Source organism: Cervus canadensis, chromosome 7 (genome assembly GCF_019320065.1).
Source record: "Cervus canadensis isolate Bull #8, Minnesota chromosome 7, ASM1932006v1, whole genome shotgun sequence".
Classification (NCBI taxonomy): domain Eukaryota; kingdom Metazoa; phylum Chordata; class Mammalia; order Artiodactyla; family Cervidae; genus Cervus; species Cervus canadensis.
The window spans coordinates 71,878,565-72,022,743 of NC_057392.1; the positions used below are offsets into that span (position 1 = coordinate 71,878,565).

At 38.2% G+C, this 144,179-nt stretch overlaps 2 protein-coding genes, 1 long non-coding RNA gene and 2 other non-coding genes across 16 annotated transcripts; 3 read left to right on the top strand and 2 right to left on the bottom strand.

Moving 5' to 3' along the window:
• Nucleotides 1-415: 415 nt before the first annotated feature.
• LOC122444949 lies at nt 416-10,260 on the bottom strand. Its single transcript, XR_006270392.1, has 4 exons — nt 10,124-10,260; nt 6,613-6,663; nt 2,012-2,128; nt 416-490 (listed from the first exon to the last, which is right to left on the bottom strand). It is a non-coding gene; the product is annotated as an uncharacterized LOC122444949 (long non-coding RNA).
• PHC3 (polyhomeotic homolog 3) lies at nt 9,839-90,637 on the top strand. 12 transcript variants are annotated; one of them, XR_006270391.1, is made up of 18 exons: nt 9,914-9,931; nt 12,086-12,143; nt 12,405-12,570; nt 16,275-16,430; nt 17,500-17,577; nt 36,053-36,211; nt 38,408-38,506; nt 44,945-45,191; nt 52,632-53,503; nt 53,792-53,839; nt 57,787-57,940; nt 62,728-62,978; nt 66,271-66,430; nt 72,092-72,206; nt 75,916-76,048; nt 76,140-76,371; nt 76,546-76,673; nt 81,896-82,029. XR_006270391.1 is itself a non-coding variant. In XM_043473763.1 (17 exons), the coding sequence occupies exons 3-17, from the start codon at nt 12,427-12,429 to the stop codon at nt 82,048-82,050; spliced, it is 3,003 nt and encodes a 1,000-aa protein (XP_043329698.1). In that variant the 5' UTR covers nt 9,883-9,931; nt 12,082-12,143; nt 12,405-12,426; the 3' UTR covers nt 82,051-90,637. The 12 variants fall into 12 exon arrangements, 11 of the variants coding, with proteins under 11 accessions (XP_043329697.1, XP_043329702.1, XP_043329706.1 ...); XM_043473763.1 differs by lacking the exon at nt 76,546-76,673 and having other exon boundaries at nt 9,883-9,931; nt 12,082-12,143; nt 81,896-90,637; XM_043473760.1 differs by lacking the exon at nt 76,546-76,673 and having other exon boundaries at nt 81,896-90,637.
• Nucleotides 74,838-74,940, top strand: LOC122445650. The gene has a single exon (XR_006270611.1). It is a non-coding gene; the product is annotated as a U6 spliceosomal RNA (small nuclear RNA).
• Nucleotides 90,638-91,425: 788 nt separating the features above from the next.
• GPR160 (G protein-coupled receptor 160) lies at nt 91,426-115,833 on the bottom strand. Its single transcript, XM_043473772.1, has 4 exons — nt 115,616-115,833; nt 114,787-114,913; nt 96,188-96,303; nt 91,426-92,819 (listed from the first exon to the last, which is right to left on the bottom strand). Exon 4 carries the CDS (start codon nt 92,752-92,754, stop codon nt 91,738-91,740), a length of 1,017 nt encoding a protein of 338 aa, XP_043329707.1. The 5' UTR covers nt 92,755-92,819; nt 96,188-96,303; nt 114,787-114,913; nt 115,616-115,833; the 3' UTR covers nt 91,426-91,737.
• On the top strand, nt 98,795-98,917 carry LOC122445682. Its single transcript, XR_006270637.1, has one exon. It is a non-coding gene; the product is annotated as a small nucleolar RNA SNORA40 (small nucleolar RNA).
• Nucleotides 115,834-144,179: the final 28,346 nt, after the last annotated feature.

The following is a 144,179-nucleotide window of genomic DNA, read 5'->3' on the forward strand; positions in this document are numbered from 1 at the left end:
TCATACCCTTTCTTTTTCTCTTCTTCTTTTGGGACCCATATAATTTGAATGTTGGTGCATTTGATATTGTCCCAGAGGTCTCTGAGACTATCCTCAGTTCTTTTCATTCTTTTTACTTTATTCTGCTCTTCAAAAGTTATTTCCACCATTTTACCTTCCAGCTCACTGATTCATTCTTCTGCTTCGGATATTCTGCTATTGATTCCTTCTAGAGTTTTTTAATTTCAGTAATTTTGTTGTTTGTCTCTGTATGTTTATTCTTTAATTCTTCTAGATCTTTGTTAATTGATTCTTGCATTGTCTCCACTTTGTTTTCAAAATTTTTGATCATCTTTACTATCATTATTCTGAATTCTTTTTCAGGTAGTTTGACTATTTCCTCTTCATTTATTTGGATTTCTGTGTTACTAGTTTGTTCCTTCATTTGTGTAGTATTCCTCATCCTTTTCATTTCAAGCTGTCACAGTGCTAAGTAAATACAGCATAAAAGCTGGAAAAGAAGAATGGAAATGAAAGTCAATAGCTGCTTCAAATGCTTATCAAGTACCTACATGCTTCAAGTAAGGCTTTTTTGGCACAAGGTAGGCAACTCCAGGACTGGGTGGATAGGAGACCAGAGTTCAAATTCTGCTTTTACCATGGATTCTTCCTCCATGGGGCACGGGACAGCTAATGTCCCTTCAAGCTTTAAAGGTCCCTGTCTCTACAATTTATCATCTAGGGAAATATAGAGGACTAGGAACAGTGTCACCCATAGGTATACAAGATAAGATTGATAGCATTGATTAATACACCAATTTTTGTAAGAATAGATGAGAGGTGGCTGGACTAGACTATTTTTTTCAGTTCCAATACTATTTGCTTTAGTGAAAGTATTTGGTTTTAGGATGTTATTTTCAAGGAAAAGTGAGAACAAGTCCATACATTGTGCCATTCCAGTCTACTAGAATGTAGGATGTACTAGAATTTTAGGCTTTATTCATGCAAATATTGAAGCATTCAGTCCCACAACAAGCATTTAAAACCTATTGAGTATTTAGGCAAGTCCAGGTGAAGGAAGATCTTGATACAAATTTCAAAAAGTAAAAGAGGGACTTCTCTGGTGGTCCAATCGTTAAGAATTCAAGTGCCAACGCAAGGGACATGGGTTCGATTCCTGGTCCAGGAAGATTCCTCATGCCGCAGGGCAATACAGCCTGTGTGTTACAAATATTGAGCCCATGTGCTCTAGAGATCATGCTCTGCAACAAGAGAAACCACTGCAATAAGCCCACACTCCCACAGAAAGTAGGGTCTGCTCACCACAATTAGAGAAAGCCCGTACACAACAATGGAGACCCAGAGCAGGGAAAAAATAAATAAATAAATAAATAAATTTTTAAAAAGAGGACTTTTTTAGACTTTAAATTTGTTTTTTTAAGACTGTATGACAATCTTGTAAGGTGTTGTTCCTCTTTTTTCACATTATAAAACTAAAACCTTCAGTACTTTACATTCAGGTCTGTACCAGTATTTAAATCTGAGTCAGTCTATCTCTTCTGTCTCATATTAGGAAAGCAATCATAGTGTAGTTGGGGTGTTGGACAGTGTATATGCCATATTAACTACCGAGGAAGTGCCCAGCACAAGGTGATCAGTAATTTAGAACATACGTCAGCATCCTTTTTCTGCCAAGTGAACCATTATAGTGTCTATTGCAATTGCTCACCTCTGCCCTTGCAACACAAAAGTTGCTGTGGACAGTACATAAATGAATGAGCACTGCTGTGTTCCAATAAGACCTTATTTATGGATACTGAAACACAAATTTCACATAATTCTCACTTGTCACAAAATATTATTCATTTTTTTTTTCTATTGTTAGAAAACGTAAAAACCATTCTTAGCTTGACAGCTGCACAAAAACAAGCAGCAGGTTGGATTTGGCCCATGGGCTTGTGTTAGTCAGTCTGGGCTGCTATGATAAATACCATAGTCTGAGCGGTTTAAACAACAAACAATTCTTTCTCACAGTTCCAGAGAGTGGGAAGTCCAGGTTCAAGGTGCTGGCAGGTTCAATGTGGTGTCTGGTGAGAAACTTCTTCCTGGTTTGCAGACAATGGCCACCTTGTTGCTGTATCTTCACATGCTGGAAAGAGATCATTTCTCTCATCTTTCTTCTTCCAAGAGCACTAAATCCCATTTATAGAGGTTCAACCCTGATGACCTACTTACCTCCCAAAGTCTCCAAATGCTATCACACTGGGGGTTATGGCTTCAACATTTGAATGTTGGGGGGACACAAGTATTCAGTCTATAGCAATTTGTGAGGGGAGCTCCAGCATTCCTGAAGTGCTTGGTGATTGCTCTTCTCTGTAGGCCAGTGGGACCTGCAGCCACTGAACTGAGAAACCTAAATGAAACAGGAGTAATTGGATCCTAGCATAGCAGGGGCCAAGTGGCAGCACTCCACGGCCAAAGACAAAGATGGGCACAGTCACTGTGGCGGACAGCAGAATCAAAGCAGCAAGCAGAACGATCTGACTTGTGCGGACCTAAGTCATTGGCTAGTTGATCACGGTATTCCTAGAAGTGAAATAGACAGAAAACCCACTAAATTCCTACTGAAACAATATCAGTAGAAAAGTTCTAGGTCAAGTAAAGAGAAGTCTAACCCAAATCATAAAGAGAGTCCTATCCCTTCCATCATTTCCCAGACTTGAGACAGTTTACACACCTCAGAATCCCTCAAGTAAAGGGGAGGCTACATCCCCCAGAGAGATGACAATTGTACACCATCAAAATGTATACAGAAAATCTTTCTCCAGACTTCTCCAAAGGGACTTCAAATCTTTTTAGTACGGAAACCATGCACCGGGGAAAAATAAAATAATCAGACCATTTGGGAAATAATGGACACTGGCTCTGAACTGAATTCCAGGAGATCAAACATCACTGTGGTACACTATCTTGGAAGAGGCTTATGGAAGTCAGGTGATCGATTGAGTTTTATCTCAAGTCTGTCTCACAGTGGAGACAGTGGGTCCCCACGCCCATTCTGTGATTATCCTCCAGTCCTGGAATTAGTAACTAGAATAGATACACTGAGCACCTCACACAGTTCCCACGTTGGTTCCCTGACCTGTGGAGTGAGGGCTAGTATGGTGGGAAAGATCATGTGGAAGCCTCTAGAACTGCTTCTGCTTAGGAAAATAGCAAACCAAAAGCAATACTGAATTCCTGGAGGAACTGCAGAGATGAGTGCCATCACATTTCCATTCAACAGGCTTGTTTGACCTGTGCAGAAGGCAGACAGATTTTGGAGAATGACAGTGGATTATTGTAAGCTAAACCAGGTGGTAACTCCAATTGCAGCCGCTGTGCCAGATGTGGTTTTATTGGTTGAGCAAATTAATACATCCCCTGGTACCTGACATGCAGCTATCAATCTGACAAATGTTTTTTCTTGATACCTGTTAGCAAAGACCACCAGAAGCAGTTTGTTTTCAGCTGGAAAGGCCAGCAGTACATCTTCACAGTCCTACATCAGGACTAAACCAATTCTCCACCTTGTGTCATAATTAGTTTGCAAGAATCTTTTTTAAAAAATTTATTTATTTATTTATTTATTTGGCTGTGCCTGGTCTTGTTGCCAGGATCTTCCATCTTTTTGGATCTTCCCACATTGCAGCATGTGGGATCTAGTTCCCTGACTGGGATCAAACCTAGACCCCCTGGATTGGGACCACAGAATATTAACAACTGGACGACCAGGGAAGTCCTGAGCCCACAGTTCACAAGAATCTTGATCACCTTTTTCTTCCACATCATATCACACTGGTCTTTTACATTGATGACACCATGCTGGTTGGATGTAGTGAGCAAAAAGTAGCAACAACTCGAGACTTGTTGGTAAGACATTTGTGTGTCAGGGGGTGGAAAATAAATCTGACAAAAATTGAGTGACATTTCTTCTTGAATGTCACTGAAATTTCTAGGAGGCCCAGTGGTGTGGACCATGTTGAGATATCCCTTCTAAAGTGAAGGATAAAATGTTGCATCTGCTCCTCACCCTCACCCCTCTGTGGCTCAAAGGTAAAGAATCTGTCTGCAATGCAGGAGCCACAGGGGACATAGTACGATCCCTGGGAAGATCGCTTGGAGGAGAGCATGGTAACCCACTCCAGTCTTCTTGCCTGGAGAATCCCATGGACAGAGGAGCCTTGAAGGCTACAGTCCATGGGATTGTTAACAGTTAGACATAACTGAAGCAAGCCTTCAGCAGGCCCCTATGGGTAAATCATAGCACAGGCTGAGATTAGGATTTTGGAACAAAGCTCTATCACCCTCTGCAGATAGCTGCCCTTTTGAGAAACCGCTCTTGGCCTGCTTCTTGACCTTTGTTGTTGATTCAGTGGCTGAGTCGTGTCTGATTCTTTGTGATCCCATGAACTGCAGCACACCAGGCTTCTCTGTCCTTCACTGTCTCCCAGAGTTGGCTCAAACTCATGTCCATTGTGTCAGCGATGCCATCCAACCATTTCATCCTCTGTCTCCCCCTTCTCCTCCTGCCTTCAATCTTTCCTAACATCAGGATCTTTTCTAATGAGTCAGCTCTTCACATCAGGTGGCCAAAATACTGGAGCTTCAGCTTTAGCATCAGTCCTTCCAATGAATATTTCAGGGTTGCTTTTCTGTAGGATTGACTGGCTTGATCTCTTTGCTGTCCAAGGGACTCTCAAGAGTCTTCTCCAGCACCACAGTTTGAGAGTTTAAATTCTTCAGCGCTCAGACTTGTTACGGTCCAACTCTCACATCCATACATGACTACTGGAAAAACCGTAGCTTTGACTATATAAACCTTTATCGGCAAAGTGATGTCTCTGCTTTTTAACATGCTGTCTATGTTTGTCATAGGTATTCTTCTAAGGAGCAAGTGTCTTTTAATTTCGTGGCTGCAGTTACCATCCACAGTGATTTTGGAGCCCATGAAAATTAAATCTGACACTGTTTCCACATTTTCCCCATCTATTTGCCATGAAGTGATAAGACCGGAGGCCATGATCTTAGATTTTTGAACGTTGAGTTTTAAGCCAGCTTTTTCAGTCTCCTTTTTCATCTCCATCAAGAAGCTCTTTAGTTCCTCTTCATTTTATGCCATTAAAGTGGAATCATCTGCACGTCTGAGGTTTTTGATATTTCCCCCAGCAATCTAGATTCCAGCTTGTGATTCATCCAGCCTGGCATTTCGCATGGTGTTCTCTGCATATAAGTTAAATAAGCAGGGTGACAATATACAGCCTTGATATACTCCTTTCCCAGTTTTGAACCAGTCTGTTGTTCCATGTCTGGTTCTAACTGTTGCTTCTTGTCCTGCACTCAGGTTTCTCAGGAGGTAGGAAGATGGTCTGGTATTCCCATCTCTTTAAGAATATTCCACAGTTTGTTGTGATCCACATAGTCAAAGACTTTAGCATAATCAATGAAGCAGAAGGAGATGTTTTTCTGGAATTTCCTTGCTTTTTCTATGATCCAGCATACGTTGGCAATTTGATCTCTGGCTCCTCTGTCTTTTCTATATCTAGCTTGTACATCTGGAAGTTCTCAGTTCACATACTGCTGAAGCCTAGGTTGAAGAATTTATTTGACCTTAGTAGAGACTGATCAGGGCTTCCCTTGTGGTTCAGCTGGTAAAGAATCTGCCTGCAATGTGGGAGACCTGGGTTCGATCCCTGGGTTGGGAAGATCCCCTGGAGAAGGGAAAGGCTACCCACTCCCATATTCTGTTCTAGAGAACTCCATGGACTTGTATAGCCCATGCGGTCGCAAAGAGTCGGACATGACTGAGCGACTTTCACTTCACTTCACAGAGACTGATCACTTAATTATGGGTCACCAAATTACCATAGAATTTGAGCTGCCCATTAAGAACAGAGTATCATCTGGTCTATCAGGCTGTAAAGCTGAATGTGCAGAGCAATATCCTACCATCAAATGGAGTGGATTATACATGATAGTGAGACAAGCTGGGACTTGGGACCCTTTGCTGCAGTGCTGCAATGCTCGCACTTGGACATACATCTCTTCAAGCCACAAAATACAAAGAAACCGTAGGGGACTAAAAATAACTGTGTGCACATTAGGATAAATTCTGGACCAAAAGATACAAAGAGACCAAAAAACCTGATTGCCACACTTTTGGAGAGCCTGGAGCAAAAACATGGTGTTGGAAGAAAAATCACACCCCTGCATACAACACCACCTAAAGGGTAGGCAAACCACCTAAGCCCTTGACTCCTGAACACACCCCTACTCTTATTCTACATAAGGAACAAGCTTGCCCCCCTTACAGGGAGCAAGGGAATCTGTTTTTTGTTCTCACTTCCCTCTGCTGCAGCAGGAGCCCCGGTAAAGCCTTGCCTGACTTTCTTGTCTGGCCTCTAGTCAATTTCTATTGATTGACGAAGGCCAAGAACCCTGGTCAGTAACAACAGGGCTGAACAGGCATTGAAGCCACAAGTGAGTTACATGAAGTGGGTTGACTGCCCATAGTCCCCAGTCCTCCTTCTCCCTCCATCATGTGAGGATACAGTGAGAAGGTGGCTGCCTGTAAACCAGGAAGATGGCCCTCACCAGATACTGAATCTGCTTGCACCTTGATCCTGGACTTCTCAGCCTCTGGGACTGTGGGGAAAAAAAAGTTCATTTAAGTCATCCATGCATAGTCTCTGTCATGACAGCCCAAACTAAGACAGGAATAGCAGTTTGCCAACGCTTGATCTAGTGTTCAGACCAGCACTATCCAATAGAACTTTCTTTAATGATAGAAATGTTTTATATTTGCATGATACCATACAGTTGCCACTAGCCACATGTAGCTATTGAGCACTTGATGTGTGACTAGTACAACTAAGGAACCAAAATTTTAATCTATCCCTCCTTTTCATTCCTGGAGTCGTTTATCATTTCTCTAGGGATTAATAGAGTTTTCCAATTAGTTTCTGGGTCTCCAGTTTCACTTTCCTCCAAAGCATCCTTGCTAGAGGGATTTTTCTAAAATGATATAGGATGCTAGCACTTCCCCAAAGCAACACTTCCTGGAAACTTTAGAAAGTTTCAAGTTCTATTAGCATGACACATAAATCTTTTCCATAGGAAACCACAAAGAGGTAAAACACCTTCCTCTGTTTCATCAGATAAGTGATGGTAAGTTTCTTGAGAGTAGTCTTGCATCTTACTTTGTCTCCTCTTACATTTCACACAGTGGTTTTCTGAATGAGGCAGTGAAAAAAATTTGACTTTGGCCATAGAAAGCTTAAGTTAGTACCCCAATTCTGGAACCCCATTCTAGCAGTCACCATAGTCATTTAATCACCTTGACCTCACTATATTTCTGCGCTAAATGAAAATGATAACTAGTATTGTTGTGAAGATCAAATGAGTTTGTGGAAATCCTCTGCCTTCAGTAAAAGGCTAGACAAACACTGTTGCTGCTGCTAAGTCGCTTCAGTCGTGTCCGACTCTGTGCGACCCCAGAGATGGCAGCCCACCAGGCTCCCCTGTCCCTGGGATTCTCCAGGCAAGAACACTGGAGTGGGTTGCCATTTCCTTCTCCAATGCGCGAAAGTGAAAAGTGAAAGTGAAGTCGCTCAGTCCTGTCCGACTCTTTGAGACCTCATGGACTGCAGCCCACCAGGCTCCTCTGTCCATGGGCTTTTCCAGGCAAGAGTACTGGAGTGGGGTGCCACTGCCTTCTCCCAGTTGTTGTTATAATAAATGTTGGGTTTGAAATATTTCTAAAAAGTAGTACTGGGCATTCTCTGGTGGTCCAGCGGTTAAGACTTGGTCCTTTCACTTCTGGGGCCCAGATTTGATCCCTGGTTGGAGAACTAAGATCCTGCAAGCCACTGGGTGTGGCCAAAAAAAAACGAAAAAACAAAAACAAAACACCAAAACACAGTACTGGCCTGACTTTATCCAATATGTATTATGACTTTTAAGGCCAATCTGCATGAGATGACAATAATAGATACAGGCCTTGGATGTTAAAGAAAGAGGGATGAAAAGGAACAATTTTGGCACATTTACTCCAAATATTCCTTAGGATTATGCATTTTTCATGTTTAGGTTTAAATCTAAACCTTTAAAAAAATTTTTTTTTTAATTTTATGTATTTATTTGGCTGCACTAGGTCTTAGTTGTGGCATGGGGGATCTTTACTTGTGGCATGCGAACTTAGTTGCTGTATGTGGGATCTAGTTCCCAGACCAGGGATCAAACCTGGTCTGCCTGCATTATGAGTGCAGACTCTTAGTCATTGGACCACCAGGGAAGTCCTTGAGACTACTTTCTTCAGTTTTGTTTTGATGAATGAAAATTTCAGCAATACCAATAGACACTCAACTTGGTTTTTGACCACACAGCATGCAGTATCTTAATTCTGCTATGATGAGGGATTGAATTCGCATCCCTTGTACTGGAAGTGCTCAGTCTTAACCACTGTACTGCCAGGGAAGTCCCAACAGTTGATTCTTGGGAATTATATGGCAATGGCATCATCTGAGCAAATCAGAAAAGAAAGACGAAGTAGTAATGTCTTATTTTTAAGCATCTACAGGGAATTTTCAAAGGGGATTTTGTCAGTGAGTTCTCCTAGGAGTAGGAAGAAGGGTTTTGCTTTCAGATAAGAAAATAAGGTAAAGAAACAATGTTATCATACAGGGAGATGTGGCAAAGGGACAATTTAGCAGACATCCGAAGTGGTCTCTTCCCTCCCCTAGGGACATCCTGATTACAGGATTTGTAAGATTAAGCATATTTTCACTTTGTGTTGAATTTATATCAGTAAATCATTTCTCAGGTGGTTTTTTTTTTTTTTTTTTGCCATTGCAGTGCAGCATGTAGAACCCTAGTTCCACCACCACGGATGAAACCTTGGCCCCTTGCATTGGAAGGACCAAGTCTTAACCTTTGGACCACCAGCAAGGTTCCTCATTTCTCAGTTTTGAAATGTGACTCCATCATCTTAAAAAGTGCAAAAAGAAGGCATTATTTGTGTTCAAAGTGCTTCATTTGGTGAAGGGCAGTGAAGATTTATTATTCCTTGAATTTAAATTTCCAAAGCACTTAATGGATCTATGTCAGAACACTTAGATTGTGTGACTCTCTCTGTAAAGTCCAGATTAAGACTTGTTGGAAGACAGGAACTTGGTTCAGTCATCTTCACACGTTTGTCTCATCCTGCTTCAGATTAGTTGCCACGTGTGTAGAACACAGTAAATTACATTAGCAAACTGGTGGCTATTCCCACTTGTTCTCTCTGCGGTATGCAAACTTTTAATCTCCACTAAGCGGTCAGTAAATTCATGTCAAAGAAATGGATGATATTCATAGGGTAATATGAGAATACCTTAACTGTCCACCGCACGGGCATCCAGAACTCTATCTTTGAGCCCAAGAGAGGGCCTGCTGGTTCTATCCCCAAAGTGCCATGCGCCCCAGGTAACAAGCCCTGCAGCTACCATGGCATTGCCTTTCACTCTGAGACCTCAGCATCCAATCCTCGCGTCATTCTCTTCCATCTCTCTCTTTGCAGTTTGCACAAGCTTTGGTATATTTTAGATATTCATAAAATTTGTCATTTAACAGTCTAATCAGAATTTTTCATATCTCGGTTGGCGACCCCTCCCCAGTAGGAAGAAGACCATTGAGAAAGCGAGGGGGTGCACGTGAGACACTGATACCTAAATTGGCAAAACCCGGTCACTTCCCCGAGCCAGCAAGCCTTCTAGTGGGAGGAGGAATTGGAAGAAGAAGGCCCCACGTGACCTCGGGGGCCCGAGACTGAGCCGACCCCGCCCCTCCTCCCTTTTCTGCCGCGGCCGCCGCCGCCGCCGGGGGGCGCATGCGCAGCCCATGTTAGTGATGGAGGAGAGAAGATGGCGGAAGCGGAGTGAGTGACTTGCTGGTGACTGATGTCGTAACCGGGGGGCGAGAGGGGGCAGCGACAAGTCCCCCCAAGGGGAAAGCTCAGGGCTCTTTCGCGGGCAGTGCGGGGAAAGGGGGACGCGAGAGCTTCCTTGTCGTGGAGGAGCCTGCTTGGCCCTTGTGGGGGGACGGAGCCGAACTGTAAGGGTCCAGTTACCTCCAGGCGGGAGCGCCCCTTCCGCCGTCTGGTCCCGGATCCGTGGGGCCCTGTGCGCAGGGTCCGTTCTCGGCCCCCTACCGCCGGGGTCTTCCGGAAGATGAGCCCGGGTGGGCCCCTCAGAGGCTGTCGTCCCTGCAAGTGGGCCCCGGGGGCGGCGTTGGGACGGCCGCCCGCACCGGGGGCCCGCGGAGGCTGGGTAAGGCTGGGCGGGCACTACCAGGCCTCCTTCACGCTCGCCTCCTTCCCGCCCCGGCGCCACCCCACTGCGCCTCAGTGGGAGAGCCCGAGACGTGGGGCTGCTCACTCCCTCCCCCGCAGGCTCGGAGGAGGGGTCTCAGCGGCGGGGGCGATGGCGCGTTTGGCGAGGCTGAGAACACCCTGGTAGGAAAGATCTTTCTTTCCCTCGGGTCCCTGGCAGCAGTGTCGTTGCCGCCCTAGAGGGCCACATTCTTGTGTGGCGGTGTGATGGTATGCTTAGTTAGCGACTCAAACTTAAGTGTTTCCTGGGTAGGCCGCTTGTGCAGCGGAACTGCCGTTTGTGTTTTGCAGGCAATATACAAGGCTAGTCGGTGGAGTTAGCAAAATTGTTCTTTTGTGCCCGGTCTCCAGATGCAGTTTAATGATTTGGCCAGTTCTACCCACCGATGTTTAGACTTGTGTCTAGATTTTGGATTCTCTGTGACCATATTTAGTTACTGAACCGCTTACTGCAGGGTTTGAGGAGATGGTGGAGCAGAACAGCACTGTACAAGGACCAGAATTAAAGCTGGCTTTTTGCATATCATTGATGCGTGGTTCGGAAGTATTATGACAGGTAGCAGTTTGGTGAAAAGTTTATCTACCACCATATCTGTATGATGTTGAATTGTTAACATATGCTGCTGTGATTTGATGACTGGAAAGGAGTTTGCAAAACTAACAAACCGCTCCCCAACCCCCCCGCCAATAAAAACCCCAGAGAAGTCTAAAGGTGTGTGAGTCATTTATTAATCAAAAAGATTAGTAAGAGTTGGCTCCCCACTTTTTTTCCCTGAATCACGTTTCCTCTTATAAATCGGGCTTTTAAAAACATTTGATTCCTCACAGGGCAATCATACTCTTATGATTATACATATAATTACTGTTTACATATGTGATATAAAAAACAAAATTTGTAGGTAAAAGGACACTGTTTGGGAATAGTGCACGCATACACAGTTAGTGCCAAATTCCTTTGTCTTTTCCTGAAGTAGAAAGTGTTCCTTCTTGTCAGTACTGCTCATGTGAGGTGGGTCGTATTATGTTTCTCAGAAGAAAAGAAAGGCAGAGAAAACCAATATATTCTTAAGCTTACTTTTTGTGGTGCATTTCTATCCCTACAATAAATGTTATAGTTCTAGTTTCTAACGACATTAAGGCACTCAGAATTGAGTTAATATGTTGTTTGAATTTATTAAAATAAAAATACTGTATTTGTACAATAACAGTGAAATGAGTTTGTAATGTTTGAGGGAAGATAATCAGAATGGTATAAAACTGCACTTCATGCATAAGGAAAGTGACATAGTTCTGCTATTTTCAAAATTTGGAGTTGTATTTTGTGAAAAAGATTTTTGTTAGCAAGTGGGGAAATTGTTTTTCAGCTGCTTCTCTTATTTACCCAGAGTAATCTGCTTATGAGTATTACTCAGAGCTATTAGATGTGGTAAGGACAGAATTGTAGTGTAATTAGAGGGAAAGCAGTGTGAGTTAATAAATTATTTTTTAACTTTCCTAGAGAACGTATTTTTAAATAAAGTACATATGGTAACCAAAAATTGAGTTAATTGACTAAGCTAAACTCAGCTAGCACAAGTCCACAGGCATCCTTTTTTAATGTCTACATAAGAATGATTTTAATTTGTAATTAGTATGGTCAAAAGAATATAAAGAAGTATTTTAATACTCTGATATTGCTTAAGTTTTAATTTTCCTAGGTAGTGTTCTGTCATCACCTGTTTTGGTTTCAAGACATTCATCTTCCTTCAACAATAAAAAGGTAAACTTTAGGCCAGGCTTTATCTGAGTTCTGTATCCTGAGTCCTCTGGATTCAAATTTAGTAGATATGAATTGTTAATTATGCTTTATCTTTGTAGAGTATTTTTCCCTTTCACGTGTTTATGGTGACTGTATGCTATCTGTATTTTATGAGGTTCTTCTTAGAAAATTTAGACTGTTCTATTATTTCTTGGAATAATTAAATAGTCTTTAAACAGTGTAACGCTTTTGCCAATACAAATCCTTTGTGCCGTCTGCCAGATTTAAGGACCACGGTACAGCTATGGATAGTGAACCAAACCCTGGGACGTCCTCGGTGTCGACGACAACCAGTAGCACCACCACCACCACCATCACTACTTCCTCCTCTCGAATGCAACAGCCACAGATTTCTGTCTACAGTGGCTCAGACCGACATGCTGTACAGGTATTTCAGTTACCGTGATGGGTAGGCTAAGACTTAGGAGCCATTGCTTTTTGCTTAGGCCAGGTAAATGTATTGTTTGGTATCCTCAAATGAGTTACATGCTAACCCTCTAAATGAGTACAGTTAGAATTGTTAACGTTTGGAACTACCAGCAGAGTTATTTAATAATCATTCAATATAGGCCTATTGGGAGGGCCTACATTTGTCAGCATGTAGCTTTGAAAACAATGTCAGGAAAATTATAATTGGAAGGTCCCCGGGTGCTGCTGCAAGTGGGGAAACTCAACCAAGAGCCCCAAAGTGAAGAATGGCTTTAGGTTTTTCTGGATTATTGTGTATTTGATCCCAAAATTTGGACTTAGGATCTGTTCAGCTCTGTAGATAAGAGGTTTGTTTTAAACCCAAGAACCCTAAGCAAGAGGATCCATTAGGAGCTATCGGGGCAGAGGAGAAAGGGAATATTTGATTAGGAAAAGTCTTAGGCTGTTCACTTAGTTGAGAAAGTAAAGTTTAGCTGGTTAACCTTTGTAGGGAAGGAGCAAATTAGCAAAGATGGTGGTGGTCAGGCTCTCTCGCCCCATAGTCTCTTGCTCTCGCCCCACGTTTTGTAAATAGTTATGTAACAGCTGAGATCACTTACAGCACTGCGCGTGTGTGTCACGACGTACCCCCTTGACCACGGGCCACTTTTGTTCTGTAAACCTAAATAAGCTCCACCTGAAAAGCCCTTGTTGGCAGCATTATGGCCATGTCCTCTGGGTCAACCACAAGAGAATACAGCGTGTCTACCATACGGCTGCTGTGCCAGTCAGGAGAGAAGAAATGTGTCTGCAGTTCTTTTGGCTCCTTGCATCTTCTTCCAGCTTCCCCGCTCACTCCTTGCCCACCTTGGCTTCAGCAAACAGTGAGATATAGCAAGGCAGCCTTTATAGTAATGGAGGTTGAGGCAGTATGGTATTGCGTAAGAAAGCATGGGCATTGCAGGCTGATGCAGTTTTTGTTGGAATTCCATTTTCTTTACTGTTAGTAGCTCTGTAGCCTTGAGTGAGAGGCATAATCTCCTTGAGCCTCAGGAAACTATAAAATGAGAATGAGACCACCTGCTTAATTAGTTATGAGGATTAGACAAAGGATCTAGAATTTTGTGGGGCACATTATATACTCAGTAAATGATAATAGCTAATACATACTGAATAATTATGTGCCAAGTATTTGATAAATGCTTTACATGGATTATCTCCATTCAACAGATGGAAAAATTGATGTTTTAAATTGGCTAAGTAACTTTGCTAAATTCACATACCTAGTTGGGACTCTTTGACTTTAGAATTGTGCCCTTAAATACTGAGTTTTTTTCCCGTTACACCTTTTTTTCTTTCTCAAATCTGCATAATTGCACTCCACCCTGAAAAAAACAGACCTGGTTTAGTCATCTCTCTGATCCATTTTTCTAGAGTGCAGATCCCAGTATACTGACTGTCTAGCTGTTATATGGCTTAGTATTCTGAAATTACTGTGGAATAGAATCAGGATTGTTGGAATCGTCCGTCAGTTCAGTAGAAATTCAGACTGGAACATAGAGTGTTTTTAATATTTTTCACCTTTCCCTGAGGCAAGGGAAACAGGGAAGAATATTTAGATCCTTGAACATAAAGATAATATGATATTTTAAATACCATTTTGTTGTCCACCTATTTTCTAAGCTGGATGTGTTAATAAAAAAAGTTACTTGAGATTTGAAGTTGAAGATAATATCTCATGAATAGTACTAACTGTAATTCTTACAAGATCATACAATTGCTTCCCTTAAAATGTAGTCAAATCAATATTTATTGAACTACCTAAGTAGTTTAATACCTTCCAGCTTTTCTTTTTTTTTCCACCCTTGTGAATCCTTTTCACCTTCCTTGCTCCGGAGGAACAAAATAAGAGCAATGTGCTGTATCTTTAACTTGTATTTAAAGAGTCTCTCATCCATGAGTATGGCACTGAATGGTAATGAAAAATTGTGCTGACAATAGGAAAAATAAGTATATTCAAATAGGTTATTCATTTTTAATTTCAGTTTGATTTTAGAGTTTTGTTATGGAATTAGAGCAACATATACAGATTACCTAACCAAAAAGATATATTGTTGTGATTCTAAAGCACTTAATGCTGGTCTGTACTCCCCTGCAACTAGGGGTCAAAAGCCTGTATTTTGTGACAGGAATCTGCAGCAGGTGTAGCAGTCTGTTGTTGGCGAATTGCGACTTGAATGCAGGAAGGTAAAAAGTGCAAGGAAACATGCTTTCTTGGAATTTGAATAAAGACATTCATAGCTTTGTGATAAAGGTATCCTGACTCAGAAGCTCAAACTATAGGATTATGTCTCTTTTTCTCCATTAGCTCTTTGAAAACTCTGGTTTGATCCTGGGATTTAGGGTGCTGTTTGAGAGTACCCATGGGCATGACATGACTTTGGGATGTGATTGCAGAGGACTGGTGTAGTCCAGTGTACCATTTGCACAGATAAAGGATTTTTCTCTTTTATTAGAACTCTTGACTGTTTTACATTTATCAATTTATAAAGTTTGGGTTCAGAGTTTTCATTTTACTAATAAATAGTCACGGTAATGAACACTTACAAGAATTTTTTTTTAGTAAGAATAATTTTATTTTGAACACTTATAAGAATTTTTTTTTAGTAAGAATAATTTTATTTTGTGTTGAAACAATTGCACCTGACATTTAAAAAACATGAGTGGTTACTTAGTAATTTTCTAAAAAAAAAAATGGCTTTATAATTTTATGTAGTTATTACTATAATGAAGCTAAGTTTTTTCAGACATTTAGAAAAAATGCAAATGAGAATCAGGTAAAAATCACTTCTAATCTAGCTACCTATCAGTAGTCTTTTAATGTTTTCCTGAATATTCTTTAAAATATTTTAATATAAATGGTATCTTACTCTGTACACTATTAAGTGAGCTTTTTCCACCTAATGATATATTTGGAAACTATTTTGTTGATAGTTATTATTTTGTTGATAGTTGTTATCTGCTCTGTTCAATATAGTAGCTATGAGCTGCATGTGGCTATTTTATATTTAAATTAAAATTCAGTAAAATTAAAAACTTAGTTCCTTGGTTGCACTAGTCTGCTTGTAAGTGCTTAGTAGATACTTAGGGTTAGTGGCTACTGTATTGGACAGCACTGATCTGTTATACATTACTGTTTGTAATACATGCAGGGTATACATATTCTTTTTGTACCCAAATTGGGAATTCTAACAAGTTGTATCCAAAATGGGTATTCCAGTTTATATTGTTACTAACAGTGTATGAGCGTATCTGTTTCTCCAGTAGTAGTAGTAGTCTTTTAAATGTTTATCCATCGGAAGGTTGAAAAAGTGCCGTGTTTTAATTTGTAAGTTTTGACTACTAATGAGATTGAAGATCTTTCCAAATGCTTACTTAGCCCTTTTTCCTTCTGTGAATTGCTCTACTGGGTAACTTTAATCTATATAGATCAGTGAATCCTAGTGGTGTATAACTAGGAGAGAACTGTTAATAAATGTGAGGACATTGAATATTAAAGGAGTGAAATTTTAAATTTCTACTACTTTATGGTTCCTTTTACTTTTTAAATTTCTAATACAGCTTTTCTAATACTCTCTAGTTAAGATTCTGGTTTGACACGTTGGTTCCGTTGACTCATCGCAGGTAATTCAGCAGGCGCTGCATCGCCCTCCCAGCTCCGCGGCGCAGTATCTGCAGCAGATGTACGCCGCGCAGCAGCAGCACCTGATGCTGCACACGGCGGCCCTCCAGCAGCAGCACCTCAGTAGCTCCCAGCTCCAGAGCCTGGCTGCCGTTCAGGTGAGGCTGAGACGGAGTAAGACCTTGCAAGGCCGGCGTTGACATTGCCTGCAGGCAGTTAGCGAAAATAAATACACTGGGTATTATTGCAGAGTTTGCAGATGTCCTGTGTTTTTTTCCCTAAAGAAAATATAATAGGCTGCAAAATAAACGTTAGTTTAAAAGAAAAGAATGTTGAATGTGTTACTCTGTTGCTGAGTTTTGTCCCTCTGCTTTTTATCTACCTTGCAGAAATGCTGTACCAGCCTTGTGTGTATAAAATTCTAGGGATGACAGTGAATAGTTAAGGTTACATAAATCTTATTTACATTTTAACCAAAAAAGGTTTTTTTAAAATTACATAAGTAATTACACTCATTAAAAACAATCAGTATAAAATCATTCATAAGAGGTAAAGTATAGAGGTGTTCCTTTTCCACACCCACTGGTATTTTCCACTCTTCAAAGGTGGCCACTATTTAATATGCATCCCTCCAGAAATGTTCTGTATAAAAATATGTATGTGCACTTTTCTAAAATCTAGTCATGTGATTCTTATTGCTATCAGGATGATTTTATGATTAAATGTTTATGTTTTTAAACAGATCTTCATTATTATTGCATTGTTTATTTAAATAAAACTCTAATGCAAGACTTAAATCTCGTCACCAGAGTAGGATCTCAAGTTGACTAAACCTGAAAAAGGTTTATTTCTGTTAAACACATCCCAGCTGTTAGTTCTTCTCATTAGTGTAATTTTAAATAACATCTTGTTCATGATAGTTAGGAAACTGAAACCCAGTGGCATTTGATATAGCTCCAATTTATTTTTCATAACATTGGATTGGTAATTTCACTTCAAAGAAGAGATCTATACAGGAAAACTGAAAATGGGTACAGCTCTTAAATAAGATGAGCCTTTGGGTCTTCTGTTTTCACCATGCAGTTATTTTTTTTTTTTTCTTAATTTGTTTGACATGTGGACTATAAAATAGATGTTTTGAATTTTATTGTGATTTTTGTGGTATCCTGGTATAAGAAAGTTTTAAACTTCAGACTTCTTATAGTCATAAAGATCTTATTATTTTAGGCAAGCTTGTCCAGTGGAAGACCACCTACATCCCCCACAGGGAGTGTCACACAACAGTCAAGTATGTCTCAGACATCTGTAAGTGCTCTAATTTTTTTCCTGGTTTTAAAATTTTAGATTATTGCTTTCCACAAGTGAACTGTTAAAATCTACAAAACTTACTGTTCATCTGTTGAGTACTGTTTATAAGTAACAAGTGGCTAGAAACAGGAATGGTAAATTTCGAGAATTCGGAACTAATGTCAAACTTCTGAAAATCTGAGTCATAAAAATATTTTTGTATTATTTCCTATACATGTTTTCCCCTTGATTATGTTCAGATCTTCTATGATTGGGAATGGTTGCAGTTTTCAGTGTGCATTGAAAGCGTGGAATATATAATGCAGGGAAGTTCAGTCATGCGTTTACTGTGACAAGTACTAGAGAATGTCATGTCCTTGGTAGATATCTAAGTGTTTCTAGCTTTTTCTGTGCACTTCACATTTTAGAAATTTTACTTCCCAGCTTATGCTTACTTGAGTTACCTGGGTCAAATTTACAAGTATCCATTCAAGCTAGTGTCATTTATTTTGAGATGAGAATAAATGGTGATTTACTATATTGCACATACTTACTGGGAAATTGTGCAAAGTAATCCAGTTAAAAAGAAATTTACAGGTGTGGTAATACTTGTTTACCCTTTTATTTTGATGTAATTTTAAATTGCAAGAATAATAAAAATTTCTGTATACTCTTTACTCAGATTCACCAATTGTTAGCATTTTGGCTCACTGCTTTATCATTCATTCTTTCTGTCTACATATATACAGTTACCTTTTTCTGAGCCATTTGTGGATAAGTTGAGACATGTTCCTTTACTCCTAAATACTTTGATATGTACTTCCTAGGAACAAAGTCATTCTTTTATGAAGCCACATGAAACAGGTCAAATTCAGGAAGTTTAACATTGATACCCTGTTGTTCATATTCATATTTCATCAGTTCTCCCAGATTTCTCAGCCTCATCCCTAGAGACCTTATGGACCAGATGATTCTTTCTTACGAGGGGCTGTCCTGTGCTGTGTAGGCTGTTTAGCAGCATCCCTAGCTTAGATAGCAGTAGCTATGCCCTTCTCCTTTCCCCAGTGTGACAGCCAGAAATGTCTGCAGGCACTGCCAGATGTTTTCTGAGGGGCCAAATTGCCCCTTGTTGAGAACCATGGAGTTAAACTAATAATGTCCTTCGTAGCTTTTTTTTTTCTGATCCGGGATGGTAATACTTTGATAAAATAGACTCCAATGGAATATAGTTTATAGATTGCTGAGAAATTAAAGTTGAACTTGTGCTGTATTTCTTCAGCTAAGGGTGTGGTCTTTACTAAGTACATGTATGATGAGCACATAGTTATTTGTGGGCTTTTGATCTTTTTAATTAAAAAATTGTTTTAGCATGGAACTATCTTATGCATAAGAATTACTTATGAATACAGTTACTTACAAAAGAAATTACTTGTGACTTGAAAATGTTAGACTGAAGAAAATGAAAAATCTTAAGTAATGTATTTAGCCCTAAGCAGTAATGTGATATGGTTATTGATGTCAGATAATATCTTTAATTAATATATTGGTAGTTATGGAACATACTGGTAAACTAGTTAAAATAATTATAAATTCTTTATGACGTACTGGAATAGCACTAGGGTATATACATACATATATATATACGCACACACAAACACACAGATATGTGTTCTGAGGGCTTCCCTGGTAGCGCAGCTTGTACAGAATTCACCTGCAATTCAGGAGACTCCGGTTTGATTCCTGGGTCAGGAAGATTTCCTGGAGAAGGGGTAGGCTACCCACTCCAGCACTCCAGTATTCTTGGGCTTCCCTGGTGGCTCAGTTGGTAAAGAATCCACCTGCAATGTGGGAGACCTGGGTTCAGTTCCTTAGTTGGGAGGATCCTCTGGAGGAGGGCATGGCAACCCACTCCATTATTCTTGCCTGGAGAAACCCCATGGACAGAGGAACCTGGCAAGCTACAGTCCATGGGGTCACAAAAAGTCGGACACAACTGAGCGACTAAGCATAGCACAGCATGTGTTCTGGATTTTTTTCCCTTCACATGATAAAAAGGTGTCCTTTAAAACTATTTTTGTCCCATTATGATTTTGTGTATGTGACTTTTAGAATCATAGTTCCAGTGATTGTGCTTATTTTTTATGAAATTGTTACTACTACTTGTCATAAATCATTGCCAGAATCTCTGGATAACTGGTGAGAGGAAAAGAAGTAGAGAGAATAGATGCCTAGAAAAAACAAGAGAATAATACATTGCATTTGTTTTGTGTTCAGTCCCAGCTGAGCAGTAGCTCAAGTGAGTTGACTGGCAGTCCAAATTATACCTAGGGTAGCTTAGTAATTTTTAAGAGGAGCAGAGCATAATAGCAAAAATCCCTAGATAGTGATAAAATGAATTGTCTATTGGCAGTCTGCTAGTTTTCAGAATTTTGGTTGTTTTGAGATAGGTGCCTGATAACAGTGAACACCAAGGGGGAAGGGTCAATCCTTTCGTAGATAAAAGGGCTACAAGGTAGGTTGTCAAGTCACCTGCCAAATTGGTTGGGATTTAGAGTACGAGTGAAATGCCAGAGGGGAAATGGAATATTATATTTTAAAAAATGAGGTTAAAAAGTCCAGTCTACCACATGGGGAAACTATGTATGTGAAGACCATTGTTAATTGATTGTATAGTGGGTGCCAGCATCCTTTTCTTTCCTGTAATTAGAACAGAAAGGCTAATTCTATACTCTTAATCAGTAGTGAGAGTGGTTTGTATGTGTGTGTTTGATTGGCTCTAAAATTAGTTGGGACTGAGTCTTTAGGTTGGATGTCTTTGTACTTCTATTAAATGTAGTGTAATTAAGAACTAATGTGAAAAAAGCATCAACGATGTTAAACAATAGAGTGGTTGAAAATATATTTGCACCATGTATGTCACACAGCTTATATTTGTGAAATACCAAGGGCTGTATTATATTAGTAAGGTAAATAATGTGAATTCACAAAAGACCTGAATTGGTAATTTTCAAAAGATAGACTACTTTTGGCTTTTAAGCACATGAAAATATGTTTACTTTACTGGTAATAAAGAAGTGAATGTAAAAACATCAATGTTTTATTTTCACTTGTCAGATTAGAAAACGGGGGAAAAATTGAGACAAAAACTGTTGACAAGTATGGTACACTCGTACACTATTGGTGGGAATGTAATTGGTAAAACTGTTCTAGAAGGTTATTTGGCAGTGTGTATGAAAATTTGAACCGCATGCCCTTTCATATAGCAGTCTAATTTTTAGTGAAATGATGTCACTGACTAAATATGAGAGAGAATTATGACAGATAATTACACAAATATGCATGGTTTGTAATGGTAGAAAGTTATAAACAATACAAATGTTCTTTAATTGAAGATTAGTTAAATGATAGTTAATTCAAACACTGCGGCTGCTTTAGAATGTTATATGTATGTATATAGAGACAGATTTTCATTAGTTATTAAGTGAAAACAAGAACATATAGTATTAGCTCATTTAGCTTATTTATTAGGTTATTCTGTATTCTAGTTCTAAAACTTTGTTCTTTTTCTTTTGCTGAGAGTTTATTTTTCATTTGTTTCAAGTTGGGTCATACTTGCTTGTTCAAAGCATTTTTATGACTGCTGCTTTAAAATCTTCGTCAGATAATTAAAATATTTTCCATCTTGGTGTTGGCATCTATTACCTTTTTCACTCAGCTTGAGGTCTTTCTGGTTTTTGGTACAATGAGTGATTTTTGATTGAAACCTGGACATATTGAGTATTATGAGATTGTGAATCTTAATTCAGTTTTCTGTTTTGGCTGGCTTCTGAAGGGGAGCATGTGCCACCTCCGCCCTGCCATTTGAGGGTGGAAGTAAATCCAGGTTCCCTGTTTGGTTTTGACTGGTATCTGAGGGACGCTCCCTGTAATTGCTGAGTCAGTGTGCGTTCTGGCTCCTCACTAGGCCTCTACTGATGCTTCTCTGGCTAGGAGGGAAAGGAGTGCCCAGTCATTGCGCCCTGTGTGGTCCCACTGCTGCTTCAGGGTTGGGATGGGTTGTTATTTGTGGTCTGTTATTGCTTGGCAGATATGAAGGTCTTGGCTCTCTACGTGGCCTTCTCTGACACTCACCCATTGGATGGTGTTTAGGGTGCCTCATTACAGCCTGGTGAGGGGAGAGGCCTAGGTCTTTGCTAGTGTGGATGTGGCCACAGTGTTTCTGTGTTGTTTGGCTGGAGTAGAGCAATTATTGTCTAAAAGTTTTCTGTGTTGCTAGGCTGTCCCTTTTCTGATCCTCAGCTAGAAAGAGCAGCTCATTGGAGCTTTTTCTTTTCTTTTTTTGTCTATACCCATTGCTGTTTCTGGGTTACTAATTTGTTCAGCTTTATGTTTGGATTATGTGAGATTAAAAAAAAAAAATCCAGGGAGCTCTCAACCGCGTGATTCACTGAGTCCTGGAGTGTACTTTTCTCCACCTTTTAGGACTTTCTTATGTTTATTTTCTATGCAGCGATGGGGTTTTTAGTTATACTTAGGGATAAAGTATGTGTCTATTCCACTTTCCTGGAAGCAGAATTCCTACCACTTATTTTTTAAAACTTAGATCTGTCTGGTTTTGTAGGAATAAAATCTGTAATACACAACAAACTGTTAATCAGTGGTTATCTTTGAGAAACTAGGTTGAAAAGTTTCATTTTGTCTTAAAAAAAAAAATGCTGTCTTGTTGTCTTAGATACAGACAATACAAATGTATACGTGAAAGTGACAGCTCATTTCAGTAGTCCCTTTTGCCCTGACAAAGTTTTGTGTGAAGCTTATTACCTTATTACTGTGCATTTCTATACATGAATGTAAGTAGATAGTCCTATGGTTAATTTTGTTTGTTTTAGTGTAAGTGAAGTGCCATCATTCTGTCTCTTTCTCTTCTAAGTCTTGGCATTTTCAGCTGGAAAAGATTATGTGGCTGGAAATTGCAATCATAAGTCTCTAAATGATTCAAGGGCTCTTTGTATCTCTTTGCTTTTGTTGTTTTTTGGCCTTAGAATCTACATTAATCCCAGATGTTTTGACTTTAATTCACTGTACTGTTCTATTAAAAAGGAAAAACCTTATTTTTTATAGCTTTCTAGCTTTGATGCCAGACAAGATGAGCCTTTTTTTTTTTTTTGGCTGTACCATGTAGAATCATAATTCTGTGACCAGGGAGCATACCCGTGCCCCCTGACTTGGGAGCTCAAAGTCTTAACTGCTGGACCACCAGGGAGTCCCAAGATGAGATTTTGAAGCCCAGTTAGTTTTATGACTCTTCATTCATAATTCACTCATTTATTCAACAAATGTTTATTGAGCATTTAAATACTCCTCTAGTACTGGGACACAGCTGACAAAATGTCTATATGGAGCTAGGGATATATCGATAGTAAGTAAACTAGTATATAATATGTCAGTTGGGGGTAAGCTCTGTAGAGAAAAATAAAACAATGAAGAGGAGTGGGATGAGGGAATCTCCTATTTTAATTAGGGTGGTCAGGGAAAAGCATTGCTAATAAAAATGACATGTGAAGGAGGGTGAGGGAGGCAAACATGCTTAAGAAACAGAAAGGAATACAGATGGCTAACAAACACATGAAAAGATGCTCAACATCACTCATTATTAGAGAAATGCAAATCAAAACCACAATGAGGTACCATTACACACCAGTCAGGATGGCTGCTATCCAAAAGTCTACAAGCAATAAATGCTGGAGAGGGTGTGGAGAAAAGGGAACCCTCTTACACTGTTGGTGGGAATGCAAACTAGTACAGCCGCTATGGAAAACAGTGTGGAGATTTCTTAAAAAACTGGAAATAGACCTGCCATATGACCCAGCAATCCCACTTCTGGGCATACACACTGAGGAAACCAGAATTGAAAGAGACACGTGCACCCCAATGTTCATCGCAGCACTGTTTATAATAGCCAGGACATGGAAGCAACCTAGATGCCCATCAGCAGATGAATGGATAAGGAAGCTGTGGTACATATACACCATGGAATATTACTCAGCCGTCAAAAAGAATTCATTTGAACCAGTCCTAATGAGATGGATGAAACTGGAGCCCCTTATACAGAGTGAAGTAAGCCAGAAAGATAAAGAACATTACAGCATACTAACATATATATGGAATTTAGAAAGATGGTAACGATAACCCTATATGCAAAACAGAAAAAAGAGACACAGAAATACAGAACAGACTTTTGAACTCTGTGGGAGAATGTGAGGGTGGGATATTTCAAAAGAACAGCATGTATACTATCCATGGTGAAACAGATCCCCAGCCCAGGTGGGATGCATGAGACAAGTGCTCGGGCCTGGTGCACTGGGAAGACCCAGAGGAATCGGGTGGAGAGGGAGGTAGGAGGGGGGGATCGGGATGGGGAATACGTGTAAATCTATGGCTGACTCATATCAATGTATGACAAAACCCACTGAAATGTTGTGAAGTAATTAGCCTCCAACTAATAAAAAAAAAAAAAAGAAACAGAAAGGAGGGTGGTGTGGCTGGTGTGGAGGGAAAGTGGGAGTATGTTTAGAGATAACTTTAGAGAGGAAATTAATCATGAGAAGATTATTAAACCCTTGGGTTTTACTCAGCGTGAGTTGGGAAGCTGCTGGAAAGTTGTTTTATTTGGGATGTGACATGATCTCATATAGGTTTTAACAGCTACACTGTTGAGTAGGTTCTAGGGAGGCAGTGATAGAAGTAGGGAGACTGGTTAAATGGTTCCTACAATAATCTGAGAGATACTGGAGGCTTGGACCATGATGGTGACAGTAGATGTGGTAAAAAGTGGTTAGCAAAGATTCTGAATATTTGTTCCACCAATATTTTATTACAGAAATTTGGATGTTTGGGAAATAGCTAATAGTATGTGCTGAGGGATTGACTAAAAGATGTGAGGAAAGGTAAACAGTCATGGATAAATGGTAGCATTTTGGCCTGAGCATCTGGAACAATCTGCCAAAGAAGGTGTTGGAAAAGAAAATCAAGAGTTCGGTTTTAGATATGATGTGTGTTAGACACCCACCCATACATGTTGAGTAGACATTGGCTATATGAGTTTGGAGTTCATATAGCCAAATGGCTATTGGCAGGACTGGTGACTTAGTGATGTCTTGTACATCTCATTGACATTTCCAGTCACCAGGGTACCTGATGCCTTTACTACCCATTGTGGAGTATTATGAGAGAGTTTAGAATGGAAGACATGAGGGACCTAGCTTCTAGTCTTAATTTTGTGACTAACTGGTGGCATGACTTAGGGCAAGTCATTAACCTCCTTACACCCCACTTTTCTTTCATGTAAAATTAAGTTGTCTTGTCTAATTAGATGGTTTTTAGACTTTTCATCCATATGTTCCTGGGTTTAGATCAAGGAGAAGTTTCAGGAGATGAAATTGAATGTGCACTGAATTCTGTTCCTCCCAAATCGATATGTTGAAGTTTTAAACCCACATGTGACTATATTAGAAACAGGGCTTTTAAGGAGGCGTTTTAGTTGCTCAATCGTGTCTGACTCTTTTGCAACCCCATGGACTATAGTCCGCCAGGCTCCTCTGTCCATGGAATTGTCCAGGCAAGAATAGTGGAGTGGATTGCCATTCCCTTCTCCATTTAAGGAGGTGATTAAGGTTAAATGAGGTCATAAGTGTGGAGCTCTGATCCAGTGAACCTGGTGTCTTTATCAGAGGAAGACACGAGAAATGGACACATAGTGTGTCCCTCTCTCTGCTGAGAGGACACAGTGAGAAGGTGGCCATCTGCAAGCCAGCAGAGAGGTCTCACCAGAAATTGAATTGGCTGGCACGTTGATCTTGGACTTCCTTAGCCTCTAGAACTGTGGGAAATTTCTGTTTGAGCTACCTGGTCTGGCATCTGTTCAGGTAGCCCCAGCAGACTAAGAGAGATGGGGCTCTGAGCCTTCCCTCCAGCTTCTGTTCCACAAAACAGTTCTGTGGTCTGTTTGAATCTGGGGATTCTGAGTAAGTGTTGTGTGAAGAAAGGGAACTGTTTAAAAAGAGAGAACCAGTGGTTTAAATGTTAAGTAAGGTTTAGTCAGGGATTTTTTTTTAAAGTAGTTTTATGTGTGTTATGAAAAATACATATCACATAGTAGGTATGTAATAAATATTTGTTGAAAGATGAAGTTTAATTTTAATCATCAACTAGAGTATGTAATACATTGTTATTAATTTTAATTCTTGATTATTGCAAGTGGTTTATCTTCAGAGAATCATTTTAGGATATATTCTGACTGCCTGAAATTGCATTGTAGAAGACAGCCTAAGTCCTGACCTCAGTGATGAGATTCTTTCATTCCTTGTTTTAAGCAGCCAGCCAGTTATCAGGTTTATTGTGTTGTGCCGTGCTAGTTGCCCTGGGGGTGCACATGAGTCAAAGTCGCTTCCCTCAGACACAGTGTGCCTAGACTGTACCAAACAGTAAACAACGTAGCAGTATATAATCAAGTGATAAATTCTGTGGGAGTTAACAGAAAAGAGACCTTTGGGGATTGGGTAGTTGAAGAAGGCTTTTTGTATGGGACTTAAGCTGAGCTTTAAAAAATACATGGAATTTGAGAGAAGAGGACTCAGTCCTGAGCTCATGATCCTGAAATAGCAGAGCTTAGTTTTGGAGATTCATTCCTGAATGGGATTCTGTGTTAGTCTCCCAGACTCCGGAGGATAATCTGTGCCAGTGTTTCCTTCCTGAATGCCTACCTGGTGCCTGGCATTGTGTTAGGTGCCAAGGATCTGAAGTGAACGAAGGTCTTAGAGTACAGTGGATATAGTCTTGTTGTTCAGTTGCTAAATTGTGTCCCACTCTTTGCGACCCTATGGACTGCAGCACGCCAGGCCTGCCTGTCCTTTACCATCTCCTAGAGCCTGCTCAAACTCAGTGTCCATCGAGCTGGTGATGCCATCCAACCATCTCATCCTCTGCTGCCCTCTTCTCCTTTTGCCTTCAATTGGATATAGTCTGCAGACATATAGTCAAAGAACACTGATAGGAGTTTTGTTTTACTGGAGTATATTCTAAAAACTTGCTTGTAAATCTGGAATATTTGCAGGCCTAAAAATTCCCTCCCCTATACCTTTTTAATAATTATTTGTATATAAATTCTATATTGAAAATGATTTTTTTAGGAAACTTGAAAGCAGGGACCATTGTTTTCAAATTTTTAGTATGACCAAAGAAAAGACTGATTGAAGTCTTATCACTAACTGGTACTACTTCCCTTCAGGCTTTTAGGTATGCCGATTTAGTTTTTCTGGAGTTTTATGAAGGCTGTCTAGATGTCATTGTGTTCAGGACACTTTTTGGACCCTCTTACTGTGAAACTTTGTGTTCATGTGTATGAAACTAAAAAAGTCTTAACAAAAATTTCTTTCCTTCTGTTTTTCTCTGTCCTCTGTTTCTAGAATTCCTTAGTTGGATATTGGTCTTTCTGGATTGAACCTTAACTTTGTTTAGCTTTTTACTTATTTTCTGTCTTGATCTTTTTATTCTGTTGTGACATATTTCCTTGCCCCCCCCCTTTTTAACCCTTTCTTTTTACATTTAAAAGAAAATTTTAGTTTAGCCTTCGTATTTCCAATTTCTAAGAGCATTTTCTTATTTTTCCTAGAATCCTGTTTTTCTGTTACGGATGAAATATTTAGATCTCTTATCAGATTTCAAAATTCTTTTTCTTGAATCATTTATATTGCTTAGAAACTATCTTGGTCTTTTCCTTTCATGCTGTTGGTGTTTCTCTTAGAAAGTAGGGTTCTCTTAAAATGCCTGGTTTTCTGTTTATATTTAAGAGTAGATAATTATATAAATTAATCAGCATGGATTTCTTCCACTGCTCTGAAGATAGGTCTGCCCCAACAGACCTCTTTTCCTTTCCTTAGTGGAAAGGCCGATTAAGATTTCTGTCTTTGCAGGTGGAAATGGCATTGGTGGTAACAGTAGGAAGGATATGTCTTTGGCAGATTTAGAATTGAAGGTGTACAGATTGGAAGCTGGCTGTTAGGCTGGTGAGCTAGTAGTTTCAGAATAAGGAGAGTTTTACTTCCAGGCATGAGTGCCCGCTCCAGAAGCCTCGCCTTCCCTTGGCAGCTCCTGACTTTAGAGAAGCCGCCTTCCTTTCTAAGGTCTCGGTGCCTGTTCTGACGGGAGAGGGGTGTGGTGTGTACAGCAAGTCTGTTTTCTAGACAGGCCTGTAGATAAAATCCTTGTCTTTGGCTCCATTTCTTACCTCTGCTTTCATGTGTAAGTTCTGAGTCTAAATCCACTCTAATCTGTTTCCTCCTGTATTCTGGATTATAGCTTCCTTCTCTGTTTTAACCATTAGTATGATCCCATCTTCTTTAGGTCTTACAGAAATGCAGATGGTACCCTCCAGCTGTGTGTGTGTATTTTCTCTGACACTGTTTTTTTTAAATCCCCCAAGTTCTTTTTGGAAAAAACATTTAAACCCACAGAAAAATGGTAAGATTAAGCATTGACCCTTGCGTACTCTTTTTTTTTTTTTCATTTATTTTTATTAGTTGGAGGCTAATTACTTTACAATATTGTAGTGGTTTTTGCCATACATTGACATGAATCAGCCATGGATTTACATGTACTCCCCATCCCGATCCCCCCTCCCACCTCCCTCCCCATCCCATCCCTCTGGGTCTTCCCAGTGCACCAGCCCTGAGCACTTGTCTCATGCATCCAACCTGGGCAGGTGATCTGTTTCACCCTTGATAATATATATGTTTTGATGCTGTTCTCTCAGAATATCCCACCCTTGCCTTCTCCCACAGAGTCCCAAAGTCTGTTCTATACATCTGTGTCTCTTTTTCTGTTTTGCATATTGGGTTATCATTACCATCTTTCTAAATTCCATATATATGCGTTAGTATACTGTATTGGTCTTTATCTTTCTGGCTTACTTCACTCTGTATAATGGGCTCCAGTTTCATCCCATCTCATTAGAACTGATTCAAATGAATTCTTTTTAATGGCTGAGTAATATTCCATGGTGTATATGTACCATAGCTTCCTTATCCATTCGTCTGCTGATGGGCATCTAGGTTGCTTCCATGTCCTGGCTATTATAAACAGTGCTGCGATGAACACTGGGGTGCACGTGTCTCTTTCAGATCTGGTTTCCTCAGTGTGTATGCCCAAGAGTGGGATTGCTGGGTCATATGGCAGTTCTATTTCCAGTTTTTTAAGAAATCTCCACACTGTTCTCCATAGTGGCTGTACTAGTTTGCATTCCCACCAACAGTGTAAGAGGGTTCCCTTTTCTCTACACCCTCTCCAGCATTTATTGCTTGTAGACTTTTGGATAGCAGCCATCCTGACTGGCGTGTAATGGTACCTTGTTGTGGTTTTGATTTGCATTTCTCTGATAATGAGTGATGTTGAGCATCTTTTCATGTGATTGTTAGCCATCTGTATGTCTTCTTTGGAGAAATGTCTGTTTAGTTCTTTGGCCCATTTTTTGATTGGGTCATTTATTTTTCTGGAATTGAGCTGCAGGAGCTGCTTGTATATTTTTGAGATTAATCCTTTGTTGCTTCGTTTGCTATTATTTTCTCCCAATCTGAGGGCTGTCTTTTCACCTTGCTTATAATTTCCTTTGTTGTGCAAAGCTTTTAAGTTTCATTAGGTCCCATTTGTTTATTTTTGCTTTTATTTCCAATATTCTGGGAGGTGGGTCATAGAGGATCCTGCTGTGATTTATGTTGGAGGGTGTTTTGCCTATGTTCTCCTCCTCGTGTACTCTTAATGTAGCTGTCTACACCAGTTGTTAAGTTCCTCTCTATTTATACACTGCTTTCCTGACCATTTTTAAAACAAGTTGAAGACGTCATGACACTTCAGTCCCAAGTACTTAGCATGTATTATCTAGGAGGGAGATTGTCTTACATAACCACAGCCCCATATCACACCTAAGAAATTTAATATCGAGACACTATCTAGTATATGCCCCATATTTGGATTCCCTCAGTAGTCTCCAAAATACATTTTCCCAAGATTTAGTTAAGGCTTACATCTTGCATGTGAGTGTCCTGTTTTCCTTTAATATAAAAAGTCTCTCCTGTTCCCCCCTCCTTTTTTTTAAACAACTCAGGTCACTTGTCCCACAGTCTAAATTTGTATTTTTGTTTCACCCGATCATTTTTGTTATTGTATTAACTGCTATTTCAGTGGGTTTTAGTAGGAGGGAGACGCAAATGGGTGTGCTCAGACCATTCTCTTCAGTGAAGTGAAAGTCACTCAGTCATGTCTGACTCCTTGCGATCCCATGGGCTGTATAGTCTATGGAATTCTCCAGACAAGATATTGGAGTGGGTAGCTTTTCCCTTCTCAAGGGGATCTCCCCAATCCAGGGATTGAACCCAGGTCTACTGCATTGCAGGCGAATTCTTTACCAACTGAACTATCAGGGAAGCCCATTATCTTCAGTATTTATTGTTTTATAAACATGACTTTCAGTGGCTACATAATATTCTACTTAAAAAAAAAATGGAACTATTTTCCGCTTCCTGGCAATTTTAACTTTCTATTATCTTTTTTTGTTGTTACAAGTAAACTTGCATTGAATGTTATGTGTCTTTCTATCTAGTAATGCTCTTTTAAAAAATTTCCTAAGAGTGTACTTATTGGTGAGATTGTTTTTAGAATGTACCTTGTAAAGAACCTTATAAATGATCAGTTTTCTCAAAAATGTCTAAATCAGATCAATTACATATCAAATGAATTCATTATGAATTTATCTGAGGGAAAATTACTTGCTTAAAACCATAGATTACTTCTATTAATTTTAGAAGGTATTTTAAGTTTTAAAACTCATTGTTTTCAAGGATTCTGAAAATATTTAATTTTAACTAATAGTTAGAAGTCTACTCCACAACTTGACAGCAGTCTAAAATAAAACTGTAGCCTGCATATTTTTGTATGGTTGTGAGCAGTTATACTGGATTCTTATAAAATATTCCACTAGTGCAGATAAAGTAAAAAAGTCTTAAGTCCTCTTCAGCCTTCTTTCTTTCCCCTTCAGTCCTTCTGTCTCCTCAGTTTGCTGGATATCTTTTCAGGTCTTTATTTATACATTAAGAACAAAAATAGTATAAGAAGTGCGTGCGTATGTGTCTAGTACACAATTTTTTAAACATACCATAAACACAGGTGGGTATTCTGCGTTCTGTTTTTATACTTAACAGTGTGCCTTCTGAGCTTTCTAACTCAGCTGCGTGAGCTACTGTGTAGTGTTGCACACAGTGTGGCTGCACTTTATATAACCATTTCTGTTGCTGGACCATTGTTTCCAGTGTTTTAATTGTTTCAGCGTTGCAACTTTTTTAGGGTGTCAAAGTCTGAGGGCAGTTAGGAGGTCATGAAGTTTTTTGTTTGATTGTTTTGCTGCTGTTTTACAGCTTGTATTGCAGAAAGTAGAAATAATGATTTTCTATAATAAATAGGAAGGCATTTTACTTCATTATTAAAAATATGTGGTCTCAAAGGAAATCCTTCATGGATAGGTATTATTACTTGAAATTTCTATGTAATATTTTATACTTACAGGTATCTGAATTACTCACATACAAATTCCCACTGAATGAGGCAAGAAAATTTATATCCTGCTTTAATGTGATAAAAACAAAATAATATACCAAATATAAAAGAAAGGAAAACATTTCCTCTCTGATTCTCAAGTTAATACCTATAGAGAAAAGACAAAAACTTTGAAAAAGAAAATATAAATAATTCCCGAATTTTACCCCTAGGAGGCATGATTCACCTCAAGCATTTTGGTGATTATTCTTCCAAATGTGTGTGTGTGTGTATATATTGATATCAAATCTAATCAGATACAGTTTTATGAGTATGCATTATTGTATGTATATATAGTGTAGACATTTCTCTCAACATGTTTTCTACTTGTATGGTATGTATATATCTATACATGTAGATACTGGTATATAATTATGTAAGTGGATTATATTCTACATGTTCTACAGTTTTTTTCACTTAGCAGTAGGTCGTAAAAATATTTTCATGCTATTGAATATAGACATACATCAGCCTTCTAATATCAGTGTACTATGTCTCTCTGTAGATACACCTTATGGATTCTGATCAGTCAAATTGCTGTAGTGGGGTCTCAAATAGGCTTTGGTTTCAGGGAGTACTCTATGTAACCCCCTATTGGGGGCACCAAGGAGTGGCTGGAAGTTACATGACTTTTCTTGGCAGATTTGGTTTCCTTTGGTGACTTGTAGTGTCATTAGAGGGAGAGCTTCCAGTACTAAGGCTAAAGAAGTAAGATCTTTTATGGAGTGTGGGGATGGGTTGTGAGGTGACAGGATTGGCCAAGGCTTTAAAATGAAAGGGAATTAACGGATGTTGAGATAGAAGTGACAGAGAAGATGATGCAAAGAGTTTAGGGCATCTGGTTTAGATGAGCAGAGTAGAGCAGAAAATAGAGGAGAGCATGTCAGTTCTGGAAAGGAAAGGATTTCTTGCAGGATTGGATGCTGATCCTGCCCTTATGGATTACGCCTTCATTAGTAGATGCTGTGAAATGGTGCTTGCCATCTGGAACTTTAAAATAAACATTTATTCTTTGACCTCACAACTTCGACAAAGTGAAATGCAGGTGGCTCGGAGGTTACTGTTGAGTTTCTTAGTTCCTTTTTTTTTTTTCTTTTTTAAGAAAAAGAAAGCTTTCTATTTGTAAATACTTTTTGTTCTACTTCCTTACAGAGTATTCTCAGGCACTTTAGCTATCAACCAGTCAGTTTTTAAGAAGACTCTTATGTTTTTCTTTAAGAGTGTGTGGTCTGTCCTTTATTAGAGTATCTTCCTTCCTGCCTACGTACCTACCTACCTTTTTTATTTTATTTTTTAAGAATCACTGACTGAAAAAAAGTGGCAAGGCATTATTACTGTAGAGTGACCCAAATTAACAAGCTCTCAGGGTATAGGAAAGCACCCTGTATGCCAAAATGAGTCGGAAAACATGGACCAGTTTTACTCTGCTAAGTGATTTAATCTTTGGGGCAAGGGTTTATCCAAAAACATTTGTGGAGTGGTGTAGAAAAAGAATATGTTTTCTGTGGGAGATTATTAATAATTTATTATATAGCACATCGAAAGTAGAGGTGAAACTAGTATCAGCTCACTATCTGCATTTATACTGTGTTTTGTTAGGGGCTGTACCAGAATTGCTTTTTCTTCTTAAACACACGCATGCTCACTCTGTGTGATATTACATTTAAAGTATGAAGTATGCCTTAAAATAACATGGCATTCATTAAGTTAATTAACATTGATTGAAGGCTCTCTTAGAGATATTGAATATATGAAGATAAATAACACATGGGCCCCACTCTTAAAAAAATCATTGTTTAGACGAGTGAGAGAAGTATGTGCCAGAAGTATATGGAAGTTATAGAAGATAACAGGCATAAAGGGAGAGGGAATAGTCAGTTCTACTGTGGGATATAGGGATGCTTTAAAAAGCTTAGCAGGTGATTTTTGAGAGGGATTATTTACTACACGGGGTGGGGAAGAGGTGTGGCGTATAGTCATAGGTGATGCTCAATTAAGTCCGGAGTGTTGTTGCCAGGCCACAAAGGCCTGAGACGTTATGACATTGTCAGTAGCTTCATATGACTAATGTGAAGGGTCCATGTGGAGGAGTAGGAAGAGATGATACTAGAGCGGTAGTCAGGGGAGTTTGAATGTTATCAGGGATTTTTAAATGGTTAATTAATATTTTTTAATTAAAATCAGGGAAGGATTATCTCGCAAGTCAGAGGAGATAATATTCCAAGCAGGGAGATCAGTTTGCAGCTGGTAAAGTAGCTGGAATTCCTGTGGGTTCAGAGACTCAAAGTGATTCAAAAATTCAAAGTCAGAATGAAATTGAGGAAGAGAGAGGTGTAGGAACAGTAAGATATGTGACTGATTCTGTGTGTAAGTTATAGGAGAGGGAGGAATTACGACGACTTCCAGATAGTCTGTCTTGGGCGATTGTTAGAAGATGTCAGTGGCCGTTTGAGGAGAAGCTGGTTTAAGGAGGAATGATAATGAGTTTGGTGATTGAACATGTTGGGTTTGAGTCAGTTTAAGAGACATCCAGAAAGATGTATTGTTACTTATTTGGACCTGGAGAGGAAGGATTTGTCATCAAGGATTGAGCATCTTTAGGATTGAATTATTCCGAACTATGGGAGTAGATAGGATAATCTAGGAATTGAAGAGGAAGAGTGTTGGGAACAAAGGTGAAGAGTTTGGAGGTGGGCTAGAAAGAGCTGGTAAAGAAGATTGAAAGAGAAGAAGATTTCTAAGAAGAATCCACTGAATTTGTCGTAAGGTAGTGGTGATTTTTGCTAATGGGATTTTATTGGTGTGCTAGGAATAAAAGCCAGATTATAGAATAATTTTTTATATTTTATTACTTGTATTTATGCACTGAATTACAGATTTAAGTTGGGCTCTCCAGGTGTTGTGAGTGGTAAAGAATCACCTGCCAAGCAGGAGACACAAGAGTTGCCAGTTATATCCCTGGGTCGAGAGGATTCCCTATAGTAGGAAATGGCAATTTGTTCCAGTATTCTTGCCTGGAAAATTCCATGGACAATATTTTATTAAAACTAAGAAATACTTAAAAGATACAAATAAATTTCAAGAATTAGTTAACCAACTCACGTGCCCACTATGCAGTTTTCTTAACTTTTTACTTTTAAAAATTAGATTCAAGAAGTTGTAGAATCGGTGCAGAGAGATCCCCTGTATAACCTTCACTCCTTCACTCAGCTCCCTCCAGTCACTTGTTGAGGTTAACAGATGTCCTGCTTTAGTACAAATGCTGATGTTTTGGGATAGATTATGGAACTGTGCAGGTCGTGTACCCCTATATGGCACAAGCCTGGAGTTTTGATTCTCATAAGAACCTCTCTCCTTCCACTGGGAACAGGGCACATAACAAGCTTTCTTGCTGCTTTTCAGGACACATGGGGAGAGCTTTCCCAGCTTCTTTTCACATATTGAGGAGCCCTTTTGAGGATATTGGCTCAGAAGGAGACTGACTTCTGGCTCAAAATCAGGTCTTTCTAGCTCTGTGGGCCAGTATCCCTAGGTTGCCTTGCTGTTACTTGGATCTTGTATCTGAGTTTCTTCCTTTCTGGCTCCTGGGAATTTCCCTTTCCCCTCCCCTTTTTTGGGTTCAGCTGCATATTATTATAATTTTTAATGTTGATCTTCCTTTTCAGTGAGTACATTTGGGCACATGGATGTATTAGTTCAATCTGCCTTGTTCCTTGAATCAGAAGTCTGATAAACTATTTTTTATTTTTTAATTTCTTAATTTTATTCTCTGCATTGTCCATAAAAAGAATTTGAGGTTGGGTTTTTTTTTTTTTTTTCCTTTAGCCATGGACTTTATTGTTTGAATATTTGCAGTTATTATTCTGTACACAAATGTTAATTTCTTACAAAACTCTGTATTCCATATTGCTCAGTCACTTCAGTCTTCATTTTATGTCACATCTCCATCAAGAACTATTTCCCCAAATCACAATCTGCCTGATTGTGTGTGGTTGTTGTTCAGTTGCTAAGTTGTGTCCGACTCCGCAGTGCCATAGACTGTAGCGCACCAGGCTCATTTTGTCCATGAATTTTCCAGGCAAGAATACTGGAGTGGGTTGCCATTGCCTTCTCCAGAGGCTGGATTTTTAATTATCATTAAAAATACTTTTTAAATGGACAACATATGATGTAGTGGTTTACATGTGTCCCTTTGCCCTGCTCCCTGTCTGTCCTGCCCCGTTTGCCTTCATGGATGAAACTAGTTACTAGTCTGTCTCATAGCCTAGCGTTAGACCATGCACTAATTTATTCTTAACAACAGTTTTAGTTTTTATAGTTTAATCTTGTAACCAGTATTAAGGAGTTTTTCATCTGTATGACAAGTAACAATTCTGTTCTTAGAACTTTTGAAAGAGATTATACTAGTTCTGTGTATGTTTTTATACATGTGAATGGATTATCTGTGTTTTAACTTTTATTCGTTTCAGAAATCCCTCAAAATGTGACAGAAAGTGACAAAATAATATAAACTGTCGATTCAGATGTTTTAAATTATTACGTGGAATATTGAAATAATGGAACAATAGCCCTAATTTTTGGGAAGTAGAAATGATATTTTAAGATGTTGGAGTCTTATGAAACACAATGAGAATATCCTTAAAAATTGTCCTGCTTACTAACCCATACGTGCTGTTGTTTGCATATGTGCAAATAGTCACCTGAGAACTGACAGGTCTGTCAAAGATGAAGCCCTCTCTTAGGTTCCTTAGCCACAATATATACCATTGATTGCCTAACTGCAACTTGGTGAAAGTCAATGACATGGAAGCAAGAAATGGAAGCCTATGACCTGATATGTTTTCTTCCTTAGATCAACCTCTCTACTTCTCCTACACCTGCACAGTTAATAAGCCGTTCCCAGGCTTCCAGTTCTACCAGTGGCAGTATTACCCAACAGACTATGTTACTAGGGAGTACCTCCCCTACCCTAACGGCAAGCCAAGCTCAAATGTATCTCCGAGCTCAAATGGTAAGATACGAGCTACCAGATTTTTTCAGTGTTTAAAAACTTGAGAGAGATCAAAATGTTTCTTGATTTGATGCAGTAGGAGGCATTTTTTTTAATACTTAAGGAATGTTTTAACAATTTTTTTGTGTGTATGTGATTAACTCTACACGTTTATGCCATGAAAAATTCTACTTTAAATTAGTAGGCCTTCTTGATGTAGCTAACATTCTGTAACATGAATGATTATTTTTTAATATCAAATTTCTTTGATTTCAAACCTTTTTTCGTATTTTAACATCTCAAAACTGAGATGCATTTTATGATTGGCATCTTGTAGTTGGTTCTTAGAGTGATATATAAAAAATCACTGTGTATCTTTGACATTTTAGATTTGATGAAATTGTTAGAAACATTAAAAACATGGTTTTAACTATTAATTACAGTTTATATTGTGGAAATCTTCTGAACGCTGGATTGAAGTTCTTGATAATTTACCAGATGAGTCTTAACTTTGGTTATTCCCATCTTAAAATCTGCAAGCTGATTTATATTCTTATGATCACTTTGATCTTTGGTTAATATAAGAATGTTAATTTGGCTACTGATTTCCTAATTTGTTGAGCTTTAAGGAATGTAAAATTGGTTGACATTTACTTTATTTGATGTCGTTACAGATTGCTAGAGAAGATCTTTATCCCTGATAGGAATTTATTTATATTTTTATATCCGGTGAACTAAACATATAGATGGATTCCCAATTCTTTACTAAAATTGCAGAGAAAGTCTCCATCATATTTCTAATGGGAAGCAGTGATAATGACTCTCTTTCTATTTATAGACTATTCAGTAGACATGACCATATTTCTGGTTGTTTCCCCCCCCCCCCAACATGAGATCTTATGTAATCAACAATAAGCTTCAGAATTGGGCTTCCCAGGTAGCTCTAGTGGTAAAGAACCCACCTGCTAATGCAGGAGATGTCAGAGACAGGGTTAGATCCCTGGGTCGGGAAGATCCTCTGGAGAAGGGCGTGGCAACTCACTCCAGTATTATTGCCTGGAGAATCCCATGGACAGAGGAGCCTGGTGGGCTGCAGTCCATAGGGTCGCAGAGTCAAACACGACTGAAGCGACTTAGCACACACACACACTTCACAATTAGGGAAACTATTTGAAATGATTGCTATTCGGCTGTTTTTAACCTTAAAGCTGGCAGTTTCATGTGGTTCATGCTGGATAGAACATCTTTTAGCTGTTTGTATTGAATCCTTCTTGTGAAAGTTAAACTTTGTTGTTTAATTCACTTAAATTTAGTATTTAAAGAACTGAAGTTTAAAAGATCCCTTAATTGATAATTTAAACAGAAATGGTTTTTGAGGAACTGTATAACTTTTGATGCAATTTTGAGATATTCACAGGTTCTTTGAAACAATTGTCATAATTTACTAAGTTGGATTGGGTAATCTCTAAGTGGATTGTATTGCCTTTTTAAATTAATGGCCTTGTTTCAGTATTAAAAAATTAAACAGATGGTGATAATTAAATAGAGTATATCTTTTTTTTTGATGTAAAGTTTTTTTTGCAAGCTGTTTTATTGTTGAATTTTGACATGTTGTGGCATTTACACTTAGAATGAATATTTCTTTACAAATACTTTTAAAATCAAGAGCAACCTAGGTTTGTACTACACACAGATCCTGTGTAGGTGAGTGAAATATTATAGTATAGTATGTAGCATAGTTATCCTTTGGGGGTAAAGAGGACTGAAAAGACTTCTTGGTGTTTCTTTTCATGTTTCTTACTGAAATTTAATTTGCATTCAAGAGCAGTGACAATGGTTATCTATTACAACTTCCATTTTAGGAATCCTGCCACAATAGTTTTGAGCTAGGAAAAGTTTTAATAGTTTACTTGGGGAAAAATTTGGTATGTGGATTTTATATTGCCAAAATACATTTTCTTTTTTGAGCACTGATTTATTTTCTACTCATCAGAATCATGAACTGTTTGAGAAATGTTTATGATTTTTCTTTTTTTTCCTTTTGAGTTCTCTATTATCAAAAACTTCTCCTTGTCATGTAAAACCTTTTGCGTAGGGGACAGTCCTAACCTGCATTGTCTTTCTGTCTCAAATTTCAGTCTCTCTTGCCTGCTATACATTGTGTGTGGGACATGTTCTTTTGTCTTAGGGTATTTTTTGGTTTTTCTGTCTGTACAGCTGATTTTCACACCCGCTACCACTGTGGCTGCTGTACAGTCTGACATTCCTGTTGTCTCGTCGTCATCGTCATCTTCCTGTCAGTCTGCAGCTACTCAGGTGAGCTTGTCCAGCTTCGTGACTTGGTACTCCAAGGTCTGGGTCTTCAGGTTAAAGATAAGCGTACGTTTGTGTTTAAGTTACTGATGGGTTCAGTGCTTTTTGTCATACATTTCAGATTAACATTTAATATAGTGAGAACTTCAAGAACGTTTTTTGGTTCTGTAGAAATTATAATGCCATGAAACATGGATATTTAGGTTATTTGACATTAGTAAAGTTAATGTGTTTTTGCAGTGACATTTTATGTTCAGTTCTATTGTAAAGCAGAACTGCTTTTATGTGAGATGCATTCTTCAGTTTCCTTTGCAAACAGTTAAGTAATAACTAAGTCAGGATGGCTCTTGAATTTAAAAATGATAAATTTTTAATTTAAAAAACAGAGTTGGATAAATTTTAAATTTAAAAAATGGAGTAGGATATCACTCAGTTTTTTGTTTATTTTTGTTTGGTTCTATGGAACGCTAATTTTCACCTTACACCATTCACAAAAATAAAATAGAACTAGAATGTAGACCTGAAGACAAAAGACGAAACTATTAAACCTCTGGAAGAAGACAAAGGAGATAGTTTTATAGCTCTAGGGTGGGCAAAGCTCTTTTAGATAGGACACAAAAAGAATTAGCCATTAAAAAAAAAAAGAATTAGCCATTAAAAAAATAATGATAAATTGGATTTTATCAAAATTTAAAAACTGTTCTTCAAAAGACATTGCTACAAAAAGGAAGAGGCAAGCCACAGACTGAGGGAAAATGTTCACAGAATATATGACAAAGGACTTATATTGAGAATATATAAAATAGGTGTAAAACTCAATGAAATCTTGAACAGTTTAGTTAAAAATGGGCAAAAGATTCAACACTTGACAAAAGAGGATAAGCAGAAGGCCAATGAGCACATGAAAAAAATGCTCAACATTATTAGTCTTTCTAGAAATGTAAACCAAAACCACAGTGAGTATCACTATAGACTCACTAGAAAGGCTGGAATGAAGGAGATTGAAAATACCATGTTTGGCAAGAATGTGGAGCAGCCGTACTGTCACATGTGAAGTTAAACGTATGCTTAACATGTGACCCAGCAATTCCACTTCTAGATGTTTACCCTGAGAGATTTGAAAACATATATCCACATAAAGATATTTAAATGAGTGTTCATAGCAGCTCTATTGAGAATAGCCCCAAATTGGAAGTTACCAGTCTGCTTTAACTGGTGAATGGATAAGCATATTGTGGAATATTGCTCAGAAATAAAAAGGAACAGACTACTGATACATCTCAGAAACATAGTTAGTCAAAGAAGCCAGATATCAGAGAATACATGCTTTGTGACTTCATTTATATGAATTCCAGAACAGGCAGAACTAATCGATAGTGAAAAAGAAACGGATTTGTGATAACCTCGAGCAGAATGTGGAGGAGATGGACTGGGAAGGGGCATGAGTGAAGGGAATGTTCTATATTTTAATTGGGGTGGTGGTAACATGTATACATATGTCAAAACTTAATGCATTGGTTCATTCATTTTATTGTATGTACATTACACCTCAGGTTAATAAAAATGAATGAAATCGAGTACATTTTTAATTAAAGCTGTTGAATAGACTTTTATATTGTATGATATCATTTTGCATTTTTCTACTGTTAGTATTTTGGATTGCATATGGCAGAAGTTAATATATCCTAATAAGGTCATCCTTGGCTTTGTAATTTTAATAATCTCAATCATCTGGTAAAAGGTACAAAATGAGTTAGCAGTAATATTCTTTGGTATTTTTCATGGAATCTGTTTCTTTTCATCAGAAAGGTCTGTTTTCATATATCAGCATATAAAGGTGGTGATCAGTTAAACTCTGGTTTCTCCTAATTGTTATGTGACCCTCTATAGTTCCTTATTTGTATACATCACTTTCCATGTTTACAAAATGAGACCTTTGTTAACATTAAGATGTTTTGGGCTCTAAACTTTAAATGTCTCTTTGTGGAGTGAATTTATTGAAGTAATTATCTTCCTATTTTTGTCTTTTAATAAAACCTAATAGAGCTAGACCATTATCAGCTTCCAGAATTATAAAGTGGCATGGAGCTTAGAGTTAGGTTGCCATTGAACTTAAGTGCATGAAGTCCTGCATGGGCTTAAGTTCAACTTCCACTGCAGTCATTTATTAGTTGTGTGACTTTAGACAAGTTACCAAACATCTCTAGTGGTTATACATACTTGTAGGGTTAAGCTGAAGAGTAATATATGTTTAGTGCCTAGAATCTTATAGGTACTCATTAGTACTTTCTCTGCAGAGGAAAGAATCGGAAGACATGGGCTTATAAGCTGACTTTGGCAAGTCGCTTTGTCACTTACCAGTTGATTCATTTTGGACAGGTCATAGCATGGTGTTTATAAGTTTGGACTCTGGAGCCAGATTCTCTGGGTTCAAATGCATGTTCTACCACCTTCTCATTTTCTATCTTTAAACTCTCACTTCAGTTTCAACAGTATAAAGTAAAATAACTATAAAATAATTATAATGCCTCATAGGGTTGTAATGAGAATTAAATAGGTTAATAAAATGAAAAACAAGTTTCTGTTAACCTAGTTAGCATTCACTAAATGTTAGCTGCTGTTATTACTTACGCTGAGCTTCAATTTCTTCCCTTTAAACTGGAAGTGATAGCTCAGAGTTGTTACAAGGAATAGACACTCAGCATAGTGCCTGGCACATAAAATATCACATGCTACTAATTACTGTTTTTGTTATACAGTGTCTAAAGATGAGTCACAAGTTCGGTTCTTAGCTTTTACGTAGCTAATAGTGAAGAAAGAATACAACCATTTAAAGAATTTGCAGTCTCCAAGGTAAAATAAACCAGTTATTAGGAAAATACAATTAACAAACTCTCTATAGAGCACAGTCTGTTTTGTGGGTTCTCATGGAGAAAACATCTTGCATTGTCTTTAGTAGCATCTTTAATGTGAACATAGTTAAAGTAATTTATAGAATTAGCTCTTTGGGTCCAGATATGATATTTATAGGTATGTGGCTCTCTAGTAATCTGACTTTGAGTATTCCAGTGGTAACTTTCCTCAAGTTCAGGACTGTTCGTTTGAAGAATTTCTGTTCCACTTTGTTAATTTTTAAACATATATTTGCAGTTTTTTTTTAATATTTTGATTCAAATTAAGAAATGCCAAATTTGAAGTTTTAATATTCTTAACTGACAAACGTCAGTATAAGTTAATTTTTCCTTAGTAATAAAATTTATAGCACACTGTAAAAACTAAGAAATTGGGACTATCTTACCCTTATTTACTGTTTTAAATGCTCCATCTCGTATCCTTACCTTGAAAAAAAAATCTTTCAGAAAGTTATCATAATACTAAAAGTATGCTATGGAATAGTAAGAAATCTTAGTAAGGCTATCAGGGAAATATTGTAAGAATTGAGGAGAAAACAGTCTTTTAGATTTAGATGCTAGAAATAGTTCTAATTTCCTTATCTGCAAAGAAGAGATGCTGCGATAATTCACACATAGTTAGGTCCAAATTAAAAAACAAGTGAGTATTTGGGTAATCGACTATAAAAATGTGAGGTGTGAAATTAGCAAGAATATTTTGTGGGAAAGGTAGACTCTTTTAAGTCAGAAAGTTTCTACAAAGTGATCATAGGAAAAGTTCAGATGAAATTAAAGTTGGACATTAGATGCCATAATATTCTTTATCTTAGAAAGGGTGGGTTCTTTTTAAAAGTGAAGTTCTGTCAAGGATATCTGAACATGTGATTTTTCTATTAACAGCTCGTTTAGCTCTGTATATACTTCAGGAGTATAGTTTACATGTTTGAAATTTATTGTAAATATTTAAGCTTAGATGACCATAGATAGTAAAGCCATATTCTGAAGTTTATTCATTTATATAAATAAAATACAATATATATACACACACTTTCTTTCAGAACTCCAGAAAACAAAGGGAAAACTAGAAGAAAAAAGTATATTAAATGGACTGTTGCAGGTTAAGGGTTCATTTGCAGGTTAAGGGTCAAATATTCATTTGCTTTGAATATTCTTTTAATTTGAAGAAAAGTTTTGTTTTTCAGGCTATAATTCAGCCTTTGAATATCATCATGAGGTGGTCCACTTTATGTATTATTTATGGCACATGTTAAATTTTATGTTGTTTCTCCCTTATTTCCTGAGAGATTTTAATATTCCTCTGCTAGACATTCGTTGAGATTTTTTTTAGTTAAACATGAACAGATTTTAGTGTTAGCTTAAGAAAACTATAAATAGAACAAGATACTTAACAAAATTCATGTCATACATATTTCGGAATCACATATTGGAGAATGCTTCAGACTTGTGTAGTTTCTGTTAAGTCTGCAGCCAGAACTGTGGGGATTAAAAAACTGAATGTCAGAGATGAGAGCCTGCCAGTCAGAGCCTCACTATGTCACAGACACAGACATTACTAATTCTAAAATAAGCTAGACCCTTGTCAGTGGTATAGGCCAGTATGATCCAAATTCTATGGGAAAAGTATAGACAGGAAGATAAATTATTTCTAACCAGAGACATGGAGAGGTTTCTTTGGGAGAATGAGTAGAAATTTAACTGGTTTTGAGCAGTGTGTTGGACTTCAGGAGACTACGTTGAGGCAAGGGGAATTTGAACGAGGGCTCTAAATGAAGAAAGTGCAAGGTGTTTTTGGAGAAGGATGAGCAGAGGAGTTTGGCTAGAAAATGAGGACTGTGAACTGAAATAGTGGAAAAGGGCTCGACGCGGTTTGGGCCCAGACACTGGGGGACTTTGAGTGGCGAGCTGGGAAATCTGGATTTCAGCATGTTTTATTCTTGTGTTAAATTTCAGTAATACAGCAGTGATTCAGTGTGTTTACATTGCTGTGAAATATTTGAGAAAAATCAGAGAAAATGCTCCATATGGTCTCACTTAGAAAATTCTTTCAAGTAACTTAGAACTGACTAAAACTTCAACTGCGCTGAAGTAAACATTTATTTAGCATCTGCTGTTGGCTGAACACTGCATTGGCACTTGGAAAGAGAAGGTATCGCGCATCAGTTAATGGTACTGGTGTAGAGACCAAACATTCATAAAGCAGCAATATATTTGTCACCCTAGAATCTCTTTTACTTCAGTTTCCCTTCCTAGCATTAATATATTTGGTGCATTCATTCCAGAGAGGCAAAAAGTTAGGCATCCAGAAGAGGCATTTTCTCTTACTGTTTCAAAATGTTATAAACCTCAGATGAGAGTAGTTGGGATAATCTTTGCCACCATCCTGACTGGCAGTGTTTAGAAGCCCTGGTGTATACAGGAGTCGGGCTTCCGTGGTGGCTCGGCCTGCAGTGTGGGAGACCTGGGATCGATCCCTGGTTTGGAAAGATCCCCTGGAGGAGGGAGGGCATGGCAACCCACTCCAGTATTCTTGCCTGAAGAATCCCATGGACAGGAGCCTGGCGGGCTACAGTCAAGGGGGTTGCCAAAAGTGGGACACAACTATCTATCTGTGCACACAGATGGGCGTCCTCACAACAGAGCATTTCAGTGCCATGCGCAGTCTCTCCAGCTCATGAGATCCGGTTCTCGAGGGCAAATGAGTGTTTCATAACCATCTCAACAAAATCTCACTCTTTAAAGTTAGTTAATGGAAATGCTTTTAGTAATTATCACAGTGGGTTTGGTTATTTCATGAATATCTTAGAAGATTAGTGTTCCCTTATAATCTCTTATCTATTATTATTTTATATATATATATATATTATAAAAAAGTTTTTAGGTCTATAGAGATAGTAGATAATCTCTGTAGACCTAGTAACTTTTTTGTTATATCTTTTCTGATCTTTATTAAGGTAGCAATATTGTATTCACACTCCCCTAATTGTGTGTAGTAATTTCTCACAAGTTTATGAGGGGCTTGTAGGCTTGAAATGTTTCTCAGTGCTGACGTGGAGAACTCAAGAGTGAAGTTGAGGGAATTGCTCACTCTTCCCTCTGCGTCCTGGGCTCTCCCACCTCTGCCACTTGGCTCAAGTTTACCCCTTTGCCTGGAATGCTCTTCCCTGTTTCTCCGTCCCTTTCACTGTCTCTGACCTGGTAACTTTAAAATGCAGGGTAAAATGCAGGTAAAATTACAGGGTAATTTCCTCCTATTGATAGTTCTTTTGCCATATGTATATATAGTCTATTTAGTTCTTAATGATTCTTTTCCTTCATGTCTTTTAAAAAAAAATTGCCATTTAATGTTTAAGGTACGATTAATTAGAATAACAACTCCCCTTTCCTTCAGGGTTAATTAGTTGTTTTACATGTTTGGAACTTTATGTATAAAAAAGCACTATAAATATGTTGTCACTGTTACAATGGTAGCAATTACCACATCAATTAATACCATCTGTTTCATCCTTGTTTTTTGTTGTGTGGTTCTTAGGTTCAGAATTTAACATTACGCAGCCAGAAGTTGGGTGTATTATCTAGCTCACAAAATGGTCCGCCAAAAAGTACTAGTCAAACTCAGTCATTGACAGTTTGTCATAACAAAACAACAGTGACCAGTTCTAAAATCAGCCAACGAGATCCTTCTCCAGAAAGTAACAAGAAGGGAGAGAGCCCAGGTCTGGAGTCGAGAAGCACAGCTGTCACCCGGACATCAAGTATTCACCAGTTAATAGCACCAGGTGGGAAAAACCTTTCTTGAAAATAGTTGCATTATTCATTTTCTTTGCAGGCAGAGCAAAACAAAAGATATTACTTGAACGAGAATACTTTTAAAACATTATAAACTGTGAATTTTATAAGTTAACAAAAGAATGTTTCAGTAGTATAGCTTGAAAAAAGAAGAGCCCAACAGTTAAAGCATTACAATAGATTTTTTTGGTCAGTTGACATTTGATTAACATCTTCATTGTGTGCTAGTCTCCTGTTGTATGGATAAAACCTGTTAGCTTTACAAAAATTTTGCCTGTGGTTTATTTAATATGCTTTACTTGTCCAAAATTAAAAGCTTTTTTTAAAAAGCAAGTATATATTTTTCTTTAAAATTGTGACAAGTGGGAGGAATTTATCACTTTCCAAAAATAAGGATTATGCATAATTATTTTCCTCACCATGTTGCTCTTTTTCCATCTTTGATTTCATCTCTGAGAGGAAGATGTCAGAGAACCAAGTTGTTTTTATTCTCGTCAGCCTTTGAAACCCATGTCTGTTCCCTTTGCCACCTATAGATAATCTTCCTTCATGGTTCTTATGCTGAAAGTGTTAGGGCTGTGCAGAGTGAGTTTCCTTATCATGTCTTCTGTTCATCTCAGAGTTTCTCAGTTTTGAGCTTTCTTCAATTCTGGTAGGATAAGGAATTTACCTGCTTTCTGCTTTAAAGTTAGCACTATTTCCTTGTGTCATTGAATGCATTTTTTAAAAACTGGTTCCTGACCTTCTCTCCTAGTTAAAGCAGCTTTTGTCTCCCTCATGCTGGATCCTTTCTTATGCTTTTTAAGCCTACTTAGATCTCTCCTATTCTTAATATACCTACATATGTTTTTACTAGTTTAATTTGTTTATTGAAAGTGTGTGTGTGTGTGTCATGCACTGAGCTAGGCACCTCATATATGTTACCTAAAAAAAAAAATCTTCCTTTGATCCAGCCTCATCAGGTAAGTATCTTCTTTCTATCCTTTTATAATTATGCAATACTTTTTATAACATCTATATTTTATTGAAGTATAGTTGACTTAAAATGTTTAGGTGCACAGCAAGGTGATTCAGTTATACAAATACACATATTATTTTTGAAATTATTTTCCATCATAGGTTATTACAAGATATTAACTATAGTTCCCTTGACTATACAGTAAACCTTTGTTGCTTGTTGCATATCTATTTTTAAATTAGAAATCTAGCATTCTATTCATACTAAGTCAAACAAGTGGAATCAAATGTCATAATTTTTTACTTAGACAAAAATTCATAAGTTTTCTAAAATATATATTATACATATTTATACAAAAGCTTTTCTATTACACTTGATAAAGGCTTGAGAGACAACATAAAAAAAGAGATGGCGAAATTGGAGAATATAAACTGAATGGGAGCATTGAATATGAAATAGAAAAAGTGAAACTGACTAGATAAAAATAAAAGATCATCATATAGTCCAATTGTTTTTAAACATGATTGCTCATTAGAAACATATCTGGAACTCTGGAGAACAAAAGCAATACCTGAGCATTTGTATTTTTCAAAAAATTTCAAGATAATTCTGGTAATGCATCTGCATTTTAAAAAGTGATTACAGGTTTTTCTATTAGATCCTAGTTTTGGTGATATAGAGTTCTATTTTTCTGTTGACCAATCATGATACAATGATATTAAGTGAATAATCATTACATAATCACAATAGGAAAAGATGTTTATCAGTTTTCATAATCAATAGCCAGACAAAAAATAAAAGATAATTACAGTTGCAAGCTATAATGGGAACATGATTAGCTTAACAATATAAAATAATTACATAAAATTTGGGGGGTCAAGTAGAGTGATGTGGTAAGTGGAAGTGCATACATGTACATGTTTTCATCCACTCAACCAATCTGTGTCTTTTGGTACGTTTAATCCATTTACATTTAGGGTAATTATCAATATGTATGATCCTATTACCATTTTCTTAATTGTCTTGGGTTTATTTTCTGTCTTGGGTTTCTTTTCCTTGTTTTTTGTTTCCTGCCTAGAGAAGTTAGTTCCTTTCACATTTGTTATAAAGCTGGTTTTGGTGGTGCTGAATTGTCTTAACTTTTGTCTGTCTGGAAAGCTTTTGATTTCTCCATAAAATCTGAAAGCGAGTCTTGCTGGGTAGAGTTTTCTTGGTTGTAGGTTCTTACCATTCATCACTTTAAATAATCATGCCATTCCCTTTTGGCTTGTAGAGTTTCTGTTGAGAAATCAGCTGATAGCCTGATGGGAGTTCCCTTGTATGTTATTTGTTGTTTTCCCTTGTTGCTTTTAATATTTTATCTCTGTTTAATTCTTGTCAGTTTGACAGTAATGTGTCCTGGGGTGTTTCTCCTTGGGTTTACCCTTCCTGGGGCTCTGTGCTTCCTGGACTTGATTGACTATTTCCTTTCCCATGTTAGGGAAGTTTTCAGCTATTATCCCTTCAAATATTTTCTCTCTCTTCTTCTGGGACCTCTAAAATGTGAGTGTTGGTGCATTTAATGTTGTCGAAGAGGTCTTTTAGGCTGTCTTCATTTCTTTTCATTCTTTTTTCTATATTTTGTTCTGTGGCAGTGATTTTCACCATTCTGTTCTCCAGATCATTTATCCCTTTTTCTGCCTCAGTTATTCTGCTGTTGGTTCCTTCTAGTGTGTTATTCATCTCTGTTCTTTAGTTCTTCTAGGTCTTTGGTAAACATTTCTTACATCTTCTCATTCTTTGCCTTCATTCTTTTCCTGAGATCCTGAATCATTTTCATTACCATTATTCTGAATTTTTTTTCTGAAAGATTGCCTGTCTCCACTTCATTGAGTTGTTTCTCTGGGGTTTTATCTTGTCTTGTCATCTGAGACATAACTTTCTGCTTTTTCATGCTGATTAACTTTCTGTCATATGGTTTTTTTGTTAGCTGCTATGAGACTGCTGCTTCCTGCTTCTTCTGTCTGCCCTCTGATGGAAGAGGCTAAGAGGCTTGTGTAAGCTTCTTGATGGGAGGGACTGGCATGGGAAAAATTGGGTCTTACTCTGGTGGGCAGGGCCTTGCTCAGTAAAGCTTTAATCCAATTATCTGCTGATGGGTGGGGTTGCACTCCCTCCCTGGTAGTTGTTTGGCCTGAGGTGACCCAGCAGTGGAGTCTGTGAGCTCTATGGTAGGGTTAATGGTGAATTCCAAGAGGGTTTATGCCAGTGAGTACCTTCCAGTGCCCCTGTGCCTGTGATGTGCCCCTGCTGACCCACGGCTCCACAGGAGACCCTCCAACACTAGCAGGTAGTTTTGATTTTGGTCTTCTGTGGGGTCACTGCTCCTCTCCTCTGGGTCTTGGTGCGTGCAAAATTTTGTTTGTGCCCTCCAAGACTGGAGTCTGTTTCCCTCAGTACTCTGGAAGTCCTCTAATCAAATCCCACTGGCCCTCAAGGCCAGATTCCCTGGGGATTCCCAGTCCCTTTGTCGGATCCCCAGGCTGGGAAACCTGACATGGGGTTCAGAATCTTCACAATAGTGTGAGAATGTCTTTGGTATTTCTGTTCTCCAGTCTGTGGGTCACCCACCGGCAGTTATGCGATTTGATTTGATTGCAATTGTGCCCCTCCTACCATCTTACTGAGGCTTCTTTTTCTTTGGACATGAGGTATATTTTTTTGACGTGTCCTCCTGTTGATGTTTGTTCAACAGCTAGTTGCTGTTTGATTTTGGTGCTCTCGCAGGAGATGAGCACACGTCCTTCTGTTTCACCATCTTGAACTGCCCTCTATGCATTACTTCTTAAAGTTTCATTTTATTAATACACTGCTGAAGCTTGCCTTCCCTCCATCTAAACCTGTTTCTTTTTTCATATTTCCTCTGTGCTAATATTGCCAACTTTCTCTATATCATATAATCTCAAGATCTTGTTAGAATGTAAAAATAATAAATCCATTGATAGTGTGGTTACATGTGAATTCTTCTTAATAAGCATCTCGGTGCCAGGTCCTGCTGTTTGTATGGCCTGGTAACAGGTTTTTTGTACTGTATTGTGTAGAGCGTTCTTAGCCTCATACCTGCCCCTGGCCAGTGTTTTGTTTTTTGGTTATTTTTAGCCACGCCGCATGGCTTGTGGAATTTCAGTTCCCTGACCAAGGGTTGAACCTTGGACAGTGCCTTCAGCAGTGAAAGCGCAGAGTCCTATCCATGGACTGCCCGGTAATTCCTTGGCCAGTGTTGATAGAAGGAGTTAGTGTGGGGAGGCAGTGACTCACTGTACTTGGAATGACTGCTCAGGGGAAAATTTCTAGTGATTTCTATAGTTTAAATGAACGGGAGGTTAATTTCCTTCCAAAGAGAAAGGTACAAAGTCTGTCAGCGTTAGTTCAAGCAAAGAGATTCATTTTTCGATTTTCAATCCCTTCGAACCCCCTAATACCTGGTTCTAAGTTGGCAAGGCAACAGTTATAATTTTTCTGCCCTTTTAGATTTTCTCCTCTTGCTGGTGGGGTATTAGTTTGAAGCTAAAATGTTTTTTTTAGATTCTTGATTTGGTAATTTGTCCTTTTCTTCAAAGGGAAAAATGTTTGCTCTTGCAGGTCACTTTCAAATATTAAAAAATCTACTTGTGTTCCAACATAATGTACAGTCTAATATTTATTATAATAGACATGTTTATTATTTCCTTACATACATTTCTAGGGTGCTAAAATCATTTACTTTTCTTCAGCATTTCTTCTTGAGAATGAAATTCCCGCTTGATATTTATTAATCCTTTTCTTAATATATAAAATAAAGGCAAACTTTAATCAAATATCTGGAAATTATCATGAGCTGTATTAGAACTCATTTTTTAATAGCAGTTTTTAGAGCTTTTATGAAATTAATCTAATTAAAAAATATGCTTGTTTGCAGATATTAATCCAGTATGTAGAAGGACTTAATGAAAGCCTAATTAGTCTGCTTAGATTGCCATTAAAAAATACCATAGACTAGGTATCTTAAACAACAGAAATTGATCTTCTCACAGTTCTGGAGGATGGAAAGCTCAGGATCAAAAGCTGGCAGTGTTTTGGTTTTTGGTGAGCGCTTTCTTCCAGGCTTGCAGATGGCTGCCACCTTATATGTCCTCACGTGGTCTTCCCTCTGAGTGTGGGAAGAGGATAGCAAGTTTTCCTGTTGGGTCAGGGTTTTGCCCGTTGACCTTATTTAACCGTATATTACTTCCTCAGAGGCCCCATTACCAAAAACAGTCACAGTAAGAACTGAACATGTGAATTTTGGGGGACACAAACATGTGGACCGTAGTCAGAACCCAGACTCAGCCGGGACTGTGGCTTCTTTTATGCCCAGTGCTGCCCCTTAATAGCCAGGTGATGGCAGGCAAGTCACCTGATTATTGAAAGTTTCTTCATCTGAAATATATTGGATTAGTAGAGTACCTGTCTTACCTCATGGGGTTGTAGTAACTATGGAATGAAATGATATATTTAATGATTTATAATTATTTGCAATAATGAAAGGTTCTACTTTGTAGACTACCTGACAATACTAAAGTGTTTGTTAAAATAAGAAAAATTAACAAATGTCATATTCTTCAGAGCACTAAGACTTTTCTTATACAGAAGTATTGTTTAAGATATGTTCACAGTTATTCTATAGTATATGTGCTTGTCAGTTGGACTTAGGACTAATATAAAATATATAGACACATTCTGATGTCTGATCAAAGAAAAGTTTAATTTAGGTGAAAGGATAACTATTTCTCTAGTGAATTACCAGCTCTAGAAAACAAAGTTTGCTTACTTGCTAGAGCACAGAGAGACTTTTTATTCCTGTGACCATAGCCTCCATTGTATTTCAAGAATTTGGTAAATCTTAATTATAACTTAAAAAATTGAAGTAAAGTGGGCCTTTGCTATTATGCTCACAAAATCTCTATTTCCTTATCTGTAAAAGGGCAATAATAATACCTACTCCACAGACATTTTATAAGTACAAAGGAAAGTTATGTGAAAGCATCTTAAGCCCCTCAGTGGAAAGGTACTCTACACAAAGCCAAGATTTCATTGACTGTAATATAGAGTGTTTACCAACACATTTATAAGGTGGTGATGTAAAATTTTCAGTCTTAGTTTGAAATGCTAGTCTAGTTATATGAAGTTATATGAAGATTATTATCTAATTTCCATTTTGATTTCAACAATGCTTGGGCATTTGTTAAACCTTCTAAATGCTTCTTTCTTGAGATGTTAATCAGATGTTAATTTCTTTAAAGAATCTCCAGAATTTTAAATAATAACCAAATGCAAAAAGATTGAAAGAAGTTGTTAGAATTTTTTTATAACGTTTTTGTCACAAATGGGGTTCAGTGTTAAAAATAAAAGACGTTACAGTCTGAGATTGAGAAAAAAATTTTGTCTGTCTTTCGGTATGTTTTAAATGTGACAGTTGATACATGATATTAATATTAAGCAGTCTTTTCAGTTTATCTTCTAGTGAACCCAGTTTCCATTATTTAGATAGGATTTTAGCAGCATCTCCCTCTATGTAAACATACGCACCAGTATACAGAAGGGGCATAATGATGTGGAAACCACTTAGTACTTGATTTTGCTAATTCTTACATATATATGTGTGTATGTATATATATACTTTTTTTCCTATTATGAGTGACTCCTTTGTGGAAAAAACTGATGTTATTACTTACTGTAGGGTTTTGTGAGTGTGGGGAAGAAGAGAAGTAAACCAAGATCCTTTATCTAGACAGCATGACTGATGGTATTATTTTTTCTGCAACAGAACTAGTGCTGTCCTAGATTTGGAATGGCCTCTGAAATTTCATTTCACGATCGTTAAATTTCATTTAATCATTCTGTAGGAGTTACACACATGTTTTGCTTAACTGAATTAACTTTTTATACAAAAATTTTCCTGGGTCGGATAGTACCAACTGTTTATCTTGGTTTAAATTTGGGAACTTATTTTGGAAGCTTTTTAAGTAATTGACTGTTAGTTGGAAGAATGTTTAGACATGGATTAAAAAGGATGCAATCTTTATTTTATGATTTTAGAGTTATTGTAGTATCATATAAAGATACTTGTTCAGTTATGTTCTTCTTGCCAAAGAATGATTCAAGTGGATACACTTTGTTAAAAGTTATTGGAAATATTTGATGACCTTTAAAATTTAATAAGAATAAATCATGTGTAAATTCAGATTTATATCAGTTGTTTTAGGCAGTTTTCTTTTGGAACTTATCACAGTGTCGTTTATGAAATCATGTAGTTTTTCAAGGAAAAGTTGTTTGTCATTACATTTTTGAATCATTCTTATTAGGAAGACTCGTTATAGATTTCTGATGTGAAAACTTTCCTCCTTTAGATTTATTTTAAAATGTATGTGATGTTTTTGAAATAAAGACTAATTGTCATTTTTTTCTCTCGTAGCGTCATATCCTCCAATTCAGCCTCATCCTCTAATAAAACATCAACAGATTCCTCTTCATTCACCACCTCCCAAAGTTTCCCATCATCAGCTGATACTACAGCAGCAGCAGCAACAAATTCAGCCAATCACACTTCAAAGTCCAACTCAAGACCCACCGCCCTCCCAGCACTGTCTGCCACTCCCAAACCACGGCCTGCCTCCAGCCCCCAGCAGTTCCCAGTCACAGCATTGCTCACCAATTCAGAGTCATCCCCCTCCTCTGGCAATGTCTCCTAGCCAGTCACAGTCAGCACAGCAGTCTGTAGTGGTGTCTCCTCCTCCACCTCATTCACCAAGTCAGTCTCCTACTATAATTATTCATCCACAAGCACTTATTCAGCCACACCCTCTTGTGTCATCAGCTCTCCAGCCAGGGTCAAACTTGCAGCAGTCCACCGCTAATCAGGTGCAACCTACAGCACAGCTGAATCTTCCATCCCACCTTCCACTTCCAGCTTCCCCTGTTGTACACATTGGTCCAGTTCAGCAGTCTGCCTTGGTGTCCCCAGGTCAGCAGATTGTGTCTCCAACATCACACCAGCAATATTCAACCCTGCAGTCCTCTCCAATCCCAATTGCAACCCCTCCACAGATGTCGACATCACCTCCAGCTCAGATTCCACCACTGCCCCTGCAATCTATGCAATCTTTACAAGTGCAGCCTGAAATTCTATCCCAGGGTCAGGTTTTGGTGCAGAATGCTTTGGTGTCTGAAGAGGAGCTTCCAGCTGCAGAAGCTTTGGTCCAGTTGCCATTTCAGACTCTTCCTCCTCCACAGACTGTTGCGGTAAACCTACAAGTACAACCACCAGCACCTGTTGATCCACCAGTGGTAAGCCCTTGGAAGCTCTTTGACTTTCTTGCTGAACTGAAAGTAAACAGTTTTCTCCCACGTTGTGTTTTATCATTAGATCTAAATGCCTATGAATTTAAAAAGCTTGAAATTTCCATCTGTCAGTGTCTGACATACGTGCTATATGGGCCAAAAAAAAAAGCCATTTGTTGTAGTATGGTTGCATGCTTGATAATTTGTGATGGTTATTAAAGTCCCTCGTTAATTTTATTACTATTTAAACAAATCCATCTGCTATCTTTACAGAGTTGATTTTTTTTCCCCAAGGGAATGCATTTGAACCAGTGTCATCTGCACAAAGTTTTTTCTCTTAAGGTGATTATCCTTCATAGATCCCTTTGTTGGCTTGTATGTTCTTAAACGTATGGTTTTATCTAGCTAACCTTTTTGGTTGTATGCATTCTGCAGTTATAGGCCGTTATGGGGCTTTTGCGTCAAGGTGGAGGTATGCTTGTATGATGTAATTTTTTGGTAAACTTACATTTTATAATTAAAATTTTGTAAAAGAAAAAGTTACTCTAGGAAAGAATCCAACTTTGCAAACAAACATTAACTGTAGTCCATCTTTTAGAATTGTAACTTCTGATTTTTAAATTTCTACTAAGGGAAAACATGTACTTGAAATATTTCTCATTTAAAAGCTAAGAATGATGAGTTGAATACTGAGAATAAAAAAATTCATTGAGAGGAGTAAAAGTTTTGAATAACTGAGACTGGTGAAATTTATCAAAATAAACCTCTAAAAATGGCACATATTGCCCAGAAAGCAAAATTATTCTGTAAAAACATTTGTCTTTTAAACATTCTATAAAGGACTTTAAAAATTTATAAAATAATTTATAATAAAATTGAAATAAGGTCTCTAAATGTTAGAATGATCAAATTTATAATTTATAACTGAGGAAAACAGCATTCCCAAAGGAGATTTATATCAAACCTCACTGAAGAGATCTTATCACTTAAATAAAAATAACCATTAGCTCAGAAAGGAAAGGAGTTTTAAAGTCTGTTCCTTAATGGAAAACATTTTGATTCTCAGGATACAAATTTATAGATTCTTCATTCTTGCTATTCTGACTGATAAGCGTGAAGTGGTTGAATTCCACTTTTATTCAGAACAGAACTTTGGAAAGGTAACAGTGGCCATCTAGAAATAAGTTTGCATTTCAATATTTTCTTTCAATGGATTTTTGAAGAGTTTACAATGGATAATGTTACATAAAAACATAGTCTTTAAGGTGTACAGTACCTTCAGAGAAATCAAATTTAATTTGAATTTAAGTTCTCAATTTTTAGAATTGGCTTTTAAAGTTAAAAAGTTCCTCTCTATGCCTTTGATTTTTCTAATTATTTTTGTTAGGGCAAATCTTGAGGACTGTTGGGGATAGAAATATCAGAAACAGAACACTTGCATTAAATTAAAGCTAAAAATATCTAAGATCTTGTTATTTTCTGCCCTCTATTAATTTTGTGCTTTTTTCTTAAAATTTATGTTACCTAATTTTTGGAATTTTTTCATGAGTTTTCTTTGCTATCACTCGTATGGTTATATTTGTTACATATGTTTCCATGTTAACTTTTCTTTTACTTTTGAGTACCATAGCCTGTTTATTACATTGCTGTATTTTTCTTTTATTACCTTTATTGAATCTGTTTTTTTACCATCAGATTTCTTCATGAATTACTCATTCCTTCAGTTTCCAGGTTGTTTCAAATGTTTAAAGGTAGAGAGATGTTTACTTCTAAAGAGAAATAATAGGTATTTACTTCTAAATAATAGATGTGAAATTTTCAAACATAAGTGAATTTTCATAGTAAAATCAGTATTTTTTTTAAAGATTTTTCATTGATATTTGGGTATGATAAATAGGATATGATGAGTGTAGATAATTTAGAACTAATAAATGTTTTCCACAGTTTATTTAGGGAAGGGAGACAGATGAGGCTGATGTACTTTGAGGTAAGTTTGGCAGCCATTGTTAGTTATAGAATAGTTATGAACTAAGGAGAAATTGTAATGTACAGTTTCCAAATGATCTTGTGAGCAAAATCTTCACTTCTTTGCTTTATTCAGTCTTTTAGTTGTTGTACTTGTGTTTTTTATGTTGATGGTGCCGGTGTCTGTGACAGGTCTGTTTTTGACTACTTCTTTTTTTCTTTATTTTGCCTTCACGTGGGAGATTTAGAATAAAATATGTATAGTTAGGTTTACTTGTAAAGAATGAAAAGTATTTTACAGGATTGTTTGATGGATTATTTCAGAATATGCTATTTGTATTTGCCTCTTTTAATCCTTTAAAACTCTTTTCCTATTTTTTTAAAAATCAGAATTATATGCATGATCTCCATGATCTTTGATTCCTTAAAAGCTATTGTAGTAGCTGTTTGAAAACCTTGTGACAGCTTTAATATTGTAAAGTTTTCGGCACTTAAGGAAAAGATGTTCTTTGTAAGAAGAGTAATTATCTAATAAAGGAATGCTACACAGATAGAACTGAACTAGTGTAGTTGATAAAACTGTTAACTTGTGTAATTACCTATGCATCAACGTCCCCACCATTGCCAAATTAAGGTAATGACCACTGCAGCAGATGCCCTTCACTAGAAGTTTTTTTGTTTTTACTTTAACCCCCAGGATTTTTTTTTGGATGACTTTCCTTATATTGGACATTATCATCATTTTAGGAAAGTTTATCATGAACAGATAATAGCAGCTATCATTCTTGCACTGTACAATAAACAACGACTGCTTTCACTCCTGAGGATCCAAACACGAGGCAAGGACTCTCTCTTGGTGAAACAGGTTTTCAGATGCAGGGTTGAGAGCAAATAACTTTTTTAAAATGTTGCCTACTTAGTAGCTGATTCAGACCACAACTCTGAATATCATTTTTTAATAAAATTAGCAGTAACAATAGGAATTTAAAATTTTTAAAACAAAAGGGAACATTTTTTTTTCTTCTTAGTAGAGTTGAAAAATTAGTTTTTTTGTTTGCTTTGGTTTTTAAATTCTGTTGCTGTTGTTAGATATGCCTTTGTAGGTAAAACTTCATAGTCCTTTTTCTCACACATGGTTTATGCTGGTTTCAGAAATCTTGATCATTTTAAATTTCAGATCATCAAACTTTTTCAATGGTTTGATTAAAAATATATTAGATACCAATATCATTAAATTTTTTTTTGTGAATGTTACTGAAACTTTCTTATTTTGATATTAGAAATATTAATCACTTCGGGTAAGTTATCTTAAAAACTCACTTTTATAAACGTAAGTAATAAGCTTTGTACATAAAAGAAGGGGGTAAATTGCTTTGTGGCTTTGTTTTTAATAACCTGTCTTTCAAAAACAATGGTTCAATAAAAATGAGGACAAATTAAAATACCTGTGTCAGTCTGTACAAGCGGACTTTGAAAATTCAGCCTTAATTTTAATAAAAATCAATAGTAGGTTACATATTTTTTAGTTATAAAGTTCCTTCTCAGAGTGCTTTTGAGTCTGTTTTCCTCAAGTGTTATCTTTACCATTGGATAACAAGGCAGTTAGAAATGTAAAAACTTGCTTCTGTATGTATGGAACAGTGTTAAAGAACTATAAGTGATATGTCAAATGGTTTAGGATGGGTGTGGGGGGGTGGTGCTCTGTGTGTGTGTGTGTGTGTGTGATTCCAGGGACAGATATTTTCTGTTTACTTGATAATTAGCTTATAAAAATTCATTAGATTCTTGATTAGAAGATTAAAAATGTAATCACATACTTTTTTTTGTAGGTTCTCAGGCATTACTTTTCAAAATTCACTCTTTAATTTACATAAATACGGTAAAGAAGAGCTTGGGATGTAGTCATTTAGGCAGTACATTTCTTTATATAGTATGTGTCATTTTGGAAATTCACGTAACATGCTTTGAAAAATATTAGTACCTGTTTTGATTTATGACAATTGAAAGTTAATAGAAACTTTAGTAAACTCCCCAAATAGTTATTTGAGTGTATAAAATCAAAACATTTAAAAAAATTAACAAAATTAAAAGTAATTCTGATTCAACTATCACCTTTTGGGAAAACCTTAGTGATTTATAACTTAGGAACTGATCACAACTTGCTTCCAGTGAAATATCATCAGTTATTATGAATCGTCAAGTATTATGAAAAACTTCATTTGAATGATTTTAAAGCTTCTCTTTCAATCGATCAAATAGTCATTTTGTCTTTTACGTTTTAAAATCTTACAAACATTTTTAGGCAGTGTGGTTTGTCGTCGTAGGTTTATCAAGTAGAGGATGTCTGTGAAGAAGAAATGCCAGAAGAGTCAGAAGACTGTGTCCGGATGGATAGAACGCCACCACCACCCACGCTGTCTCCAGCAGCTATAACTGTGGGGAGAGGAGAAGATTTGACTTCTGAGCATCCCTTGTTAGGTGAGGAGGTGCCTAAATTTGGGGGAACTTTCTATTAGGCAAATGTTAGTAATGGAAAAAGTTCATTTTTTTCCCCACCGGAGATGATCTTAAACTAATTTGTTATATAATAAATTGCAGCAAAACATAGATTAGAATTCAAGAGTTTTTTTTGATGATAAACAGTTAGAGCAATTGATGAGGAACTGCCCAAATCAAAAACACATTTCAGTCTTCGAAGTTTTAGTAGTTTATACAGATGTGTTTCTTATGCTTATTCAGATTTATTTGTCAAGCTATTTCTAGCATAAAAATTAGAATAAGGCAAAGTTCTGTTAGAAAATTTCAATTACACTGTCCAAAAATCACAAAGCATTTGAAGTCATGTCTGACATTCCTCATAATTGCTTGTGATCCAGTTTGAGTAAACGCTTTTAAAGGTATTGCTTCCTGGACAGTACTTAAATTAAGCCACACTGATTCTTACTAGAGACATGGATTAAAAAATTGCTAACACCTTCAAATTCTTATTCACTACTTTAGAACTACTTATGAGTTCAAGTTAATCCTCTCTATTCTCCTCTGCACATTATCAAAGTGACTGTGAATCCTAGGTACTTCACTGGAACATTATGATCTATAGCCCAGTATCTTAAGTCCTAAAAAAGATATGTTCTGGATTAGGTGTTGGTTTTTTTTTTTAATTTTGAGTATTTTATTTAGATCAGGGAGTGGCAAATAATAGCTCATGCTTCAGATCTTTCTGCTACATGTTTTGGTATGGCCAATGAGCCAAGGATAGGTCTAAAATTTTTAGATGTTTGGGGAAAAAAAAATTAAAGGAAGAGTAATTCATGCCATGTGAAGATTATATGAAATTCAAATTTCATTGTCCATAAATAAAGTTCTGTGCAACATGGCCACGTTCGTTTGTTCAGATATTATCTATGGCTGCCTTTACACTACTACAGCAAAGAGGGGTCATTGCAGAGACCATATGTCTTTTATAAAAATGTTTACTGACCCCTCTCCCAGATAATGCTAATCTTGATTCAGGCTTTGTTGTAAGTATTCTGTCCTATTGAATATCTCATTGCCTTCAGGATCATGTTTAGTTGAGAGGAACCAATATTATCAGGCATGGAAACAAACTATAATGGGGCACTGACTTAGCCTCTCCTTCTTCAGCGTGCCACTTCTCTGACCCTTCTCTTCTTTCTAGGTTTTATTTTTTACTGCCAGTGTGAATCTCCATTGCAAGGAGCTAGAAAACCAATTTTACTCCAACCTTTTCTCTTTCCTGAAAAAGAGAAAACATCTAGTCATTAAAATTATGAAAAATATTTAAGACAAATTCAGTATCATTGCCTTTGCTTATTCAAAATAATACCTCAAAAGATCTAAAAACTTACCTATAGTATTAAATCTTTGTAGTTTTTGTACACTGAAATGGGATTCATGTTGCTGCAGGTATCTTGGGAGTTTTGATTTAAAGGCAGAAATATATATTTAATTGGATACTAACCCTGCATTGTGGCTGTGATTTAATTACCTAATAAGCATTACTAATGGTACTCAAGAAAATTTAAATACTTTTGAAATATTGAACCTCGACAATATCTTCACATTATTTCCTTAGAAATATAATCTGAGACCCTGGCAGGCATATTCCTCTGGCTAAATTGTCTGAGTAAACTATAAATTTTTGAATCTTCCTTTAATTTTCTTCATGCTTAACTACTTTTCTGTAGTGTATGAGAGGGAAAAGCAAATACAGGTTGCTTATCAAATCATATGATAAACTAACCTATAAAAATAGAGTGACTTGTTTCCACCAGGATTCAGTCTTCATAAGTTCTGTAAGAATTCTTAAAGCATCCATAAAGGACTTCCCTGGTGGCACAGTGGATAGGAATCCACCTGCCAATGTAAGAGACACGGTTTCCATCCCTGACCCAGGAAGATTCCATGTACTGTGGAGCAACTGAGCCTGGGCACCACAGCTGCTGAGGCTGGGCTCCAGAGATTGTGAGCCACAGCTAATGAAGTCCTCACACCTAGAGCATGTGCTTTGCAACAAGAGACGCCATCGCAATGAAAACTTGCACAGCTAGAGAAGGCCATGCAAAGCAGCAAAGACCCAGCGCAGCCAAAAATAAGTAAATAAAAATAAAATGAAAAGCTTCTATAAAAAAGTAGAACAAACTCATTGGTTTCTCTCAGGAAATGAAACTACAAATAGGCAGAGTAACTTGTGGCAAAGTCTTTATCGGTTAACTTGGGGTTTCTCGATTCACAGTTGTCTTAAATCTAGAGAGGATAATAATTGTGTTTATTCCACTGTGTTGTGTTTTTAACAGCTGATTATGAACCGGCATGTAAAAGCTATTACATTCTTCATAAAGTCAGTAACTCATAAGTTTTCAACAAAACATAGGTCTATTTGTATATATGATCCAAAAATCAGTTAGAACATATCTACCAAGCAGTGTTTTCTGAATAAACAACATTATACTTAATGCGGTATCTATAAATCTGTAAGGGGACATTACATTTTTCTTATTTTTTCAGCTCTCCATAGATTTGTATTTCCCTTCCAATAGAAAAACTGCTTTTCAGTTCCTGTTCAGAATTATCTTTTACCCCTTTTTCTCTAGGAGTATATGTGAAAATTAGGCATGTGGGATAGGATTTTTATGGGGTTTCTCAGTCTTGTAATACATGTGTACAATTGGAAAACAATTTGTATCTGTATTTGTTCCTGGAAATAAGCAAATCAGTATTTCCTGCTGACTATTAGTTTTTAATGAGGGATTGTGTCACTTTAAATAGGTTTTCTAGTACAGTTTATCCTGGTGGATTATTTGGTGGAACAAGGTTAATTTATGGATATAATATTGCTGTGATAAATAAGCTATATAGTAATATTAATTACATCAAAGTTACTAGATGTGAACCATTAGCTTTTCCTTTTCTGACCCTGTACCAGTTATCACTGCACTGTCTTACTAGTGGAAATTTTTATCTGTTTATCTTTGGCTGTGCTGGTTCTTGGTTGCTGCCTGTGGGCTTCCTCTAGTTGTGGCGAGTGGGGGCTACTCTCTGTTGCGTTACAAGGCCTTCTCATCGCGGTGGCTTCTCATTGCAGAGCATTGACTAAGATGCGCAGGCTCAGTAGTTGTGGTGTATAGGCTTAGTTGCCCTGCAGCGTGTGGGGCCAGGGATCAGACCTGTGTCCCTAGCAGTGGCAGGTGGATTCTTAACCAATGGATCACCAAAGAGGTCTCTGAAATTTTTATTTGATAGGGATTTTTCTTTCTTCTCTACCTGACTGGGCTATGTTTGAGCATCTTTGATAGTGATATCAATTCTTTTCATACTGATGGTGGAGAGGAGTTACCGTAGGAGTTAAAAGCATTGTCTCTGTTAGTAACCCAGCTCCACTACTCACTAGTGTATGTCTTTAGGCAAGTTAATCTTTGTCTCTTTTTTTTTTCCTCCACATCTATAAAATGGAGATGATAACAGTACTTACCCATAGGCTTGGAGAAGGAAATGGCAACCCACTCCAGTATTCTTGCCTGGAGAATCCCAGGGACAGAAGAGCCTGGTGGGCTGCCATCTGTGCGGTTGCACAGAAACAGACATGACTGAAGCGACTTAGCAGCAGCAGCAGCACCCATAGGCTAGTTAGGATTAAATGTGTTACAACGTGTAAGACATTTATACATATAAGTGCTGGCACATAAGTGCTCAGTAAGTAGTCGTATTATCTTTACCGTATGCCCCGTTTTTGGTTGTTGTTACCTCTCTCAGCCATCTTATACTCACTGGTATTCCTGGCTATCATTTGGTTCCATCTCTCCACTTTGGTACAGCTTAGTAAAGGTTCAGTGCTAACAAATGGGTAGGTAAAGTCTCTGTCATAGGCTGTGGATCTGTCTTATTGTGGTCCCCAGAGCTTGCCTGGGAAAAATCACAATGAACTAGCCCAACATTTTGCAATTGCCTGGTACTACAGTGTTCCTACAAACTGACATGTACACTGTCATTGAAGATTTGTTAAAAATAGGAACAGCAAAGAACATTTGTGCATGGTTGTGGATTACTTGAAATAAAGGTAATGCCCTGTATAATTCATTATAACTTCTATTTATTCTGTTGGTTTCATGATCCTTTTTTTCTTAAGCATATTCTGCCCTCCCTAGTACCATTTGGAATATATGAATAGAAACATAGGAAATTTAATAACTGTAGCTTAAAATTAAAAAAAAATTAAAAATAATTGTTCTTAAGTTGACATTCTAAAACATGTTCATGTCTTATGGGACAGTTCTTTTTAACCAAAGTTGGAATGCTAACTTTGAGCAAGTAGCTGCCTTCCACTGTATATGGGGACATTGGTACATATCTCATATCTCATCTTATCATGGAGATTCCCAGGTAGTGCTGCTGGTAAGGAACCCACGTGCCAGTGCAGGAGATGCAAGAGGTGCAGGTTCGGTCCCTGGCTTGGGAAGACCCCCGGAGGAGGAAACGGCAACCCACTCTGGTATTCTTAGCTGGAGAATCCCATGGACAGAGAAGCCTGGTGGGCTACAGTCCATGGGGTCTCAAAGAGTTGGATACTATTGAAGTGACTTAGCATGAATTGTGGAGAGATGAGATAATAAATATAAGGGTCTCAGAATTTTTTTTAAAACATAAGACATTAACTGTTACTGTTATTAATGTTCTCCAGTTTTCTTTCATATTTGCCTGGGCAGAATGGTACAGATTTAAAAAGTGACTTTTTTTTTTTTTTCCAGAACAAGTGGAATTACCTGCAGTGGCATCAGTCAGCGCTTCAGTAATTAAATCTCCTTCAGATCCTTCACATGTTTCTGTTCCTCCACCTCCGCTCTTACTTCCAGCTGCTACCACAAGAAGTAATAGTACATCTATGCCCAGTAGCGTACCTAGTGTTGAAAACAAACCTCCACAGGCTATTGTTAAGCCACAGATCTTGACCCACGTTATTGAAGGTTTTGTGATTCAGGAGGGATTGGAGCCATTTCCTGTAAGTAGCAGGCAAATTTGCATTTTCAAAATTATTCACGTAGCATAATTTTAAAATGTATGATCTACTGGTCTCTTAATATATTTTCTCTAATAAAAAACTTACTTCAAAAGTTACTGATTTCCCTGGAGAGGGAAATGGCAGTCCACTCCAGTATTCTTGCCTGGGAAATCCCATGGACATAGGAGCCTGGAGGACCACAGTCCATGGGTCAAAAAAAAAAACTAGAGAATTTCTTTCTGTCTTTCCTTTATATATTTCCATTTTTATCAATAGTTCTAGAATTTTATGCTAGCTATTTAGATATGTAAGATGGAAGCAAACAGTTTCAGGGTATAAGGATATTAGTTTTATAATTTTTAGAGAAGGCAATTAGATGTTCCCTCTGAAGGGAACTTTCTATTTTTCCCCTTTAAGGGGATCAAAATGACATCAGAAGTGTATTATTTTCTTTTAAAAGGTGTTTCTTGTATAATGTGATACTTGTGAACTTTAACTTGGATACAGAAAATAGTAACTTCCCAATGATCTTTATATCTGAAATTATCCAGTTCATGGTTTTTAAAAATAGATTTTCTCATTATTTTTTAAATCTCAGGTTTCAATCAGATTTTAAAAATGCTTCAAAATGTACACATCAGAATTGAGATGCTGTATCCTATCACTAAAAGTAATTTGATTTGAGACTAGCTATACATTACAGCTACGTTAGCTACATTACATGTTATGTCTCGAAATGAACATTTTTCCTAGGGAAATATACAAGTGGCCAAAATCAAAGCCCCAAACAAAGACACGAGAATATAAAATTATGTATTTTGAAGGCCTTTGAAGCATTTGATTTTTCAGATTCATAGGTAGGGCATTATGATTGCACAGTGATAGCTGACTGTAGCCAGTTGCCTATGTTTTCAGTTTACTGTGTGTATATTAAACTTGGATCTAAGAACCTCTGATTTAGTGAGTGGAGAAACAGTCTTTTCTCCCTAATCTCAGAGATTGGGTCCTGGCTCTGCCATATACCGAATGTGTAACCTTTGTCAGGTCTCTCAACCTTTTTGAAATTCATATGCTCATCCAGCAAATGGAGACGATATTTTGCTCTTAGGGTTATTGTGAAGACTAAATGTGTGTAACAGTTCTGTGTAGTAATGTGTATTATTTTTTCACTGAAAATTTGGAAAATGTACAGAGCAAATAGTAATACCACAAAATGTATTTTAATATATATATTTTCATATGATCAGGACTATAATTGTATATACAGTTCAGATTCCCTTTTTTTATTAAAAAAAAATTTTTTTTGACCACACCTTTCTTCTTACCTCTTGTGAGATCTTAGTTCCCCAACCAGAGATTGAACTTGAGTCCTTGGCGTTGAAAGTGCAGGATCCGAACCACTGTACCGCCAGGGAATTCTTTACAGATCAGCTTCTTTTGCTTAGTATATCTTGAACATTTATTTTCTCATTTGATTAGTAGTACTTTGGAAACATTTTGAAAGGTTACCTAGTATTTCACTTTCTGGACTGTCGTAATTTATATAATCCTTCAATTACAGTTTGCCCCCCCCCCGCCCCAATATCCACAGGTTTCACACTGGGGAGTTAACCCAACTGTAGATCAAAAATCTAAAAAAAAAAAGAAATCTAGAAAATTCCAAATAGTAAAATTTGAATTGATCATGCACAGGCAGCTATTTACTTCATATTTACATCGTTTTTGGTATTATCAGTAATCTAGAGGTGATTTAAAGGGCTTCCCTGGTGACTCATACGGTAAAGAATTTGCCTGCAATGCAGGGGACTTGGGTTCAATCCCTGGGTTGGGAAGACCCCTTGGAGAAGGAAATAGCAACCCATTCCAGTATTCAAATCAGTATGCTGATTTAAACCATATGGCAGAATGTGCATAGGTTATATGCAAATAATGCTCCATTTTTACATAAGGGACTTGAGCATCTGTGTTTTTTTGTACCCTGTGGAGTCCTGGAATCAGTCCCCTGCAGATACTGAGGGACATCTATACTGTTGGACATTTAGGTTTCCATTTTTTTTTTTTTTGCTGTTCAAAGGAATATTCTTGTATGTAAATTATCCACATTTGAAATCCACATTTTAAATATTATTTCTTTAGCATAAATTCCCAGGAGTATAGGTGTTAGCTCACATTACATATGTATTCATAAGACTCTTGATATACATTGGCAAATCATTTTCTGGAAGACTATTTAAATTTATTCGTATACCCTAAGTGTATATCATAAGCACTCAATACTGGTTTTTTCAGCAATAATTTCCACTAATTTTATTTGAGACATTATTACATATATAAACTGAAATAAACACAATTTAAAAGGTTATGGGTTGAGAATTCCCTGGTGATCCACTGGCTAGGACTTGGTGCTTTCACTGCAGGGGCTGGGTTCTATCCCTGCAAGCGAGGCCAATAAAACAGTTTATGGGTGATTATTCTCCAGGGTTACATGTAAAAAGTTCCAATAAGTGGTTGTTCACTATGTATGGAAAATGTTGGAGACTTGACCAGCATTCTCAAATAGAATCAAAGGTTCTGTTTTTTAAGATTAGCTGAGGGTTCACTTACAGTAAATGAGTAAATACTTTTTGTGTAGATTGTTTTTGCTGAAAGCATTTCTAAAGTAAGTAGTTTTCATGACTTAAATTGGTGTACTGAACATAAGTGACTATATTTTTGTTGATTTTGACGTTAATGTTTGAGGAATTTTCCATTTTTATTTGTGATTAAAATAGGTTACTTAACTAGGAATCAGGAGACTTGAGTTCTAGTCCTGTTTCTGCTGTTACAAAGAAATCACCTGCACACTTTGAATATTAGTTCCCTTATCTTTAAAATACAGTAATGATCTGTCCTGAGGAAAGAATCCTATAAATAAAAAGTTTGTGCATGAAAAATCAGTCTTAAAGGTTATTGCAGAAAAAGAAAAAGGTAAAGGTTCTTATGATCACAATTTATTACTGATTTTTTAAAAGATTTTTTAGCCTACCCACCTAAACAAAGACCCTTGGTTCCATTTGACTGAGACTTTGGTCATATTGCTCATGAGCTGTAATGTAAAGTGTTCAGGCAACCTGAACATAACCTTTTCTCAAGAAATAAATGAATGGGTCTGATCAGTTGTACAGGTAAATGATCACAGATCCTATTGATTTCAAGAGACTTTTAAACTAAGTTATTTCTGAAGGTCTTTAAAAAGATTTCATTTTGCTCTGTCTTTTATTTATTTGTTTATTTTTTGTTCTGTCTTTTAAAGGTGAGTCGTTCATCTTTGCTGATTGAACAGCCTGTGAAAAGAAGGCCCGTTTTGGATAATCAGGTGATAAATTCTGTGTGTGTTCAGCCAGAGCTGCAGAATAATGCAAAGCATGCAGATAATTCATCTGACACAGAGATGGAAGACATGATTGCTGAAGGTTTGTGGATTTTTCTTTAAGATACTCTTTAACTTTGGCATTTACTGCTTGAATCAGAACATGGATTTTTATTATACACAGATTTTTCCCTTGGAAGTATTTACTTTTATTCTCATATAATGCATTATTTGACTAAAATAATGGAAACTCCAACCAGACTCTTAGTGGCCATGTAATTGAAATAACAAGATTGGTGTTAATTTTTGTAATACCAGTTTGACCTTTGAAGGAATGTGAGTGGGAAAATTTCCATTATATATGAAAGCAGTTCAAAATTTTAGGATCAAAACAACAAATTTTCTTCTTTAAACAGACTTTAGTAAATGACTATTTTACTGAGCTCGTTTAAAAATTTAGAGCTTCCTGGTTGTTTGGTTTTCGATTTTATGTATTCTTATGTTTGCTATCAGGTGGGTATTAACAGTTGTGTTAAGTCTTCAATCAGAAGATGATTAAATTTGCTCAAGGAGGAAAATATCACTAAATCTTCTCAGTGTCAAACAATCTTTTTTTTTAATAGGCCTTGTTCTACCAGTGAATATTTCATTAAAGTTAAAGTGGTATGCAAAGTGACCTCAGGAAAACAAACACAAATGGAAAAACGATGTTTTTTATTGATTCTCATCATGGCTCTGCAGTAGATGCTGTTCAATATAGCGTGTAGTATGGTTGGGGCTGTACAATTGTGAATTAATTAACATCTGTGTCTAAGTAATTATCCTCAATATATTAGTGTATTTCATCTAAATTTATTCACTTTGTAAATGTTTACTGAATATATACTGTGAGCCTGTACTTTGCTAAGTTAAGTAAAGTAGCATGCTGGTAAGCAAAATAGATATTGAAAAAAAAAATGAAAAAAAAATAAATAAATAAAAAAAATAGATAATTGACTTGGCTCACAGTTTTCCTAATTAAGAGGAAGGCATCTCTGTCATTATTGGTAACATATGGACTGTTGCAGTGTATTTATCACTGTTTTACTTGTTATCTGAATAGCAAAGAACTGATAGTAGTATAACATTTTTTACTGCTAACTTATGTTGAGCTCAGTTTGATTTTTTTTTTATTTAAAAGAGTTAAACATGAAAAATTTCGAACATAACTTAAAATTAGAACTGTATAATGAAGAAGTCTGCTCACACAGACTCAGTATTATTACCCAGTTTTAAACATTATTTTGCGAAGTTAGCTTCATGCATCCCTTTGTTTTTTTCCTCCTACATTCCTCCTTCTCTTTTTCTCTATTGCTTTTTCTCTTTCCCTTTTCTTCCCTTCTTCCTCTGTTTAAAAACAAATCATAGTTCTTGTTGTATTTTACTAGTACATACTTCAGTGTGCATCTGTAAAATGTACATTTTAATGCTGTGTCACCCAAAACAATATTAATAATAATTCTTTGTCATCTAGTACCTGGTTTATATTCAGGTTTCCTCAATTGTATAATTACTTAAATTGTATAAATGTCCTTTTATAGTTATTTTGTTCAAATCAGGATTCAAAAAGTGCCTGGTGGTGGTTTAGGAGTAAGTAAAGAGTTAATCACTCAGTTGTGTCTGACTCTGTGACCCCACAGACTGTCTGTCCAGACTCCTCTGCCCATGGGATTCTCCAGGCAAGAATATTGGAGTGGGTTACCATTCCATTCTGCAGGGGATCTTCTATACCTAGGGATTGAAACTGGGTCTCCTGCGTTGCAGGCAGGGTACTTTACCAACTGAGCCACTGGGGAAGCCTTTTGTTGTTAGGAATTTAATTACATTTAATTCCTAAGTACTTGCTTTTATTATAGTTATGCATACTATTTATCTGAGAATTTTTCATTTGAGATGAGTAGTAAAGACAAATGTACAGGGATTTTTTTTTCTTGCCTATATAAGTGTATAAACAAAAGTTTTGTAGGCTAATAAGCTACATAATGTGCCCTCTTGTGTGTGCATATTGGAGAAAAATGGAAAACTGTCTAGGAAACTTCACAGCACACTTTGTGATGCTCATGGTTTACAATATAATATATATAAAACATATGGTGGACTGTGCTAGAATGTCAGGGAGCTTTTGATCTAATAAGTAGCAATCTCTATAACAGAAAGATAACTAAGAAGCAGCATATGCTAGGTATTAAGTGAATTATATAGACAGTAAGAACATGGCAGTTTAAAGCTGGGTGATATTATTGCCAGACTGGTGAGTTTTCAGTGAAGAGGGGGTTTGACTTGGGTCTTGGATGATAAAGCATAGATAACAGAAAGAACCTCTCAGGTTAGCATACCATGAATAAATGCACAGATGTGCAGGTGCTCAGTAACTTCAGGAGGGGGCAGTGAAGAGTAGGCAGTTGGGTTAGAGAAGATGGTGGGCAATAAGGCAGAGTCAGATTCTAGCAGACCTTGAGATCCGATCATGGAAGGAGGAGTTATTTTGCTGTCAAGAGGATGGTTACTGAAAATTTTTAGCCAGATGACATGAAAAAATGTTTTTGAAACTGCTGGTCGTGTTGGATGAATAATAGAGGTTTGGCATGTGATTGATACTTGTAGTCACGGTGGGAAGAGGAAGGAAAGAATTGATGGAAGACAAGGCAAAGAGTAGTTTTTAACGAACAGGATACCACAGTAAGGAAAAGGAACGTTTAAAGATTAATCTTTGCAATGAATAATAAATAAGCCATAGAAATCTAATGCGCAGTATAATGAATATTGACAATATTATACTATAATCATCAGCCTAACTTAAGCTAACAATTATCCCAATGACTAAAATGAAAAGATAAAAATGTAATGTGATAGAAATGTTCAGAATTTCTACTGAGGCAGTCACTTGTATAAATGTATCAAATTAACATCTTGTACACCTTAAGTTTACACAATGTTATATGTTAACTGTGGCTAAAAAAGATGAATATTTCATAGTGGAGATATGTTTACTGAAAATATATCAATTTTTAAAATACTTTGTAATTTCCCATGGTAATTTTATCAAGTATTTCTGTTACTGTATACTTATTTCGGTGTTTATGGGAAATACTATAGAGTGAAATGATGAGGTCATTTATTTAGTGGCTTTGGCTTTACAAGTATATGCAGTTTCAGTATGAAAAACTTAATGTAATGATTATTCTTTTTTTAAAGGATTAACTGTATCTCTGTTTGGACCAGAATCTCCATCTAAAATGTGATTTATCAAAGTGTCTTACGTCTTCCCTGGTAAATCATCATGCATATGATGGTTTCTATCTCGTTGCCGTCTTACTGCTGATCATCACGTGATCTCAAGTCTTCAGGAAAATTGAAAAGTAATTCCTCTTTGCACACAAAAAATTAGGGATCTCTGTTAGTTAGGATATATGTTTGGCCACTCAATTAGACACACAGACTAATATCTGGTTAAGTAAGAAAGAAGTTTCATTTTCTCTGACATAGTCTAAAGGTAAGCAGCTCAGGGCTCCATTATGTTGGGCACATAGCTGACATGATAGCTTTCCAAGATAGCTAATCTTCATGGTCACGTTCCAATCAGTAAGAAGGGCATCACCCGGAATTTGGTCAGAAATTGGCCACACATAGGGCAGCAGTTGTGCTTTTTATTCTCAGTGGCTATATTCCTAGCTAAAAGTTAGGCTTTTGTTACTGGGGGAGAAAAGTGGAGAACTGATAGTAGGGAACTGCCAGCTGTCTCTGTATAGAACCCCATCTTTATTATCTCAAGCAGTAGTTTTTTAAAAACTTATTTGGCTCTGTAATTTTTTATTTACAAGTGTGAAAAAGTAGCCTTGGTAACATTACCAAATTTGTTGAAATTCTGACCAAAATTAGAACTGGACTTCTTTGAATCTGTTAATGTTCCTCTCTTCTTCATGAGAAATAAAACTGATGTGAATTTTTGTCAGATTGTTAACCCTTAGACCATACCTGTTTGGGATCTCGCCTCTCTCGTCAGCAGAAACATTTCCTTCTCCTTCATAAGGTTGTCTAACCTATTATCAAGTGTTGCATATTTTTATGTTAATTAATTCAAAGTTTTGAAATAAAGCTTTCAGTAGAGTCAAAATGAAACAGCCCAAAGAATGGGCTCTTTGGGGCTGGATTGGTGGTCAAATGAGAGGTTCTATATCCAGTACAGGCTTTTCAAGGTCATATCTGGTTATAAGCATGACAAACTAGAAACAATTCTCCTGGAAGTTAGGACACTAGGTGCCAGGAATGTGTTGTGGGCAGAGCTGTGTGAGAGCCATCTCTGGGTCATTGGAAGAAATAGTTTTTACCTTACTTGGTTTGAGACTCTTTCTTCCTCATTGCCACTAAATGGATGAGTTTGCTTATGAAGATAGTCCTGAGAATTTCTTTGAGATGATCATTTGCTAGTTTATGACTTGACCGGTCATGACAATGTCTTTGGATGTCCTTTGACACTTCAAATATCTCACAGTGTGTTTTTGCCGCCTTCACTTAATTTAGCACTTTGCCATTTGCTTCTCCAGTAACACTGGGATAAAATGATCCTTGAATGTATGAGTGCGTGTTGTTCATGTCTACATTTCAGAGTCCCTTTCTTCATCTTAATAAGTCTCGGTTAAGTGAATAACATAGAAAAGCACATAAAGAACTCATAGCTAAAAGCTTTAGTTAGAGTTCCGTTTTTTGGTATATTTTATATGACTCAGCATAGGAATTATGATGATGCCTGTAAATGGTAAAATATGGTGATTTAAGAATTAAACAGTTTTCATTGAAGTGTTTAAGTTACTTGTTTATAGGTCTTGGTACTCCTAATTCTTACGTGGAAGATAGGAAATGGAACTGTCACTCTTCTATGTCTGCTTCCTGTTAGGCATCCATGTAATCTTCACTGCATTTCTTTGGGAAGGTATCATAAGCCCCCTTTTACAGATGAGAAAACTGTTGGGTTCTAAAGATTAAGTTGCTTGCTTATAGGTGACTGCTGCTGGATACTTGAGGATGTAGGTGGGAAGTTTCTTTAGGTCCTGTGGTATGACTCGAAGAAAGTTATGGATACAGAGGTAGAGTAAGGACATTCTAATTAACAGAGAGGACCCTGACAAAAAAGAGCAGAGGTTAGAAATTACAAAACTATTGATGATTTTGAAAATAAATGTAAATTATTTTAATATAACGAAAAGGGACTTTTATAATTAGATAAATACATCTTTATATATTCTGTTGTACACTGCAGATCTTAGAGAGTGTTAACTATTTTAAATGCTCCTCTGAAATCAAAGTCTTCTCTTTGGAGTCCTCATTTTCTCCAGTTAGAATTGTGTTCTTTGCTATGTATATTATACATAGAACAATGTATCAAAATTCATATACTACATAATACTTTTGGGAAGGTAGTAACTTTATTTGCACATTTTAGGTAGGTTGGATTCTTTGCAAATGAACCTTTAAAAATGTATTATTTATTTATATAGAGAAAACTCCATAAGATTTTTATGCAGGAGCCAGAGGGAATTGGTGGAAGTGGTGGTTTTGGGGGGCTTTGCCTTGCCAAAGTGGCTATGGATTGAAAAGTTAAAAGACCATTCCTTTTAAGTCTCCTGTAGAGTCTGAACACTGGCAGTATCCCACCAAGGTAGAAGCTAAAAGAAAATTTGCCATAATTAAGTTTTTGGAATTTTTTTTCTGCTTTTTTCTTTTTTAGAGACATTAGAAGAAATGGACAGTGAGTTGCTCAAGTGTGAATTTTGTGGAAAGATGGGATATGCTAATGAGTTTCTTCGGTCAAAACGATTCTGCACTATGTCATGTGCCAAAAGGTATTTCTGTTCTCAAGTTTCCTAAAGCACAAGCCAGAAACTGCTATAACAAAACTAAAAAACTTGTAGAGTTTACCATTGGTCAAAACTAGGTACTGTAGAAGAATACTATCAAATAGACATTATCTGGAGCTACTTTGCTATTTAGTTGTTAAATTTTACTTGGCGAAAACTGTATTCATAACACATATAGCATAATCAAATATTGAAGTAGCAATCAATCTCCAGGTGTTAAGAATATGGAGGAGACTCCCTCCTGTGAATACACTGCTAGTCCTTTGTTTTAACAATATTGAAATACCTGGATTTACTTTGTTATATTTTAAAATGTTTCATTTCTTTTAACCATATCCTGTTTATTTTAGGGTTTTAAGTGGGACATCTGTAGCATAAATTCTCCACATTGTTATATTACTTGATAACAAAAATGCCTGTCTTTTCTAAATGTTTTTTTCAGTAATATCATGGGTAAATAGTACTACTGTCAAAAACCTTTTTGGTATCTTCCTTGATCTAGTCACAAATTTAGTTTACATTAAAGAAAGCCTCTCTAATTCTGTTAATAAATCATAATACAGGTATTTCCCACTGAAGCTAAAGTGTGTGCACAGTTTATTTTGAACTTTGTTCTGTATTCCAAAAGTTATTTTCTCAAAGAATTTAAGATCTTAAAGATACATCTAGGGAATTTCTTGCTCCCTAAATGAATACATTATTTAGTATGGTGTACCTAAAATATGTTTAGTAAAACTTAAGTCAAATAAGCAGAAGTATTTGGGTTAATGGTTTTTTATTTGTCAATCTGTTATTCAGATATTTTTTCATGTTATTTTGATAGTCCTAATCAAATTATGTAACTCCTATTTTGTTTGCATATACCACAAGAAAGAGTAGTGGCTTTCTGATTCAAAGGGATTAAAAACTGAGGGAGGAGGATTGCCTTTCAGAATCTTTTAAACTTCTAAACTGTTCAGAAATATTTCAGGACAGTTAGCACACTATCATCACTCTTCTCCCAGAGATGATTGCTGAGGTGTCAGGTTAGTATACCTTTAGGTGAAGCTCTTTAGAGGCTTAGAGGTCCTAAGGTGGGAAAATATAGAGGAGAGAAGAGTAAGGAGGAGAGGATAAGTTAGGTCAGGTAAGAAATGCTGTTTACATGTGTGCCTAGCTGTCTTTCTTCGATATCTCAGTATTTAGGGAGTAAAGAGCAAATTAGTCCCTCTTCTCCCTTCTTCAGTCAGTTGGGGAAGAAGTTTGTTAGTTGATGTAAATGGAAATCAGAAACCTTTAGAGCTGAGCCCACAGATGAGCATGTTGAACACAGGAGGAGGTTGTTTAATTGTTTTAGGGTAAAATGAAGTGACCATCAGGACACTGTTCTGTTTTATATTTTTAGGGGAAAAATAGCCAATTTTCTCTATAGTACTCCTTACTTCCACCTCATTGATATTTCCATAAACATAAGTGAGGGAATTTTCTTTTGGTAAAACAGTTTTCAATAGCAAAGTTAACTGGGATTTATTCTTGTCATTTCCCTGAAAAATCATCCTAGAGCAAAAGAGTTGCAAAAAGAATTTTGAAAATAAGAAATTACAACAGCAATTTTTTGTGTAAAAAAAGAGGCACTATGTGCATTTTTTTAGATGATCTCTTTTCACTCTTCTTTCTAGGGAAGGAGTCAGCGGACTATACCCAGGCTGAGTCCTTTGTGTAGCCTATTTTTGTATGGCCCCTGAACTAAGGATACTATTTAAATTTTTAGGTGGTTGTTGAAAAAGAATCAGAAGAATATTTTGTGATACGAAAATTATCTAAAATTAAATTGTCACTGTGTATAATGTATTGCTCAGTCATGTGCGACTGTGACTGCCAGGCTCCTCTACCGTGGGACTTCCCAGGCAAGGATATTGGAGTGGGTAGCCAGCCGTTCCTTTCTCCAGGCGATCTTCCCCACCCAGGGATTAAACCTGGTTCTCCTGCGTTGCCGGCAGAGTCTTTACCATCTGAGCCACCAGGAAGGCCCCACGTGTCACTAAGTAAAGTTTTATTGGAACCCATCTGTTCTCATTCATTACTGTCTAGCTGCTTTTATGTTACAGAGTTGAATAATTGTGGCAGAACCTTTGTGTGGCCTACAAAATCTAAAACATTTAATATCTGGCCCTTTATAGAAAAAATTGCCCAGCCTCTGTTTAGGGCGTTGGAACCCAATAAATGTCAAAAGATTGTCTTTTTTTTTTGGCTACACTGCATAACGTGCAGGATCTTAGTTCCCCAACCAGAGATTGAACCTGCACCCTTTGCAGTGAAACGTGGATTTTTAACCATTGGACCTCCAGGAAAGTCCCATTCACAGAACTCTTTTAAACTGTCATCATGCCTTAGAAAGTGAAAGTGTTAGTTGCTCGGCTGTGTCTGACTCATTGGAACCCTATGGGCTGTAGCCTGCCAGGATCCTCTGTCCATGGAATTCTCCTGGCAAGAATACTGGAGTGAGTTGCCATTCCCTTCTCCAAGGGAATCTTCCCATCCCAGGGATCGAGCCCATGTCTCCTGGATTGCAGGCAGACTCTACCATCTGAGCCACCAGGGCCTTATAAAGATCGATGTTAAAAAAAATCGTTAAGAGTGCTCACTTTGACAATACATATGCTAAAATTAGAACGCTGTAGAGATTAGCATGGTCCCTGCATAAGATGATATGCAAATTAATAAAGTATTCCACATTAAAAAATATGTGTATATTAAAATATACACTTAAAAATATTAGTTGGTTTTGATAAAATCTTCCAGCCAGTTTTTAAAAAAAAATAATAAATGTATTGGCTGTGCTGGGTCCTCATGGCTGCCCGAGGACTTTCTCTGGTTTGGAGAGCAGGGGCTACTCTAGTTGCGGTGTGTGAGGGTCTCTTTGTGGTGGCTTCTCTTGTTGTGGAGCACAGGCTTATATGTATGTGGACTTTGGTAGTTGTGCACACTTAGCTGCTCTGCAGCACGTGGAGTCTTCCTGGGCATGTGGACTCTTCCCAGACTGGGGATCAACCTGTGTCCCCTGTATTGACAGGCAGATTCCCAACTACTAGTCCATCAGGGAGGTCCTCTTCCAGCAAGTTTTAAAGAATTAAATATATTTGAATTTCCTGAATTCCTAAGAACCATGAATTCCTTGTATAACTTTGATAACTCAACTTTACCTTTCTGTCTTTGATTTTAGTTATATTTGAAAAATATTTTACTAGCCATTTGAGATTTCCTCTTCTCTACTATTTTAATCTCTTTTTTGAAAATCTCTTCAGAAATGGTTACCCAAGAAAATAACCATTTGAATGATCATCTAAATAGTTAACTAATAATTTCTTCTTCTCCTGGAACCTTGAATTATTTTGTAACTGCAAAAATGAGTTATTGTTTGTATTTTGCAGAAAGTTTCCCACTATCATGCTGTTATTAGGAGATACCAGTAACCTTGTTATAGGTGTCCAGTATTACATTGAGAGCTATATTATATATAACGAGGGATTTTTTTTTTTACTATTAGCATAAGTAAATTTATTGAACACTGTGGTTTACTTTCTGAGATATTATAATCCATAATGAAATAAATGGCATTTACTGATTCACAACTGCACTTTAATTAAGGTCATAATTACTAAGTGGAGCATCCCATACATCATTTAATATTTTTTTTTTTACTTGAATTTCTTAGGTACAATGTTAGCTGTTCTAAAAAATTTGCACTTAGTCGTTGGAATCGTAAGCCTGATAATCAAAGTCTTGGGCATCGTGGCCGTCGTCCAAGTGGCCCTGACGGGGCAGCAAGAGAACATATCCTTAGGCAGGTCTGTAGAAACCTTGATTCAAAGTACAATACCCTTTTCAGAAATACAAGGAAAGTGCAATGCTGTATTTTACTTGTACTACATTTTCCAGCTTCCAATTACTTATCCATCTGCAGAAGAAGACTTGGCTTCTCACGAAGATTCTGTGCCATCTGCTATGACAACACGCCTGCGTAGGCAGAGTGAACGGGAAAGAGAGCGTGAGCTTCGGGATGTGAGGATGAGGAAGATGCCTGAAAATAGTGACCTGCTACCAGTTTCACAGACAGAGCCGTCTATATGGACAGTTGATGATGTCTGGGCCTTCATCCATTCTTTGCCTGGTATGCGATTGACCACTTTGACCTTGATTTTTGCCTTGTGCACACACCCAGGAATGACATTAGATCCATCCACACCTGTTGCAAAAAAGGGCTAGAGAAGTTCTGTGTATATATACTCATTAAATGGCATTTGCTATTGAAATGTGATCTGTTTCCTCTTGCTTATTCCCTCAGCACAACTGGGTATTTTCTCATACCCCCCAAGTCGATAAAAACTGACTAGTCCTGCTTCTGCTGTGACACCTCAGCCGGTGAAGATATTAAAGGTGCTCTCTTCTCTTCAGTCTGATTTCTCTCGAGAGGTCAGTAGAGAGATTGAGTCAGACACTTCTTCCCTTCTGCTCTTCCAGTTTTCTAGTCTATCAATATTTCCTCCTTATTTCCTAATTTAACCTTTTTTAAATGAAATAACACAGACCAAAATTTTTTTTACATTTTTGAAAGCTAATCAAGACCTTTTAGAGTGTGGTAAAATTTTTTTGTTTCTTTAAAAAGACAAAACAAAAATGCTGTTTCTTTTAAAGGAGGCTGCATTCTTTGATTCTTTGCATAAAGTTTAAGACATCAAGAACACTTCTGAAATTAAGTAGACAATGAAATTCAGTTATGATATTCCATTCCAATATTGAGGGTTACTTTCTTATTTATATTTCCTGCTCTCTCATTTGGTATTCTTTCCATCAGCTTAAGTCATTATGTTCTTTTATCTTTACTAAACAGTAATCTTTTATATCCACTTTCTTTACTGGGCTGGGTACTAAAGACCGCCTTTGCCAATGATGAGACCCACACTGCCTCTATATGTTGAGACAGTATGTATTTTTTTAATCAGCAAATCTTTTATCATTCACTTTAACCTTATAAATAATGGAAAATAAGACTTTGAAAAGCATTTGTTCCATTTTGGGTTTTTGGTGAATCATACCATTTCTCTTGAAATAAGCTTTCCAGAAAAATACATCCCCTTTGAACTTGTCCACAGACTTACTAAAACTAATCCACCTATATTTCGTAATCAGTCTTTCTATGAAGGTGACCACTGTCTCAGAAGCATACTTATAGCTAAAATGTTATGAGTGAAGAAAATATATTCAGAAGTATTCTTTAAAAAAAAAAAAAATCTGTTAGCCATTTTACCTTCACAGATGGTTCCTGGCTTGTGATGGATAGACTTAATGAACTTTAGATTTTATGATGGTACAAAAGTGATATACATTAAGTAGAAAGTGTGCTTCAGATTCTGATTTTGATCTTTTGCTGGTGATACGAAGCATGATGCTTGCCGCAAATTGGGCAGGACAGCTCCATCAGCCATGCTGTCATGAGGGTGAATAGCTGACACAACCATGCTTGACTCATGTGGTCATTCTGTTTTTTACTTTCAGTACAGTATTCATTCAATAACTGACATGAAATATTCAACACTTTATTATAAAATAGGCTTTATATGTTAGGTAACTTTGCCCTACTTACAGTAGGCTATTCTTAATGTTCTGAGAATGTTTAAAGTAGGCTAAGCTAGGCTATGATGTTTGGAAGTTTAGGTGTATTAAATGCATTTTTGACTTGATGTTTTCAACTTTTGATGGTTTTATCAGGATGTCAAGTTTGAGGGAGATAAATATACAGAACTCTGGAGTTTTATTAAATTATTTTTTAATGGCTTATTTTAGAAATGTTAAATAAGCTTTTTTTTCTATCAAACAAGATATGGTCACTTTTAAAGAAAGATGAAATTGTTTAAAGAAGGGATACATTTTTCATGGGAAGATTTTTAAGCATGCACCTAGGAAAACTTAGGTGTGATTCAAGTGCTGACCAGGTGGGTTTAGAATCTGCTTTAAAAAGCTGATGTATTAGAGAATGGTGAGTCTTCACAGGGTGTGGCTTTAATATTTAATGAAATAAATTTTAAGTTTTATACCAGTCTAGGTATCTTGAGAATTAACATTGGAACTGACGCTAATCCCTGGGGCTGAACTTTGATTCTGTCACCTTTAGACAGTCTCAGTCTTCCAAATGGGATATATGAACTGTTTGTTAGCCTGATTTCTCATTTGGAGGGGGAAATATTTCTTTTCCTTTGGGGAGGAGGAAAATAGTTGGCCAAACAGATAACAAATAACAGATGCTGCTGATGGTTCTATCACTTCATATGCCTTTTTTAGGGCTAGTTTTCTAATTTTCCCCAGCATCCATTTGCCACAAGGCTACTCTTGGTTGCTTTATTAGGACAAAGGCTAATTTTTTTGTTTTGTTCTTCCTTCATTGAGTTGAAAAAAAAAATTATTTCTTATAACTTGAGATGCTTGCCTTATTGAGTTTAAGACAATTTTGTTGCCAGCCTTCTAGAGAAAATTACATATAAGGCAGACCCAGACTGTTTCTTAATACGAAGAAATTCTAAATTGTAAGTGTGCTGAATATAACTCTACTTTTTTACTGATTAAATGGGAGTATTTCTAAACTGCTTTGACAGGCTGAGTAACAAGCTTATTTGTGTGATGTGTTAGATCTTCTTTCTCTGTTTTTCTCTGAATAATGCCTGTGGCTTAAGGTAAATCTCAACCAGAAAAGGCTGTTACCATCATTTCTCTGTGTTCATCTGGCCTTTGTAAATCCTTTTGAGCCTCTTTCAGCTCATACAGGGCTGTATTTTTTTTTTTCCCCTGAGCTCTTCTCATGGAATGAATAAACTTGTAAATTTTATAATCTCTTGCATTTTTCTTTCTAGTTGAGGCTGGGTTTCCCTCTTTCATCAGGGCACCTGTATTTATTCCTAGAGTTTTCTCTTCTTGTTGTATGTCATCTTGAGAACCATCTTGGCGGGACCATATTAGTGCTGGTATGCAGACAAGTCTCAGAGCTGTTACCAGAGTAAAATATTCTCTTCTTCTAAATGTTCGTACATTAAAAAGTTCTCTATAGGAAAGGTTCTTTGTACTCTCCGTTTACTGCAGTTATCTTCTTTAACTCTTCCTTGATACAGTGAACTGCGTTTTGCAAAGATCACCTTAGTCTGTATTTATTTGAATCTGCAGTAGGTTTAGTTTCTATGTAGGTGTAAAAAGTAGGTATTGGTTAAAAACATGACTATTTACTATCGTTTCATAATATTGTTATAGGGACTCGTTTGTTCTGTAGTGTTGAGTGCAGGTGATAGCCTTTCTTCATCCTTACCGAGGTTAATTTTTGTGTGGGGTGTTTTTGTTATAGGGTTAGCTGGAAATGTGACTGGGCACTTGTGAGGTTCCTTTGGGACCCATGTCTGTGTGCAGAGGTCCATCCCATCCTGATCTGCTTCTGGTGATGTGAAGCCAGCTAAGCTGACGACTTGCTGCAGTTGGGATATGTTCTGTAATGTCCCTGGAGCACTAGCTGTTGCATAGGTGTAGATTCTAAATATGTCAGAAATTCATAGAAGTTTAGCTCAGTATACCGTGGGCATCTACATTTTTTAAAAAAATCATCTTTCTCTAGTTTTAGGAAGCATATTTGCTTCTGCCTCCCCTTTTAAAAATCACCTTATTTTTTCATTTCTATACTAACATATAAACACCCCTTTTTGTGATTGGCTTAAGAAAGTTGTGATCTAAAATTCTGAAGATAATTCATTCCTGTTTGATCATGCGGTTTCCTCACATTTTGTTCTTTATTATTTTGCTAACACATATTTTGTCTACCTATAAGAAGACATTTAAAGAGGGATCTGGTAATACTGAGGAACAAGAACATACTATGAATTTCCTCATGGAGAACTCCTTGTTTCTATTCCCAAATGTAGCTCTTACGATCCTCATTACTTCTCACTCCTTCTCTTTTCTGAATCTAAGTAAGTCCTACCCTGTCTTTCTCTTCTTTTCTTTCCTGTGTTCTTGTAAGTAAGACTGAAGAGAGAAGAACATTAGTTCTTTCATAAAAAGAAGGATGAAGTCACAACTAGATGCAAGATTAGTCAGTTTTGTCTGCTCAGTTTTGAGAGCTACCTCTGGGAAAAGAAAAGGGGCTTTTCTATGGTGAGTAATCTCATTTTAACTATTTAGTCTCTTTTATATGGTAAATACCCAAAACCATACAAATTCTGTGGAGGGTACTTTTGAAATAGCAATTTTTAAAAATCTGAGAAATTATTAAAATAGAGGAGTTGAAAAGCTGACTGCCACATAAGGAGACAGGCAGGTTACAATCAGCAGAGAAGTTGGGAAAGAAATAAGCAAGAGAAAAGCTGGCCACACAGCTGAATACAGAAAAAAAAATTTTTTTGCATTACTCTTTCAGATGGCTCCTTTTTAGCAGATTCTGTTTTTGTTCATTATTCATTCAGTCCTTCACTTACCCAAAAATACATGTGTTTAGCACCTGCAGTGTTTTGTGTTTGGTACTGGGGTTGTAGGAATTACATTATTATCTTACATAAACAAGAGGATGATACATTTGCAGTAGAAAGAATAATGACTCCAACAAAGTCATATCCAAAGGTATAATGTAACCATTGTCATTGTGCATTATCTTTTTGTGTTTTCCCTTAGAATGCTGATTTGAAGAAAAGAGACTTTAGGCTCTTAGTTTTTTTATTCTTAAATTCACTTTCATAATTATTTTCTTTTATAAGGAAGCTTCCACATTTTTGTATTCTCTCCTCTCATGGTTCCTTAATTCATTACTTTCCCTGCTGGTTTCTTTACCGTTAGTGGGGAAGTTCATTAGCTGTGCAAAATGTGGTGGATAATAAAAACGTTCGAGGGTCAAGTAGAGTGTTCTCACTGTTACTTGTTAAAGCACCCAGTTTACACTGAAAGGTAAAATATTGGTTATTTGTCAAGAGATTAGCCCAGCAAGCTCAAAATTTCATTAATTTGTTTTATCAGAAGTGGAGATGAGTCCAATGATGTTAAGATTTGAAGTTGAAATTACAAGTTGAGTATTGTAATACATTTAACAGTAGATTGATACTATAATTTTGATGGATTGGTTCTATGCTGAGTGAATAATAAAAATGTTTCAGATGTGCCTGGCAGTCGAAGGCTGTAAATCAGAATAAAACTACCAATGAAAATGAAAGTGGTACTTGAGAAAATATTTCTAAATTAAGTGGCAGAACAGTATGCTCTATTCTTTTGTACCTGTATGTGAAGGATATTGATACAAAGAAGAGTTCCTGAGGTAGTGTAAGCAGTTAATCCAGGCTCGTGGGTGTGGCGTGCTTTCAGGTGACAGCATTGTCCTTTTATGAAGGTGTGTTACGTCTGGACTGAATGAGCTGTACATTTAATCTGACTCTTACTAATTATTTCTGCAGTACTATTTTTAAGGCAAGAATTCCAAGTAAATTGCTTTACCTAGATTTCAAATTGTTAATTTTCTTTTTAGAATGCCAAGAAATAACTGCCTTCTTCCAGAGTGAGCCCACGACTGCCATCAGTAAATTTCATTTGTTTCTCAGCCTGACTTAACTGTGACTGTTAGGAGTGATGTCTGATTGTTGTGTATGTATTCTAACATCCTTCCTCTGATGAAATTCTAGGCTGCCAGGATATCGCAGATGAGTTCAGAGCACAGGAGATTGATGGACAGGCCCTTCTCCTGCTCAAAGAAGACCATCTCATGAGTGCGATGAATATCAAGCTAGGCCCGGCCCTAAAGATCTGTGCGCGCATCAACTCTCTGAAGGAATCTTAACAGGATCATGAGGCCTTGAGATAACAGCAATTGTATTCTTAAACTTGTAAGGGTAAAGGCTCAAGTTGGCCTAAAATATTATCACTTACTGTGGCGGATAGCCAAGCACATTGAGATCTCTGCATCAAAGGCTGACATTTCTTGTACAGATACAATAATTCATTATACATTTTCATAATTAGCTAACATGGGTGAATTAATTTTACAGGTTACACACAACATTGAAAGACTTGTTACAGAGGGTCATGATATTTTTCAAAGTGTTTTACTAGATAATTTTTTAAAGGTGATGTTTATCATTAATATAAAAATCCTTTTGAAAGTAATTTAATAATTTACATTTCTTCTCTTTTGATTTGGTTTTCTTATACATTTTTCTACCCTATAAGTTTTCTATAGGTTGTCATGAGAGATATAATTTAGGAATAATTTAGGAATAATTTTGGAGTCCAGTGACTGGAATTGTATGCAATGAGATATCAGTGTATGTTTTTTAAAAAAAAGTCTGTTAAACAGTTGCTTTATCTATAAAAAGAATTGCATTCTAGCATGAATAATACTGATCTGGAAGTTAGAAGATTTGGTTTCTGTTCCAAACTTGACCAAGAATTTGGTGTGACGGAGGAAGTTCGTTTTCCTCTTAGTTTTTGTTCATTTAGAGCAGTGGTTCTAAATGGAGGTCAGTTTTGTTCCCCAGGGGACATCTGACAATGTCAAGGGACACTTTGGTTGTCATAGCCTCGGGGTCGGGGTGGGGAGGGTTGCTGTTGGTATCTGGCATGTGGAGGACAGGGATGTCACTAAATATCCTACAAATGCACAGGACGGTCCTCTACAGCAAAGAGTTAGTTGGTCCAGAATGTCAGTAGTGCCAAGGTTGAGAAACCATAATGTAGAGTGATTAATGTTGGTCTTTTTCACCCAGAGGGATATTTTTGGGGAAAAAAAATAGATGGGACGTAGTAAGGAATACATCATGTAATGGAAATATTTCAGATAGCATTAATGTTCTGCTGGAATATTAGTCCCAGCTTTATGCATTCTAGACAAAGGGGGGAAATCCATTAAGTTGGCATATAAAATGAGGACAAACATACCAATAATTTGACTCTCAGTATTGACTCATAATAATAATCTTTCATCTCTCTCTGCACTGATGAAGGCATAATATGATTATGCCTTAAGAACCAGGGCTCGGCCTTTGCTGGCAGGGTGCTAGTTTGTAATGGCTATGTGGTTGGTCTTTGGATTTTTCTAGTGTTGAACAAGGTGGATCTAGCTAGAATGCACATTCCTTTTTCCTTGACTAAATCCTTGTATGCTTCCTGCAAAGCACTCTTGGATAAATTGAGTCTAATTTTGTATGTACATGTTTTAGGGAAAAAATCTTTAAAGTGAAACTTTTCATTGAACAGTTAGTGTTGCGTTAGAATTACGGCGCTAAAAGTTGTTGTGGGAGCCCTGTAAGCTATATATAGTCCTGGACATCAAAGACATTTGACTCTTATCATCTTCTCTCTACCATACAATGGAAATGTTTTAGTAATTGAAGGAACATACACAGATATTTGGCAGAAGTTCAGTAAGTGAGGAAGAGTCCATGGGTTTCAGTCATTGTCACTGATCTTTTCAGAAAGATTGTGTTACGCTATTAGAAGACTAAAGATGTCATTAAAGACATCACAGATATTTATCTTTTGGCTTTGTGTACATTAGAGAATGTTGATTATTTTTATACAAAAATACAGCGGGTAATTTTTTTAACCTTTAGATGCCTCTTGTTTGAATGTATGCTTTGTGGGATTCTTTTGTGTAGTAATGTTTTTTTTAAAAAAAAAGATGTTTACTGATAGTTATGTGTAGGATTAGAATATGTAATATAGTATAAGGCTCATGTTCCAGACCTACAATAGCTTGTAGTGTATGTCACATATTTCTTTTATATCACATTTTTAATTACTGGATTAAAGTTTCAAGGAAAGGTAGGTACTCTACAGTCAGTTTTCATTTATTAGCAGTTAATCTTTATGACAAGAGTTGTCATATGCTTTGACTTTTCCCCTCAGCTTGCAACTTCGGGACACAAGTAAAGGCTAAGCGTTAGTAGGAGCTGGTCCACTGTATGAGGGCTGAAGGGCACAAAGGAAAATCTCTCCTGGAATTAAAACTGTCATAGACGATCCATAGGCACAGTTCACACAAAATTGATTCTCTGGGGATAGACCCCTCTAGCAGTAATGATCACCTCCCATAACTATATTATCGATACATAGCCTTTAAGGTGTTGACTTGGAACTGCATCACAGGTTCTCCTGTTCACTTGCTCTTCTGATACCAGTCATCATCTACCTACCCAGAGCCCCTGTGTCTCACACCGTGCTGGGTATCCAAGAACACTTACAAGGGGGAGTTTCCATTGGAGAGCACCTTATAATCCTAAATCTTATAATAAGGTTAAAAACAGTCCAGATCTTCTGTTGTCCCCACTCAAAACATACTTAAAAAACACACTTGCTTTTTTTTCCAGTTTATTTTAGAAATGGCTCATTGACTTTTAAGTAGTAGCTTTACCATCGACACAACTGTTTCCGGATGATTTAATCATGTGAATTCTAAAATTTCAGTTATATATTTAATGGATATAGATGATAACACTGGATGCCCACCTCCCTCCTAAGCTCTAAGCACAGTTTTAATATGAAATAGGTGGGGAGAGTGCTGTTACTCTTATTTTCCTTCATATTACTACCTGTTTCAGGATTTTGATTGAGAGGGAGTGATAAGCAGAAAGGGGACATGGGAAGTTCTTCTTTTGCTACCTAAGTTTGCATTTTCTGACTTCTTCATGCTGAGGCACTCTTCTCCCACTGAGGAAGGAAATCCCTACAAGTCTGAAATTTTACTTGCGTTAAGCCATGTGTGCTTAAAAAAGTAAACAGCTGGTTTGTAAAAATTGTTCCTTACGTGATGCATGTTTTCCTCAAGCCTTACGTGGGCATGTGTCTTACACAGAGGTGCAGCTTTGAGAAGATCACTGAGAGAGTGCTGTCCCACAGCCTGTCGCTTTCTATGGGGCTGGTTATTTTCCCATGATGGTACTTTTAATTTGCTGGGGCATTCTCTAAACAGACCCTTTCTAAAGTCCTAGTTTAAGGGCTGTCCCCTCTGAACAGAGAATGTGGAATAGAAGGAAAGCAAGGTTAGTGATGGAGCTTGAGGATCGGAGAGAAGCAGATAAGAGACCTGCCACTTTTAGTTTATCCCACCTTAACACTGAACACATCTCTGTACTTTTGAAGTTAATACTCATTTTACCTAGTTTTAAATAGATTTAAATAGAAAAAAAATTTTTTAGGTAGCCCACTTAAATTTTCAACATAGCTAATTTTCCCATATCCAGTGTGATATTATAGTCAGTGTATTCAAATACCAGTCTTGGATTGAAATCTGTTCTAGTGCCTCATGTCACTTGACTTGTTCAGCTAAATGTTATGAAGACCCGTTGTTTGCATTTGCAAGGTTTTGGCACCACCATGGCATAAAGTATGGTAGTGAGGCAATGCATAGATTGTGTGTAGTTTTAGGCTGTGTTTACATGTGTGTAGAATTTTGGAAAGAAGAAACTAGTACAGATGCATGGGAAAGATGCTGTCTTCATAGCCATATCAAGTGGAAGAAATCCCTGGCTGGACACACTGTTAGAACATTTCAAAAATGTATTTTCAAGTAGAACAGCTTGGTTATATTTTGTGGTTTGAAGATCCTCCCCCTCATTGAATGGCAAGAACTCATGCTGCCTCTGAGCAAGGGGCATTGAGGAGCAATGTTGCCTAATAGGATGAAAGGGCCTCATTCCCCCTTACCTCCTCAAGCCTGGAGGAGACTGCTGACTTTCTTCTTTGCCTGAGAAGCCCTACAGATGACTCTGTAGGAGGGTTAATTTCGGGCAGAATTTCTAACACCTGACACTCGACTCGTGTCTTTGAGCAGCCTCTGGGCAGGGGAAACCGGCCACTCTGCGCGATATATCCTCAGCTGTTTTCTGCACACTGCCAGTGGGCCTTGGGGACAGCCTTCTAGGGGAAATGACAGGGAAGTGGAGGAAGAGACAGCAAGAAAAGCATTCCAGACCCAAGAGGTTAATTCAGATAACTGAGTGAGGTTGTGTTGTATAGATATGGCCGTTCGTAGTTCAAATGAATTGTAATGGCTGGGTTCCGTTTACTGCAATAAAAGGATATAGGGTTGGGTTTTTTTTTTCCTTAATGTCAAGATTTACCTGCAATCAGAGTCATTCTTTTACTCTCCTGATCAAATGATCCTGCCCTTAGGAGCACATTAATAGTTCCAGTGATACATACATCGGTGATTTTTGACTTCTGAGAAAGGTTAACAGCTGGTATAGTTGGGAAGAGTATTTGTCAAGAACTCAAAGGTTTTATGAGTTATCAGAATTATATAGAGGAGAGAGTATCTGTTTTCAGATACTCCAGATCAATCAACCTAGTGGATTTAATACAAAGAGAGGCATTCTTAGGATAGTATTTTGTTAGGTTGTGTCTTGGTCTAAGAATCGGATGACTGGAGTTGTAGGGTTCTGTTTTCTTACTGTGGATTTCAGTAACTACAAGCCTACCTCTTTCTTTGATGCACAGTAGTGTGGTTCTTGAAAAAACCGTTTAATCTACTTTCATCAAAATTGGTATTTCTGAATCTGTTTAGAGCATTTGATTTTTATCTTAACAGTTGTGATTCAATTAAATAAGCACAAATGCAGTATTAGGGAAAGTAAATATGCAATCTTATTAAAATTTAATTTCAACCTATAAGCTGTACACTTTAAAAAGATTCTTTGGGAAGATACTCCTTTTTTGTTAGAAGTTCAAAAAATGTATCATATAGTTTTACTCATAGCACTAATACAAGCCATTTCTTCAGTAAAAAATGTTGAAAATTATATTATCTTCTTTGGAAAACTCCTAAATTTTTAAGAATTTTTAAAAGTTTTTACATATTATTTTTCAGAGCTTATTTAATCTATTTTAAAATAATACTATGATAGTTGTTTTTGAAAGTTGTAAAGCATTAGTTCAAATAATAATCATCATCATATTCCAGAGCAGAACATCTGGCTTTTTCTGAACTTGCATTTTAGTATACTTGCATGAGAAGGGAGACCTGCCCTCCTCCTGAAGCCCAGCTTCTCTAATAAAAGCTTTCCTGTTCTACTCTGACACACACCTCTTGAAGTGCCATGTTCATGGAAGCTTTGGGAAATGCTTTCCACAGTTTTATTTTTTTCCCCCTTTGAACAGCTTGTGAACATTTAACTAGTTATTAAAGGTGACTTATTTCAGCCTCAGACATTAGGGAAGAAGTACATTGAAACATTTTTCTCTACTGCCTTTGAAAAGTGCAGTTGCTGTCAATGATATTGGTGGCATCAGTAGGAATCCATAGAAAGAAAACCTGTGCCAGGGTTTTAAAATATTTTAAAAAGTAGTGAATGAAATTTAATTTGGACAGAAGAAATCAATATAAACTTTAAACACTTATGCTAACATGGTACAGTTTTAAATGTAAGAGTAATAAAAGTAAGTCCTTTTAGACCACCTATTTAAATCGACGCCAGTAATCTTAAGGATTGATAGTAGTTGTCACTTACTGACTTAAAAGTTATACTTCAGGGACTATTAATCAGTGTTAAATCCTTGATTTTGTGGCGCTTTAATGGATGGAGGTGAAAAAGTTGGTGATTATAAGAGAGTGGTGAGGAATGGTAGTGAAATGAACATCAACCTATTTTAGAAAAGGAACTTTAGTCTTGCCTCAAGCAAACCAGATGTATTCATTGCTAAAATCTTTTATAATACTTATGTTAAAACCAAAATTTTATTTTAGGTAGTACTAAATAATTACTTCAGTAGCAAATAATAAGTGGACATAATCACTGAATGAACATGGTAAGTGAAGATAAAATACTGGCTGGGAGACTGGAGTTTTACTTCTAGTTCATAAATTAGCTGTGTGACATCTTAGGCCATTACTAAGCTTATAACCTGTTCCCTCTTCTGAATATTCAGTATGGAGCCTGTACTACTCAAAATGTTGATTTTGTTTAAATCATTGTTAAGCTGTATAAACTATGATTCCAGACCACATAGTGGGGTATTTTTTAAAGTTGCTCCTACTTATTTCTCTCTCTCTTTCTTTAATGGTTTGTTTCAGCCTTAAGAGCTTTGGCTAAAAGATAATTATTTATTATGATCCATTTCCTGGGACACCCACAGTCTTTGTTCTCCTTAGGATTAAGGTAGAAAATTCACACAGATGAGCTAATTGAGATTTTTCTAAATGCTTGCTAAATCACTAAACACTGTCATTCATTTATCCATTCATTTAGCAAACCATTTGAACATTTACTATGTAGTGTGTGGTGTGTGGTTGGTATACCTGACTTAAGGAACTGGTAATAACAAAATCCTCTCTTGTCCTCAGTTTGATTGTGGCATAAACAAACATGTAACTATTATTACTTAATGCAGTGAATATAAAGTTGGAGCCGCTTTATGCATTGGGTAAAGGATTAAGCTAGGTGATATCCGAGGGGTCTGACTGAATCATATCACAATTCCTATAACACATTTTGCATATTAATCCACATACCTGATTAGGTTATAAAATTAAAGGTACTTAATATTAGGATTTACATTTTGAAACTATTTTAACAGCCCACATTTCTCAATTATTTTGACACTTGAGTCTATTCCAGGGGTGTTGATATGCAGGGTGTGTGACGACAATTACAAGGAAGCTGGTGCTGGCTTACTATATACATTTTGTACTAGGAAAGCTTTACACTCAGTATTGACAGTGCAGTAACTTCTGAAAACTGAAAAATCTCAAAGGAGCTTGCTAAACAGGTTTAGTTTTTGTGTTCTTCTTAAAGCAAGAAATACTACATAAAGTTCTACAATTATCACAAATACCTACTTTTTAGAAAGCACACATCTTTTACATAGTAAAAGGGTTTCCTTTAACATGCAGAACCTGTAAACAAGAAAACGGTTCTGTGCTTGGAGCTTGAATTTACAAATATTTGGGGAGCAAACAGAATGGGAGGATCGATTTAATTGGGTAGAGGTTTCCTTGCCACCAGAGGATTCTGAGTTACGGTGTAATTTCCCGTTTGACACAACTTTATACATTTCTCCATAAAGATGCAAAATGAAAAAACTTTTCTGTATCATAGTTAACAGCTTTTTAAAGCAGGTAAATGTCCAAATAAGTGTTAAGAATAGAATCTGTAGTAAAGTGTTTGTAAATAGGAACACTAACATCCAAGTAACCAGATAGTCTGGGTTTAAAAAATTTTTTCCATGGTACTGGTTAAAACTTTTAAAGTATTTTAGTTTACCTAGTTTTTCAAATATTTTTGCTGTTAAAATATTACATAAATATTTTTCGTATGTGTATTCTAAACTTTAAAAAACCAGTTTGAGTGTTCAAAGATAGTAATAATTTTAGACATCTAATTTCCAAGACATTTAACTAGATTCTCAATCACCTCATTCAAAAGCATGTTTTTTTCCATAGGAAAAAAAAGTCAAAGTAAGCTCTAAAAATTATCCTCAGAGTAAGGGGTGAGCTTGTGCTGAAGGTTGGAGTTGTAGACAGCAGTGTGCAAAATGGAGGCTGACACGGGTGTCGGGCATTTCAAGCCTCTTTGTTGAATTAGTCCTTTTTGTCGTCTTGCTTGTTGAAAGCATGCTTTTTGCTGTTGATTTAACAAAGGCAGATTGTGATAAATTTTTTTAAAAAAACTTTATTTTTGATGCTTCAAGCACATGTTAACTGATTTTTTAAATTCCTCCTTTTGGTTCCTCCCAGGTTCCTCCCATTGTCCTAAAATAGGATTTTCATATTTTAAAACCTCAAAACACTGATCCACACAGGATGAACAAAAAGCATCACCAAGGGGAAAGAAAACATTTTTTATCTTTACAAAAAGCAAATGTTAAGATTATATATAGATGTATTCTTTATGTTGGATATTGTACTGGAGTCCTCCTTACAGGAAATGAAATAGTTCTAGAACTCTTAGCATTAGCGTTCCTAGATTGGTGTCTGTAGCTACCAGTTTTAAAATGTATAACCTGAAAATGAAGTTAATTTTGCATTATAAGAGCACACCATGATCTATGTAAAAAGATTGTCCATTTGGTGTATTTTTTTAAAAGAGAAAGCACTTTCATATTAACAGTAGCATGTGTATGAATTTTAGATTTTCATATTTGTTGTGTCTGTATTCAGTGAAGTAAAATTGAACATTCAGATATTTGTTGATGGCAACATTAACTGTTAAATTAAAGCACCTTATACTCTGCTGCTTAAACTTGCTTGTAATTGCACCTTTGTTAACCTGCACATTTTCACATAGAATATTGTTGTAACATTGCTTCATGTGGGTCTGGATGGAAGGTTAGTGGGCCTACAGGATCATTTATTTATATTGTTTATATTACAATAATATATTGTAGACCAGTTGTAAGTTCATTTCTTTACAAATAAAAGCTTCTTCCATTTGGCTGGTCTATTGAAAAATTTCTTGTTTTTTTTTAAGCTTATGAAGAATGGGGCATCTTGTAAACCAACAGCTTAACAAGGGGCTAGAAACTATACATTTTCCAGATTTGAAATTTGCAGAGAGTTTTAAGTCTTTACTAATTAATTAGTAAAATAGTTTTAAATATCTCAGTCCCATGTATGGTCAGTTAGAAAGTCATACATTAAGAAGGAAAGGAACACAGAGCATATTTAGACATTGACAAATTAGATGGTGTCTTTGTAGTTTAACTCACAGAGTGATTTCAGATTACTCTGCCATTCAGATTGCTTCACTTCAGTAGTTCTCACGCAAGGACTTGCCCGAGCCAAGTTTGGCAGTTTCTGGAGACACTGAGTGTGATGACTGGGGAAAAGAGGTTCTACTGGCATCTGGTGGATGGAAGGCAGAGGTGCTCCGGAACGTCCTGTATAGTCATGGAGCAGCTCCCACAACAAAGGATTATCCAACCTACAACCTCAACAGTGCTGAGGATAAGAAATTCTACTTTCACACTACGGTATATTGCCAATGTGATTACGGGTTGCCATGCAGATTCTATGACAGATAAGTTACAACTGAAAACAAATCTCGTGTGTCATGGAAGAGACCCAGTCACCACTCCCAGTTCTTTATGGTGAGCAACAAAAACTCTGCTCTTAGGAATATTTGTATTAAGAACGATGTATTTTTAAAAATTAGCTAAGTTGAGCTAATCCTTTTCCTTATGTTAGAGAACATTTAAACTAAAGAAAACAATTTTCTTGTTCTGAGTTTAATAAAAATGTTTATTTAAATCTGAAAAGTTGGCAGAAGAATCTCAGATTTACATAACAGTTTGTATCCAGTAGTTTTCTGGGTAACACAAACATGAGTATGGCCAACAGGTATAAATATGTTTTTGGAAGTATTTTGTTGAAAACTAATAAATATAGCCCCCAAAAGACACATTCTGAAAAGGTACGAAAGTTTGGGGTCAGCGGAGAGCTTCAGTTAACTGTATGTCCCAAGGCCTCATTCCTTCCTGTTTGTAAAATTACCAGTCTTATAGCTGTAAGTTTTAGTTTTAACATGGTAACATATCAACAAATTATTACTGTTATAGGCTTTTCAATTTGCTCAAAATTACGAAGTATAAGTGGAATGAAGCAGCATTTCCAGTTGACAAATGGATCCACAGGTAATGCCATGTCTCTCAAATTAAGTTTGTGACAATTAAACCAAAAAATTGTAGCAATGAGAAAACTATTGACAAAGTACAACCATGGAATGTTCATTTCAATGTAAGCTGGAATCTGTACTTTAAGTAAAAGGATAATTACTTGAAGCAGGACAAATGGTAACCAGGTACCAAGAAAACAAATAATCAACTTGGGCAAGAGTGTTTTTTTAGAGTTCATGGTATAAGAAGAGTGGGATGAAAAGGGAAAATACAGGATAGTCTCGTTCATGTAGGAAGTTATCCTAACAGCCTGTACCAAGGTAATGACTTCTGACCAAGAGGTTATAAAACCCATAAATAAAATTGTCACCATGGAAAATGACAGCCAGTAACTCTGAGCACCAATATAGAAAGGGCATTGATGAGAATACACATTCTGTGCCTTCAGGCTTTGGTAGACAGCTGGATCTCCCAAAACATAAGTAAGGACAGAAATCCAAATTAAAATAACTGTAAAGAAATAACATACTTTTTGACACTTAAATGGAAGCTTGGTGGCTTTAGAGAAATTCAGGTAATAATCTATACAAGCTATCAGGAAAACTGGATAATGCAAAAAACCGTAAGTAAAAGAAACAATTTGAATAAATAGGCAGATGTGGTATTTAGTAAACCTAATGCCTAAAAGCACAAAATCCCTGAAATAAGATATAATGGAAATATTCACCAAAAGTAGAAGATCAGCAAATGCTAGTGAAATGCAAAAATATTCCAAAAAATTTTGATGGGTGTTTTTCCTTTTCATTCCTAATGTAAGGATATTTAACAGTATTTTCCCAAGTATAATCAAGAATAACAGACAGTTACCATCTAGAAGCTGATGTGTTTGATGCAGCTGGTACTGAAAAGAGCAGTTCTCTGAATTAAGAGCACTCATTTTTCGAGTTAAATTTCAAAGGCCTGCTGCTACAATAAAACAGTGCTTCACTTGATTTTTCATCCCTGCAAAGAAAAGTGAAAAGAAAACCTTGATGCCATCTTGATGTTCTCACTATTATAAAACTTTACAAAGTAAGCACCTCAAAAATCTACTTTAATCCAGTCACTTCCCCAAATAATTAACCTTATATTTCTCACACTTACAGAACACTTATACAGAGTATGATCAAGAAGAATTCATGCATATACTCTGGTCATTCTTTGAGAAGCAGATGGTCAGAACTCACATCTATAACCAAACTGCTTTATTTAAATTAGTTAGCTTACTTTTTTAGGATAAATTTCTTGAATGCCCTTCTCTTCCTGATTTCAATTTAAATTGTTTAAATTCAAGGTATTTTTTAAAAGGTAGATAAACACTTTATTTACCAGAGCCAAAATATAGGCTTCAAACAGCAGCCTGATCAGAATACTCAGAACAATCCATTGATAGCTGTTGACTCAGTCCCACTCTGACTCTAGACATCACCCGGTTTTGTTTTTCTGCCCATGAAATTTAGATAATACTCAGGATGCCCCTTTAGTATAGCTGCTTTCAAAGCTTTTTAGCTGCAGGGTCATCATTTAAATAAATTTCCAAAGCTCAAAGATATAAAACAGATGGTTCAGGTGAAAATCACGAGAATACTGGTAAAAGAAAGATTTAACTTCTGGATGTGACCTGTCAAGTGTGGCACCTAGAGAGATGAAAGAAGATGGGGAAGGAGCAGGGACTGAACAGGGCTACCTGAAAACATCAAGAATTGCTAGGTAAGTGCAAAGCAATAGGAATGCAGCTGCATAATCTTTTATCCTGCATTTCACTTAAGTAAAAGTCCTGTTGAAATTTATCATGGCATTTTTTTTAACATATAACATTCACAAGGCATAACAACATTTAATGTGTAGAAAATATAGAGTGAAAACTATCTTCCTATCTGAAGAAATATTTTTAATGGCTGCATAATAGCCCATCATAAGGAGGTATCACTTTTAGCCTGTCCCTAATTGCTGACATTCATGAGGAAGTTTTTTGTTACTGTTGGGGCTGGGTTTTTTTTCCTTGCTGTTATACAAAGTGGTGGAACAGTCTTGCAGAAACAACTTTGGGTCAACTGTGCGTTTTGTCTTGAGGGTGTTTCTTAAATTTCCTTCTTTGTCTTCCACCCTTTCCTGATTTCTTCCTCTTTGAACTTCCTCCTTCATCATTGCTTTTCCCTGCTTGTAAGGCTGTTCAAGCTCCATTCCTGTTGCTTTGCACTTACCTAGCAATTCTTGGTGTTTTTTATAAAGATATTATACATGTACAGAAAAAGGTACACGTCAAGTTATTAATATGGTATTCCACTTACAGGTTTTGCTGAATTTCTCAAACTTTAAGGAAAAAAAAAGGGGGAGTATCAAGTCTAAGAAGTAAAAGAAACCTGAAATTGCCTAGAAACAGGTAACACAATTTCAAGGAAGCTATGAGGATCCTGTCTGAGGCTAAAGAAAAGAAATCGGTATGGGAGAGGGTTGGTCACCAGTTCTGTTGACAAAATCAACTATAATTTGACGGAGTCCTTCCTAGTTGAGAAGAGAATTCAACTCTTCTCAACTAAGCTGACTTCTAAGCTTTTATATTTGCCATTACATTACCCAGTTTTAGCAAGAATATTGCTAAGTTGGTTTAGCCAGAATCCCCCCCTCTATGTCTGATCAGGTTCCTCATCCTCACCAACCTTCAGGTGATGTCTAACCACCTTGACCTGCCTTCACAAGAATTCTGATAAGTCAGTTTAACCAGAATCCCCTCTCACCACTGATGTTTTCCTTGGTAATAGTCCATTCACAGACCCCTACCTTCTTCCCTGGCTGTAAATTCCCACTTTGATTGCATCTGAGCTTGAGTCCAGTCTCCACACCCGACTGCAAAATCCCAGTATTGTGGTACCCGTGCCTATTGCAATGGTCTTAAGATCTAACTCACTGTTCTTTAAAAAGGATCATGAATAATTTTGTCTTTAACATACTCTCATGGATATAAATCGACCTTGTCATTAAGGCACACAAATAATGTACCTATTTACACACACATGTATATATGTAAAGATAACTATAAAAATCATCCAATACCTATTTCCATAACTATACGTTATAAAAGAACAAATCAAACAAGTTCTGGGTATATGCTCAATTTTTTTTAACTATATTCAAAATACACTATAAACTTTACCCTCTCAAAAAAGTTCCATTTCAGATTTGATACACCAGGGCACAGAATCATGGCTACCACCCTGACTGCTACTGGCTTTGGGTAAGGAAACCTGGGTGGAATGACAAGAACATATGAAATCCTCCTTGTAAAAAAAAAAAAAAATTAAAACTTAAAAAAAAAAAATTAAAAAATTAAAAAAAAGAAATCCTCCTTGTGCCAAGGAAAGAACTGGCTTAGTTTTAAATGGCAGATGTTGGGAATGGGGGGGTGGGGTGGGGGCGGGGAGGGGAGGAAGGGAAATGGTATGGGTTCATAAAGACCTACTTTTTACAAGTATGTTTAGGATTAAAAGGAAGAAAGAATCATCAGTATAAAATGACTGTGTCCTTTATAACTCCTATCCAAAATTCAAAAAGTAAAGCTAAGGAATCGTGTTTAAGTAGGAAACATCCAAGGAATGTTTGCCAAGTTTCCCCTTCACCACTGACTCTCTGAGGGGAGCTGCTTGAGAAAGACAGGGTCCCTAGAGGAGGGAAGTAACCCTGAGTGTCTCCCAGGGGCTAAGGGGGGTCAGAGAAGAGGAAGGGGGTGGGGGCGGCCCCCGCCAAGGAGTCACAAACCAGGAGGCTCTTCAAAAGAAGATCGGAAGAGAGAGACAAGCTTGAAATGGCGTATGTAGGAGATCACAGAGCTGGGGCAAACTTCAGTGGCAAGAAAAACAAGACCCAGGGAAGACAGGCCACTGAGGTAATAAAAAGCAGTCAAAGGGAAGTATGTTGGAAAATGACATGGAAACCAAAACTTTCTTAGGTGAAAATGTTACACCCCACGTCCCCCAGAAACTACTAAAAGTATTTAAAATTGCAATATTTTGTTGGACAAAAGTCCTTTGATAGGCTACCTGTCCCCAGTCTTCCCTTGACTACTAGGTCAGAGACTTATTAAGATATGATCCTTTCCTGCATGATGTTTTAGACTACTTATGAATCAAGTCATGCTCTTATACAACTTAAGAAGTTAACGTGCACATCCTTTTCAAGGCATCTTTGGACTTGCTGTGTGATCTGGCCAGTTTAGAAGTATTAGCAGGCTAGGCCTGAGAGAAACAAAACATTATTTCTTTTCACTGACCCAGTCTCTGCTTTTCCATGTATTAATACAACCCAACGAATTCTCAATGGCACACTCTACTTACTCTGCTTCCTCCAACAGGCCCTTCTTGGCTGATGATCTTCCTAGTTTACTTCAGTTTCACTGCCTTTAATTATTTTGTTTTTGGTTCCTGGCATACCAAAATGCCATGCAAATAAGCTGTGTGTGAAAGAAAACAAAAATAACCATCATTAATAGCCATCTAAATAATTGCAGCTCAGTGCAACTGCCTCCAGATCTATTCTAACTGCCTTAGAAAAACTATTTGTGGGATTAGAGCAAGTAACTAATTGTTTATAATCTTTTTTCCAGCAAAAGGAAGAAAAGGGATACTTAGACTGTGTGTGTGTGTGTGTGCACTCAGTCATGTCTGACTTTTTTAAATGTTTTTTTAAATTATTTTAGTTGGAGGCTAATTACAATATTGTGGTGGCTTTTGCCATACATGAACGTGAATCAGCCATGGGTGTACATGTGTCCCCCATCCTGAATCCCCCTCATAGCTCCTGAATAGCTCAACACAGTGGGACCTGTCAACCTGGGTCCTTGAGTGACTGCATGTGGCAGAGCAGCAAAGCCCCCGGGGATTCAGAATGGATGGACAGTGGAAGCAGGAAGACAGTCTGTTATATCAAGCTGGGAGGATTCATGATTATACGTTATGGCCTATCCTGACACTTAAAAATGCCTTGTAATTCTCTTAACATTTCCTTAAGGAATAGCATGTAGTATTTATATTATCAAAATTTATAAATCTATAGTAGACAAAACAATTATGAAAAGCAGCAATGCAAATATAAGAAAATCAAGAAAATAAAAATTCAGTTTTAAATTTCCACTAAACTAACTGTTTTTGTACTGTCTTGTTCTGGCATTCTTATATTTGCCTATATTGAAAGAGAAGGTCTTGATTCAGTGACCCAAATTTTCACCTTAAGAAAAAGAAAAGTAAGGGAATTCCCTGGAGTCCAGTGATTAGGACTCTGCACTCTTACTGCTGAGGGTGTAGGTTCAATCCCTGGTCAGGGAACTAAGATCTCACATGGTTCACAGTGTGGCCAAAAAAAAAAAAAAAAAGAGTAAAGTAAATCCCAAAGTAACCAAGGGAAGGCTATAATAAAGAGCAGAAAACAACAGACATTCTAAAATACACACAACAGTAAAAACAGTCAAAAGCTGGTTCTTTGAAAAACAAAACAATAAAACTATAAACCTCCAACCAAACTGAGAAAAAAACTTAGGAAAATTAGGAAAGAGAGGGCCTCAGTACAGATCCTACAAACATTATAAAGATAATAGGGGACTATTTAGAATAATTTTCTTCCAATAAATGAGACAACTGTGATGAAACAGACAAATTTCCGGAAAGACATGAACTACCAAAACTCATTCAAAAAGATCCCTTAAAAAAATAGGGCTCACGGGGCTTCCCTGGTGGCTCAGTGGTAATGAGTTCGCCTGCCAGTGCAGGAGACACGAGTTCAATCCCTGACCTGGGAAGATCCCATGTGCCGAGCAGCAAGCTCCAGGGCACAGGAGCCGCAGTGACTGAAGCCCGGTCAGCGGTGCGTTCAGCCGCAACTCCCGAGCCCGTGTGTTCTAGAGCTTGGTGGTGGCAACAAGAGAAGATGTGATGAGAAGCCCTCGCACAACTAGAGATAGCCCCCGTGTGCTGCAATTAGAGAAAAGCCTGTGCAGTGACGAAGACCCAACCCAGCCAGAAATAAATATATAAACACATTTAAAAAAAATTCCTATTAAAGAAATTGACTTTGTACTTAAAAACCTTCCCACAAAGAAAATTTTAGGCTCAGATGTTTGCACAGATGAATTCTGCCAAACATTTAAGGAAGAAATACCAAAGAGAAGAGAAGAGAGAAACACCTTCCAACTTATTTTACAAGACCAGAATTACCCTTATAACAAAAAACATAGACATTTCAAGAAAACTAAATTATAAAGCATCATCCCTCAAGAATACGAGGCAAAAAACCTTAACAAAACATATGCTATGAAATGAAATTCATTAATGTACAAAAATAATATAACAACCTAATACATCATAGCTAATGCAATCTTGGTTTAACACTAGAGAATGATGTGATTCATCATGTTAACAGAATAAAGGAGAAAAACTATATGATCATCTGAATAGATGTAGAAAAAGCACTTAACAAAACCCAACATGATAAAAAAAAAAAACTCACAAAAACAAAGAGAAGGGAACTTTCCAAGCAGATAAAAAGCATCAATGAAAAACCCAAATGCTGAAAGAGTGGTGCTTTTCCCCCTGAATCAGGAGCCATGCAAGGATGTCCACCCTCCAACCCTCCTCAACATTTCATTAGAGGTCTTAGCTAACACAGGAAGTCATTAAGAAGAAATAAAAGGCATGTACATAGGAAAGAAGGAAAGCTGTCTTTAATCATAAGTGATATGATTGAGTACTTAGAAAGTCTGCAGTAAGAGCGACTAAAATAAGTAAATCTAGCAAGGCTGCAGATTAATTTTTTAAAATCAATTTCTATATACCAGTGATACTGGAAAATGAAATCACATTTGCCATAGCATCAAAAATATGAAAGATGTAGGGCTGTTTAACAAATAACATGCAAGCACAGTATTCTGAATATTTTAAACACTCAGAAATAGCACTTGTGTATGCTTTTGTATCATTTGTGGACAAAAACTTATAGACAGGTACAAAAATCCTCTTTTGCAACTGAGAACTCCCTGTTCAGCATCAATTCTGATACAGATAAGAAGGAACATGATACCTAAAATGGACTCAAGTAATGTAGAGTCCCTTGGACTGCAAGGAGATCCAACCAGTCCATCCTAAAGGAGATCAGTCCTGGGTGTTCACTGGAAGGACTGATGTTGAAGCTGAAACTCCAATACTTTGGTCACCTCATGCGAAGAGTTGACTCATTGGAAAAGATCCTGATGCTGGGAGGGATTGGGGGCAGGAGGAGAAGGGGACGACAGAGGATGAGATGGTTGGATGGCATCACCGACTCGATGGGCATCAGTCTGAGTAAACTCCGGGAGGTGGTGATGGACAGGGAGGCCTGGCGTGCTGCGATTCATGGGGTCACAAAGAGTCGGACACGACTGAGCGACTGAACTGAACTGAATACACACAAAGGTTGCTTCCAGGATTATTGAATTGACAATTTAAAAGCATAAACTATGAGGGAAATGACTATATTGATTCAGTGCTCTAATTTTAGTGCTGACATGAAACAAGGACGGCTTGTTTTTTAAGACTTTCCACCTTGAGAACACAATGTCTGTACTTCAGAAGGTACTGGCACAGCCCAGTGATCTGCCCTAGGACGTGACAGCCTAGGAGTGAATGATTTCAACTTTATTCATGTTTAGAGGGTGTGAAAAATTAAAAACCAATCAGATCTGTCTCTTCTGACCCTAAACATGGGCCTAAGATAAACTGTTTGAGAAAACTGGATCCTAAAGGTTACAGGTGGGGAATTTTTGAAGAGTGTCCATATCCCACTGGAGATTAAAGAAGGGGACCTCAAAGAATTCTGGACTTACAACTGTGGACTGAGCAAAAGTTCTTTTTAAAAGGGCTATCTTGAAGATTATGACTCAAACACTAGAGGAACTACAGTGACTGGCAGTGGAAGGAATCAGAACATGTTAAATTCTTCAAAAACGCATTGACAAATAATTTTGTCTGTGTCACACATAAGTTTTAAAAAGCCCTTTACACTTATAAAGACATTGCAGAAAGAAATTAAAGAAGATCTAAATCAATGAAGACATTTATGATGGACTGTAAGACTCAGCCAAGTTTTTTGTAGAAATTGGCAAGCTGATTCTACAGCTTATATGGAAATATAAAGGACCCAACAGAGCCAAAATAATTTTTAAGAACAAAGTTGGTGAACTTACATTACCTGATTTTAAGAACTGTTATAAAAGGTACAGAAATAAAGAGGGAGCATTAGCATAAGGGGGAGAAGGAAATGGCAACCCACTCCAGTCTTCTTGCCTAGAGAATCCCGTGGACAGAGGAGCCTAGTGGGCTGCTGTCCATAGGGTCACACAGAGTCGGACACAGCTGAAGCGACTTAGCACACATGTATGGATTGGAGAAGGAAATGGCAACCCACTCCAGTATTCTTGTACGGAGAATCCCAGGGACAGAGGAGCCTGGTGGGCTGCCAGATATCTATGGGGTCACACAGAGTCAGACACGACTGAAGCGACTTAGCAGCATCAGCATTAGCATAAGGATGGGATTTCCAGTGGTAAAGAATCCACCCACCAACGCAGGAGACACAAGAGACACAGGTTCGATTCCTGGGTTGGGAAGATCCCTTGGCGTAGGAAATGGCAACCCACTCCAGTATTCTTCCCTGGAAAACTCCATGGACAGAGAAGCCTGGAGGGCTACAGTCCATGGGGTCACATAGAGTTGGCCGCAACTGAGCAGCATTTCCGTAAGGATAGTCCTATAAATCAATGGAACAGAAGAGAATCTAGTAGACTCACATATTTATGGTCAGTTGATTCTCAACAAAAGGACAAGTTAATTAAGAAAGGGAAGGATGGTATTTTCTAAAAATGGTGCTAGAAAATGAATATCCATATGGGAAAAATTAACCTTAATTCTTACCTCACACCATACACAAAAATAAACTCCAAATGGACCATAAGACTAAATGTAGAAGTGAAGCTGAAATTTGTAAAAGAAAACAGGAGATCTTTGTGATCCTAGTAGGTATATTAGTTTCCAAGGGCTGCCATAAAAAATTACCAAAACAAATCTGGGTAGTCAAAACAACAGAAATTAATCTCACAGTTCTGGGGGCCAGAAATCTGAAATCAAGGTCTCAGCACAGCTGTGCTTCCTTAAGGCTCTAGAGGAGCATCCTTCCTTGCCTCTTCCAGTTTCTGGAGACTTGTGGCATTCCTTGGCTTGTGCCAGCAGAACACCTGTCTCTGCCTCCATCTTTACATAGACTTCTCCCCTGTGTTGTCTCTGTGTGTCCTCTCCTCTTTCAAGAACCCTGGTCACTGCATTCGCTTCAGTTCAGTCACTCAGTTGTGACTCTTTGCGACCCCATGAACTGCAGCACGCCAGGCCTCCCTGTCCATAACCAACTCCCAGAGTTTACTCAAACTCGTGTCCATTGAGTCGGTGACGCCATCCAGCCATCTCATCCTCTGTCGTCCCCTCCTCCTCCTGCCCCCAATCCCTCCCAGCATCAGGGTCTTTTCCAATGAGTCAACTCTTCGCATGAGGTGACCAAAATATTGGAGTTTCAGCTTCAACATCAGTCCTTCCAGTGAACACCCAGGACTGATGTTCTTTAGGATGGACTGGTTGGATCTCCTTGCAGTCCAAGGGACTCTCAAGAGTCTTCTCCAACACCACAGTTCAAAAGCATCAATTCTTCGGCACTCAGCTTTCTCCACAGTCCAACTCCACATCCATACATGACCACTGGAAAAAAAATAGCCTTGACTAGACAGACCTTTGATGGCAAAGTAATGTCTCTGCTTTTTAATATGCTGTCTAGGTTGGTCATAACTTTCCTTCCAAGGAGTAAGCACCTTTTAATTTCATGGCTGCAATCACCATCTGCAGTGATTTTGGAGCCCCCAAAAATAAAGTCTCACACTGTTTCCACTTTTTCCCCATCTATTTCCCATGAAGTGATGGGACCAGATGCCATGATCTTAGTTTCCTGAATGTTGAGCTTTAAGCCAACTTTTTCACTCTCCTCTTTCACTTTCATCAAGAGGCTGTTTAGTTCTTCTTCACTTTCTGCCATAAGGGTGGTGTCATCTGCAATTCAGGGCCCGCCCTATTCTGGTATGGCCTTACCTTCATTACATCTTCAAAAACCTATTTCCAAATAAAGTTGCATTTCAGATAGACAAGAATTTGCGGGGAGGGACCCAAAGCTAGTGGAAGTGATAGAATTTCAGCTGAGCTATTTGAAATCCTAAAAGATGATGCAGTTAAGTGCTGCACTCAATATGCCAGCAAATTTGGAAAACTCAGCAGTAGCCACAAGACTGAAAAAGGTCAGCTTTCATTCCAATTCCAAAGAAGGGCAATGCCAAAGAACGTTCAAAGTACCATACAATTGCGCTCATTTCACATGCTAGCAAGGTAATGCTCAAAATCTTTCAAGCTAGGCTTCAACAGTATGTGAACCAAGAAATTCCAGATGTTCAAGCTGGATTTAGAAAAAGCAGAGAAATCAGAGATCAAATTGCCAACATCTGCTAGATCATAGAAGCAAGAGAATTCCAGAAAAATATCTACTTCTGCTTCACTGACTACACTAAAGCCTTTGACTGTGTAGATCAAAACAAACTGGAAAATTCCTAGAGATGGGAATATCAGACCACCTTACCTGTCTGTGAAACCTGTATGCAGGTCGAGAAGCAACAGTTAGAACTGGACATGGAACAATGGACCGGTTTCAAATTGGGAAAGGAGTATGTCAAGGCTATATATTGTCACCCTGCTTATTTAACTTACATGCAGAGTACATCATGTGAAATGCTGGGCTGGATGAATGACAAGCTGGAATCAAGATTGCAGAGAGAAATACCAACACTCAGATACAATGATATCACTCTAATGGCAGAAAGAGAAGAGGAACTAAAGAACCTCTTGATGAGGGTGAAAGAGGAGAGTGAAAAAGCTGGCTTAAAACTCAACATTCAAAAAACTAAGATCATGGCCTCTGGTCCCATCACTTCATGGCAAACAGATGGGGGAAAAGTGGAACCAGTGACTGATTTTATTTTCTTGGGCTCCAAAATCACTGTGGACGGTGATTATAGCCATGAAATTAAAAGACTCTTGCTCCTTAGAAGAAAAGCTATGACAAACCCAGACAGCTTATTAAATAGCAGAGACAGCACTTTGCGAACAAATGTCCTGAACAGTCAAAGCTACGGTTTTTCCAGTAACCATGTATGGATGTGAGCACTGGACCATGAAAGAGGCGGAGCACCAAAGAAGTGATGCTTTTGAACTGTGGTGTTGGAGAAGACTCTTGAGAGTCCCTTGGACTGCAAGGAGATCAAAATAGTCAATCCTAAAGGAAATCAACCCTGAATATTCACTGGAAGGTCTGATGCTGAAGCTCCAATACTTTGGCCACCTGATGTGAAGAGCTGACTTACTGGAAAAGACCCTGATGCTGGGAAAGACTGAAGGCAGGAGGAGAAGGCGATGCCAGAGGATGAGATGGTTGGATGGCATCATTGACTCAATGGACATGAGTCTGAGCCAACTCCAGGAGACAGTGAAGGACAGGGAAGCCTAGGATACTGCAGTTCACAGGGTCGCAGAGCTGGACACGACTTAAGTGACTGAAAAACAACTGGGCCTCCACTGCAGTGGTCACAGCTCTCTCAGCAGGGGCACATGTGCTCGCGCACACACACAGGCTGATAAATTGGACTCAGTTAAAAAGCAAATATTTACTTCTCTTTAAAAGCATAGTTAAGAAAAACAAAAGTTATAGACTTTACAGTGAGAAGATATACAGGGTATCTTATCAATGACCTGGACCCAGAATAAGAACAGACTCTTATAACTCTAAGATAATTAGCCTTTCAAAAAATGGGCGGAAGATCTGAACAGACGTGTTCAGGAAACAAAGGCCACAATGAGACTAGAAGAGTTAAAATTTAAAGACTGACAATACGTGTGTTGACAAGGATGTAGAACGACCTGAAAGTGCTTAAACAGCTTGCAGATTTCTTAACAACACTGACATCTGATCACCATTTTATCCAATAACCCTCCTCCGAGGTATTTACCCAAGAAAAGTGAAGATGTATGTCCACAAAAAGGGACTTGGACACAAATGTATGTGGCACCTTGATTCACCATGGCTCCAAAACCCACACCACATGTCCACCAACAGGAGAATGGATAAATAAACTGTGTGTTAAGTCGCTCCAGTGATGTCTGACTCTTTGCAACCCTACAGACCATAGCCCATCAGGCTCCTCTGTTCACAGGATTCTCCAGGCAAGACCCAGGGACTGAACCCGAGTCTTTTTAGTCTCCTGCATTGGCAGGTGGATTCTTCACCATTAGCACCACCTAAGTAGTATTGGATTTCCCTGATGGCTCAGACGGTAAAGCGTCTGCCTACAATGCAGGAGACCCGGGTTAAATCCCTGGGTTGGGAAGATTTCCTGGAGAAGGAAATGGTAACCCACTCCAGTATTCTTGCCTGGAAAATCCCATGGACGGAGAAGCCTGGTAGGCTACAGTCCATGGGGTCGCAAAGAGTCAGACATGACTGAGCGACTTCATTTTCACTTTCAAACAGTAGTATACCCATAGAATATACTTTTTATGGATAGAAAGTATAATAATAGAAGAACAGATAGACAGTAGAATACTTTTCAGCAATAAAAAGGAATAAAGCACTGATACATGCTACACAGGGATAAATTAAAAAAACATGCTGAAAGAAAACATCCTAACACAAAATAGTACAGACTGCATAATTCCAATTATATGGAATTATAGAACAGCAGAACTAATCTATAGAGTCAGACATACCATCAGTAGAAACCTAGGGCCAGGCTGGGGCAGAGGCACTAGGCAACTTTTTTGTAGAGATGAAAATGTAATTTATTTGGATTGGGGTGGTGGTTCAACAAGTTAATATATATCTTTCAAAATTCAAACTGAACATGGAAATGGGTATGTTTGTTTATTTATTTTTAATGCTTTCATCTCAAAATATTAAAAGTAAAAATCTAGAATTAATTTAAATATTCATCAATAGGAAATTGGCTATATAAACTATGATACAACCTCCAATGAAGCTGTTTCTTTCCTTTCCAAGAAAATAGGAACAGGAACATAAGCATCACCTTGGAGCTTGCTATGGGCTTCCTAGGTGGCTCAATTGAACAGAATCAGCCCGCCAAGCAGGACACTCTGGTTCGATCCCTGGGTTGGGAAGATCCCTTGGAAAAGAAAATGGCAACTCACTCCACTATTCTTGCCTGGGAAATCCATGGACAGAGGAGCCTGGCGGGCTACAGTCCACGGGGTTTCGAAGAGACATGACTTAGTAACTAAACACCACAGCAAGGAGCTTATTATAAATACAGAATCTCAGGCTCCAACTTGGAGCTGCTGAATCAATCAGCATTTTTAATAAAATCTTCAGAGGAGTCATATATACTGATAATAGACTGAAGAATGCCAGCAACAGAGAAAGCACAGTGGCAATCTAATTTATACCTCAGGGCCCCCAAAAGGCTTAGGAATTGTTGGCCCAGGTAACTTTGAAAAGGGATGCAAAGATGGGACCAAAAACAAGAGGATTAGCTGCAAATGAAATAAACAGATCCGAGATTCCTTCCCCAATTCAATGCAACAGGTAACAGTCTCTCCCAAACTGTGGAATAAGAATGGAGCTGTTCTCTGGCATGGGGAACACAGAGTCTCTAGACTATGGCAAGAGTTGAAGATGAAGGGCTACCAGGCTGAAAACAGACTCTGAGTAAAACTATGCACATTCAAAGTTGAGACCTCCCCAGCCTTCTTTTCCTCACTTAGATTGCAAGAATACCATTTTCACAAAACATAAAGATCCAAACATCCTTCTCTAGGGATCAATCCAGGAAGAAATAGTAAAGATACTGACACTGATTCTCCCCTAAGGAAACTTCCCGGATTATGCTGTACTCATAAGTATGACCAGACATCCACAGATCCTCAGACATTCGAAGAAAATCTCTACAATGAAAAGTCAAACCCACAAGCAGAAAAAAAAGATAACTTGTAGAAAAGAGACACAGTGCTAGAAGAAAACACTATTTAAAAACTCACTGTTTTCAGGGAGAAGGTACTGTGTTCACGAAACAAAAAGAGGAAGCTATTTCTAACCACCACCACAGAAAATAAATCACTCCTGCAAGATAAAGTCTGACGGCAGAAATGATAAGCTGAACTGTAGAGTTAGAAAATAAAGTGCAGGAAATTTCCCAGAAAATGTAGAAAAAGATGAAGGATAAGAAAACAGAAAACCAGCCCAGCAGGTGGGAAATCAGAACAATAGGAGTCCCAGAAAGAGAATAAACTGGGAGGAAGGGAATCAAGGAAGAAAAGGGTGTACCATTTTCTAGAACAGGAAGTTTTTCAAGACTGAAAACCTTCCACCTTGATGGAAGAAACTAGACCCGTGCTGAGATACATCAGAAATTTCGAAACAGTAATAACAGAAGAGAAGAGATAACCAGTTTCGCAAGAGAAAACAAATTTTATACAAAGAATTAAGAGATAGAATGGATTCCTTGAAAACAGGTAAATTAAGGGAAAAAATACAGGATTTATGCTGCCTTATATGAGGCGTACCACTGGGTAACCAAGTAGTAGATGAGGGGAAGCAGCTCTTTAGAGTGTTCCAACTTATAAATGAAAAATAAGTTGTAGACCTGAAATTCCACCCATGAATTAACAGATGCTGGCATTAAGCACCTATGGCTATGACTGTCACAGCGGGAGAGGAACCAAACATTCTGTGCCTTCTACAGGCTGAACCTGAGTCTGTCAGATCTCTGGATCCAGCTACCAATTTGCAAGAAATGCGAAGGACACAAAACTGGAAACAATCCAGATTCCGATCAATGAGTGAATGGATAAACAAGAGTGGGAGACCCATGCAGTGGATCACTGCTGAGCAATAAAAAGGAGGAACTATCAATACATGCAAAAATACAGATGAGTCTCAAAATAACTATGCTTAGTGGGGGAGGCCAGGCAAAAACCAGAATGCATGCTTCATGATTCCATTTGCATAAAATCTCAGAAAACACAAACTCACCTACAATGACAGAAAGCAGATATTAGCTGCTGAAGAGATAGGAGGGGGAGAAGGGAGAAATTACAGAGGGCCACAGGGAACTTTTGGGGCAATAAATGTGTTTACTCTCCTGATGCTGGTGGTGTTTCATGGGTATAGATATATGGCAAAAGGTATCAAACTGTACACATTAGATATGCACAGTTACTGTATGTCAGTTATACTTTAGTAAAGCTGTTTTTAAACAAGGTAATGAACACAGAGGGACTACTGAGCTGCACGATGAGTGTGCAATCAGCGAAAGTCACAGTGGAAAACGCTAAAGGTCAAGTGGTCCAGTTCTTCAACAGAAGGAATGGAGACGTGATCTATACACTAAAACAGAGGCATGAAAGACCTCTCAAATACTTTTCAAAGAAAGTGTAAGACTAAAGTTTCCAGGAACAAACACTTGGGTGACAAAACTACTTTTTAGAAACGCAAGAAAGCCTACGCAAGTGTAAAAAAGAATGCAAGAATGGCATTTGCAGCAACATGGATGGACACAGAGGTTATATAGACAAATTCTTAGAAAAGTGTAACCTTCCAAAACTGAACCAGGAAGAAACAGAAAATATAAACAGATCAATCACAAGCACAGAAATTGAAACCATAATAAAAAAATCTTCCAACAAACAAAAGCCCAGGGCCAAATGGCTTCACAGGCAAATTCCACCAAAAGTTTAGAGAAGAGCTAACACCTGTCCTGCTCAACTCTTCCATAAAATTGCAGAGAAAGGAAAACTCCCAAAACCATCTACGAGGCCACCATCACCCTGATACCAAAAAACAGACAAAGATGCCACAAAAAAGAAAATTATAGGCCAACATCACTGATGAACATAGATGCAAAAATCCTCAACAAAATTATAACAAAGAGAACCCGGCAACACATTAAAAAGATCATACATCATGATCAAGTGGGTTTTTTTTTTAAGATCAAGTGGTTTTTATTCCAGGGATGTAAGGATTCTCCAATATATGCAAATCAATCAATGTGATACAAATTGAAAAATAAAAACCATAGGATTGTCTCAATAGATGCAGAGAAAGCCTTTGACAAAATTCAACACCCATTTATGATTTAAAAAAACCCTCCAGAAATAGACATAGAAGCAACATACCTCACATAATAAAGGCCATATATGACAAACCCAAAGCAAACATTATCCTCGGTGGTGAAAAACCAAAAGTATTTCCTCTAAAATCAGGAACAATACAAGGGTGCCCACTCTCCTCATTATTATTCAACATAATTTTGGAAGTCCTAGCCACAGCAATCAGAGGAGAAAAAGAAATTAAAGGAATCCAAATTGGAAAAAAAGAAATAAAACTCTGTTTGCAGATGACTTGATTCTCTATATAGAAAACCCTAAAGATGCCACCAGAAAATCACTAAAGTATGAATGAATACAGTAAATACAGTATTGTAAATACAGTGAATACAGTAAAGTCACAGATATTAAATTAATACATTAAATTAATCCATTGCATTCCTACACACTAACAATGAAAAATCAAAAAGAGAAATTAAGGAAACAATCCCATTCACCATGGCAACATGAGGAATAAAATATTTAGGAATAAATTTACCTAAAGAGACAAAAGGCCTACATGCAGAAAGCTATAAGACGCTGATGAAAGAAATCAGACAATGCAAACAGATGAAGAGATATACTATATTTCTGGACTGGAAGAGTCAATATAGTGAAAATGACTTATACCTAAAGCAATCTACAAATTCAATGCAATCCCTATTAAACTACCTACAGTATTTTTTCACAAAACTAGAACAAATAATTTCATAATTTGTATGGAAACACAAAAGATCCCAAAAAGCCAAAGTAATCTTGAGAAAGAAGAATGGAATGAGAGGAATCAACCTTCTTGACTTCAGATTAAACTACAAAGCCACAGTCATGAAGACAGTATGGCACTGGCACAAAAACAGAAATACAGGCCAATGGAACAAGATAGAAAGCCTGAAGATAAATCCACGCACCCATGGGCACCTTGTCTTTGAAAAGGAGGCAAAAATTTACAATAGAGAAGAGACAGTCTCTTCAACAACTGGTGCTAGGAAAAATGGACAGCTACATGTAAAAGAATGAAGTCAGTATACTTCTTAACACTATACACAAAAATAAACTCAAAAGAGATTAAAGACCTAAATGTAAGACCCGAAACTCTTAGAGGAAAACACAGGCAGAACACTCTGATGTAAATCACAGCAAGATCCTCTATGATCTACCTCCTAGCGTAATGGAAATAAAAACAAAAACAAATGGGACCCACTTAAAAGCTTTAAGTGAAGGAAAACAACAAAGGAAAATATTAGCAAAGTGAAATGACAACCCTCAGAATGGGAGAAAATAAAAGCAAATGAAACAAGTGACAAGGATAACAGATTGCATTTACTTACATCATTTTAGTCTCTTTTAATTTAGAATAGTTCTCTACCATTTTTTTCTTTTTGATACTTTATTTTTGAAGACTCTAGGCCAACCATCCTATAGAATGCACTATCTGTGTTTGTCTAATTGTTTCCTCCATATTAGATAAACAGTTTTGGTAAGAACACTAGACTATATGTCCCATTGTGTCAGTTTGTCTCCTTGTCGGTCATGTGAATTTAGAGCATGTGATGAAGGAGGTGTCTGCCATATTTCTCTACTGTTGGGGTACCTGTTCCCTTTTGTAATCAATAAGTGATCTCTAGGGTGGTAATACCTTGAGACTGATAAAACTATGCTGTTTCCTAACAAAGTCTAACCTGATATTAGTTCTACCATCCACTGCCTGAATCAATCACCATACTGGGAATTGCGAAACAGTGATTTTTCTGCATTTACAAACTGGCAATTATTTTCCACTGGCCTTCTATTATAGATATGTGGATTTGTTTTTATTCAGTGTGTTAAAACCCACTGACATCATCATTCTTTTGAATAGCTAAACTTTCCCACATTCATCCTGTCAGAGTTCTCTCCATCTGAAACTCTCTCCTCCCGACATGTTCAGTCCTTAAGCATTCATTTGCTTTCAGGCATCATGTACTTTTGCAGACCCAGAGTCACTTTTTTCAAGAAGCCCTAGTTCTTTTTGTAAAAACAAAAAAAAAACCCCAAAATCCCCCACATTATTTAGAAAGGAAAGCCTGAGCAAGAGGTGTGCAGATTATTACTGAGGTGTCTTTGTGTCTAGGCCTTTTCAGTGGGCAGGGCTAGAATTTTTTTTTTTAAATCAGGAATTGATACTGATAACCTCCACTTCAAGGCTAACATCACAGGATTCTTTCTTACCTCATTCCTTATTTTTATTTCCCTCTCCCAGTGACAACCTGGCTCCCAGTTACATTAGGATATTGATTTACTCATACTAACTACAGTACATACTAGTTTCCGAGTTACTACACTGATACCATTGCCAACAACTAAACATATAAATAAAGTGCAACTTCTTCTCCCATTCCTTTTGCCCTTGACTATATCCTCCTAGGGGTACAGAGTCTGAGCACTTTGTTAAAAAGTTACTTTAATTAATTCTTTTTTAAAATTCATGGTGAAATAGGAGAGTAAAAATATGGGAAAAACTCAACATTCAAAAAACTAAGATCATGGCATCCAGTCCAATCAGTTCATGGCAAATAGCTGGGGAAACAATGGAAATAGTGGCAGACTTTTTTTTTCTCAGGCTCCAAAATCACTGTAGATGGTGCCTATAGCCATGAAATTAAGACGCTTGCTCCTTGGAAGGAAAGTTATGACAAACCTAGGCAGCATATTAAAAAGCAGACACACCACTTTGCCGAAAAAGTTATGTAGAGTCAAAGCTATGGTTTTTCCAGTAGCCATGTATGGATGTGACAGTTGGACTATAAAAAAGGCTGAGCATTGAAGAATTGATGCTTTCGAGTTGTGCTGGAGAAGACTCTTGAGAGTCCCTTGAACTGCAAGGAGATCAACCAGTTAATCCTAAAGGAAATCAACCTTGAATATTCATTAGAAGGACTGATGCTGAAGCTCCAATACTTTGGCCACCTGATATGAAGCATTGACTCATTGGAAAACATCCTGATGTTGGGAAAGACTGAAGGCAAAAGAAGAAGAGGGCAGCAGAAGACGACATGGTTAGATAGCATCACCGACTCAATGGGTATGAGTTTGAGCAAACTCTGGGAGATAGTGAAGGACAGGTAAGCCTGAGGCACTGCAGTTCATGGGGTTGCAAAGAGTTGGACACAACTTAGTGAATGAACAACAACAAAATTTATGGTTGTATAGTCAATTTGATCCCTTTCATGAATCACTGCCTTGTCATGGTTAACAGGGCTGGTATAACTCAATGAAGCTATAAGCCATGCCTTTAGGTGATGATGAGGACAGGGAGGCCTGGCATGCTGCAGTCCATGGGGTCTGCATGGGGTCACAAAGTGTTGGACATGACTGGGCAACTGAACAACAACAATCAATTTGATATACTGTTTTTGATTATTAGTTGTTTTTTGTACATTAAATTTCATGATTTTTTTCATTTTTGTTTAACTTTCAGTTCAGTCGCTCAGTCATATCTGACTCTTTGCGACCCCATGAACTGCAGCACACCAGGCCTCCCTGTCCATCACCAACTCCCGGAGTCCACTCAAACCCATGTCCATTGAGTCGGTGATGCCATCCAACCATCTCATCCTCTGCTGTCCCCTTCTCCTCCTGCCCTCAATCTTTCCCAGCATCCCAGGTCTTTTCCAATGAGTCAGCTCAAACATTTAAATGTTTACATGGTTAAAAGTAAAAACTATATAAAAACAGATACTCAGAAAAGTCCCATTTCCACTGTTATTCCCTCCACCCATATCCACCCACCCTTTATCACTTGTTTCTGGTTTATAGTTACTAAGTACTTTCTACAAAAGTGATTTGTGGAGGTGTTTCCTCTGGAATAATTACTATAAATGAGACTTCCAGGTGAAAGGGTAAATGTTTACTTATACACTTTAGTCAGATATTGCCATATTCTCCTCCACAGGGACTGCTGACCATTTGTGAATCATGGTTTAACCAGTATTAAATTCTCTGTTGTTGGGACTTCCCTGGTGGTCCAGTGGTTAAGACTCTGCCTTCCAAGGCAGGGGGTGTGGGGTTTAATCCCTGGTCAGGGAGCTAAGACGCCTCATGGACCAAAAAAAAAAAAAAAAAAAATACAAAACAGGAGCAATATTGTAATAAATTCAATAAAGAGTTAAAAAATGGTCCATATCAAAAAAGAAAACTGAAAAAAGAATTTGTCAACTCAATTGCTATTTCTCAGAGGTATGACAGAAATGGTTACTGGTTCTCAAATTCTGCGCTCTCTTCTTTTCTGAAGCACACAGCTGACCTATATTTCCCAGTCGTCCATCCAATTAGCAATGGCCATGTGACTGATTTCTAGCCAATGAGATGTGGGTAGATGTGATGTTAGCCATTTCTGGGCAAAACTCCTCCTTCTTTCTATAAGCAACCAGAGCAACTCTGAAGGACACAGGGTGAAGGTAGCAGAGCTGTATCAGTCGGGCATAGAAGGCTGCAAATACTCACCTAGGACTGTTACATGAGAGAAATAAACGTACTGAATTTGAGCCACTGTAATTTTTACCTAATTGTACAGTATATACTGAATTTGAGCCACTGTATATTTTACCTAATTTTAGCCTATTCTACTTAATACAAAATATTTCCAATTGCTTCTTTTTCATATCCTTCCCATCCAGCTGCATATGTCCCTGCTTCTATTTCAAATTTTTTATCCACTGTAAGCCTTCACTGTATCTTTGGCTGCTCTCAACCTCATATAAGTATCCTTAGCCAGAGCCCTGGCTTATAAGATGTGGTGCTTTACACATATTACAGTTATTGATGGTTAAACTATCTCGTGATTCACCCTGACCCAGGGGCTCTTTCTGCCAGTGACAGACACAAAACCAACCATTCTCCAACATGAACTTCCTGCTTACAAAATTAGCCTTCATTTGACACTGTCCAGTTTGTAAGTACCTAATTTATCCAGGTTATTTTGACTTCTGTTTCCAGTATTTCTGGCACACAAATATATACACAAGATTAAAGTTTATTTAATAAAGAACTGCGTCACAGACTGACCTCTGAAGGGTTAACTGCTAAGTGCTACTCCATACCAGAAGCACATCCTTGGTGTCTCTGCCCTGCCCACCCTCTGACTGTGGTAACATACAAGCTAAACTATGCTTCCCTGGGTTGCTGCTGATCATGTTATTCATAATTAAATCAACAGCATGAGAAAGTCAAGATGTATGTGCCCTGTTTCCTCCAGATCCTTACAATGTTCTGGAAAAAATTAGGTTACATTGATGAGATTCAGTTTTCCATAAGGCTATCATTAATTTTTACCCAATGCTCTAGGTTTGCTTATAAATTAACATTATAATGATGTATATTTTCACATATCCTTCCCTCCTAATATGACTATGTCTTATTTATTGCAAACCCCATACATGTATATTCATCTCTTTATCATTTTGGTAGGAACAAATAGATTAATACAAGTGCAATGTTCATAATTAAGAAGAAAGGAGTCTATACCTTATATTGCTTTTGACACCAAATTAAAAAATTTTTTTTAATTTGTTTTTTAATTGAAGGATAATTGCTTTACAGATTTTGGCTGTTTTCTGTCAAACATCAACATGAATCAGCCATAGGTATATATATGTCCCCTCCCTCTTGAACCTCCCTCCCATTTCCCTCCCCATCCCACCCTTGTAGGTGGATACAGAGCCCCTGTATGAGTTCCCTGCCACAAAATTTTAAGAATGATATCAATAAATAGGAATATACCTAAATAAGTTGACATATTTGGGAAAAGAGCTCATAAGAGCAACAGTTAGAGGGTTATAAGATTGGGAGTTGTTCAAAAGTAGGACATGTTATTTGGGAGCTAATATTTGCATCACCACCAGAAATGTCCTAATATATATGGGACTAACACACCACACACACACACACACACACCTCCACAGGTGGTGTTACTTTTCAAGGAAAATGCCATAAAAAAGTAGAGTCAGCAGTACAAAGCAGTCCCTACCCCAATACCCTTCATCCAGCTTCAACTATTAACAATTCATGTCCACCCTCCATCTTGTTCCCCTTCACTTCTCCACTGGCAGCCCTCCCCCAAACTGGATTATTTTGCAGCAAATCCTGAACCTGTATTTCAAATTTAGAATGTATTTCTAACAGCAAGGATTTTTTTAGAAACTGTAATCGGTATACCATTACCTAAAGCAACTAAACAAAACTAATATTCTTCATACTACAAAATAATGAATACAAATTTCCCCTATTGGCACAATTAAACTTTTTTCCATCAAATAAGCACCCACCAAGGTTTACACCTCTCATTGCCCTCTTGTCTTTTAAATAGCTTTTAAACCACAGGTTCCCCTGGCCCAGCGATTCTCACAGCTGAGAGGCTGCTCCTCACCTGCAATTCCCAATAATTCAATTCTAGAGATACCACAAGGACAGCCCAGTCTTAGAGGCTGTCAAGGAAAAAAAAATGCATATGTTAATTAGTATTTTTGTCATTGAAGAAGCTTAAGAATAATCTGAAAAGCACACGTGAAATGATTTGAATTTATGCCGTTAGCAATTCTGAGGTCCAAACACTCATTCCTAAGTCCTTTGCAATTCTAGTCTCTCTGGGTTTATCTCTGGGGTTTGAGCAACACTCTTCCCCCCAACCCCGCCCTTACCTGAGTCATTTGCACAGCAAAGCAATAATGGGGTGAACCCAGCGTGTTTCCTCCCGGCTGGACCTTCCTCCGCGGGCCACGTCCTTGAGGCCGCCTCCGGAATGCAGTGGGCGGGCCCTGCTGCCACCTGCCCAGGTGAGAAACGGAGCTTCACTGAGACTGCAAATTCCGGAGGGTTATTGAGAGAATTTTGAGCCATCTATGGCCGTCACGGATGAACCAACCAGAACACCACGGTCTCTGGGAACAAACAGCCTGAAAAGTCCTCGGGCTTAACCACAGTGTCCGGGGCTCGCGGGGTACCGTCGCCAACGCCCGGGGGCCAGGAGACTGGACGCCCAACGAAGTCCGCCCCAACGAACACACGAGCAGGTGCGTGCGCGACTATACGCCCACCTGTGTGTGCCAGGAAGGAAAGTCACTCTACTGCTAAAACAGCAACTGTTTCATAATGTTTACGTTTTCTCCTCGGCGAAGGGGGTGCGGAGCGTCTGGGTGTGAGTATACGACCAACCCAGACCACCGGTTCCATGCCCGCACCCCAGTCCCGGAGCCCCAAACCCGGGACCGACCCCAGGCGCGAAGACTACGACCACCCCTCCGCCGGACGGGTCAGGCTCGGGCGTCCTCGGCTTTCAGTTCAGGGCCCCCATCCTCTCCAAGGACTAGACAAGCCCAGCCTCTGAATCCCGGGGAAAGAAATTCCTCTCCCTCCCCGAAGCGCAGAGCGCCGCCGGGGAAGCCGGGAGCGACGCGGTGCCGCCGGCGCCCCGGAATCCCCGGTGGGGAAGCGGCGGCGAGACGCCGGGCGCCGATTCCCGCAACTCACCCGATGCGCGGCGACTCCCGGCTCGCGCTCCCGCGTCCGAGGCGCTGGAGCCGGACCAGACCCGCGACGAGGTCGCCGTCTGGACACCTGCCGCGCCCGGCCCCAGGTGACCAGGGACAGGTGGGGGCAGCGAGCACCGCCCGCCGTACCAGCAATAAGCCCGCGGTCGCTCCGCAAGCCGCTACCAGGAAGTGCGGACGCAGCCCTTCGAGCGCGCACGCCCCGTCGCGACCCCGGCGGGAGACCGGCCCGAGAGCGCCGCCTGCGGGCGGGGCGGCGAGAGGCGTGCGAGGCCAGCCACCTCGACCGGCGGGAGAGGGGCTGGGGTCGGCGCTGGCACGGCGGATGCCCCAAGGGTGTGGGGTGGAAGATGAGACCCCCTTTTGAGTGCCGGTCCTTCAGACCCCCCTACCCCTGCCCAAGGAGCTCCCATGTCCTCAGCAGGATGGGCACGCGGCCATTATCAGTTTCCTCCAGATGAGGGTATGCACAGGGTGACTGAACTTCATGCAAACAAACGTATATGAATCCACATTTTAAAATAAAACTGCAAATTGCATATTTGCAAGTAGTACCTTTTTATTGCATTACCTTTTTCTCTGTCAACATTACTAATTTGTTATATTTATTCAACAAAATATTTGTTGGGTACCCACGACTTGCCAATCCTTTAAACAGAATGGGAATTTAATATAATTAGATTATATTAAATTATATAATATATAGGATATTATATGAAATTCCTATCCTTTAAAATACATAGTGCTTAGGACTCTGTGCTTCCCCGGAGAAGCACAGGTTGGATCTCTGGTGAGAGAAGGAAGTGTCACATGCAGCCAGTAAGAACAAAAAAGAAAGAAAGAAAACCACAATTTTCTCCTCATACTTTTCCTGAAGAGCCTTGAACAAGGGGAGTGGCCTGGGCCTTTCTTAACCTCCCAGACTTTACTGGTCTTACAAGGAACTTAGCAACGGCCTGCCCAAAGGTGCAGTAAGAACTGAACTGTGGCAGAATAAGTGTGGGCTCCTGGGGGCTCGGAGGAGCAGCTTGACCCAAACTGGGGAGGTCAGAGACGAATTTCTGGAGAAGGGGAGAGGTGTGCTGAGTCCTGAAGGACTACAGGGTTCACCAGAATTGAAGTATTTCAGCCAACATTCCACCCTGAGCAAACTCAGAAGCCAAAAGCTGGCCAGAGAGGGCACGTTCTGATAGAGGAATAGCAAATGGGTCAGGATAGCTGAGAAGAAGAGGATGTGAACCGAGTTAGAGCAGGGGTGTGGGGGCCAGATCATGCTCCTATCAAACATAACAGCCTCTATCTATGGAGTGTATAGTATAAAACAGGAACTGGACATGCCTCACTTCAAACTACATGATATAGGGTTATTGCTGCTAAGTCACTTCAGTCATGTCCGACTTTGTGCGACCCCATAGACAGCAGCCCACCAGGCTCCCCCGTCCCTGGGATTCTCCAGGCAAGAATACTGGAGTGGGTTGCCATTTCCTTCTCCAATGCATGAAAGTGAAAAGTGAAAGTGAAGTCGCTCAGTCCTGTCTGACTCTTAGCGACCCCATGGACTGCAGCCCAACAGGTTCCTCCGTCTATGGGATTTTCCAGGCAAGAGTACTGGAGTGGGGGTGCCATTGCCTTCTTCGATAGGGTTATTACTCCCCTTTAAAGGAGACAAAAACAAGGTCTAGGATGGTGAGGTGTTTTGCTAGTGGCACAGCTGGGAGGAGGTGACCCTCAGGAGCTAGCCTGCATTCCTAATGATACTTTCCAGGTTAATCCAAGAGGCTGAATTATCTTCAAACGTTCTCAGCATCCTCAAGTATCCCCAGATGCCCACTGCTGTCTCCCCATTCCAAAGCCTGTATCAACAACTGCCCTCAGATCCCCTCCTGTCGAGAACGGATTCCAGAGCATGTGGCTGTGCACACCAGACTCTTTCCCAAAGGAAACTGGGTTTCAGGGACCAGTGGAGGGACTGGGGCAGAGCCCTTTCCTGTTCCCTAACAGCCATTCTCTCCTTCTTCCATAATAATAGAATTGAAGCTGAGCCCAGAGATGCTTAGGACAAAGGCTACATTTCCCTTCCTCCCTTGCGGCAAAATACACCAACAGTGGTGCCAAGGGCCCCTATTATCCACTTAACCCAGCAGAACTTCTGAGGCAGCTGTTTCTCCCCAATATCTGTCAGTTTTTTTTTTCATGGGTCAGACACTGCTTACTGCCTCCTCAATATCCATTCCCCCCTTTTTCCTTTCTAAGAGAACTCAGATTTTGTTCCAGAAGGCAATGTGCGGAGCTGAAATGCCCACCTTCCCAGAAGCCCTTGCAGGGCAGCCACACGACTCGATTCCTGTCAGTGGGGTGGAGAGGGAAGGTATCCAGAGATTCCTGAGAAGGATTTTGCTTTCCTGAAGTGGACACCACCACTTTTTTCCTTCTGTTTCATTCTGGCTGTGAGGTTGCTGTGAGCTTGGAAGGTGAGCAACCGTCTTACGACCACAGGACAACACACAAGTCAAAAGGAGGAACCGCACCTACTGCAGACTGCCAAGTGCCAGCCTTATCTCGTGAGAAAAATAATCCCTTTCCTTTTTTAAAGCACTCTTGGTCTGTTGCAAGCCAATGGATATACTATTCTTTTCAAAGAAAACTCTCAGAAATCAGTCTAGTCAACCCTACCTAAAACAGTGTGATAGCAGAAAGAGGGTGGGATTTGGCATGAGACAAATCTATGAATTTCATCTCTTCCATTTAGTTAGCTAATGACCTTGGCAATTTTGTAAAATTAGATTACTTACTGTAAAATTAGAAATTGTCTTTAGAATACAAAGCACAGTGCTTCCTGGCACGTGGTGAGTGATTAATAAATGATCAGTTTAGAGCCTCCACTAAGTGGATGCCTGGCCAATATGTAGATTCAGAATCACGTATCCACTTACTATTCAGAATCCACGTATCCACTATTGTCACTCCTTAGACAAATCTTTTGTCTATTCAGATCTTAGATGCTTGTAATAGCAAAGTCAGTCTTAAAGTTTCAGTAAAAACCAGCCCTTGCCTAGCATCTTGCTTCCTCATTTCCTAGAAAATATACACTCTACCAAAATTTTTTAAAAGGAAAAGAAGCACAGACTTTGTAGTGTCCAACCATGAATTATTGGTATACTAATTTAGCAAGTACACCTGTATATTTCTGTTTAGCTCTCTCTCTTTTTAAAAATAAGAACATCTAATTTCAATGCTTCTAGGTTTGTATTTTTAATTACCAAACAAGATGTTTTAATAGTCCAAAAACATGCTTTTGTTGAAACTGCAACATATTCTTCTATGCTGAAGTTGAATAATATTAAAAATTAGTATTGTTCACTTTGGCTTTTCATTTTAAAAATAATACATTCTTTCTATCACTACAGAAGTTGCTAAGTTAAAAAAAAAGATGTACCATAATTTATTTAACCTGTATTGACTATGCCAAAGCCTCTGACTGTGGATCACAATAAACTGTGGAAAATTCTGAAAGAGATGCGAATACCAGACCACCTGACCTGCCTCTTGAGAAATCTGTATGCAGGTCAGGAAGCAACAGTTAGAACTGGACATGGAACAACACACTGATTCCAAATAGGAAAAGGAGTACGTCAAGGCTGTATATTGTCACTCTACTTATTTAACTTATATGCAGAGTACATCATGAGAAATGCTGGGTTGGAGAAAGCACAAGCTGGAACCAAGATTGCTGGGAGAACTATTAATAACCTCAGATATCAGATGACACCACCCTTATGGTAGAAAGTGAAGAAGAACTAAAGAGTCTCTTGATGAAAGTGAAAGAGGAGAGTGAAAAAGTTGGCTTAAAGCTCAACATTCAGAAAACTAAGATCATGGCATCCGGTCCCATCACTTCATGGCAAATAGATGGGCAAACAGTGGAAACAGTGGCTGACTTTATTTTTCTGGGCTCCAAAATCACTGTAGATGGTGATTGCAGCCATGGAATTAAAAGATGCTTACTCCTTGGAAGGAAAGTTATGACCAACCTAGACAGAATATTAAAAAGCAGAGACATTACTTTGCCAGCAAAGGTTCATCTAGTCAAGGCTATGGTTTTTCCAGTGGTCATGTATGGATGTGAGAGTTGGACTATAAAGAAAGCTGAGCGCTTTTTGAACTTCGGTGTTGGAGAAGACTCTTGAGAGTCTTGGACTGCAAGGAGATCCAACCAGTCCATCCTAAAGGAGATCAGCTCTGGGTGTTCACTGGAAGGACTGATGTTGAAGCTGCAACTCCAATACTTTGGCCACCTCATGCAAAGAGTTGACTCATTTGAAAAGACCCTGATGCTGGGAAAGATTGAGGGCAGGAGGAGAAGGGGACAACAGAGGATGAGATGGTTAGATGGCATCACCAACTCAATGGACATGGGTTTGGGTAAACTCCGGGAGTTGGTGATGAACAGGGAGGCCTGGTGTGCTGCAGTTCATGGGGTCACAAAGAGTCAGACACGACTGAACGACTGAACTGAACTGAACTATTAATGGACACTTAGGTCATCTCTAGTTTATCTCACTTACAAACAACATTGCCTTGAACATCTTTGTCCCTACACTTTTGCCCATTTGTGTAATCTGACCACATCTCCCCACTTTACTGCTTCCTTTCCAGGTTCAAGACACCATCCATCTCTTGATTGGATTATTGGAATAGCCTCCTGAATGGTTCCCTATTTTTGTCCTTGTCCTTTTTGTCCTCCAGCAACCCAGCAGCTGGAACAATCTTCTTCTTCTTCTTTTTTTTTTTTTTTCGGCCATGCTGCACAGTTTTCAGGACCTTATTTCTCCCATCAGGGATCAAACCCTGGCTCTGAGTAGTGAAAGCACAGAGTCTTAACCGCCGGATCACCAAGGAATTACCTGGACTAGTTATTTTAGAATGTAGGTCAGATAATGTCCCTCTCTGGTGAAAACTTTCCAGTGGCTTCCCTTTCATTCAAACTCCTTACAATAGTCTGTAGAGCTCCATGGGGCCCCCCTTTGCCATTACCTCTCTGTATCATCTCCTTCCACACTCCCTTCTCTGCTCCAACCAGCGCACAAGGTTCTCTGGTGGTTCATTTGAATATGCCAGGTAGACATCTGCCTCAGAGTCTTTACACTTGCTATCTCTTTTTAGAACTCTTGGAACTCTCTTCTTCCAAATAACACATGACTTAATCTTTCACTTTTTTCAGGTCTTAACCTAGTTTTGTTTTTAATGGTCAACACATGGGGAGGTTAACATGGCCAGCCATCTCGTTCTAAGCATTTTGCATGTATTACTTCATTTAATCATTACCACCACCCTAAATCTTATGATCTCCATTATATAGATGAGGAACTGAGGCACAGAGAGATGGAAGAATTTGCCCAAGACACACAGGTTGTAAAGAAGAGAACCAGGATTTGAGTACTCAGAGCCACTATACTTTGTCATACTAGTGGTAAATGGAGACCGTCTCAGGAACTGCTAACATCCTTTCTACCCAATAACTTTGATCAAGATCTGAAGAGCCACATTTCTTCATCTTCATGGGTTTTGAAGGTTGCAGTTATTTTCATGCTTGTATAGATGGCCTTGTCCAAGCTTTTTATCATTGTTGATTTCTCTCATTCATTTCAGCAGATTTCCTGGAGAAGCTCAGCATGTACACAGTGTACTTCAACTTTACCAGAAATGTTTAGTAGCATTGTTTTCAAGAAAACCACAAAGTAGCTATTGACTCCCTTACCCTGTTCAGTTGCTAAGTCATGTCTGACCCTTTGCCATCCCATGGACTGCAGGACACCAGGCTTCCTTATCCTCCACTATCTCCCAGAGTTTGCAAGTTGATGGCGATATAAGTGAAACAGATTAGCTGTGAGCTCATCATTGTTGAAGTGGGATGATGGATACATGAGGGTTATTAGATTATTCCGTCTACTGTGGTATATGACTGAAATTAATTTACCCTAAGAATTTTTCCCTTTAAAATACTATAAATTTTCTTCCGGTCAGAACCCACCTATAGGAGGTAAGCAGACAAGATAGTGTACAATGAAGGAAACAATGCAAAACTGTCAATTTGGCTGAGAAGATAGCCTAAGATCATGACAGGCAGTCGCTTCAGCACTTGAAAGATTCCTGTTTATGTTTTTTATAGGAAAGCTTTGGTACAAAGTCCAAATTCAGTAGCTAGTGCCTTGGGCCAACAGAAGCTGACCTTATCAGTAACAGGGTTTTCAACAGCTGCTGTTTTCCCATGAAAGTTTGCACACATTGCTTCTGAAACCAGAACACCAAGTATAAAGCACTGATGAATTGGAAAGTGTTTTTTTTTTTTAAACATGCGTATTTTATTTTATTTTCATTTATTTTTATTAGTTGGAGGCTAATTACTTCACAACATTGCAGTGGGTTTTGTCATACATTGACATGAATCAGCCATGGAGTTACATGTATTCCCCATCCCGATCCCCCCTCCCACCTCTCTCTCCACCCGATTCCTCTGGGTCTTCCCAGTGCACCAGGCCCGAGCACTTGTCTCATGCATCCCACCTGGGCTGGTGATCTGTTTCACCATAGATAATATACACGCTGTTCTTTCAAAACATCCCACCCTCACTTTCTCCCACAGAGTTCAAAAGTCTGTTCTGTACTTCTGTGTCTCTTTTTCTGTTTTGCATATAGGGTTGTCGTTACCATCTTTCTAAATTCCATATATATGTGTTAGTATGCTGTAATGTTCTTTATCTTTCTGGCTTACTTCACTCTGTATAAGGGGCTCCAGTTTCATCCATCTCATTAGGACTGGTTCAAATGAATTCTTTTTAACGGCTGAGTAATATTCCATGGTGTATATGTACCACAGCTTCCTTATCCATTCATCTGCTGATGGGCATCTAGGTTGCTTCCATGTCCTGGCTATTATAAACAGTGCTGCGATGAACATTGGGGTGCACGTGTCTCTTTCAGATCTGGTTTCCTCGGTGTGTATGCCCAGGGAGTGGGATTGCTGGGTCATATGGCAGTTCTATTTCCAGTTTTTTAAGGAATCTCCACACTGTTCTCCATAGTGGCTGTACTAGTTTGCATTCCCACCAACAGTGTAAGAGGGTTCCCTTTTCTCCACACCCTCTCCAGCATTTATTGCTTGTAGACTTTTGGATAGCAGTCATCCTGACTGGCGTGTAATGGTACCTCATTGTGGTTTTGATTTGCATTTCTCTAATAATGAGTGATGTTGAGCATCTTTTCATGTGTTTGTTAGCCATCTGTATGTCTTCTTTGGAGAAATGTCTGTTTAGTTCTTTGGCCCATTTTTTGATTGGGTCATTTATTTTTCTGGAATTGAGCTGCAGGAGTTGCTTGTATATTTTTGAGATTAATCCTTTGTCTGTTTCTTCATTTGCTATTATTTTCTCCCAATTCTGAGGGCTGTCTTTTCACCTTACTTATAGTTTCCTTTGTTGTGCAAAAGCTTTTAAGTTTCATTAGGTCCCATTTGTTTAGTTTTGCTTTTATTTCCAATATTCTGGGAGGTGGGTCATAGAGGATCTTGCTGTGATTTATGTCAGAGAGTGTTTTGCCTATGTTCTCCTCTAGGAGTTTTATAGTTTCTGGTCTTACATTTAGATCTTTAATCCATTTTGAGTTTATTTTTGTGTATGGTGTTAGAAAGTGTTCTAGTTTCATTCTTTTACAAAGTGGTTGACCAGTTTTCCCAGCACCACTTGTTAAAGAGGTTGTCTTTTTTCCATTGTATATCCTTGCCTCCTTTGTCAAAGATAAGGTGTCCATAGGTTCGTGGATTTATCTCTGGGCTTTCTATTCTGTTCCATTGATCTATTTCTGTCTTTGTGCCAGTACCATACTGTCTTGATGACTGTGGCTTTGTAGTAGAGTCTGAAGTCAGGCAGGTTGATTCCTCCAGTTCCATTCTTCTTTCTCAAGATTACTTTGGCTTTTCGAGGTTTTTTGTATTTCCATACAAATTGTGAAATTATTTGTTCTAGTTCTGTGAAAAACACCGTTGGTAGCTTGATAGGGATTGCATTGAATCTATAGATTGCTTTGGGTAGAATAGCCATTTTGACAATATTGATTCTTCCAATCCATGAACACGGTATGTTTCTCCATCTGTTTGTGTCCTCTTTGATTTCTTTCATCAGTGTTTTATAGTTTTCTATGTATAGGTCTTTTGTTTCTTAGGTAGATATACTCCTAAGTATTTTATTCTTTTTGTTGCAATGGTGAATGGTATTGTTTCCTTAATTTCTCTTTCTGTTTTTTTTCATTGTTAGTATATAGGAATGCAAGGGATTTCTGTGTGTTAATTTTATATCCTGAAACTTTACTATATTCATTGATTAGCTCTAGTAATTTTCTGGTAGAGTCTTTAGGGTTTTCTATGTAGAGGATCATGTCATCTGCAAACAGTGAGAGTTTCACTTCTTCTTTTCCTATCTTGATTCCTTTTACTTCTTTTTCTGCTCTGATTGCTGTGGCCAAAACTTCCAAAACTATGTTGAATAGTAGTGGTGAGAGTGGACACCCTTGTCTTGTTCCTGACTTTAAGGGAAATGCTTTCAATTTTTCACCATTGAGGGTGATCCTTGCTGTGGGTTTGTCATATATAGCTTTTTATTATGTTGAGGTATGTTCCTTCTATTCATGCTTTCTGGAGAGTTTTAATCATAAATGAGTGTTGAATTTTGTCAAAGGCTTTCTCTGCATCTATTGAGATAATCATATGGTTTTTATCTTTCAATTTGTTAATGTGGTGTATTACATTGATTGATTTGCGGATATTAAAGAATCCTTGCATTCCGGGGATAAAGCCCACTTGGTCTTGGTGTATGGTTTTTTAAATATGTTGTTGGATTCTGTTTGCTAAAATTTGGTAAGGATTTTTGCATCTATGTTCATCAGTGATATTGGCCTGCAGTTTTCTTTTTTTGTGGCATCTTTGTCTGGTTTTGGAATTAGGGTGATGGTGGCCTCATAGAATGAGTTTGGAAGTTTACCTTCTTCTGCAATTTTCTGGAAGAGTTTGAGTAGGATAGGTGTTAGCTCTTCTCTAAGTTTTTGGTAGAATGCAGCTGTGAAGCCATCTGGTCCTGGGCTTTTGTTTGCTGGAAGATTTCTGATTACAGTTTCGATTTCCTTGCTTGTGATGGGTCTGTTAAGATCTTCTATTTCTTCCTGGTTCAGTTTTGGAAAGTTATACTTTTCTAAGAACTTGTCCATTTCTTCCAAGTTTTCCATTTTATTGGCATAGAGCTGCTGGTAGTAGTCTCTTATGATCCTTTGTATTTCAGTGTTGTCTGTTGTGATCTCTCCATTTTCATTTCTAATTTTGTTAATTTGGTTCTTCTCCCTTTGTTTCTTAATGAGTCTTTGCTCAATGGTTTGTTCAATTTTGTTTATTTTTTTCCAAAAAACCAGCTTTTAGCTTTTGTGATTTGCCTATGGTTCTCTTTAGTTTCTTTGCATTATTTTCTGGTCCTAATTTTAAGATTTCTTTCCTTCTACTAACCCTGGGGTCTTCATTTCTTCCTTCTCTAATTGCTTTAGGTGTAGAGTTAGTTATGTATTTGGCTTTTTTCTTGTTTCTTGATGTGAGCCTGTAATGCTATGAACCTTCCCCTTAGCACTGCTTTTACAGTATCCCATAGGTTTTGGGTTGTTGTGTTTTCATTTTCATTCATTTCTATGCATATTTGATTTCTTTTTTGATTTCTTCTATGATTTGTTGGTTATTCAGAAGCGTGTTATTTAGCCTCCATATGTTTGCATTTTTAACAATTTTTTTCCTGTAATTGAGATCTAATCTTACTGCACTGTGGTCAGAAAAGATGACTGGAATGATTTCAATTTTTTTGAATTTCCCAAGACCAGATTTATGGCCCAGGATGTGATCTATTCTGGAGAAGGTTTCCAATGTGCACTTGAGAAAAAGGATGAAGTTATTTATTTTGGGGTAAAATGGCCTATAGATATCAATTAGGTCTAAGCTGGTCCATTGTGTCATTTAAGGTTTGTGTTTCCTTGTTAATTTTCTGTTTAGTTGATCTATCCATAGTTGTGAGTGGGGTATTAAAGTCTCCCACTATTATTGTGTTACTATTAATTTCCTCTTTCATACTCGTTAGTGTTTGCCGTACATATTGCGGTGCTCCTATGTTGGGTGCATATATATTTATAATTGTTATATCTTTTTCTTGGATTGATCCTTTGATCATTATGTAGTGTCCTTCTTTGTCTCTTTTCACATCCTTTATTTGAAAGTCTATTTTATCTGATATGAGTATTGCGACTCCTGCTTTCTTTTGGTCTCCGTTTGCGTGAAATATTTTTTTCCAGCCCTTCACTTTTAGTCTGTATGTGTCTCTTGCTTTGAGGTGGGTCTCTTGTAGACAGCATATATGGGTCTTGTTATTTGTATTCATTCAGCCAATCTTTGTTCTTTTGGCTTTGGGCATTCAACCCATTTTACTTTAAGGTAATTATTGATAGGTGTGGTCCCGTTGCCATTTACTTTGTTGTTTTGGGGTTCACGTTTATACAACCTTTCTGCATTTCCTGTCTAGAGAAGATCCTTTAGCATTGTTGAAGAGCTGGTTTGGTGGTGCTGAATTCTCTCAGCTTTTGCTTATCTGTAAAGCTTTTGAATTCTCCTTCATATCTGAATGAGATCCTTGCTGGATACAGTAATCTAGGTTGTAGGTTATTCTCTTTCATTACTTTCAGGACGTCCTGCCATTCCCTTCTGGCCTGGAGGGTTTCTATTGATAGATCAGCTGTTATCCTTATGGGAATCCCTTTGTGTGTTATTTGTTGTTTCTCCCTTGCTGCCTTTAATATTTGTTCTTTGTGTTTGATCTTTGTTAATTTGATTAATATGTGTCTTGGGGTGTTTCACCTTGGGTTTATCCTGTTTGGGACTCTCTGGGTTTCTTGGACTTGGGTGGCTATTTCCTTCCCCATTTTAGGGAAGTTTTCAGCTATTATCTCCTCGAGTATTTTCTCTGGAAAGTGTTTTTTATTGTATTGATATTTTTCCTGCAGCAACATTCAGCCCCAGAATAGTACAGGGGTGCTCCCTCTGAAGTTAGACTTTCCAGTTTCAAATCCTGGCAGACTGAAAGTTATCTAAGTTTTTAATGCCTTGGTAGTTTTTTAAGATACATCTGTAAAATGGGGATAATAAGGCATATCTCAAAGGGATTAAATGAAATAATGTGTGAAATATGCTGGATACCTTACCTGCCCAAAGTAAGGACCCAGTAAATGGTAGTTGTTGTTTTTAAAGCAAATTCCTGTTTTCCTTAGTTGTTTAATGCTTTACAGATTGTCTAAGTAAATATTCTAGTTCCTATATATAAAACATGAGAAATTAACAATTTTTGTTTAGTTAAATGACTGTCTTTCCCACTAGTCTCAGCTCTCTGAAACCGAGTGGGTGGTGATAGTTTAGTCGCTCAGTCATGTCTGAGTCTTTGCGACCCCATGGCCCATCAGTCTCTGTCCATGGAATTCTCCAGGCAAGAATACTAGAGTGGATTGCCATTTCCTCCTCCAGGGGATCTTCCTGACCCAGGGATCGAACTTGTGTCTCCTGCATCGCCGGTGGATTCTTCATGCACTGAGCTACAGGAAGCCTCTGAAGATCCATGTATTTATTCACTTTGAATCCTCAGGGTCTAGCATAATGCAGCTTATAATTTTTAAAAGAAGTCACATTGAATATAACAAAATACACTTCCAACTGAAGGTCTGAGCATTGTTCTTAAGGTTGTAAAACGTTTAGGACACTGTTCTGTAAGCAATTTATAACATGAAGTTCATGTGGGTTTTGTCTTTACCTTTCTTGGGGACCTCATTCAACAAATATTTATTAAGTGCTTCCTGAAAGGAAGGGATTGTATGCTGGTGGCCTCATCATGGAATAAGGCAGACATAACTCTTAGGCCCAGAGTTTATTTTTAACAGGGAAGACACCTTTGCATGACTACTTATGTATAATTGAAGGAGAAGCACAGGGGACTGACGGGCGGCACTGAGCCCTTGTCTGGGGGCCCCTTAGAAAAGTGATGTGCAGGGTGAGCGCAGAGCAGGAGTAGCTGAAGCTGAGCAAAGTGGGTCAAAGAGGATAAAGGATAGGCTTTCTGGTCACTGACTCTAGCCCAGTCTGAAGGTCTCAGGATTGTAAAGAGACAACATAAAATGTTGGAGGAACCGAGAGAAGGCTGGTCTGACTGAATCTGGGGAGGGCAAATAGCAAATTGTGGTCTGTGGTTGGTGGAGTCAGCAGGGATCAGATCATGGCAAGCCATTAAAAGATTTAGAATTTCATTCTGAATGCATAAAAAGGTCCCCCCCAGAAGCTATGCTTTCTGCAATTCCTTCAAATAACCTAAGAATATTGGAGAAAGTAGGTGGGGTATATATGAAACAAAATTCACCATTCATTGATTATTGTTGAAACTGTGTGATGAGTACATGGAAGTTTATTATACTGTATTTTTTGAATATTTACATTTTTCTGTAATAAAAAAAGAAATCCCTCCAGTTACAATGCAGAGAAAGGATTAAGGGAGTTCCCTGATGGTCCAGTGGCTAAGACTCTGTGCTCCCAATGCAGGGAGCTTGGGTTCAATCCCTGGTCAGGGAACTAGATCCCACATGCCACAGCTAAAGAGCTCACATGCCTCCACCAAGACTGAAGATCGTGCATGCCACAACGAAGACCCCACACAGCCTTAAAATATATATAAAAGAGAAAGGATTAAGAACAGTGGTGAGGGGACCTGACTTTGCTACACTCCAGGTGAAAAAGAAGACAGTCTTGAACTAAGGTGGTAGCAGTAGGATTTGAAGGAACTGAATAGATTCTAGTGATAACTGGGAACTCAAGTAGATGGAAGTTGGTGACTGACTAGATGTAAGGGAGAGAAAGTGTGAGGTATGAATGGGTCTGTATTTACTGGTTTGAGCAATTAGGTGGAGAAGCTCTCCTGAGGATGAGTGGCCTGCGAAGGGAAGATTCTGGTATAGCCTTAATATTTCCTCCCATTAAGTCCACTTACCTTCTCAAGGTTTAGAGTAATTCAACAAACGTTCACTGCATTCTATATGTTAGGCACTATATTGGAAGATGTGGAGTGGGCTACAGTGGAATCTGCAGTTACAAATACAATAAGCCTCCATTAATTGAATGTCTGTGATAAGAGAGGGGTTTTACACACATTATCCATAATCCTCACAGCATTCCTGCTGAGTAGAGGTTATTAGGCCCATTTTATAGATGAGGAAACTGAGGTCCCAAGAGCTTGTATAACTTGCCCAAAGTCACAGCAGGTGTGAGATGGAAGTCAAGTCAACTTAGTTGGCTCCAGAGCCTGTGGACTTTCCAGTATATGACACTGCCTCACAGAAGTGCTGAAAAGGAAGGTGGAGATGTTCCAAAGACAGTTCTATCCAAATCACAGTTGTTTTTCTCCGACTTGTACAGTTTCATGATTTAGAGGGATTACAATGCTAATATGTTGCCTGGAAATTAATATTTAAAAATTCTGAGACAGGTCAAGCCAGTTCATCAACTCCATTATAAAGAACTGCAATTATCTCTTAATCAAGTTAAACTATCTTTTCCCAGATGATATCTTTAGCCCTTTGAATCCAATTACTGAATAATGTTCCAGAGTTTTATGTGTTTCTTTCCTGGGGGACAGGGCTGTTAACTGTTACAAGCAGCAGGCAAGATGTCTAGTACTTTCTCTTCCCTTCTGTGACTTCAGACGCCATACAAAATGACTGTTTGTCAAATATTCATTTGCCTGTGTTTATTTATTTTTTAAGTCTAGGCAATTATTTAGGCAGTAAAATACATCCAAAAGTTAAGTTTGTTTCAATGACATAAGGTAAACTGTGGGCCTTTTCTCCCCTTAACTTTTCTTATTATGGAAAATTTTAAACATGAGAAAAAAAAAAATAGAAGCGTATCATGAACCCCCATGTTCCCGTCACCCACCTTCAACAATGGTTAACTCATGGCCACACCTGTTTCATCTCTACGCACCCACTTCCTCCCACATGTTTGTTCAGAAGCAAACCCCCAACTTGGTATCATTTCATCTATAAATATTTCAGTATGTATCTTTAAGACATAAGAACTCTTTGGGGGCCAAGTGTTTCATCAGGTATTTCCTGAGACTGATTTGTGGGAACCTTTGCCAAGAAAGGCCTTAGATGTTTTCCAGAAAGCTGCAATGGGAGGGGTGGGGCCCGAGGTCAGAGAAGAACGTTTGGGTGAGTGTGGGAGCGGTGCCCACTCAGGAAGAGTCAGGTCTTCAGATCTCGCCCACCCCGCCACTTCGTTGTTAGCTCTCTTCATGTTTGGTGACTTTATTGGTGTTTCTTCCTGAGTCTTAGACCATGTTTTAATGACTCCCATGGCAGAAACTCAGCAGAGGTGGCAAGTTCTTTGGAAGTGTGACTGCCTTTTGAAGTATCTTTCTCACCTGCAGTGTCCTCTCATGCCGTCCAGCTCGCTTTAATCAGACCAGTGACAAGTCTACCCAGGAAGGCCGACTGTAAGCTCCCTGAGGGTACAGTGTGGATACCTAGCTCACTCTCCACAACACCTGGAAGAACCTTTAGCACACAGTGAGTGCACAGGTGATTGTCCAACAAAGGAAGGGGGAAGGAAGGCCTGAACAACTAACTGAAAGAATGCCAGAGCTCTAGAAATAGCTAACGGGCACAATAAACCAAGCAGCAAGAGAAAAAAAAAAATCTCTGGTGAGTGTGGTGGGCAGAATCATGGCCCCCTCAAAGGTGTCCACATTCTAATCCCCAGAACCTGGGACTATGTGGCCTCATTTGACAAGAGGGACCGAGTGGATGTGAAAAAGTTAAGAATCTCAAGGTGGGGAGTTTATCTTGGATTTTCTAGTAAACACCAGGGTCCTTAAAGTAAAGTAACACCAAAGTAAACACCAGGGTCCTTAAAATACAAGATGGAGGCAAGAGGGTCAGAGGAGATGTGACAACAAGAGCAGAAGTCAGAGTGAAGCGAGCACTGACATTGAATATGGAAGAGACAGGCAGCCTCTAGAAGTTGGAAAAAGGCCAAGAAACAGCTGCCTCAGAACCTCCAGAAAATATCCCTGTAGACCGCTCGATTTTAGCCCCAGAGGCCCATGTCAGACCTCCAACCTCCAGAACTGCATGTTCCTAAAACAATCCTGTTGTCTCTACATTAAAAATTTATTCTGTGTCTGTTCCCTTCCCCATCCCCGCATGGTCCCCTAAACACACACCACTCTCCTCTACTCTTTCACAGCCTCCTGACTTTAGTCCACTGTCCACAGAGCAGCTTGGATGAGGGGGTTGCTTTCCCTCAGCACACAGACTCCTCTGCACCTGGCACGTAGAGCCTTTCACCAGCCTCTCCCCTCTTACCCATACCACGCTCCCCATCACTCACTCACAATGTCTCATTCTGAGCAGGCAAAGTTCCTTCCTGCCTGAGGGCCTTGGCAGTGCTGGTCCCCTGGCTGGAGCCATTTGCCAGGATCTTTGCACCACTGCAGGTGTCTATTTAAATGTCACTTCCTCCAAGGGACCTTCTGTAATTCTGATCTATAGTATTGGATCACCCTCCTCTTGTTCTCTGTGCAATCTTAATTTCTTCAAAAACACATAACTCTCTAAAATTTTATTGTTTGTACTCTTGCTTCTTGTCTATTTCAGCTCACTGAAAAATAGGCTTCTAAGGGTCTGGGGCCTTGTCTGTCTTGTACTTGCTGTATCCACAGTTCCTGGAATTGCCTGCTTCATTGTATTTACTGAATAATGGATAGTTGGATGTGCTTCCCAGGTGGTGAAGAATCCACCTGCCAATGTAGGAGACACAAGAGATGCAAGTTCGATCCCTGGGTAGGGAAGATCCCTTGGAGGAGGGCACAGCAAGTCACTCCAGTATTCTTGTCTAGAGAATTCCATGGATAGAGGAGCCTGGTGGGCTCCAGTCCATAGACTCTCAAAGAGTCGGGCACGACGGAAGTGACTTAACATACATGCACGCATGCACGCACAGATAGATGGATGGATACATTGCTAGTAGGGCCGAAGCTGGACCAGAGATGAAGATCCTCATGTGAGTGACTGGGTTGAGGGAACCTGATGGGCAAGGAATTCATGCACATGATCCCTGGGCAGACCCTGGTGTCAGAGTGTTGGACAGGTCTCTGCGAATGCTGCTCATCTCACCTTCCAGTCCAACCTACCAGGCGCGTGGTGTCACCTTCCTGTAAAAAGAAGGAGATGGCTCATGAAATACAGTCTGTTGGTGACAAATGGTGGAACTGGAGAGCAGGAGGCTCCAAGGGGCAGAGCAGTGACAGGTGGAGCCCGGCAGAAGGGTGGCCGGGACAAGACAACATGACATCAGGAGGGTGATGACAGGGCAGCAGCCCTGGCGGGGAGGAGGGCATAGCAAGGAAGGGATGGGCATAGAGCATGGGTAGTCCCTGAGTGCGGGTGAGGGGGCAGGGTGCACGAAAGGGTCACAGAAGGACCACTGTGGCCGCTGGGGAGCATTTGTGGGTGACCTTAGGGAGCCCTTGAACAAAAAGGAGGGATTTGGAGTTGGGCTCCAGGTAGTTTTGGTGGCTAAGTCTGCACCAGGTCACTTTGTTCCTCCCTATTCACAGTATTGTTGTGATTTTTGCCCTGGGATAAGAAATGGGGTAGAAGAAAGAAAGAAAAACAAGTGAAGTCGCTCAGTCGTGTCTGACTCTTTGCGACCCCATGGACTGTAGCCTACCAGGCTCCTCTGTGCATGGGATTTTCCAGGCAAGGGTACTAGAGTGCGTTACCATTTCCTTCTCCAGGGGATCTTCCCAACCCAGGGATCAAACCCAGGTCTCCTGCATTGCAGGCAGACGCTTTACCCTCTGAGCCACCGGGGAAGCCATGGGGTAGAAGAGGGGAGTCCAAAAGCCAAGCATGAAGGCTTCTGTCGTGGGGCTCCTTGTCATGTCAGAAGTCTAGGCTGGTTCTGAGCATGTGATTGCTGAAGAGGATGCTGTAGGTTTGAGAGCTGCTGCTGCTGTTGCTGCCCTGCTAAGTTGCTTCAGTCGTGAGCTACAACTGTTTAATCAGGAGGCTTGTGATCTCCTATTGCTCAAAGGAGAGAGTGACTTAAAAACAACAAATCCTTCAACGTGGGACATGCTGTAGGCCAGCTTGTCTTCTACCTGAGCATCCAAAGCCTAAAGGTGATTATGTGGTCTTTTCCCAAAGACAGGAAGTTACTATTTCAGAGCAAGAAACTCAGCTCTTTGAATCTCCTGGTTCTGCAAAACAGCAATTAAAGACAGGGGCCTGGGACAGCACCAGTTCAGCCCAAGTCACCTCGAGGATACCTGTTTATGCAGGCAGCAACCCTGGAGGAATCATCTCTAGCTGACCAGAAACCAACTGGTTTCTGGTAGAAGGAGGTCTGAGCTCCTGTCTCACGGAGTACTAAGGCAGCTAACACAGGCCAGCTATGCTCAGGAATCCTGCAGCTAGGCAGTTCTTCAAACACTGATCTTGTCATTTCAGAGAAGCTTCATGGTTAGTGTTCTTGGACTTCCATCTGAATTGAGCGGCAGACCTTGTGGACGATCAGTCATTTCTTCATTAATTGGCACTTCCTGTGTGCTCAGGGCTGTGCTAGATGCTTTGGGTAGAGGTATAGTGAAAAAGCATTAGAATGGGAGCTGGGCAACCTGGGTACTATCCGTCTGGCTCCCCCATTAGTCAGTAGAATGACCTTTGCAGTCATGTAACCTCTCTGTGCAAATGTTTCTTCATGTGTAAAATGAGAAGAGCGGATTCTGTTTGTTTAAAATCTTCTCTAGGGCTTCCCTGGTGGCTCAATGGTAAAGAATCTGCCTGCCAATGCAGGAGACATGGGTGTGATATCTGATCCAAGAAGACCCACATACTGAGGAGCAACTAAGCTTGTGTGCCACAACTATCGAGCCTGCGCTCTAAAGTCTGGGAACCATAACTACTGAAGCTTGCGCGGCATAGAGCCTGTGCTCCGCGACAAGAGAAGCCACAGCAATGAGCAGCCCATGCACACAACTAGAGAGTAGCCCCTGCTCGCTGCAACTGGAGAAAAAGCCTGTGCGGCAATGAAGACCCAACAGAGCCAAAAATAAAATAATTTTAAAATAAAAAAAAAAATCTCCTCTAGTCCTATAATTCTAGATTCTTCTAAGGAGTAGAAAAACCATAATCTGGAGATTTTAATTGAATATCCACTAAGTGCAAGAGACTGTGAAAATGTTTGAGTCTCCAAATTTCTTGGTTAAACCAGTGGGGAATATTGTTTGCAAGGTTATAATACAAAAGGGACTTCCAAATGATGTGACTTAGTTAACAAAGTGTTCCACCCAGAAGAGATTTGGCACAGGAGTTAGATATTGTGTCATTCTAGGAGCCCTGCTAAGGTGAAGCAGAGGGCTGAGTCCCCATAGTTGCCCTGCCCATGTCTGGGAAGTCATATCTCATGTATAATTCATTGAAAAAATCTTAAATCTCTGGATTCATTAAAAAAAATCAATAACCAGCTCAAGTTGAGTTAAGCAAGATGAAATATTTTGGCACACGACACTGAAATGCCCAGGGATTGGCAGGGGCTGGCACAGTTTGATCCAGGAGTTCAGTGATGTCCCCAGGACTAAGCTTCTCTCCATCTCTCTGGTCTGCTCATCTCCACTCCTTGCTGCCAAGATGGTGCCAGGGGCCCCAGGCCCTTAGCCAATCTGCTCTAATAGCTGCCACACAGGTCCTATTGGATTCAGTGGGGAGTGTCTTAAAATAAAAAGTGACAATTTCAGCTGGAACTTAAAGGAACTGTGAGAACTTATGAGTTTTTTGGTGGGACAGAGGAAATAGCTCAAAGACATGAGAATAGATGAAAGCTTGGTGTGTTTAGGGAAATCCCAAACTCCAGTTCATCAGAAGCATGTGCGGTGGGCATTATGGGAAGAAAACAGTGATGTGCCCAATTTTTATCCAGAATTTTAGATAGCATCCATACCCAATTCCACAGTTTGGGCAAAAATCTTTCCTTCTTATCTACGTACCTCACTTAAATTCTTTTTATGAGTTGAAAATGTCACCAAATAAACTACAAAAGCTTGACTGGAAAAGACTGACACCTCCAGGGTAAACAAGTTGTACTAAGTCTTTAGGAAGAGTAGGCGATGGGTTCATATTTCTAATCCAAACCCTTGGTCCTTTTTGAAAGGGAGAGTGTCAATGGAAGTTTCCATTCCATTGGACCTGGGAGAGATGTTTGCCTTTAAACCTACTAAGGCCCTGACTGTTTTTCTGCCTTGGCTTTGGCTCCCCTGGAATCAGGCCTTGAGATAAGGATTTGAGTATATGTAGCCTTTGGGTGGGCTTCTCCAGGAGCTCAGCTGGTAAAGAATCCACCTGCAATGCAGGAGACCCCAGTTCAATTCCTGGGTTGGGAAGATCCCCTGGAGGAAGGCATGGCAACCCACTCCAGTATTCTTGCCTGGAGAATTCCATGGACAGAGGAGCCTGGTGGGCTACAGTCCATGGGGTCACAAAGGGTGGGACATGACTGAGCGACTAAGTACAGCACAGCAGCTTACTGGGCAGTGATCTCAGGAAACACCAACTGGGGAATAGGAAAGTGAGACAAGGAAGGTGCTATGGGTTGAATTGTATTTCCCCCAAATTCATACGTTGAAGTCCTAACCCCTCATACCTCAGAATGTACCCTTGGGCTTCCCTGGTGAGTCCAGTGATAATCACCTTGTAATACAAGGGACACAGGTTCAATCCCTGGTCTGGGAAGATCCCACATACTTTGGAGCAACTAAGGCCATCACCACAACTACCAAACCCACACTCCAAAGCCCATGCACTGCAACTACTGAAGCCCCCACTCCTAGAGTCCAGGCTCCATGACAAGAAAAGTCTCCGAAATCAGAAGCCCATGTACCACAAAGAAGAGTAGCCCCTGCTTGCCACAATTAGAGAAATCCCATGAGCACAATGAAGGCCACTACAGCCAAAAAAAAAAAAGTTGACTAACTTAAAAAAAAATGTATCCTTATTTGGGACTAGGATATTGCACATGTATTAGTTAAGTTAGGATGAGGTTACATGGAGTAGAGTGGGCCCTAAACCAAAATAACTAATGTGCTTATCAAAAGGGGAAATTTGGACACAGAAACACACACACACACACAGGTAGAATCCCATGTGAACATGAAAGCAGAGATTGGGGTGATACTTCTATAAGTCAAGGAACACCAAAGATGGCAAGCAAACCACCAGAGTCTGGGATAAAGGGAAGGGACATAATTTTTTTTTTCCCTCACAGCCTTTAGAAGGAACCCACAGTGCTGACATTTTGATGTTACACTTCTAGCCTCCAGAACTATGAGGCAATACATTTCTGTTCAAGCCACCCAACCTGTGGAACTTTATTACAGTCCTAGAAGACTAACACAGAAGGGAAAGTCCCAATAAAAATGTGTTATCTAGCAAGTTACCAGTGTGACCAAATATACCTTAATCCCAAATGGAGAGAGAACTCTGCAGACAGTGTAGAACTCAGAATTATCCTGCCAGATACAACCCAACAACAAAAGGACAACACGATTTTAAAATGGACAAGGATAGATATTTCTCCAAAAAATACATGCAAAGGGCCAGTACAGTACAAGAAAAGATGTTTAACATCTGTCTTAGTCTGTCCCAGCTGCTCTGACGGAATACTATTGACTGGGTGGCTTAAACAACAGACATCTATTTTTCATAGGTCTAGAGCCTGGACGCCCAGGATCAGGGTGCCAGCATGGTCAGATTCTTGGGGAAGACTCTCTTCCTGATCTACAGGTGAGTCTCTTCTTGTATCGCATATGAAGGAGACAGGGAGGGCTATCTCTCTTTCTCTTCCAATAAGGATATTAATCCCATCAAGGGACCCCACGCTCATGACCTTATTACATCCCAAAGTCCCCACCTCCAAATACCATCATATTAAGCCTTCAATATATGGATTCTGGGGAACACATTCAGTCCATAGCAACATCATTAGGCATTAAGGAAATGCAAATCAAAATAGCAATGAGATACCACTTCACACCCACTAGAATGGCTAATGATAAAAAAGATGGACAATAACAAGTGTTAGAGAAACTGAAATTCTCATACAATGCTGGTGAAAATTTTGGTGTAGCTGCTTTGGAAAACAGTTTTCCAGTTCTTCAAAAAGTTAAGCATAGAGTTATCATATGATCCAGTAATTCCAATCCTAGATATTTACTCAAGAAAATCAAATTTATATGTCCACACAAAAACATGAATGCATGGAGAAGGAAATGGCAATCCACTCCAATATTCTTGCCTGAGAAATCCCATGGACAGAGGAACCGGGTGGCCTTCGGTCCTTGGGGTCGCAAAAGCGTCGGACCTGACTTAGCGACTAAACAACAACAAAGGAGAAAGTGAGGATTAAGGCGTGGTAAAAAAAAAAAAAAAACATGAATGCAACATTATCCATAGTAGCAAAAGTGAAAACAACCCAAATATCCATCAGTTGATAAATGGATAAACAAAATGTGGTACACCCATAAAATGGAATATTATTTAGCAATTAAAAGAATGAAGTACTGATACATACTATAACCTGAATGAAATCTTGATAACATAAGTGAAAGAAGACAGTCACAAAAGGCTACACATTGTATGATCCCACTTATATGAAATTCCCCAAAGGACACATCTGTAGAGACCAAAAGTAGGTTAGTGGTTGCTAGGGGCTGGAGAGAGGGTGGGATGGGGAGTGACTACTACTGGGTTTCTTTTTGGAGTAATAAGAACATTCTGGAATTGAATAGGAGTGATGGTTGCACAACTGTATGAATATACTAAAAACTGTTAATTGTATACTTTGTAAGTATGAGTTGTATGGCATGTAAACTGTATCTCAATAAAAAAATGAGACATAAAATTAAAAAATACTCTGCTGCTCAAGGAAGGAGGGATCTGGAATGTTGATCTGCCAGTTCCCAGCAGTCATTGGTTGAAAGCTGCTCCCGAGATACATTAATTCCCTGGAACTTGTGGCCTGACTCATATGTGGACTCTGGGAGCCAGAGAGAAACTATGCAAGAGTTGGTACCTGGTAGTTGGGCCTAAAGATGTTCAGGAAGTATTCATTCCAAAAGTGTGGGAAGTTCCCTATGGGCTCATGCACCAATGCTACTTGCCTTCCAGGGTTATATAGTGTTGACTTCTTCCTGCTCTGTCCTCACACAAGTCAAAAGTAATCTCTCAACTTGGAAGATGAAGTGTTACACATGAGGGTTTTCTAGGAAGTATTTATGATTTAATTCATTTTGAGATTATCCACAGTCATTTTAGCAGCAAACAATAGAAATCAACCAACTTGGGCTAGGATGGCCATAATAAAAAAGATGGACAGTAACAAGTATTAAGGAGGATGTGGCAAACTAGAACCCTCATTTATAAGAAGAAGATGAAGTTATTGTTAAAGTCTGAGTGACTCTGAGACTTATGCGTGAAGCTGGAGAATCAGGTTCAAATACTGAGCTGTAGCCAGAGAAACCACATGTCAGAGCAAGGGCCGAAGTCACAGCAATTCTGCTTTGTTTCCAAGGCACACACCTTCAGCACAGCAAGCCTGAAATGGTTAAGATCACACAGTAATTTCTAAGTGAAGGCTAAATTAGACAGGATTTGAATCCTCTGAATCCAAAGTCCCCTATTCTTCCTTCTGCAAGTTTGCAATTTCTTCATAACGAAAATGGACACAGGATGGCAGAAAGGTAGCTGCTAATGATGATGCCACTGGGACTTGGGCAGTGCCCCTATTCGCCAGATGCAGTTTAAGTGGTATTGTTATCAAATGCAGTCACAGTCTGCATGCATACCTGCGTCTCAAAAAACTAATCGCCCAAGCTGCCTGTCTGTTCTGTTTGCCAGGTGCAGCTGGTCCATGCTGAGTAGGTAAATGATTTACACCCCAGAGACAGTCTCCTCAGAGCTTTCACCCCTCTTCCATTTTGTGTAACTCTCCAAACTTGAGTTTTCTGGTCTTATTCTGTCTGCCTCTGTTTCTAAAGTCCTTTATCTTTTTTCCTAAACCACAGGACTCTGTGTTATCAAACCCTCCTTATTTTCACTCACCTTTGTCCAGATCTTTTAAAAGCTAAGCTGCTCTTACATGTTTTGATCTCTGGACTCCCTAAATGCTCTTTTAATAACTATTGAGGATGCTAAAAGTTTCTGTTTTTGTGAATTATTTCTGTCAATATTTTACTGCAACCAAAAAAGTAAAAATTTTAAAAAGCCATTCTTTTTTTAAAAAAAGCTATTCTTCATTAATGTAAAAACAACAGTGAAACAGATTATAGGTTAACATAAATAAGGTGTTTTTATGAAAAATGTATTTTTTCAAAACAAAAAATTTGTGATTCTCTTTACACAAAACAAAAAATAAATTTATTTATTTGCTTCTATTTCTTAAAATAGAAGCTTAGGCACTTGATTTCAAAACTTCTTTTTCTAATATAAACATTTAGTGCTATAAATTTCTCCCTAAGCACCACTTTGGTTATATGCCCGAAACTCCTGTATGTTTTATCTTTATTTTCATTTGATTCAAAACATTTGCTAATTGTCCTTTTGATACCCTCTTAGGCTGATCAGTTATTTATAAGTATGTTGTCTAATTTCCAAACATTTGAGGATTTACCAGATACCTTCTATTTTATATTTCTGTTTTAATTCTGTTGTGATTAGAAAATTTTGTAGAACAAATTCTACAAATTCAATTCTGTAGAACATTTCTTATTGCCTAGGATATGGTCTATCCTAGTGAATGTTTCATGTGTACTTGAAAAGGATATGTATTCTGATGTCATTAAGCAGCATGTTCTATAAATGGAAATTAGGTAAAGTAGGTTGATAGTGTAATTCACTTTTATATCCTTTCTGATTTTTCTGTCTACTTGTCCTGAGACAATAACATTAAAGTCTCTAATATATTTGTAGAACAGTCTCTATTTCTCCTATCAGTTCTAATAGTTTTTGCTTCTTTTATTTTTAAACTGTATTCTTAGGTGCATGCATATTCAGTTACGTTTTCTTAATGAATTAATGCCTTTGTCATCATGCAATGTCCTGCTTTGTCCACTTTGACATCAACAAAGCCACTTGAGCTTTCTTTTGATTGCACTGGCATGGTACATCTTTTTCCATCCTTTTCTTTTTAGCCTATCTATGCTTTTAGTTTTATCCAATCTGGCAACCTCTGCCTTTTACTCGGGGGGTATTTAGACCATTTACTCTTAGTGTTAGCCCTAAATCTACCATCCTTCTAGTGGCTTTCTGTTTGTTTGATCTTTTAATTCATTTTCCCTTCTTTTCCTGCCTTTTAATCTGTCAATTGAGTATTTATTATGTTTTTATTTAATCTTTACTAGACTTATTAACTATGCATCTTTAAAAAATTTTGGTGGTTGCCCTAAAATTTACTATATATATTTTTAAATTAACACAGTGTACTTTCAAATAATATTATGGCTTTTTGTTGTGGCTGCTATTGGTCTGCAATCAGATGAGGTTTCCAACGGAATGTAAATCAACTGTATCACTAAACACATTGTTTAGTTCCTGATTTTTTTTTTTCAGATCAAGATTTTCTTGATGAAGTAAGCAGTATGTTGATTACATTCTTGTACAAGCTTTGTTTTAATAAGATCTTAAATCTTATTTTAATGTTTAATAAGATGTTTAATAAGATCTTGTTTAATAAGATGTTTAATAAGATCTTGTAATAAGACAGTCATGGCCCAGCACCACTCCTCAGATCATACTTTGAGTAGCACACTGGTCTAAGCCATAGGCAAGAATATCTTTAAGGATAAGGAGGCCTACAAATGTTCTCTTCTACCAGCACCTGATGCATGATCTAGAGCCCAGTACCTTCAAGAAAGGAACAGTCCAGTCTTTTCTCAATTATCTCAAAGTACATAAAATATATCAAAGTAAATAGCCCACATCTACTTTGACTAAAGCCTTCTTTTCTCAGATACACGCACCCTATGTTCATGGCAGCACTATTCACAATAGACAATACATGGAAATAAACTAAATGTCCACTGACAGATGAATAGATAAAGAAAATGAGGTACATATGCAGCAAAGTGGCTCAGTTATATACAATGGAGTACTTAGCCATAGAAAAGAATGAAATAATGTCATTTGCAGCAATATGGATGCAACTAGAGATCATCATACTAAGTAAGTCAGGAAGAGAAAGACAAATACCATATAATATCACTTACATGTGGAATCTAAAATATGACACAAATGAACTTTTCTATGAAACAGAAGCAGACTCACAGGCATAGAGAGTGGACTGGAGGATGCCAAGGGGGAGGGGGCTGGAATGGGAAGTTGGGTTTAGCAGATGTAAGCTATTACATATGGCATGGATAAACAACAAGGTCCTACTGCATAGCACAGAGAACTGTATTCAGTATCCTATGACAAACCATAATGGAAAAGAATATAAGAAAAAAGGATGCATACACATGTATAACTGAGCCACTTTGCTGCATAGCAGCAATGAACACAACATGGCAAATCAATTGTGTTTCAATGAAAAGACTTTTCTCATATTCTCTAACACTCCACAATTTTTGTCTTTGCTTTACTTTTTATTGAAGTATAATCTACACGTAGAAAAGTGTACATATGTTCCTCTGTTCATGAGATTTTCCAGGCAAGAATACTGGAGTGGGTTGTCATTTTCTTCTCCAGGGGATCTTGCCAACCCAGGGATTGAACCTGCATTTCCTGCACTGAAGGCAGATTCTTTATTGACTGAGCCACCAGGGAAGCCCATAAATGCACAAATCAATGAATTTGCATAAACTGATTACCCTAGGGTAACCAGCACACAGTTTGAGAAACAGAACACTACGAGAACCAAAGAAGACCTCCTCGAATCCCCCACCCTTCCGCCACTGTCCCTCAAGGGGACGGCTATTCTGACTTCAAACAGCATAGCTTAGTGTTGCTTGTTTTGGAAACACGAATGGAATCATATTTTACGTACTCTTTTGTGTCTGGTTTCTTTCTCTCAACCATTATGTTCATAAGATTCACCCATATTGTTGCATGTAGTTTCAGTTCATTCATTCTCACTGTTGGACAGTGTTCACCTGTACGAATATTTCACAACGTGTATATGCAATCCACTGTTGATAGGCATTTGTGTTGGTTCCAGTGTTTAGCTATCACATTAATGCTGCTTGGACTCATCTTAAAAAAGAATCTATAAACATCTTTTAATGCATTTCTGTTTGGTATATTCCTAGGAGTGGAATGGTTGGATCATAAAATTGGTATGTGTTGGGCTTTAGTAGATATTACCAAACAGTTTTCTGAAATTATTACATCAATTTATTCTCCTGCTGACAAGGCATGAAAATTCCATTTGCTTCACATCTTCACCAACACTTGAATTTTCTTTTATTTTAGCCATTCTAGTGGTTATGTAGTGGTGTCACACTGTGGTTTTACTTTGATGACTATTGATATTGAGGATGTTTGCACATGTTTATTTGAGAAACATTTCAGATGCTTGCTTGGGGGATGCTGGGGGTTCAAATCTTTTGCTTATTCTTTATTTGGGTTTCTGTTTTTTTCTTACTGATTTGTAAGAGTTCTGGATACAAATCAGATATAAGTATTATATATATCTTCACTTACTCCAAGTCTTATCTTTTCACCTTCTTAATAGTGTTTTTTGGTAAACAGAAGTTCTTACTATTACCATAGCTAAATTTATCATTTTTTCCCCCTTTATGGTCTGCATGATTTTGGTGACCCATTTAAGAAATCTTTACATGCTCATGGTCATGAAAATATACTCCTCTCTTTTTTTATAAAGCTTTATTATTCTACATTTCATGTTTAGATATTTAGTCATCTGGAATTCATTTTTGTGTATGATAGGATGTAGAGGTCAAGATTTTTTTTCCATATAGGTACTTTTGTCCACATACTCACATTCACTCCCCACAAGACTGGAGTATCATATTTATTTTAAATCAAGTGAATATGAACATGTGAGTATTAATCTTTTTCAAGGCTATCGGCTATTTTTGGTCTTATTTTTGTATATATTTCTATCTACATTTTAGAATCAGCCTAACATTTTTCATTAAAGAAATCCCTGTTGGGATATTAATTAGAATTTAATTTAACATATACATCAATTTGAGGAGAAATGAAATCTTTATAATATTGTCACAATTGAGGAACATGTTATATATTAATCCATTTGTTTATGTCTTAATATGTGTTCGTTTATCTTAATATTTTTCAGTTTTCAGTGTAGACGAGTGTTATTTCAGCACAGTAACATTGCTTGCACATTTTGCCAGACTTAATCCTAGGTGTTTTATATTTTTTGATGCTATTGTAAATGGTAGTATTTTAATTTCTACTTGTTTGTTGTTTGTATGTAGAAATATTAATACTATTCAGTTTTTAAGCTTATATATGTTAACCTTTATCCAATAGCTTTCCTAGTTCCAGTGACTTGTCTGTAAATTCTTCTGTATTTTCCCTGTATATAATCATGTCATACAATTTCTTTCCAAGTCTTATGCTTTTTGTTCCTTTTTCTTTCTTTACTGCATCAGCTGGTACTTCTAGTATGATATTGAATAGGACGCCCTCTTGTTTCATCCCCAATCCTAGTGGTAGAGTTTTCAGTAATTCATCCTTAAATGTCATGTTTGTAATAAATTTTTGTAGATACTCTTTATTAGATTTGGAAAAATTTCTTCTCTTTGTAGTTTGTTTCTGCTTCTTCCATTGCAAGTCAGTCACTTCCGGTCATCAATCCAGGAGGTGAGAGGGAGTTACCCTGTAGAGTGCTTCACTTCTGGAGAGCACCAGACGCCCCTCTGCATTGTCTTCAGCTGGTGGTGACATTTTCCTTTTGCTACCCCTGAACTGGCTATCCCATCCCAGTCCTCCAGATTCCTGTTTCTGACCACTATCAGCTTTGTTCGACTGTTGATTTCCTGCTGTTAACCCCCAAACAGATTTCTCTACACTTTTTCCACTCTACCCCCAAAGGCATTTATTCTGAAAAGTGGAAGCATCCTTTTTTGTCATGTGGAGTAATAATCTTTGATGTGTGTTTAAATTTCAGTTATTCTTATAGCTGATTTGGAATACAGAAGAGATGAGAACTGCTTAATTTTTCCAGCAAATTGCTGTCAAACTGGGTGTACTCAAAAAATAAAATGGTTAAAGGATATACAACTTTTCTTCAGAGATCCAACTGTTAAACATTTACACTACAGCCTTAGATTATACCTTAGATTTGGAATTACTGAACCAAAGTCTACACACTTTTTAAAAAGCCTATATTATTAAGA

Coding starts and splice junctions, on each gene's coding strand:
- PHC3 (XM_043473760.1), top strand. Junction 66,431..72,091: donor GGAAGACATGATTGCTGAAG/GTTTGTGGATTT, acceptor TTTCTTTTTTAG/AGACATTAGAAGAAATGGAC. Junction 76,372..81,895: donor CTTCATCCATTCTTTGCCTG/GTATGCGATTGA, acceptor ATGAAATTCTAG/GCTGCCAGGATATCGCAGAT.
- GPR160 (XM_043473772.1), bottom strand. CDS start 92,754: ATGAGTGCTCTTAATTCAGAGAACTGCTCTTTTCAGTACCAGCTGCAT.